The sequence below is a fragment of the Rhamphochromis longiceps genome, linkage group LG7, assembly GCF_057381845.1.
Source record: "Rhamphochromis longiceps isolate RC_006_pf linkage group LG7, R_longiceps_female_GT1.1, whole genome shotgun sequence".
In the NCBI taxonomy this organism is placed as follows: domain Eukaryota; kingdom Metazoa; phylum Chordata; class Actinopteri; order Cichliformes; family Cichlidae; genus Rhamphochromis; species Rhamphochromis longiceps.
In genome coordinates, this window is record NC_140563.1 from 63,625,557 (window position 1) to 63,730,633 (window position 105,077).

At 39.4% G+C, this 105,077-nt stretch overlaps 4 protein-coding genes across 4 annotated transcripts in view; 3 read left to right on the forward strand and 1 right to left on the reverse strand.

Moving 5' to 3' along the window:
* The window catches only part of gnsb (glucosamine (N-acetyl)-6-sulfatase (Sanfilippo disease IIID), b), a 12,423-nt gene extending 408 nt beyond the window's left edge, over positions 1–12,015 (forward strand). Inside the window, exons 2-13 of the mRNA XM_085414784.1 lie at positions 1,269–1,328; positions 1,914–2,117; positions 2,498–2,563; positions 2,640–2,738; positions 5,052–5,219; positions 6,034–6,116; positions 7,295–7,413; positions 9,222–9,325; positions 9,446–9,547; positions 9,621–9,731; positions 10,317–10,427; positions 10,535–12,015. Of these exons, the coding sequence (XP_085270910.1) occupies positions 1,269–1,328; positions 1,914–2,117; positions 2,498–2,563; positions 2,640–2,738; positions 5,052–5,219; positions 6,034–6,116; positions 7,295–7,413; positions 9,222–9,325; positions 9,446–9,547; positions 9,621–9,731; positions 10,317–10,427; positions 10,535–10,690 (1,383 nt within the window). The 3' untranslated portion in view covers positions 10,691–12,015. The remainder of the gene's footprint in view (positions 1–1,268; positions 1,329–1,913; positions 2,118–2,497; positions 2,564–2,639; positions 2,739–5,051; positions 5,220–6,033; positions 6,117–7,294; positions 7,414–9,221; positions 9,326–9,445; positions 9,548–9,620; positions 9,732–10,316; positions 10,428–10,534) is intronic.
* A 137-nt stretch (positions 12,016–12,152) lies between these two features.
* Positions 12,153–18,041, reverse strand: mrps24 (mitochondrial ribosomal protein S24). The gene is made up of 4 exons (XM_085414785.1): positions 17,800–18,041; positions 16,366–16,443; positions 15,975–16,086; positions 12,153–14,572 (listed from the first exon to the last, which is right to left on the reverse strand). Exons 1-4 carry the CDS (start codon positions 17,839–17,841, stop codon positions 14,289–14,291), a joined length of 516 nt encoding a protein of 171 aa, XP_085270911.1. The 5' UTR covers positions 17,842–18,041; the 3' UTR covers positions 12,153–14,288.
* Positions 18,042–18,865: 824 nt separating this feature from the next.
* On the forward strand, positions 18,866–25,517 carry nudcd3 (NudC domain containing 3). The gene is made up of 6 exons (XM_085414786.1): positions 18,866–19,224; positions 19,586–19,893; positions 23,307–23,439; positions 23,528–23,671; positions 24,515–24,703; positions 24,979–25,517. The coding sequence occupies exons 1-6, from the start codon at positions 19,027–19,029 to the stop codon at positions 25,087–25,089; spliced, it is 1,083 nt and encodes a 360-aa protein (XP_085270912.1). The 5' UTR covers positions 18,866–19,026; the 3' UTR covers positions 25,090–25,517.
* Positions 25,518–34,040: 8,523 nt separating this feature from the next.
* camk2b2 (calcium/calmodulin-dependent protein kinase (CaM kinase) II beta 2) lies at positions 34,041–100,465 on the forward strand. The gene is made up of 21 exons (XM_085414787.1): positions 34,041–34,270; positions 42,210–42,304; positions 43,738–43,797; positions 45,672–45,726; positions 46,270–46,335; positions 56,951–57,023; positions 64,166–64,268; positions 67,492–67,575; positions 67,659–67,753; positions 67,854–67,976; positions 69,485–69,568; positions 71,368–71,410; positions 75,709–75,780; positions 76,929–76,966; positions 83,034–83,102; positions 85,516–85,560; positions 86,170–86,218; positions 90,549–90,624; positions 94,867–94,961; positions 95,064–95,300; positions 95,464–100,465. Exons 1-20 carry the CDS (start codon positions 34,209–34,211, stop codon positions 95,297–95,299), a joined length of 1,623 nt encoding a protein of 540 aa, XP_085270913.1. The 5' UTR covers positions 34,041–34,208; the 3' UTR covers position 95,300; positions 95,464–100,465.
* The last annotated feature ends 4,612 nt before the right edge of the window (positions 100,466–105,077 follow it).

The following is a 105,077-nucleotide window of genomic DNA, read 5'->3' on the forward strand; positions in this document are numbered from 1 at the left end:
GTCATGCAGTGCTCATACTGTTTGAAACGTCCTGTTTATGGTCACCTGATACTGAGTTTAGACAAACACACGCTCTATTTTCTTTCTGTTTTGCGGGCTAACTCAGATTTAACCTCCTCGGTGCTTTGAACCTGTTAATCAGTTAGTTGAATAGCTGAACTGTCAGATGATGAAAGAATTACAAGAATTGTGGGAAGTTTATGACTTTTGAGAAAGACAGGCTGGATATATAAAAAATAATAAAATTGAGCAAATAAAACTAACAATTAAAAATGCAATATATGCGAATTTATTAAAGATACAAATGTGCGGTCACAGTATTGATCTGAGACTGAACTTAAAGGTCATTTTTGTGATTAGTTTGTACATATGTGTTAACTAAAAGTTTCATCAAAGGTGCTTGCTGGGCTGGTGTGAGGCGACAGTGCACGAGTGTGCCACCCACGCTCTTCATACTTTTTTTTTTTTTTTTCATTTGTCAGGCGTCATTGGAAAAAACAACGTGTTTTTATGAGTTGCTGCGTTAAATTATGGCTACAGTATCTTGTGGTAGAAGTTTGTATTACACGAAACTACAGCCAGGCCCGAGGGCCTAGGACCTTCAGTTGATATCTATTCTACACAACATGCGGATGTTTTCTACATGAAATAATAGCATTTTTTTTATGAAATTTTGTTAGGACCTACTTGGTTTTGGAATTAATCTATTTGAAACTCTGGAAGTTACGACAAGTGTTTTTAACCTAAATGTTAAGTTCAGCTTCTAACATGCTTGGAAAGCAGATGGGTTCTGAAACAATTGCTCAGTTAACTCTATTCCTGTTTCAAGTCCTACATCTGTTCCTGTGTGTATTTTTGCTTATAAGTGACGTGCAACCTTAAAGGTCTCTCCAGTATAAGCACATTTATGTTTGCAATATTTTGCTCAGAATTGAAAGCATTTTTTTTTTTTTAAAAAAAAGGAGAAATCTGGAATGCACTTAATGTATTTTCAAAAGCTGGTACCTGTTCTTATTAGGTCCTGTGAAATTCTTTACCAGATGTTTGGAACCACCAGATATTTGAATAATCCACAAAGATCCATTCACAGAAAAATGGTCAGCTGATCAAGTGTTTAGCTAAAAGAGATTACTTTATGTGCCTTTCTAGTAGATGTTTCGACAATAGCTAATACTGTCATAATGTTTTGAGTTTGTGCTTGTAGCATCTATTACTTCTCCAGTACTGTCATTATGGTGTGAGTCACTTTGTCTGTTTCTATTGCACAGACACCAATGAAGAAGGCAAAAGCCTATATAGGAGACGAAGGAGCAACATTTGTGAATTCTGTGAGTATCTTATGCAGTACATATACTTTTACTAGACTACATTTCACAGGGAGACATTTATTTTATTACGTTATATTTTCCGACAGTTGTAATTACTTGTAGATTGAAGTGTCACACAATAAATCACATTACAAGTTTATGAAACAATATATGTTGGTGAAAATTAAACCACTGGTTCCCAAACGTACTTATTATGACTTCCTTTTACAAGTGTCTACTTGGGGAATCCTGTCATTTTTCAGATGTGAGCAGTTTGACTAAGAAAGAAAAATTCTTTTCTTGAAGTGTCAGAGCAATTGGTGGGAATCACAGACAAATACAATATATAATATTCTGATATGTTGCCCATGGTAACGAAGATATTATGATAATAATGAATCAGATACATCAAATCTGCAAAACCACATACATTGCAAGACAATAATCAAAGATATGGCACAAGATGTGTGTATGAAAGCAAAACTCAAATGTTTGCACTGTTTGCACCAGTGATTACACAATAAATGAGTCTCATATCCTCCTTTCTGCTGTCACGCTTCTCTCCCTCCCCCTTTCTCCCTGTTCTCACTTCTTCCTCCTGTGAAGTTCACAGTCACGCCACTGTGCTGCCCCAGCAGGAGCAGTATTTTGACAGGTCGATACCCTCACAATCACGAGGTGAGAAACAACTCCCTCAACGGGAACTGCTCCAGCCTTCAGTGGCAGAAAGGCCCCGAGGCAGAGGCCTTCCCCACCTACCTCAACAAACTGAAATACCAGACATTCTTTTCTGGGAAATACCTTAACCAGGTTTGTACATGTATATACTTTTATAAGCATTATACACGTCCAAATGCTTCCAAACTTCAAAACACACAGGCAGTACAATGAATACACCGTGCTTATGACTGATTTTTTTCTGTTCTAAATGTTGAAATATTGTTGGGAGCCCAACAGTGTTTGTGTTGTGTTTTCATTTTATTCACTCACGTATTTGGCAGAGACTGTGACATATCACAGTCAGCAGATACAGCTAATGGAGATACACACGTCCCACAAGGTGACTCAGCAGTGATCGCTGACTCATTACAAAACAGTATTCTGCAGGACTGTCAGTATGAAGCCCTGAAGATGCTTGTTACATCATTTCTCTTGAAGCCGACTGAGCTAACTGTACCTTCTACTTTCAGTATGGTAGCAAAGCAGCAGGAAGTGTTGGCCATATTCCACCTGGCTGGGACCAGTGGCATGCACTGGTGAGTCACAAGTAACATGTACATGCACAATTTCTCCTAAGTACTTCTGTCATGACACCTTTTGCTGCACTTACAGGTGGGAAACTCTCAGTACTACAACTACACTCTGTCAGTCAATGGGAAAGAAGAAAAGCACGGTGACAGTTACGAGGACGACTACCTCACAGACCTCATAGTGAGTAGTAATCAGACCCTCAGATTTGAAGTGGAGGGAGTTCATTACGTGGTTTATGTGGTTCATTTATCTTTGGTGGTTGATTTACCTGACTCTTATTTTGAGCATTCAATGCTTTCCAGCTAGGTGCTGTCCTTGACATCATGTGTGATATTACTTGATATCATTCAGCCGTCTTGAGTCTCTTGTCATTGGAGACCTTGTTTTGTCCAGAGATTATCTTTGAGCTGGAGGACATGGAGCAGACTGAGATCTGCCTTGATCTCGCCTTGAGGCGACTTTTGTTGTGATTTGGCGCTATATAAATAAAATTGAATTGAATTGAATCTGTTGCCTCATACTTCAGCTGGCTTTGCTGTGCTGAACATGAAGCTGATTGCATTTTAATTAGTGTCATAATGTACTTATGGAATAGTTTAAGGAAGTGTGGATAGCTCCCTACTTTACAACAATTATATGGTGGTGAATTTTGGTGGAACTTCTAAGTATTGGCAGTAGGGTCATGGTTGCTTTAACAACTTGTTGGCTATAGCTGCCAGCCATCAGCTCAGCTTCACATATACTGATTCATGTCACTAAACTGGACCTCATTTTTAATTAAATTATCTGAAAATAATATGAACTGCTGTCTGGTAAAGACTATCCAAGACGTTTTGGTGGCTGAAATTCTAATATTTTATTACTGATACTTTGCAAAAATGAGCAGGTATGCCTCTGTGCGGTTTGTTGAAGTCATTGGTGGCTGGTGCCTGTGTGGGTTTTTATTTTATTTATTATATGGTGAACACACATGCTTGTGCATGCACATGGATATGCTTTCTATTTATTACTGCCACACTGTGGAAATGTGGCAGTAACAGTATGTGGGAAATATTGTGTGTTTTGGGACATTTGAGGGTGAATTTACAAAAGAGGGTATGGTTGTTCACCTCTGCAGTCAGTCAGCTGCTGGCATAGAAACATAAAATGTGGTGTTTTTCTGCCAGTCAGCATTGTGACAGGTTAATCATCAGCTAATGCAGTAGCTGGCGATAAAAGGGTTGCAAGAAAGAAGCTAATATTAGAAAGGGCTATTTAGTTTCTGTGGGACGCATTACATTACATTCAAGTTTTGGTGAAAATGTTTGGTTTCTTTGTGTTTATATTTAAGGTTTAAATTTCACGCACTTGCTGCTTATCAGGTGACTCAAAGAATTTGTTTATCTTACTCTAGATTTAGTTTATGAGAGCTGAATGATCTTTGTCACATGTGCTGTTGTCATGATTGCTTGCAACAAAGAATAACGGTGGAGAGAAAGAATTGGTCCAAGGTGTGGCTTCATTTCATGAAGAAAGATGATAGTAGTCCTAGTTTTAATGTCTGTAAGCCATCAAGGCAGGTTCGAAATGTCAGTGATTTGCTGACACATTCATCCACACAACAGGGAAAAGCTTTAGATTCAGCATGAGAACTTCTGTTTTCCAATCAAGTTTCATGTCTGTGACCGAACATAAATAGCTCTTATTATAAAAATACTCCCACATAGATAGGCTTGGTGTCTTTTTTTTCTTTATAAAATTCTATTCTGTAAAACAGGGAGGGAGCATTTTTTTAGCCTTGCTAACCACCGCTGCCCCACTGGCTAGTAAGCTGACATGTGAGTGATATTTGACATTCAGCTTTTGTTGATGTGTTACATCAGTTTTGTGCTTCTGTTTAAAGATGATGAGATGGAAGTCTTGAAAACAGTTTTCTTTTATGACACAAAAGGGAAAACGTAAATGAAACTTAATTAACGGAAAAGATGTCATTGAAATTGACTGTTATCCTTGAATTTTACAGTTTGTCCATATTTTATATGGTTAACAAAATAAGTAATTTGCACCCTTAGAGTCATTTGAATTTTTGCAAACCCTTGCTGGTTAATATTTCACTTTCATTTTGACTCGAAGTTGGTTCTGTTGTGCAGCTGCTGTCCCACTGGCCAAAGAAAGCAGTAGTTTATGTGTATATATGGGCTCTCATACTAACTGATCTATAAATCTTAAACTTAGATGGAAAAAACCAAAAACTAAAATCAAAATTACATTTCAAATTGGGGAAAAAGAGAGTAACAGCCTAGAACGGTCCACTGTGGCTTTTGACCAACTGTATTTTTACATCCCTGGGTGATAATGACTTTCAGATGGCACTTTTGTAGCTTACATCATACATATATACAGTTGGTGTTCATTTCTTTACAAGTCTGCTTGTTTTTGCCTAAGCTAAGCTTTTAAAGAAATGTAAGTTTTGCAGCAGTCATGTAATAAGTCTGTGCCTGTTTGTCAATCCAGCTGAACCGGTCTCTTCACTTCCTGGATGACAGGAGCCCTCAACATCCGTTCTTCCTGATGCTGTCCCCTCCAGCTTGTCACTCCCCCTGGACTGCAGCGCCTCAGTACCAGAAAGAGTTCAAGGATGTCCAGGCCCCTCGAGATGGCAGCTTTAACAAGCCAGGGAAGGTATGCCTTTTCAAGAATGTTATGCTATGTGTCTGGTGAAGTCCAGTTTTAATCATTTAAGGCGACTGGCAAGAGTAAAATCTTTTTTTTCGAGGCAGCACCTTGAAACAGTGATCCATGCTTTTATTTCTTCCCGCCTGGACTACTGTAACTCACTTTATGTGGGGGTCAGTCAGTCGTTGCTCTCACGTCTGCAGCTGGTTCAAAATGCGGCTGCACGACTCCTAACAGGAACTCGAAAAAGAGAGCATATAACCCCCGTGCTAGCCTCTCTGCACTGGCTGCCTGTGTCTTTTAGAGTTAATTTTAAAATTCTTATGTTTGTTTTTAAATGCCTTCACAGTCTTGTCCCGCCTTACCTCTCTGAGCTTCTTCATCCCCACATACCCTGTCGGTCTCTCAGGTCAGCTGACCAGCTGCTCCTGGAGGTACCGAGATCCAGGAGGAAGCTCAGAGGGGACGGGGCCTTCTCTATTGTGGCTCCAAAATTATGGAATAATTTGCCCATGCATGTTAGAGAGGCCCCTTCACTGTCCACTTTTAAATCACGTCTTAAAACCCACTTTTATTCCTTGGCTTTTAAACTCAGTGAGACTTAGTTTCTCTTTTAATTGAAGTAGTTATTTAATTAATGATTTCACTCTTCTTTTATTTGTGTTTTATTTATATCTCATGTAATTTTATTTTACAGTTCCAATGTACAGCACTTTGTGTCAGCTGTGGTTGTTTTAAAGTGCTTTATAAATAAAGTTGATGATGATGGTGGTTTTTAATTTTGTTTCTAATGAATCTTTTATTTTTGTGAATGCTTTAGGATAAACACTGGCTGCTGCGCCAACCTCCTAATCCGATGCCAAACAGCTCAATCACTTTCCTGGATAATGCATACAGGAAAAGGTACAATTGTTAAGCGTACGTCTCTTTTTGCATGAAAGCGCATAGTTCGTAGAAGACAAAGTCAGAATAGTGTCACCACTGTCAAACAAGAAAATGTAAAAAAAAAAATGGTAAAACTAGTTTTGTTTTTGTTTATTTTCTTCTGTCTTCCTCCTCCCCTCACCGCAGCCTTGTTCTGCCAGAGGTTTCTTCCTGTTAAAAGGGAGTTTTTCCTTTCCACTGTTGCCAAAGTGCTTGTTCATAGAGGATCATCTGATTGTTAGGGTTTTCTCTCTGTTTCCTTTGCATTATTGTAGAGTCTGTACCTTACGATATAAAGCACCTTGAGGCAAGCGTTGTTGTAATTTGACACAGAATTGAATCGAATTGTAGTTTTAACCTCATGAGCCAGCAGGGATAAAGCATTAATATATTTTAGCTGTTAGAATTCTGGAAATCACTCTTTGCTGCATCCTCTGATTTACAAAGTGTTTTTTTTTTGTTTTTTTTTTTTTTTTAAATCAATTATTTATTCAACTACCTCAGAGTTTTCTGCATGATGCTTTTGAATTTTATGGTATTGTATTTTTAAAAATATGGAAAGGATCCTGTGATCATCCTCCCTATTTGTCTTCATTGGGGTTGTTGAGGTCAACACCAGAGCTTTTTTTTTTTTTTCTTTTTTTTTCCCCATAGATAAGAAATATTAGAAATTGACTTAGGAAGGACAAAGCCTTTCTTGAAACTGAAGTAAAATAGAAGAAATTAGAATGGGTACTCATTGTTTGGTCCTTTTTGGTCTGAAATTACATAACAAATAAACAATTAATTTTAATTGCTTGAAAAAAAATTGCAAATGACTAAAAGTTATGAATAAAATTTGTTCCAATGGGTTCAGGAAAGCAAAATTCCACACTTGCAAACAACTGGAGATATTAAACCAGTCTAAACAATTTAGAAAACAAAATCCCTGAATCATAGGAGTAATTGCAGTTATCTGCAGTTCCTCAGTGGTAAAATCAGTATTTGTGTTCAGTCTGACATATTAAAGCCTATGTCTGCACTTTAACTGCATCTTTATTGATTTCTTTAAAATCCATTTTGTTTGTGTATAGATCCAAAATTATGAAAATCATATCAACATCCAAATATTTCTCCACCTAGCATGTACATCCAAAAACTTCTGATGTCTCTGGCAGGTGGCAGACCCTGTTATCTGTGGATGACATGGTGGAGAAGCTAGTGAAGAAACTTGACAGTATAAAGGAGCTAAACAACACCTACATCTTCTACACTTCAGATAACGGCTACCACACAGGTCTGTTTTTGATAAACTCCTCCATTTAATCTTCGATTAGTTCATGCTCTGTACCTTCTGTCTGTGTCATCTTGAGCTGGATTTATACTGCTGGGTTACAGAAGACAGTTTAATTTTTAATTTTTAGCCCCCTGGCTGCATTGCATAAATGCAAGTCACCAAAACATTTTAAGTTACTTTTAGGTCCTTTTTTATGGTTTGTTTTCTTCAAGAAATACCATGGGTAATAGAAAATAATTCAATTTAATTCAATTCAGTCTATTGATATAGCCCCAAATTACAACAGCAGTCACTTCAAAGTGATTGAAGTGAAGTGAAAACCAGAACAAAAGAACAACACCCTGTTGGCAATGTTGGCAAAGGAAGAACTCAGGAAAAAAACTTCAGGCAGAACCAGGCTTAGGGAGGGGCATCCATCTACCACAACCAGTTGGGGGTAAGGGGAGTGAGACAGGGATAAAAGACACACTGTGGAAGTAAACCAGAGATTAATAGTAATTGATGACTAAGTGCAGAGTGATGTATTAAAATATAGTGAGTTAAGAAGAAATGAGGGAAAATTCAGGTCAACTGATCCATCCCTAACTAAATGCTTTATCAAAAGTCCCTCTCCCTCTTAAAGAGGGTGTGTGTTTCCTAAATCCAAGGTGGGAGCTGATTCCACTGGAGAGAGGCACGAAAACTGAGGCTCTGTCTCCGTTCTACTTTTAAAAAAAAAAATGATAGGAACCACGAAAACCAGCAGTCTGAGAGTGAAGTGCTCTATTGAGGTGATATGGTACTATGAGGTCTTTAAGATGGGCCCTGATTATTCAACATCTTGTATGTGAGGAGAAGGATTTTAAAATTGAGTCTGGATATAACGGGGAGTCAATAAAGAGAAGCCAGTACAGGAAAAATAAATCTCTTACTGTAAAGACACCATCCGACTCCAGATCATTGTCATGTACATGCGCTTCTAATAATGCTGAGAGATTTGTGTTAAAAAAAACCAAAAAAACCAGAATCTGAGGCACTCTGCTGAACATATGTAATTGCAACATTTCTGTATCTTTTATGTTTAAAAAAGAAAAAATCTTCAGATTGGTTTGTCTTATATGAATGATAAATATAATAAACCCATATTGACCAATGACTGACCTGTCTGTATGGGATTAGTTCAGTAATAAAAATGTGCAAAAACTACAAAAACCTGTAAATAAACAGTAATGACAGCAACAAATAATCACCCAACTGAATGAAATAATTATTTTAAACCATCTGATGTTGTTTTAAAAGCAATAGCGGGTAAATTGTTTGTTACAGGTTACATTTGTGTTCCCCAGTCTGACCTGAGAGCTTATAGGTATTTGCACAGTCACCTGCCAGTTTACTGTGTACACCTTTCTTTGCATTGAAACCCCTTTTAACTGCAGTACTGCCCTAATTATTTATGGCCTAGATTCAACGAGATGCTGGAAACATTTCTCACAGTTTGCTCCATACTGACACGATTGTATCATACAATTGCTGCAGATTTTCATTCACAATGCAAATCCTCTATTCCACCACATCCCAAAGGCACTCAATTATGTGGCGAATGGAGGGCATCTGAATACACTGAACCCATTGTCTGTAAACCAGTTTGAGATGATTGAGCTTCGTGTAGATCAGCAGTATCTCAAATACTCAGACCAGTCCATCTGTCACCAACAACCATGCCACGTTCAAAGTCACAGAAATCACCTTTCATCCTCATTCTGATGCCTTGAGTTGCTGCCTAGTGATTGATTAGATCTAGGTGTAATCAGCTGTACTTGCTGTTCCAGGTCAGTTCTCGCTGCCCATTGATAAGAGGCAGCTCTATGAATTTGACATCAGGATTCCGCTAATGGTCCGCGGTCCTGGCATAAAAGCCAAGCAGGTGCTGCAGGTCAGAACAATACTCCACTAAAACACACACTCCAGCTGCTTAAAAGCATATTAATGTCTCTGGAACTGTTTTTTGTTTTTTACCTTTTTTTTTCCCCCTCATGTCTTTTTTTTCTTCCAGGCTCCAGTACTGAATATAGACCTGGCTCCCACCATACTGGACATAGCTGGAGTCAATCTGTCGTCTGTGAATGTGGACGGGCAGTCTTTCCTCGCTCAGATGGTCAGCTGCTTCTTTACATTGACTCTCACTTATTTTTCCCTCATGCTAAATCTTAACCCAAATTTTATCTTAGGCTCCTTCATTGCGTAATGGCACTGCACGACCATACTTCCTTGTTGAGTACACTGGAGAAGGACAGCCAACGTCAGACCCTACTTGCCCTAAATTAGGTCCAGGAGTATCTGTGAGTACCTACAAAAGCAGGCTTCCTATTCTGGTCACCACTGAATGTAACATGCTTCCAGTTTCCAGTAATATTATAATCTCTGATTGAAAAAGGGGGAAAAAAAGTTATTTAAAATAATTCCTTTTTTCTCTTCAGTGTCAAAGTATTATGATACCAAAAAAGGGAGCTGAATACAGTAGAAGTATTTTCTCAGCCTTTCCACTGTTTTCCTCTTTGCTTTTTTGATAATGCACTGAGGGAAGACTGGATGCTACTCACTACTTGACTTATAATAGAAACTAAACTATAGCCTGGCTCTATTGAGCTTCATGATGTCAGTACACAGTAACTGAAGTCAGTTAATTGTTCAGATTCTATTAATGGCTTGAGTTAATGGTGCAAATTTGTAAGGAAATTTCCAATAAGTGCCTTTTTAATAGCAAATTCAGAATAGATGGCAATTTTCCTAATTGGAAACAACTGTGGACTAAAGCCTAAAAATAGGGTTCATGTTGCCACAAAACATATTGCTCCTGCCGATTCTGAAAGTTTGTTGCTCTGTTCCCAAGAAACCTTCACTGTAACATTTTTCACTGTCTTTAGCAATGTTTCCCAGACTGTGTTTGTGAAGACGCCTACAACAACACGTACGCCTGTGTCAGAACTCTGGACAGCAAAATGAACATGCAGTACTGTGAATTTGCAGACAGTGAGGTACTCCCGGGACTTTTTTGTGTGGGGGTTTTGTTTTTTGGACACATTTTAGTGAAAGTAGATGTGAAGCTTCTCAGTGTTTTGTTTTGTTTTTTTTACCCCCCAAGTCGTATGTAGAAGTCTATAACCTGACGTCGGACCCGCATCAGCTGGAGAACATCGTGAAGAAGGTGGATCCCTCCATCCTGCAGATCATGAACCAGCGGCTCATAAAGCTCCAGTCCTGCGTGAGTGACAGCTGCCGGGATTACAAGCAAAAATAAGACCGCCAAAGAAGCTGCCAAACGATGACCACACCAAAGTCTGAAAGGAGGGTGGGATCAGTCTGTCCAAATTTTTACATATATGAGATGAGATTCTGACAGGAAAAAAAAAAACATGGTTGACAAATAAAGTGACTGGTGGCTGTATTCCACTTAACTGTGTCAGTTTCAGGGGCCCAGAGTCATTACTTTCTTTGGAAATTTGCTCTTTTGATGACAGGGACACAAATTATGCAACTTGTTTATATATACAGATATATATGAAGCCACCACTAGAAGTTTGGTTAGCTTAGCCTGTATTTGGGGGAAGACAGCTTGCCTGCGTGCAATGATAACGCAATCAACATTTCGTACTATCTACCAGTAAATAGAGATGGATTGACATATCTGGTAAACACTGATATCAGCCAGTATCGACCTTGTTGATTGTTATCAGCGTGTGCACGCATTTGCACTAAATGTTCAAACATTTAAAAATCTAAAAGACTTGTCAATTTTTTTTATATGATGTCGATAAAAGCAAGAAAAAAGACAACAAAATAAACCTTACCCAATCGTTATCAGATATCGGTCAAAATGTTGGATTAAACATCAGTACTGGAAAAGGGTTCACAGTTGGTGTATTATCAGTGTACTTTTCCTTTTACGAGTCAAAATTTCTGCCGTCTTTCTGAGCCACACTCGTCTAGCTTCTCTTGTAAGTTTACTTTTGTTTTTCAAAGGTGCTACATGTAAGCTCAGTGTTATGGCATTCCTCTACCTCTCCATCAAGTCTCTGCAGTGAAATGGTAGACCTTATTCTGCACTCTTGGTGATCTGTTGGAAGTTGGAGGAACATCCTTACCAAAATTGGCAGCTGGTGGAGAACTGGCTCATCTACTGCTATGCCAGGCTCACCAAGACTGCAGAGTGCAAGGACTAAGTCCAGGTTTTGGAGGGACTCAGTGGCCAGTCTTCAATTTGAAAAACGTTAGATGGGAAAGAGTTAGCAGTGTCTGAAATTCCCATATAAAATACTTGCGTAAAGCACCTCTAAGATAACCTGCTTTCCCCATGCTGTCATGTGTTTGTGTATAAACTGCAATTTTCAGGCATAGTCAGTGTCTTCTGAACATTTCACCATTCTCGGAAACACAAAATGTTTGATTCTTCTTCTTACTTTGATTGTGAGCAGTTAAGAGAAAGGTTTACTGCTACACTGAAACTGTGACTCATCATCGTCTTTGAAGAGTTGGTTTAACATTCTAGGGTTTCATTTAAATGCTTTCCATGAGTTGGATGAAGGGATTAATATGACTTAACTTTTTTTTTTCATTCAGTATAAACATACCACCAATTATTAGTTAGCCAGCACAGAAAATTTAAGCAACTGCATGTAAGTAGGTTTACACATGGTTATGCTAATCTGACCAAACCAAAAGCTGCTTCTAACTGTATAATGTGGAGATGTATTGTGTCAATATTCTTTTTTTGTTTTTGTTCATTTTGCTTTTTTTTTTTTTTGCTTTTTTTTTTTTTTTTTTTTTTTTGTGGCAAAAGCTTAGTTTCCATAAAAGATCTTTGTACTCTCATAACTATCTCTGCAACCCTTTCAATGAAAGACAACAAAGTCTGAAATGTTCACCATGTCCTGTATCCAGTATAACAGTTTATTTTCAGTATTGTGCCTCAGATTTGAAGAAGGAACTCGGCTTTTAAAAAACTGAACTCTTTATTACTAAGAGCCTTTTTTTAATTGGTAGCAGGAACACATGCTGATATTTTTCATATGTTTTCTTATTGCAAGGAATATATTAAGGGAACTTTTGCACAGTGATGTTTAAGATGAACACTTTAATCCTGTCAGCCATATGTTTGCACTGATGAGGTGCATGTGCCTTTAAAATGTGAACAAATCTGCACTGTGATGAAACTGATTAAATTAAATGAAACATTTAAATGCACTTTTTTGTAGGTTTCCTTCTTAATGTGACGTTGTAGTGGGTTCAAGTCAATTTCCTTGGGGGGGGGGAAAGTGTACATTTTATAGTTGGCCTAGGTGGCCAGCTTTAATTCCCCTCCAAGATTATCAGGTAATTCCTAAAACCTGACAAAGTGTTTTGATCAGCTCGTCAAAGGTGTGTCAGGTAGAGTTACCTGTGCTTACACCAAGATTGACATTTGGCATAACTGAGCTCTGATTCTTTTCTTAGCCTGGCTACAGAGCTGAAAAGAAACCTGGGGCTATTCTCCCTTTACTTATGTTAGTTTCCTTTATCACTGATGAATAGTAAGATGTCTTAGTTTTGCAGAGGACTTTTTAAAAAGACTTTAACATTACACCTTAAATGCACATTTGTGAGTTATACAACTCAGTCAAGCATCTCTGATGCGTTGCCTTCTTTTGCACAGTGAAGATGGAACACCATTAGCAAGATAATTAACCTTTGAGATTTAAGTTCAGGTAGTGTTGTGTTAGCATGTGGCTTTGGAGATCATAATAGAAGAGGAATCAATTAAAGACTCTGGATTGAAAACTAATGAGACATGTTTCTAAAGACTGTAGTCTAAAACAAGACAACCACTAGAACCCTGCAGAGGACTGGACTATGAAGCTGCAGACCAAGAAAAACTTCACCACAGAGGAGACATCGTGAAGCCAGATGGAAGTATGCCAAATACAAACTGAGAAATATTATACATACTGGAAGCACATCCTTTGGTCAGATGAGAAAAAACTAGAGCTCTGACCTATTTTTTTGTTTTTTGTGAAATAATTTTGTTTCTGTATGCAAAGTAAAATAATTTAATCATCTGAAGAAAAAAAAAAAAAGGTCAGATCGTCTGCCAACATCACATTCCACAGAGGCTCCTGCCTGACCTCATCTGTCAACCTGTCATTCAGCATTGCAAACATGAAGGGACTCAGAGCCATCCCTGATATCTCTGTCATCTCACCCTGACTATGAACCCCTCTGTCACTCCTACTCCACACCTCATCTAACGAGCTTGAAAAGAAAGCAAAAAATGCAACATCATTCTTTAAAAAGATATGGATGGATGGGGGCTTTTCCATTGCTGAAAAAAACCCACTCAGGGTAGAAATGTTTCTTCATAGGATAAAGGTGATCAGATCCACACTCTCCTTTAAAAGGAGAGGTGAATCCAAATCACGACAACAAAATTGCCACACAGCATCCAGGAGCTCTGGATCTTCTTCCGGGAGGGGTTAGAGGTTCAAGTATTTCTTTTGTCACCTGTCTGTAAATCTGCTGATGACACAGTGTTTGATGTATTTTCACATTTTAAATACTCATATGTGCAGTTATGTCAATTTCCTTTGCAAACCAGCACTATAAAGTATCTCTTAGAATTCAAGGTTTTGATCATTTATTTAACTTCAGGAACAAAAGTTGATGAGCATTTTGTAGAAAATGCAACAGGTTTCACCAGCTAATTTTATAACAACAGTGATCTCCTCTCTCCTAACTTAAAATCCTTTTGAGGACATAAATAAAACAAATATTTGAAATCTGCTCATTCATTTTTCAAAAATCAAAAAGGTAGAAACTGGTAGCACATCTACTATCTACAGAGAAAATGGTTACGGACAGTTTAATCAGAGGTACTTGTACACAATCTTATCCTGCAGGGTCTGAATCTCTAACTTGACAGGGCATTTGTAAAAGTGTGACAGCAGTGACTCTGTATAGCCAATCAGGAAGTAAAACTTCTGTGGTGGTATCTTCTGTAGCATCACTGCGCACACATTCAGCAAATTGCCACGCCTTTTGATGACAATCTCATTGGCCAGGCACCCGTGGAACGTCCCAAACATGAACCTCCGAATGAAGACATCTTCTACAGTGCGTTCAGCTGCCCCATCCTCTCCTTTGAGGTTACCTATCAGCAAGAGAGAAAAAAAACTGGAGCTGTCGTGAAAGATTAAGAGGAATTTGGACTGAATTACACATTAGCTGCGGCTGATGGACAAAGATGTGCAAACGAAAAGATCACTGCCTCTTCAGCAAAATATTTATTAATAAGGCTCACAGTCACATTAGACAACATAAATCTTATTTTAAGTTTCTTTACCATGTTTAATATTATGTTTAGAGATATAGTTGAAAAGTTTAATATTTATCTTTAGGTCTTAATTTTGCTTAAATTATGCATTTTCTGTAATAAACTGCAAACACCATATGGAGACACTGAAAAGTATCAAAAGACAGAGCAGCGTTTGATGAAGTCTAAAAAGATTATAAAATGAAACCACTAGTTGCTGCTGTCTGGCTGTGGAGAGCACAATCATCATGACTCTATAAATTGTTCCCGACAGAAACAAGTGCACTGACGTGCAGCAGATAAAAGCTGTGTGCTCGGCCTCACTTCAATAATCTGAGACACTGAACTGGACCTGTCCTGTTCGTGCTGCAGTTTTGATGAGTGAAATTCTATTATTTTATTGCTCTGTTGTTTAGCATGTGTATGGTAATTAACAGACTAATACAATAAATTCTGGTTCCAAAAAGCCAACTGGGCTGCAAGCAAAATACTAACAGGGAGGCTTCAAAATGCACAGTGTAGAACCAACAGGTGATGTCACAGCGGCTACATCCATTGGTTTGCTTTATAGACCATCAAGTCAAAAAGAGTTTTGATAAGTCAAAAATCAGCTGTCTCTCCAGCAAGTCTCTCATCTCATGGTCAGACAGACCCAAACCTCATAGTTTGAGAACAGTTAGAGATGGTGGTTCTCGTTCTTCTACGCAGCCTAATCAGTTCTCCACTTGCTGCAAATTCTAGTTCAAGCTTCCAGCAAATCTCCACAGAAGAACAAGGACTGCTGATCTCCCCATTGTATCCAACTGCAGGATGAGAGACTAACTGGAGAGCCTCAGCAGTGGGTGAAGCACTGGGTCTTGCCAGCTTTTCTCTTTGAAGGTGCTTGATTGCTGTGGTTCTCTTGAACAGATAAAAATATTTAATCAAATGCTAAAATGAGTTTCGACTTGGAAAATGTGTTGGACACACTTTGAAAACATGGAAATGTTTCCCAGTATCAGTGTGTGGATGGCCTGTGCACAACACTTTAAGTCTGTGGCACAGGAGCATTCAAGCTAAAGTGCATAGTTTGGTTGGACTCAGTGATGATTGGTATGTTGTCTGAGAGCTATCCGCACCAATGACTGCTTCCATAAAAATCACTGAGTTAACTAATTCATGACCAAACATGTGAGAGGACAGTGTGCATAAAATCAAATGTGCCTAGCGAGAGCATATTCTCAATCTCAGTCATGCTTACTGGTGTGCTGTGACAGCCATCCTTTGCGGTGGCCAATGTGGTGAGGATGATGCGCTTGCTCATAGGTCACAGGTTTGTCTCCTTTCCCTACTCGGATACGAGCGGCTCGATTCTGTAAAAGAGAAAGACAAAAGAGCACATCTTGGGTATATTTGGAGAAAACACTATCAGACCCATTGAAAGTTAATCATCTATAACAACCTAACAGCCTTTGTAAAAGCAACAAAAAACCTCAAATTACTTTTTTTTTTTAAATGGTTGTGACCTCTGAACCACTCTGACTGTGGCTCCGGTAAAGTATCAGAATACTGTGAAAGTTAAAAAGATAAACACTATGTTAAACAGTTAGTGTTGCTGATACAACAGCCCTGAGAGGGTCAAGGCCGCTTACCTTGCAGCACGACACAGTAACATGGAGGCCCCTGCTTCCAGAGAAGCTGCACAATGAGCTGGACCAAGCTAAGGCGTTCTGCAAAACAGGTAATGTGGTGAGAGTGAAAACCAGTGAGTAAATATTGAATTGATGGTCAGAAATCATTTCAAAAGCAAAACGGTACATCTGGCTTCTCCCTTATTTCCCAATGGGGATGTCAAAGCATGTGGCTCAGCATGTTTGACTTAGCAAAGATAAGCTGGAAGTCCTTGCTGATGCAACACTCCTACTTAGCAGGAAGAAGTGTTGGGCAAGACAAGGCTTTGTAAAACACTGAAATGTCTGAAGCAATTGTGCTTGAATTGTAATACCTACTGACCACTCTGGCAGTCATTACATCTGCTAATGCTAGTCTGTGAAACAATCATGCATGCTAGCATTGGACAAACAAGAATACTTATTAAAACTAATAACTTATTACTACAAATAATTATAATCAAGACATCTTTTGGAGTATTATCCGTACAAACATTAATATTTGGATCATGACAGCAAGCTGTGACTGTAGTGAACAGTGGGTTTCAGCGAATTTTATTTTCTTCCTGTGTTAACATGCAGAGGCTGTTTCAGTTGCTTAATAATGTAGCGCAAAATATTTCAAACCAAGTTAAGAAAGGAAAATACAAGGAATGGAGATTTTCACTCAGGCCCTCAGGTCTAACATCAGTGTCTGATCTCATTAATGCTCTTCTTGATAAATGGACAATTATTTCCACAGACAGCCTCCTAAGTCTTGTAGGAAGCTGATTTTGCTGCAGAGGTGGAGCAACTCCCCACTAATGCTTATGGATTTAGCGTGGGATATCATGGAAGCTCCTGTGGGTGTAATGTGCAGGTGGCAAAACACTTTTGTCCATATAATGCATCTCTGCAACACAGTGCACAGATGTCTTGGACATAGTGTCAGAGATGTTGTATCGTTAAATCACAGCTAGTCTAAACTGTCTTGTGAATCATTCCTATTGCAAATTGTTTTAAAGTTGTGTAGTAACGAGTTGTTAAAAGGTATTTGTCGACATCTTAGTTGCCGTTCTTAGTATTCATAATACAGTTTCAGATATTTTGATAAGGCAAAAGGCTGTTATAGATGTTTCCATGTTTGATAATTCAGGTTCGTAGTGCCACAAACAAACACGTTTGGTTTCTGTGGTCATACAACGCAGTAGTAACAAAGTGACACAAACGTTTGTTACATGTCTGAAATTTTTGCTATTTATCATAGAAACCTAGGCAGCCAAGAGCAAGTTAGCTAACCCCTAGCTTAAAATTGTTTATATATATAAAGCCTTACCAAACGTAGCGCTAAATTAATGGGTGCACGCCGATAGCTACACGGTCAACAAGACTTCATGGAAATTAAGTAAATGTTACGGTTTAAAATGACTTTCTTACCAGCACCCTCACGTTTCCTATGCTGCTCAAGGACGCCGCCATGTTTTATTCAAATAATTAACTCGTGGTACTAAACTACAACACAGCAGTCACTCTGTTTATTACTGTATAAATAGCCGAAGGTTTACGAAAGCTCGGTAATAATTATAACACGTAAAAATAACAAAATTAACGTTTCTATACTGAACTTGAGCTGTATACTGGAACTGTTTTTTCCACAGGCAGTTTCCACAAGTTTCCACCGGACAACTATTAACCTGAACCAACCGGAAAGAGGGAAAATAAAAGTTTTAAGTTAAAGATGAGTGATATTTTAGAATCAGAATCAGAATCTTTATTGACATTGAACGAAAATTGTATGCAAACACACAGTTTAATTTACAGTTTAATTGCAAAGTTTTTCCTCACAACATGTTCTCGTACGAATTGTTTTTAAAGCAAGTTAAAATTCCTATTTTTAACAGATGCATTTTAAAATATAAATTTTGTTACCTAATACGTACTCTTTAGTTTTTTTTTTAATTTAACCATAGTCGTTATTTTAATTATTAATGATTAATTTGCTTTAAACATTAATATTATTATTGTGTATAATATGCATTAGTACAAAAACTTTTCTTGCATACTTGAGTAATTTTATAGTTATTATTATGTTTCTGTTATGTATTAACTGTGCTTTATTTAAAAAGAGATTCTTTGAAACCATATACCCTATTTGAAAACATATGTCACTTTTCTTGCGATTATTTGTGTTCGTTTATACTTTTACTTTATTTGTAGTGGGTCCACACTGCAGTGGTTCGCCTAACAAGTGAAGGTAAGTCTAAAGTTGCTTAGCCTATCTGTGCTATTAAAGAATAAATACATAAATATAAGTCAAGAACTGAAAAAGGGGGGGGGGGGGGTCCTAAATGCGTGATTGTTTCAATTTATATGTATTAAAAAAATAAATAAATACACAAAAACACTACAAATAGCCATAGCTTGTGGTTTTGTTTTGTTTGTTTTGATACCCGGTATCCGATATTTGTCAAAGACTGCACACTTATTTTGAAAACGTTGCACCGGAAGTATTTGTATTGTTCTGGAAAGAGGAAAGTAGTTGCTAAGTAGCGTTATCCTACTCGTCCCACTTGTTTCTTGGCAAACTGTCATTATTTTGGTGGGATAAGTATTGGCTGGAATCATTTGAAGACTTGTTGAGAGGAATAAAGATTGAAAGCTGCGATGGCGTCGCCGCTGGAGATGACAGAGATGTACGATAATGCTCTTCTGGGGATCCTGCAGCATGTTGGGAACATTCAGGACTTTCTGCAGGTCTATTTTGGGTTCTTGTACCGCAAGACGGACTTTTATCGCCTGCTGTCGAGTCCCAATGATAAGATGGGTTTCCCTCCAGGTGTGGCAGAGAAGATGGTGCTTAAGGTGAAATTTCTCAACATTTTAACCTGCTAAATGTAAATACCTTGGCAACACACATGACTAAGTGTACAGTTTATGCACATGCATATTATTTACAATCACAGGTTAAAAATGAAGCTGTTATAATGTTACGTACACTTTTGTGGTCCTCGAGTTTTTTACACTGCAGTGATTCGTCGATGAATTAACACCTACATAATACAAAATAACTCCTGTGCTTGGTGATAGCCTTGCTGTCTATATGAGCCACAGACCTATAGCAATACATTTGTTATTGTCCTAAGACTGGTGAAGGTTATATCCTAATCTAGAGTTGTCTGCCTCTCAAATGATGATAAGCGATAACCTTTAAATCTTTCCTCAGACATATAAGTCATTCGAGAAGCTGGCGGAGCACGACAGAGAGAGAGCAGTGAGCAATCTGAAGAAGAGAGAGGAGACTAGGTATGTTCCTCCTGCAGTTCAGGAGCTGGAGGTTGCCTCTGAGCCTTGTGATGAAACCAAGCAGCAGAGTACAGAGGCGGTGCAGATGGAGAACTCCCCCTCACGTTCTGGGGATGTTTCAGCTCCAGCAGCCTCAGGCACATCCGTCTGCTCTCAGCAGGATAGCAGCAGCAGTCCAGCAATTTGTGGAGATCAGGCAGCTGCAGCCAACTCGAAATCCAAAGCAGGGTGAGTAGCTACTAGCGTTTTTTAACCTTTGAAGCATCTGTTGTTTTAAATATGGTCCAACATAAACATTACTCTGCACATTACAGTGTTTCAGTAAATGCACTTGTCAAGGTCAATTTTAGGCCTTAAAATGACTTTGTGACAGGATGCAGACTTTGGTGAAGGTTAGTTGCAGCGCTAACGCAGAGAGACAGACAACCACTGCACTAACATTCACACCTAAAGGCAATTTAGAATCACTAGTTAACCTAACCCTGCCCCTGTCTCTGGGCTGTGGGAGGAAGCCAGAGTACCTGGAGAGAACCCAGGCAGAAACAAGGAGAACATGGAAAATATTTATATTTATAAACTAAGACAGAAAATGTTCACTGCTAACCAACTTAGTTCTGCTGTACTTTGCTGTACTATATTGCCAGAAGTATTCACTCACCCATCTAAATAATTGAATTCAGGTACTCCAATCGCTTCCATGGCGACCAGTGTATAAAGTTAAGCACCTATGCATGCAGACTGCTTCTACAAACATTTAGGAGCTCAGTGAATTCCAGCATGGTTCCATGATAGGATGTCTCCTCTTCAACAAGTCCAGTTGTGAATTTTCATCCCTACTAAAAATTCCACTGTCAACTGTTAGTGATATTATAACAAAGTGGAAGCAATTGGAAATGACAGTAACTCAGCCACAAAGTGGTAGGCCATGTAAAATCACAGGAACAGGGATCAGCAGATGCTGAGGTGCATAGTGTGCTGAGGTGGAGTCAATCGCTGCAGAACTCGAAACTTTACGTGACCTTCAGTTTAGCTCAAGAACAGTGCATAAACACACTCATAAATCTTGTGTTATAGCTGCAAAGGATGGACCAATATCATACTCATACATATGAAGGGTGACAAGTGAATATTTCTGGAAATATAATGTATAACCACTCTGCACTGTGTGCGAGCAATGCTATGTGCAGACTAAAGTGCCTCAAATGTCAGCAATTTTGAAAAAGACAGAGGAGAAGGAATACGTGCCTCGATATTGGATGAAGTGATGTGTATAGGATATGGAATGGACAACTGTGTGATGTACTATACAGTGGAGCAAAAAAGTATTTAGTCAGCCACCGATTGTGCAAGTTCCCCCACTTAAAATGATGACAGAGGTCAGTAATTTGCACCAGAGGTACACTTCAACTGTGAGAGACAGAATGTGAAAAAAAAATCCATGAATTCACATGGTAGGATTTGTAAAGAATTTATTCGTAAATTAGGGTGGAAAATAAGTATTTGGTCACCTCAAACAAGGAAAATCTCTGGCTCTCACAGACCTGTAACGTCTTCTGTAAGAAGCTTTTCTGTCCCCCACTCGTTACCTGTATGAATGGCACCTGTTTGAACTCATCATCTGTATAAAAGACACCTGTCCACAGCCTCAAACAGTCAGACTCCAAACTCCGCCATGGCCAAGACCAAAGAGCTTTCGAAGGACACCAGGAAAAGTATTGTAGACCTGCACCAGACTGGGAAGAGTGAATCTACAATAGGCAAGCAGCTTGGTGTGAAAAAATCAACTGTGGGAGCAATCATCAGAAAATGGAAGACATACAAGACCACTGATAATCTCCCTCGATCTGGGGCTCCACGCAAGATCTCATCCCGTGGGGTCAAAATGATCATGAGAACGGTGAGCAAAGATCCCAGAACCACACGGGGGGACCTGGTGAATGACCTGCAGAGAGCTGGGACCAAAGTAACAAAGGTCACCATCAGTAACACACTACAACGGCAGGGAATCAAATCCCGCAGTGCCAGACGTGTTCCGCTGCTGAAGCCAGTGCATGTCCAGGCCCGTCTGAAGTTTGCCAGAGAGCACATGGATGATACAGCAGAGGATTGGGAGAATGTCATGTGGTCAGATGAAACCAAAGTAGAACTTTTTGGTATAAACTCAACTCGTCGTGTTTGGAGGAAGAAGAATACTGAGTTGCATCCCAAGAACACCATACCTACTGTGAAGCATGGGGGTGGAAACATCATGCTATGGGGCTGTTTTTCTGCCGAGGGGACAGGACGACTGATCCGTGTTAAGGACAGAATGAATGGGGCCATGTATCGTGAGATTTTGAGCCAAAACCTCCTTCCATCAGTGAGAACTTTGAAGATGAAACGCGGCTGGGTCTTCCAACATGACAATGATCCAAAACACACCGCCCGGGCAACAAAGGAGTGGCTCCGTAAGAAGCATTTGAAAGTCCTGGAGTGGCCTAGCCAGTCTCCAGACCTCAACCCCATAGAAAATCTGTGGCGGGAGTTGAAAGTCCGTGTTGCTCGGCGACAGTCCCAAAACATCACTGCTCTCGAGAAGATCTGCATGGAGGAATGGGCCAAAATACCAGCTACTGTGTGTGCAAACCTGGTAAAGACCTATAGTAAACGTTTGACCTCTGTTATTGCCAACAAAGGTTATGTTACAAAGTATTGAGTTGTATTTTTGTTATTGACCAAATACTTATTTTCCACCCTGATTTACGAATAAATTCTTTACAAATCCTACCATGTGGATTCATGGATTTTTTTTTCACATTCTGTCTCTCACAGTTGAAGTGTACCTCTGGTGCAAATTACTGACCTCTGTCATCATTTTAGGTGGGGGAACTTGCACAATCGGTGGCTGACTAAATACTTTTTTGCCCCACTGTATGAAAACAGTGAGATGGGAAAACAGAAAAAACATGTGTGAACTCTCTATTGTATTTGGAAAGTTTAGTGACTACATGTACTAGACTTGAGGCCTAGCAGAAAGCCATTAGCCGCAGCTTCCTGTGTAGCCACAAGACTCCAAAATATTTTAACTCCTCCATTTGTGGCAGCAACTTGTACACAACCTGTAGGGGCTACTCTACCCTTTTCTAGTCAAGGGCTGTGGCCTTGGACTTCAAGTTGCTAAATTTCATCCCATCCACTTCATACTTGGACTGGAAGCTGGTTCATTGCGACCTTAAGGTCATCTTGATGAAATCAACAGAAAGACAGCTTTCAAAAGAAGTAGAAGTAGTGACAACAAGTGACACTGGATCTCAGCCTCTGCTTCACTCTTAGGTGGAATCTTCCTGTGAAATTATAGTTTGAAGGTGTTTATTTTTTGTTTGTTTTGTTTTCGGGGAGACAACAAAACTAAAATTGCTATTTTGGATTTGTTAGACTTGTATTAAATTTATTAAATTAAATTTTGTATGGGTGTGCAGGGTTTCCACCAGCTTAACAGTGGTTCTTACTTAACTTTGGTAGCTTCAAAACATTTTAAATAATGAGGCTTTGCACTAACGAATGATTTCTAATTTGATTCTGAAATGGCTCATGCATTTCAAAATGTAGTGTCAGTATTTAAGACGTTTATATAAAAATTGTGTTTGAATTTTGTGTTTTAGACGTCAAGAAAACTTCCAGTCCAATCCCGACAGTTACAATGGGGCAGTGAGGGAAAATTACAGCTGGTCTCAGGATTACATGGATGTGGAGGTCCGCGTGTTTGTGCCCAAGACGGTTGTTAAAGGCAGACAGGTGAATGCAGGTCTATTTAACTATGTGAGACACCAGTAATACTTTTTTATAACACTTTACTTATTGTAACTGTGTTCACGGCCCACAGGTCAGTGTTAGTCTGCAGACCAGTGGCGTGAGAGTATGTGTGAGGGATGGAGCCGAAGACAAGACACTGATGGAGGGTGAATTCACTTACAAGATCAACACTGAAAACTCTCTGTGGAGTCTGGAACCTGGACACTGTGTGGTTGTGAGTACACATAAGCATTATCTAATTTTTGTAATAACAACAAGAACACTCCTGAAGAAAATGTGGCAATGAGTGCACCTTCTGCTATTTGAGTTATCAGAATATGAACTAACAAGAGGGATTAACACCTATCAGGAGCTAACATCTGGTTTTATGGTAGTAAAAAGAAGAAAGAAGGTCACTGGCACTGGCTTGACTGGCCTGACTACTGGCTCATAAGAGGCTGTCATAGCTGTTCCAGAACCAGAACTTGCTTCAAAGCTGATCAGCGAAATCTTAAAATCAATTGTAAAACACGAAGCCAAGCCAGGAGAGAGGAGGCGAGAGTGGCGAAGAAGGAATTGCACTAATGTAGTAAGGAGAAATTAAAGATTGACTTTTCCATTTCAGAGTTTGAAAGCTCCGATTTAATTTGGAAAATTCAATTCTCTATGAATAAAAAGTAAAACAGGAGCTACAGTCCAACCTTTCTGTACACCGAAGGTGACAAGGGCTGTAGATGATGAATAATGTGGTGATCGAAGACAAAAATCAAATTTTGTTCATGTTAATGACTATTAAATTGCTTATCTTTGTGTAAGATATTGTTCTTTCCCTGTGGGGATATTAAGTTAATGTCATGTACAGGAACACTAGACTCTACAGAGACTCTGTATTGCATAATGAGATGTTTTCATTTAATGTTTAGTTTAGAAAGAGTTAATGCTCTCTAGTGCTTGGAATAACAGGATAAGTGTAAAAATGAGTTCTGCTCTCAAAAAAGTAATTTTATCAAAAGCCAGTGTTGGCTTTTCAAAGATTGTCTAACATATTTGAATTGAACATCCTGTCTCTGAATTACAGTTGTCACTGAACAAGACATCAGAGGTTTGGTGGAATGCGGTGCTCAAAGGCGAAAAGGAGATTGATATAAACCAAATTAACCGTGAGCGTTCCATGGCAACAGTGGATGAGGAGGAGCATGCTGTTCTGGACAGGCTCACATTTGACTACCACCAGAAGCTGCAGGGAAAGCCACAAAGTCACGAATTGGTAAGGAGCAAATTAAAAAATAACACAAACTATTCATTACACACACACACAGGCTATATCTATATTATCTATATTATTTCTGTAAAATAAAAACGTTTATCTTATAATTCGGCTTAAATGATATTCAGTTATTGAGTCAAGTCCTTAAAACCTATTCTGACAAATATAGTTGGAAGTCACTGCTGTAGTGCACCTAGATTGTGTGTGAATTGTGAGGATGTTTGTTAGCATGAAAGATACATACATAACATATCTGTGTCCATGTTTCTTTGCAGAAAGTGCATGAGATGCTGAAGAAGGGATGGGATGCTGAAGGGTCACCTTTCAAAGGGCAGGACTTTGACCCATCTATGTTTGACATCCCACCGAGTGCCGTGCAGTTCTGACATGCCACAAAACCTCAGCCAAACATGAACTGAAGCATCTCCATTTAAAGAGCTCATGGCAGCAGAGGCAACACTTATTAACACCTTTGAAATGCTGGAATGATGGAAGTTTGTCCCTAATAAAAGAAGCTGCAAATTTTGCAAATTTGTTGAGATTGGTGGGAAGGGAATATTTCCGTATTCTGACAGGGATGAGTCATTAAATTGAAGCTGATATGTACTATTGTACACTGTTTGACTCTTGATTCAACTCTGCAGTCCCTATGTGTTATCTGCCCTACTGATTCTGTTTTTATTTCAAACTGTGATGATTACCTGCTGGTTCGGCTTCCTTGCTCTGCTGTTAATGACTACACAAAACAAAAAAAAACAAGAATAAAAAAAACATCTAACAATTTACAAATAAATATGAAAAAGGGTTTTCTGAACTCCTCGAGTCCACGCCAATCTTTGGATAAGATTATTTTTTATATATATATATATATATATATATATATATATATATATACAGTACACATCAAAATCATACAGTGTTGTTAAAATACATCATACGTTTTAGTTTTATTACATTTAACTTACATATGTGAAAGCATAATCATAACTATTATAATCTTTAAAATAAATGTCAAATAAAATCAGACAGCTTCATTTAAACTTAACTTATTTAAATGATTTAACTACTACTTCAGTAGGTAGGACTGCCTTGGATTTTAAACCCTGATGGTGGTGATGAAGATGAGCAACGTGGGAGATGTTGAGAAGGTGGATTGTGCGCAGGAGTCTGAAGGGGACAGTGAGCAGTGAGAGTTAAAATAAGTGCCATGGAGGCTGATTGGTTTAAAGATGGCGGCAGAAAGACGATTGGACTAGATTCTAGTCCAGTCGTCTTTCTGACTAGTTCTAGTCACTAGAACAATGGTAAATGGCCTGTATTTATACAGTGTGTGAATGTGTGTGTGAATGGGTGGATGACTGGATATGTAAAGCGCTTTGGGGTTCTTAGGGACTAGTAAAGCGCTGTATAAATACAGGCCATTTACCATTTAGAACAATGACATCAGCATTGCTTTTCACAGCATGGGGAAAGTGGAAGTGTTGAAAAGCAAAGAGTAGCAGACAGTGTGATTACAGATGTATTGAACGTGCACATTAAGCTTAGGAATGCATTACTTTAACTTGAGTCTTAAAGGTTCATAGGCTCATAATAACATATACAGATATTAAGGCATTTTATCTTACTGATGTTTCAGTTTTCTGAAATTACTGACCAGGGTTACCTGAGATAGCTAACGTTAATACATGACTTCAACTGATATCTATACCTGCAACGTAGACATCAACTGTGTGATGCTATCATGTCAACATGGACTAAAATCTCTGAGGATTGCTTCCAGCATGTTCAGTCTATGATGAAGAGTTAAGGCTGCTCTCCAGGCAAAATGTGGTCCAAACTGGTACTAGCACGCTGCATCTGTAAAGTATACTAATGTTGTGGCCAGCTTCAGCTGGAGGTGATTTTACCTGTTCTGTACAATACTGTGCAGCAAAAGTCTTAAGCCACCCCCTATTTCTTTACATTTTGATAGAACGGTGGGAAATAGCTGCAGCAATTTATTGAAATGAGTAAATATATGTGGATATATATTAAATAGGGGGAAAAACAGAGTTTTTAGAATTCCGATGTGCTTGAAAATCAATATTTAGTATGATCATCTTTTTTTCAATTCTCTCTGCATGGCACATCAAAATCTGACAGTACTTTTCTGTGTTCAAAATTCTATTAATTTTGACAAAATCTCCAACACCACCGGTTGATATGAAGCCCAAAGAGGCTGAAAGAGTCTCCACTGTGTTATACAGAGTACTCAGTGTTATACCTCTCTCCTGACCTTCATACATAATCTGTATGTATTATTGTTAGGTCTGCTCTGAGCACCTTGAGGCAACTGTTGTTGTGATTTGGCACTGTATAAATAAAATTAAAATTTAATTGAATAATAATTCAGATTATTATTCCTATTCAAGACCTATTACAACTGATTTTCAGTCCAGTTCTTGTGTAATGTCAGATATGCAATAGCTCAGCCTTTACTCCCCATTTCCCTTTCTTAAAAATTGCTCTTTGATAGCCGCCCTTCCATTGAAACCATTTCTAATAAGACTTCAGTAAACAGCAGATGGATTAGCAGAAGTGCCAGAAGGATCTAAAATGTCCTGTATCTGGTCAATGCTGTAATCTTTCCTATTTATTAATGTTATAACTTAAAGGTATTGTCCATCTGCTGCGTCCTTTTCTCCTATAAATTTTTTTAAAGAGACACTGCACACCACATCAACATATGCAAGGGTTTAGGCTAATCACACTCTGGGAATCATCTTGTTGGTGCAAAAATACTATTGTATGCCATATCAATCTGTTATTGTTGGCATGTTTTTGTATATTCAACTAAAGAAATTGCAACAAATTATGTGTTTTGTGACAAGCTGCTGTATAAACCCCAAAGACACAGTTTAGAATGGATTCTTTGCAACTTTTGGTCCATTCTTTCAGTTATGTGTCTTTTTAACTAAGAATGATCCATAGGTCAGTGTTAAGTGGCTTAACAAACAAAATAGAATTTTTCAAAAAATTTCTCATTAGCACTTTAAATAATTACAAGTAAACCTGTCTCCTTGGAAGTGTGGGTTAGGAGTAGTGAGGAGTGGCTTAAGACTTTTGCAGAGTATTATACAGTAATGCTTTCCACATTGATTTGTACTGTAATGTATTCTACTGTTATTAATGCATCATTCATGATAACATGTTAGAAAACTTTTAACTGTAACAACTTACAATATATTCTATATATACAGAATATAATATATACTGATATATATTTTGTAACAAATGTATTAAAGTGTTTTTATTAAATCTCAATAGTAATAAGCTGATAAAAGTGTGAATTTTATTAATAATTTCATTTATGTTAATTATTTGTAAAACTTATTTATGTGCTTATGTCATGGGTATGGGTCTTGAGCCAGTGCTTTATGTTTAGAGTGTTGAATCTTGTAAATTATTCATTGTTTTGAGTTCTCTGTTTGTCTGGCTTCCTGTTTTATTTTGATAGTCCCTCATCTCTTGTGCATTTGGTTCACTTTGCTTCCCTTGCCTCCTTATGTTTAATTTGTTCCTGCTGTGTTCCCCAGATGTCTCCACTCTCCTAATCTTCCTCTTGTGTATATATTGGTCGTGTCCAAATTCATGGGCTGCATCCTCCTGAGGCCGCATTTGTAGACCGATTACGTCACAGCGACGCGCCGAAGGCAGTCCAAATTCGTAGACTCCTCCGAATGCAGCTGACAAATGCGTCCTCCTTTTCCCTGAATTTGAAGGATGAAGGATGGGTGTGTCAGGTGTGTCCTTCGTGGCCTACCATATCCCAGAATTCTGGAGTTTGGCTGGGCCAAACTCCAGTTTCCAACAATGGCGGCCACTACTAAGTTTTAAAATTACTCTTACTAATCTTTCTGGGTCACAAAATAAACTTTTGACATATTTTCAGGCGAGAAAGTAGCTGTGTAAACATCAAATATCTGCTCGGTTTATCAAGATATCACATATTTGCAAAAGTGCTTCGACGTTTTCGGAGACGTCTGCTACCCACCAGCTCGATAGCTAGTCGGGAGCTCGAGGGTCACTGAAGCCGCCGAGAACGGCAAAACTCCCGGCACATCATTTTCAGATCACCGCGGACTTTCGCTGCTCAAGGTTAAACGTAATATATAATTCACTTAGACAACCTAAAAATGTTATTGTTGGGCTTTTTTCAGTGTTTTATTTGTTCGTGAGTCAATCGGTTTGGCTGAGATTAAAGTTATTAGATTAGATTAGATAAAATAAAACTTTATTAATCCCCCGGGTGGGTTCCTCCTTGGTTTTTACACAGCTGAATAAACATCAAACAGAAAACTGATTAAACAGAAGTATGAGACGGTCGAGAATTTATGCCAGTGTCCCGTTATATTTTAGATAGCATTGAGCAGACGGCCGAGTTTATTAAAATCCACTGAGACAGCGGTGACGCTAATCAGAAGGCTAGACCGTCCAATTTCCCCAGCCGTTTACTTCCGGCCTACCCGACCTTCTGAGGACCCGGCCCACGTTGACCGCGAAGGCTGGGTCCTCAGGAGGATGCAGCCCATGAATTTGGACACGACCATTGTCTCAGTCTTCCCTTGTCTCCTGCTCCTCTACTCTCATGGTTCTAAGGTTCCATGTTCCCAGTTCCTGGTTCCCACTGTTTCTCAGTTTAGGTTTTCTGTTTTAGTTCCTTGTTACGTTTTCTTACATTTTCTTATTTTTGTGTTATTAGATTATCTTAATAAGCCTTTATGAATATGGATAAAGGGATTAACAATGCCTATCCCAATGCAAACTCATATATAAGAATGCTACTATAGGTTAATCAATCAATTATTGAGGCTTTATTTACTAGTAATGTATTAATAAAACATTATTAAGCAATTTTGAGTGATATTTCCGTTTCAATAAAGTGTTAAATAATGGACTTAATTGGTAGCAAGCTATAATTTATGCATGAATACATTCTATGAACCTTGCATTAATAATGATTTAGTCAATCATTTTTTTTATTTAACACCAATTAATAAAGAAATCTATCTATCTATCTATCTATCTATCTCTCTCTCTCTCTCTCTCTCTCTCTCTCTCTCTCTCTCTCTATATATATATATATATATATATATATATATATATATATATATATATATATATATATATATAAAAAAAAAACACCCAGCACGCCCCTGCGGGCGGTTTATCCTTCAAGCTCGGGTCCTCTACCAGAGGCCTGGGAGCTTGAGGGTCCTGCGCAGTATCTTAGCTGTTCCCAGGACTGCGCTCTTCTGGACAGAGATCTCCGATGTTATTCCCGGGATCTGCTGGAGCCACTCGCCTAGCTTGGGAGTCACCGCACCTAGTGCTCCGATTACCACGGGGACCACCGTTACCTTCACCCTCCACATCCTCTCGAGCTCTTCTCTGAGCCCTTGGTATTTCTCCAGCTTCTCGTGTTCCTTCTTCCTGATATTGCTGTCATTCGGAACCGCTACATCGATCACTACGGCCGTCTTCTTCTGTTTGTCTACCACCACTATGTCCGGTTGGTTAGCCACCACCATTTTGTCCGTCTGTATCTGGAAGTCCCACAGGATCTTAGCTCGGTCATTCTCCACCACCCTTGGGGGCATCTCCCATTTTGACCTCGGGACTTCCAGGTTATACTCGGCACAGATGTTCCTGTACACTATGCCGGCCACTTGGTTATGGCGTTCCATGTATGCCTTGCCTGCTAGCATCTTGCACCCTGCTGTTATGTGCTGGATTGTCTCTGGGGCATCTTTACACAGCCTGCACCTGGGGTCTTGCCTGGTGTGATAGACCCCAGCCTCTATGGATCTTGTACTCAGAGCTTGTTCTTGTGCTGCCATGATTAGTGCCTCTGTGCTGTCTTTCAGTCCAGCTTTGTCCAGCCACTGGTAGGATTTCTGGATATCAGCCACCTCCTCTATCTGCCGGTGGTACATACCGTGCAGGGGCCTGTCCTTCCATGATGGTTCCTCGTCTCCCTCCTCTTTCTTGGGTTTCTGCTGCCTGAGGTATTCACTGAGCACTCGGTCAGTTGGGGCCATCTTCCCAATGTATTCTTGGATGTTCCTTGTCTCATCCTGGACTGTGGTGCTGACACTCACCAGTCCCCGGCCCCCTTCCTTCCGCTTAGCGTACAGCCTCAGGGTGCTGGACTTGGGGTGAAACCCTCCATGCATGGTCAGGAGCTTTCTTGTCTTTATGTCAGTGGCTTCTATCTCCTCCTTTGGCCAGCCTATTACCCCAGCAGGGTACCTGATCACGGGCAGGGCGTATGTGTTGATGGCCCGGATCTTGTTCTTACCATTCAGCTGACTCCTCAGGACTTGCCTGACCCTCTGCAGGTACTTGGTGGTTGCAGCCTTTCTAGCGGCCTCTTCATGGTTCCCATTTGCCTGCGGGATCCCCAGGTACTTGTAACTGTCCTCTATGTCTGCAATGTTGCCTTCTGGTAGTTCAATCCCCTCAGTTCTGACTACCTTCCCTCTCTTTGTTACCATCCGACTACACTTCTCCAGTCCGAACGACATTCCAATGTCATTGCTGTATAGCCTGGTAGTGTGGATCAGTGAATCGATGTCTCGTTCACTCTTGGCATACAGCTTGATGTCATCCATGTACAGGAGGTGGCTGACAACTGCTCCGTTCCATAGTCGGTATCCGTAGCCAGTCTTGTTAATGATCTCACTGAGGGGGTTCAGGCCTATGCAGAACAGCAGTGGGGACAGAGCATCTCCTTGGTAGATCCCGCACTTGATGGTAACTTGTGCTATGGGCTTGGAGTTGGCCTCTAGTGTTGTACGCCACATCCCCATTGAGTTCCTGATGAAGGCTCTTAGGGTCCCATTGATCTTGTACAATTCTAGGCATTCCAGTATCCAGCTGTGGGGCATTGAGTCATAGGCCTTCTTGTAATCAATCCAGGCAGTGCACAGGTTGGTCAGTCTGGTCTTGCAGTCTCGGCTGATTGTTCTGTCTACCAGTAGCTGGTGTTTTGCACCTCTGGTATTCTTGCCAATTCCTTTCTGTGTCCCGCTCATGTATTGACCCATGTGCCTGTTCATCTTAGCCGATATGATGCCTGACAGGAGCTTCCATGTAGTACTGAGGCAGGTTATTGGTCGGTAGTTGGAGGGGACCGGTCCCTTCTTGGGGTCCTTGGGGATCAGGACCGTCCGGCCTTCAGTTAGCCATTCCGGGTGTCTCTCGTTAACTAGCAGCTGGTTCATTTGTGCTGCCAGACGCTCGTGGAGTGCAGTCAGCTTCTTCAGCCAGTAGGCGTGAACCATGTCGGGCCCTGGTGCTGTCCAACTCTTCATACTGGAGACCCTTTCTTGGATATCTGCCACTGTGATGGTTACTGGACCCTGTTCAGGGAGGTCGCTGTGGTCTGCCCTCAGATCCACTAGCCACTGAGCATTGCCGTTATGGGTTGCATCCTTCTCCCATATGCTCTTCCAGTATTGCTCCGTCTCCAGCCTTGGTGGTGCTGTTCTCTTATTGTTCCCTTGCCACTGAGAGTACACCTTTGCTGGTTCTGTGGAGAACAGCTGGTTTATTCTCCTGCCTTCTATCTCTCTGGTGTACCTCTTCAAGCGGCTGGCCAAGGCTGTGAGTCTTTGCTTGGCAGTTTCCAAGGCCTCAGGTATGGACAGCTTGCTGTATTTCTTAGGCACCTTATTTGTCGCACCTTTCTGCAACTCTGTTAGTTGGCTAACCTCCCTCCGTGCTACTTTGATCTTGCCCTCTAGCCTCCTTCTCCATATATATATATACATATATATATATATATATATATATATATATATATATATATATATATATATATATATATACATATATATATATATATATATATACATACATTAGTTCCTAATTACTCAGGAAACGTCAGTGTTGTTTTAATGCATTGGCTCCATATACTTTCATACATCATCTTGTATACAGCTGGATAATCCGTAAGTATCATATACATCACACTCATTTTCAGTTATCTGTCTTTTTACTGTGTAAATGGAAATAATACGGTTATAATATCTTGAAGAGAAGAATAGAATATGAAACCTACAAAGCAAAATGTAATAAGCCTTAATAGTATTTTCTCAGCTTAAGGCAAGAGTCGATACTTGATCTGCCTAATGAACCCAGACCACAGCTAGTTTAGTGAATTTTTCCTCTCCCCATTTTTTAAAGACACCATTTGATATTTTGGGCTTTCTTGTTTCACTTATGGCAGTATAATTGATATAAATAGTGTCAACAGTATTTCCATTGGTTGCTTTAAGAGTAAAGTTGAGAGTAGTCCTCTGTACCCACCCACAAATGATTATTTTGTCTGTCCCTGAGTTTTAATTTAACATTCCTCTGGTTGTTTCACTACTACTCTTCCTGTGTATATCAGAGAGCCTTATGTGTTAATCTTACATATTATACAAGCTATGAAGCTCTAGCTTCATTAGCATATTTGACATGAGAATAAAAAAAAAAAACAATTCCTCGCAACCGCTACCATCTCCTCCACCACCACATGATTACGCAGCCAGTCAGTGTTGAATCTAGTCTTTCTTAGCTCAACATTTGTATAGAATTCATGTTACTACCATACTTGATGTGATTTAAATTTGGCAGAAGAGGACAAATATAGAAACATTAGCTGGAAATTGTCTTTCAAGATAGCAATTAAAAATAATTATGCAAATATGGTCGGAATGTATAACAACAGTAAGACTTATGCAACCTTGTAAAAGTTTTCATTTAATTAAAAAAACACCTCTGAAATAAACGGTATGGAGTAGAAAGTGCAATGTTTGGACTTTGAGGCAGAAGCAGAAAGCCATATAACACGGACATACTAATTTCTACTCATAAATGCATCTTTTGCGGGGGGTTCCCCATGCCCCATCTCTGAACACGCCCATAATCCCTTTACAAAATTGTAATAAAATTATTATGTTTATTGATTATTACTTTCTTAGGTTTTGTGATAAACTGAGGGACTCCTCACCGAATCCCAAAAATAGATCCACACTGCGCCCTTACTGAGTTCCAAGTGCAGTAATGTCATTGTATGCTGCAGGCTTCTCTTCGCTTTATGATGTATTAAGTGTAATCAAATTTTGCGCTCCTCCGCACTCTTGGGTCAGCTCACTATCGGCTTTTGATTTTTCTTTTTCTTTCTTTCTTTTCCTTTTTTCTCTCTCTCTCCGGAGAGACACGTCATATAGTGAGCTCACATTACTGTTTCGTGTGGTATTTAAAGAGTGCGTCCTCATTGCTTGGCAGAGCGGAGAGCCCACTGACATCCGAGCCGGGAGCGTGCGTGTGTGTACCGGCCTGCAATTGAAGCACTCCGCCGTCCGGAGGTCTAAGGTGGGCGGAGACTTGAGATCGAGGTCCTCCTGTGTGCAGATAGAGACACACCGTACATTTGTGAGACGGCACCCGCACACCGGTCCGAGGAGGAAACATCATGGCAACGACTACTTGCACACGTTTTACAGATGAATACCAGCTGTACGAGGAGCTTGGCAAGTAAGCCGCTGTTATATTAATTATCCAGAGTCTCCTGCATGCAGCCTGACCCCGTCCTGTAACCGTACAGAGCATGAGGAATCAAGGTCTGCACATCTGCGGTGATGATTGCAGCTCCATCCTTCCAAAACAAACGCACGCTGGTCTGGAGCAACTAAAATTAGCTCTAATCCTAAATCCTCAGTGCAGGGCGTATTTTGTGGACTTCTTGAAATGCATGAGCCAACCAGTGATGGTGTTTAAGATTGTCAGATTCTGTGTGAAGAAATACTTTAAGGGCACCCCCGCCCCAGGCTAATTAGGGACAAAGCGGTCTAATATGAGGGACAGATTGGAATCATCATCAGCTGTCTTTAATCACAGTGGCAGAAAGCTCAACAGAGATGTCAAAGAATAATGCTGCTACTGCCCTTGATCTACTGCAAATCTAATGAGGTGTGTCTTGTGATTAATAAGGAAAAAAGATGAGGGAGTGAGGATGTGTGGCCCTTAATAGGATGCAGACAAATTGAAACTGAAGAGGCTATGGGTGCCCCAGTGGGTAGAGGCAAAGTGGACTCAATGTCTCTGTCAGGTTGTGCGTGGGTAGAAAGGATCTCTCTGCAATGTTTGCCTCACAGGAACATTTATTCAATAGCCAGGCACAGTGAGGAAAAAAAGCTTATTGTGATTGCTGTGGTTGGTTACAGTATGAGCATTTTATGTTTATTTTAAGTTCAGTTGTTTTTTGGTGATCTTTTGTGTGTGTGTGTGTGTGTGTGTGTGTGTGTGTGCGTGAAGTGATAACTTAAAGACAATAGTCACACCAGCAGCAGCTGCCCTTGCTGATAATAGAGGCTTTATTTTGCTTGTGTTGTCATGTCTGCTGTGTTCCAGGTTTATGAATTTGGTTTTGAATGTGCGATGCAGATGTAAAAACAAGATTTGCTGATGAGTATTCCCTGACTCACACCAAGTGACCTTGGTCACCCAATCAACCCCAACTCTGGTATAAGTAAAGGTACTGCATTGAATACTCAATGACCAGACAAATATGTATTTAGAGTAAAAGTATTGAATGCAGTCAGTGACATAAGGCTTATTTCTAAGTAGCATATTGGATTAAAGCTAACAATGAATTTGATTTTCAGTGCTAATTATTTTTAGGTGTTTTGCAGTTAAGTACAGTTCTGATGTACTTAAATATTATCCAGCATTTCTTTTGAAGCCTTTAACAACTATAAAATATAACCATGGCTAAAATGTGATTTTGGAGGTTGGATAACCCTAAATTCAGACACAGGCACATTTGAACCCTTGGATATAATGCATTATTATGCTGTAATTAAAACTCACCAATGTTAGGACTATACGGTACAGTCACGAGTCATCCCTTATGTCTTTATATTTAGCTTGAAAGGAGCCAGCCTCGGAAGCACTAGTTCTCTACATATTTTGAAGCTCTTTCAGACTTTTTCTTTTGGACATTGGCTGCTTTTTTACCGAATTTTAGTTCAGTCCTTGTACCTGATCCTTTTCAGAAAATGATTCTTTTGTTTGTGAAACCACTTGACACTAATACATTATGAATTCAAGTATAAAAAGGCAGACAAGATTAACCAGAGTGTCATCTACATAACAGAAACTTAAACAAAGAACCAATTTTAAATGGAATCTTAGGCACTTTATTGCTAGGAGCGTGTTGCAAAAGCATAGTTCAAGTTTCTTTAGTTGAATCTATGGAAAATATCACAGCAGAGTAAGTAGGTATGGAGTAAGAAAAGTGGCAGGCTTAAAAACACTACCTACAGCAGATGAACAGTGTCTGAAAATCATGTCCTTAAGAAATACAAAAACCAGAAATGACACATCAGACAGCTGTTACAGATTTGCCAGCTGCACGTCCATGATGCTAATCCCCCATTTCTCCACTTCCCAAAAAGTGCTATACTGGATTGAGATCTGGTGACTATGGAGATCATTTGAGTACAGTGAACTCATTGTTATCTTGAAGAAACCAGTTTGAGATGATTTGAACTTTGTGGGGAAGATAAATGAGGCTACAAAAGAGAGAGCATATTTCTGCCATATTGGCTTAAAATTCTTCTCCTCGCGTATGAGGTCTTGAATAATCAGGCTCCATCTTATCCAAATATAGCACATCCCCCAAAGACTGCTGGCTTACACATGGTTCCCAGGGTATTTAAAAGTAGAATGAGAGGCCTTGAGCTTTTAGGCCCTTCTTGTGTGGAACCAGTTCCCAGTTTGGATTTGGGAGACAGTTTTAAAATTAGACCTAAAACTTATTATAACTTATTAAAACTTATTTTTGATCAAATTTATAGTCAGGACTAGATCAGGTGACCCTGAATCCTCCCATACTTATGCATGAATAGGTCTAGGCTGCTGGACGCTTCCCATGATGCATTGAGGGTTTCTTGTTCACTCACTTTCTTCATTCACTGTGTGTTTACACACCACTCTGCATTTAGTCATTAGTTATTATTAATCTCTGCTCTATTAACCACTGTCACCAACCACTGTCACCAATTGTTTGGTCAAAGGGGGTCATCTGATTATTGAGGTTTTCCCTGTATTAGTGTAGGGTCTTTACCTCACATTATCAAGTGCCTTGAGATGACTGCTGCTGTGATTTGGTGGTATATAAATAAAGTTGAATTGAAAAAAGTGGTTCAGTAATACACTAATGCTTTAATAGTGTAAGAAATTTTTTAGCACTAATTAAATATTATTTCAATTTTTTATTTTTACTATAATTAAATTTTTACTTAAATTCATCTGATACATACAGTCTGTGATTCCATGTTTAACTTTAATTGTCAGGCCATTGTGATGCCCCTAATGTATATGCAGTAATTCAAAGAATTCCAAGCCAGTAACATTTACATTACCGTGTTTCTCAATGACTATCAAGTTCTTCTCCTGAAAAGCTGGTTTTGTTCTATGCCAAATGCATCTACTGTGGCCAAACAACCCAACATGAGTGACTATGAATGGCTAATTTTGCATATTTGTAGATTACAAGATGCCAATAATTTTTAGAGCTGCATTTATTGGAAATGGACTTTAGTTTTGGCAAATTAGCAGCTTGCTTCATGTGTAAACAAACTGTAGACTCCAGTATCCAAACACTGTAGAAATTAGCATTATTAATGACCAAAATTGTTAACCCCATGTCAGATTCTTGATTACCACATGGAATTTCCAGGAAGATTGCCATTATATGAAGGAATAGACTTACTACTAAAAGTTTTCTATCTGGCTATATGACATCCATTTTTATTATATGACAAAAGGGAAAAGATAGCAGATTAGGTAAGAGACCTTACACTCACATTAATCCAGGTTTTAGACCCAGATCCAGCACTCCAGCTGATTCCCACCTGCCCTGCAGATAACCTGTCATGTTTAAGCTCTGCTGCCTTTCCCACCAACCAGCGGGATGTCAGCAAGTGTCATGCTTAGTCACCCTGTGTCCCCATAATATATTCATGTTGGAGAGCTTGTGAGATGCATGGGCTCTGAGGGGAGTGTGAGTGTTTCATTGCATAACAATACTGAGGTGAGATAAAATTAGCTCTGAGAAATGACAGAGGAGGTTATTTCTGTTGGTCTCTATTGAGTTTGAAGAGCAAATGTGGCCCCCAAAAACTCTAAAATGCACACACTTAGGGTACTTCAAATTGATGGCTTTTCTTTCCTGTTTGATGCCGCTGAAATTACTGGAATTATTCAAGTTGTAAAGGAGACACGACTGTAAATAATAATAGAAACAAACCCAAAGTTATTGTGTATAAATGCTGTAACCACAAGATACACTGTTGTTCCATTTGGGAATATGTCTAGATTCTCAATGGTGTAGATCATGTTTTAGCTTCACTAAAAGGTGTTTTACGTCTAAAACAGTGGGTAGTACGGTTAGTAGCTCTGTGGGTGAGCAGACAACCATATGCTAGATGGTCAGAGAACAGTGGACGGGGTTCGAGTCTAACCTGTGGCCATTTGCACTTTGTCACTCCTTTCCTGTCAATCGTCAGCTTTGCCATCAAATGAAGGCTAATACAATCTTTAAAAACAAAGGGTTAACTTATGAGAAGGTAAAATGTCAAAAACAATGAGAAGTACATTTGCCTTCATTATACATTATTTCCTTAGGGATTAATAAAGTATTCTGCTGAGCCCTTTTGGTCTGTCTGTCTGTCTGTTTGACAGTGCAGTGACAGACAGACAGACAGACAATATAAGAGCCCTTACTTTTTAAGAGTTGTTGAGGCTAGGTTAAGAAGAGAGAGGTGACAATGAATGAGTAGCAGTATGAAGAAGTCTGAAGTGGCAGAGATGTGTGTGAGGATGGTGTAAGACATGTATGAGGACAGTGAGTGATCTTTGGAATATGTAGGTAGAAAAGAGCATGGAGAGGTGGAGATATGCACTGGAAAGAAGAGGAATGAAAGTCAATAGAATCAAAAAGGAATACAGGTGACAGGTAACAGTGAAGACGAAGATGTAGAGATAGTGAATGTAGATGGAAAAGAGGACCAAAGAGAATTATGAATGTGGAAGACATCCAGAAGGTAGATGTAACAGAAGAGAATGCAAGGACGAGTGGATGATGGCGGAAAATGATCTGCTGTGCTGACCATTAAAGGGAGTAGCCGAAAGAAGAAGAACACATTTTGAGTGTTGGTGCTGGAGTAGCACCAACACTGAAAAAGAAGCCTATCAATCCTGAACATAATGATATTTCATGCCAGTGTCATTGTAGTAGACCATATTAGAACTTGCCTTAATCAGCCAGGCTATCCTAAGCCTAGGCTTAATTTCCACACTGGATGTTATGTGATGTGATGATAGAATGTGTAAAGTATAAAAAACGGACACGTCTTCTGGGTCTGAAAAGTGAAGCCGGTGTGAAAATGTCATAAATCTCCATTGTTTCCAATGGCCAGCAGGGAAGGAGGCTCCTCTGTTTGCAAAAAGAACCTATGTTATATAGAAGTCTATACGAAAACTGCTTACTATATTTAGGCCCTCACTAAACACTTACCTGATCAGTTTATGTTGTCAGTCACTATAAGTTAAAATATTTTTACAGCACTGTGCTCTTATTGTAATATATTATGCTCCTGTTTAGCAAATAAAGCAATAAAGGAGAGTATACTTCAGAGAGGGCCTATGTTGTTATCCACAGTAGATACTAAATAATAGTACCGTGTCCCTTGGTTCCGCAGTCAGATCCATTACCTGCTAATTACAGAAAAATCTAAGTAATATAAATTTGAAGCACTTAATTGGGTAAGAGAGGAACTAATCTAGAATAGTTAAGAGAAAACATGAAATATACTCTTGGGGTGGCTGTAGCTCAGGTGGTAGAGGAGATCATCTACTGATCGGAAGGTTGGTGGTTTGATTCTTGGCTTCCCCTAGTCTGCATGCCAAATATCCTTGGGCAAGATACTAACCCCAAATTGCTCTCCGATGCATCCATCGGAGTGCGAATGCGTGTGAATGTTAGCTATAAAGCACTTTAAAAAAATGTGCTTGTGTGAATGGGTGAATGCACAAGTTGTGTAAAGCGCTTTGAGTGCTCAGATGAGTAGAAAAGCGCTTTATATAAGAACCAGTCCATTACTATACTCCCTGTGTGAGGAGATAGTGATGTTTTTAATGATTTGTGGTTGACCATTGACCAGGACACCCAACCGAATGTGATCAAAATATGAGACCTAAATAAAATTTAGGCTTGTGATTTTAATTTATTCTCTTCTCAACATATTCACAATTTGTTTTTGGAAAAGAATAGCCCCTGGTGTTGATGAGGTCCGCCCCGAGTTCCTGAAGGCTCTGGACGTTGTAGGGCTGTCCTGGTTGACACGCCTCTGCAATGTTGCGTGGAGATCAGGGGCAGTACCTGTGGACTGGCAGACCGGGGTGGTGGTCCCCATCTTTAAGAAAGGGGACCGGAGGGTGTGTTCCAACTACAGGGGGATCACACTCCTCAGCCTCCCTGGGAAAGTCTATGCCAGGGTGCTGGAAAGGAGAGTTCGTCCGCTAGTCGAACCTCGGATACAGGAGGAACAATGCGGTTTTCGTCCTGGTTGCGGAACACTGGACCAGCTCTTTATCCTCTCCAGGATACTTGAGGGTGCATGGGAGTTTGCCCAACCAGTCTACATGTGTTTTGTGGACTTGGAGAAGGCATTCGACCGTGTCCCTCGGGGTGTCCTGTGGGAGGTGTTGCGGGAATATGGGGTGTCTGGCCCATTGCTACGGGCCATTCGATCCCTATACAACCGTTGCAAGAGCTTGGTTCGCATTGCCGGCAATAAGTCGGACTCGTTCCCGGTGGGTGATGGGCTCCGCCAGGGCTGCCCTTTGTCTCCGGTTCTGTTCATAATTTTTATGGACAGGATTTCTAGGCGCAGCCAAGTGGCGGAGGGCTTTCGCTTTGGTGGCCTCAGAATCTCATCTCTGATTTTTGCAGATGATGTGGTTCTGTTGGCTTCATCGGGTGAAGGCCTCCAGCTCGCACTGGAACGGTTCGCAGCCGAGTGTGAAGCAGCGGGAATGAGGATCAGCACCTCCAAATCTGAGGCCATGGTTCTCAGCCGGAAAAGGGTGGAGTGCCCACTCCGGGTCGGGGATGAGTTCCTGCCCCAAGTGGAGGAGTTCAAGTATCTCGGGGTCTTGTTCGCGAGTGATGGGAGAAGGGAGCCGGAGATCGACAGACGGATTGGGGCTGCAGCTGCAGTAATGCGGACGCTGCACCGGTCCGTCGTGGTGAAGAGGGAGCTGAGTGTAAAAGCGAAGCTCTCAATTTACCGGTCGATCTACGTCCCTACCCTCACCTATGGCCACGAGCTGTGGGTAGTGACCGAAAGAACGAGATCGCGGATACAAGTGGCAGAAATGAGCTTCCTCCGAAGGGTGGCTGGCCTCTCCCTTAGAGATAGGGTGAGAAGTTCGGCCATCCGGGAGGGGCTCAGAGTAGAGCAGCTGCTGCTCCACATCGAAAGGAGCCAGCTGAGGTGGTTCGGGCATCTGACAAGGATGCCCCCTGGGCGCCTCTTGGGTGAGGTGTTCCAGGCATGTCCCACCGGGAGGAGGCCCCGGGGCAGACCCAGGACACGCTGGAGAGATTATATCTCTCGGCTGGCCTGGGAACGCCTTGGTATTCCCCCGGATAAGCTGGAGGAGGTGGCTGGGGAGAGGGAGGTCTGGGCCTCTTTGCTTAGGCTGCTGCCCCCGCGACCTGGCCCCGGATAAAGCGGATGAAGATGGATGGATGGATGGATGGAATAGATAAACAAATAGAGCTGCAACAAAGGCTACATTGTATAGGGTTTGATTGTATAACTAATTTCACTCTATCTAATAGATACATTTCTTGGATTAAAAAAGTGCTTAAACTAATCTGACATCAAATTAAAATTAGTAATTAAAAGTGAGTTACTACTGCAGGAAAAGGCATCTTTGCACTGTTTCTCTTGGACACAACGTTTATGTCTTGAATAATGCTTTTATGTGGCTGTGGTTGGATTTAGGAATAGGTTAGGTAATAGTGCTCACTGAGATACATGGTTATGTCCGAAATGATGGGTGGTTTGTATGCTTGCCTAACAGCAAGAATGTCCAGGATTCAAATCTACCATCTGAGGCCTTTCTGTAAGTTTGCACGTCCTTCCTGTGTCTGCATGGATTTTCTGGTTTCTTCATACAGTACAAAGACATGGCATCAGGTTAACACAGCTGTGATTGATTTTCTACCTTTCTGCTTCAGTACCTAAAACCTTTGGATAATACTCTGTATTAGATTAGACAGAAAAGAGTCCAGAATGACAGTGAGGTCAGCTGGACAGCTATGATGTCCCTATTGATGCTGACCAAGCTTATACAGCAGCCTCTCACCCCCTGTTTCCTGTCTTTTTTTTTTCCCCAGGGGGGCCTTTTCAGTGGTGCGTCGCTGTGTCAAACTTTGTACAGGCCAAGAGTATGCAGCCAAAATCATCAATACCAAAAAGCTCTCGGCCAGAGGTGAGAGTGAAAAACAAAGCAATCAAATACTCTCTGCATTTTCAGGAATTTGAAGAAGCAGAGACATCATGTCATCATCATGTGTATGTCCCAGATTTGAAAGGCTCACATTAGCATATTTTAGCGCTTGTTTGATTCCAGAGTGTGAAGCCTTCACGTCTGTTTCTCGGAGAGAGGCAGATGATAGGCTCAGTCATAATCCACAGCACGAGAACTAATCTGTGCTTTGAAAATCATTTCCCCAAAAAATACTTACAAGGAGAGTCCAACTATGAGACAGCTGCATTATGTTTTTTTTTTTTTTTTACTTTTCCCAACATAACACTGACAAAAAAGGAAAGACAATACAAAACACCTCTGAAAGCAGCTAAAAATACAGTGGTGTTATTGCTGTTCAGAAATTAGCTCATCGGTGGGACTGTGGGAGTGTCAGCCTCACACAACCTTTATTAAAAATACAACCAGTTCTGTCTCAGGTTCAGGAATGTTTCCGCTGAAATTGTTTGTTCCTCTGTGTGCAGAACTGATACAGATGCTTGTGTCTGAACTGTAGGGCAACACTAGCTGCCTACAGCACAGAGACTTACTTGGATCTCTTACACTAACCTCCAAGCAAAACATTCAGTTGAACCAAAGCTCTTCTTGTTTCCTTCTCTACTTTCCTTGGTTACTTTTTTCACCTTTTGGTCATTTCCTTACCTGTATTTTTTCTCCTCTATTTTATCCCTTGTTATGCCTGTCTTGGTTTTTTCTTGTCTACCTATTTTTATTTTCTATTCTTTCTGCAGTGTCATTCCTGATATGTTTCTCCTGTAGTCTCTTTCCTCTGATGTTGTTTTTCTGCTTTTGCTGCTGGTTCTTCCTTCTTTTCTGTCTACTTCTCTCTTCACCATTCCTCTTCCTTTCCCTTTTTCCTCTCTTCTTTCTTCCCTTGTATCTTCTGTCTTTTCTGTCCCTGTTTTTTCCTCTCCTTTGCACTGATGTTTTCTTCACTTCTATAATTGTTTAACTCGACTTTTCTCTCTTGTTTCCCCTTCTATCACTTCTCTTGTTTTACTTCTTGCTTTTTCTTGTCATATCACATCCTCTCCAGTTGTTTTTGGTATCGTTTTCTTTTTCTGCCTTGTTTTTTGTCCTCTCCTTTCCTATTTTCTCCCTGTTTTCTTTTTGTTTTTCATTCCATGTTTCCTCTCTTCTCATTTTTCCCCTCCTTTTCTTTCTTGTGTGCTTACTTTCTTGTTTTCGCACCCCATTCTGTTCCCCATTCTTCATTTCTCAACGCGTTTTATTTACTTTATTTTCTTGTTTCATTTACTGTCATATCATCCCCCTTTTTCTCCTGTTTCTTCTCCTTGCCATTCGTTTTGACCACAGTGGCGTTTTCTTGCTTTGCTTGTTTTGTCGCAAACTAACATAGCATTACTTCCTTGTAGACCATCAGAAACTGGAGCGGGAAGCCAGGATCTGCAGATTGCTAAAGCATCCCAACATTGGTGAGACTTTTTTTCAGATTTCTGTTTATTACATTTTTAAAGATAACTCATCCAAGTGACTTCTTTAGTCTCAGCTGACTGCACGTTCCCCCAACCTTATAAACAGTACAATAACGGAAACCACCCCGGTGAATGAACAATGGGCTGTGAGGTCAGTTCCTTGATTATTAATATGCAAATTCTAATGAGAACTTAAGGTTGGGGAAACCTGCAGTCAGCTGAGACTGAAGAAGTCACTTGGATGAGTGACGAAACATTTCTCCCATTGAAAACACAGGTGTCTGAGGTGGAGTTGGGGAAGAGGTGGGTTGCACGAACGAAAGTCTGAAAGGAGGATAGACGAAGAGCACAGATTCAAATCATGCGAAGCGGAGGCTGATTGGCTCAAAGAAGGCAGATGAGAAAATAATTGGGCAAGAGTGAGAGTCTGAATAATACAAAGACAGGAGAGTATGTAAAATGCACGGAATTGAGCATAAGTAGTTTGTAGTCAGCAGGCAAGAATATTATTGGACAGAGTAATGATATCAGAATTGAGTTTAACAGTGTGGGGAAATGAGATAAGAGATTACAGATCTTCCCCACTGAATTTACGCATAAGCTTCATTGGAACTGAGCAATACTTAGGAATTTAGTTTTGCTTTTCTTATTTCTATTGTACAGCTGTCTATTTTGTATATGTATCTGACAACATCATGTTAGTGGGCGTGATGAGGCTTAATCAGAATGTGTTAATGTAAGCCCTTTGCATTAGCAATCTTACTGAGTTAGCTAAACTATTGAATTATATATACAGTCATACTAAGTTGTTCTTTGTTAATATTAATTGTTTAACATCTGTGACCCTGAGTGAAGTGAGTTGTGGGGTTGATGACTATCATCAGAAAAATCAGAAGAGTGCACAATGATCCTCTTAACAATGCACAAAGAAAGACGTGCAATGTGAACTTCAAAGTCTTTGCACTGAAGTTTTGCAAGACAAACAGTAATGCTGTGTATGTTTCTAAAAATTAAAAAAACAAACAAACCATACAGGGAAATGCTGACATAAAATGGGGCATTTTTAACTCATTAAGTTATATTAAACTAATTCTTTTGTTAGAGGTGAACTAAAAATATTTCAACTCTCTTTAATGTATTTCAGATTTTTATTTAGACTATTTAAACACTGAAAATATTTCACTTTTAAATCTGTCAGCTTAAGATTTTTATTGATAAGCCATCATAAATGGGAAATAGGCTTTAGTGAATTGCTTAATGGAGAAATTGTCAATAATGAATGCATGAAAGGCCCCAATGTTTAACTTTTTATATTTAAAATGTAACTTCACAAACTTCTGGTTGGGATCTCATTTCTATACACTGGCTATACAGACATTAATTGTGATAAAAAAAATAAAGCAGGGTGTGCTTTAGGGTGTGGTTGCCTTGTGATGGACAAGATGCTGCCATATGGCTTTAACACTATGCAAGAGAAATGATACATCATTTGAAAGATAAACCTATAACACTCCAAAAGACACTCTAAATCTGCATCTCATTTTATATTGGCCTAAATTAACAGCCTAATTCATATCAGTGAATAAGCAATGTCCTTTGCTACCCAGAGTAGCACTAGTGTTGACTGATCAGCTGATCAGCTGTTTAGCAATATGAAATATCAGTTCTTGTGGAAAAATATTCGTCAGTTAAAAAAATAGAAATAGAAAAAGCTAAAGCAATATCTATTGTTTGTTCTTACCAGTATGTCTTAAATATATGGGCTCATTTGGTCTATAATAGTGCCGAAAGGCCTTAATAAATGTGCTTTATAGCAGCCTGAATAAAAAAAATGTCCTAAAACAGACCTAATTAGTCTGATATCCCTCTTGCAGTTCGTCTTCATGACAGTATCTCTGAGGAAGGCTTCCACTATCTCCTCTTTGACCTGTGAGTTGCTTCCTTTCTTTTTTACTTCTCCTGTTTTTCTCCTTCCATCCTCTACTTCTTTTTTCCCTTCTCCCCTCCCTTGTCCTCTGCCTCCTCTTTCCTCTCCAATGGTGCTTCATTTTCCACTCCCTTCCTTCAGTCCTTATGGCATCTGTCTCCTCAGTGATGCCACTGCTTTACATGATTTCTTTCTTTATACCTGCATCTCTTCATTCCTTCTTCTCTTCTTCTTTTTTCTCTTCTGTCTCCATCCCCCTTCTTGGTTCCAAGGCAGTTCCCCCATTGCATAACAGCACCCCCACCCCCTTCCTTGCGGCTCCCGCTTTAGTGCACACACAGATAGATCTACACTCCCCCGCACTGGAGCCAGTCTCCATGGCAACACAGTCAGAGTGAATCCTGCAACCGGGGTTTCCCCCTAATGAGGACATCCCCCTCCTGCGTGTGTGTGTGTGTGTGTGTGTGTATACATTTGTGCTGTCTGAGTAAAGAATAAAAATTTATATAATTTGCCATTTTAACCTCCATCTTTCTATTTCTCAGAGTGACAGGAGGGGAGCTGTTTGAGGATATTGTGGCTCGAGAATACTACAGTGAAGCAGATGCAAGGTAAACCCCTGGTGAATATTATCTTTGACCCCTTTTTCTTCATCTTTTCTTCATCCTCTGCCTATGTCAGTCCTCCAGCCTCTGCAGTCCTCCAGCAGCAACTTGGAGAGTTGTGTTCCTCTCATTAGCACGCAGATAATTTTGACACATTGTTTTTTCTTTTTTTCTTTTTTTTTGGCAGAACAGGCTGTGGCTCTGACGGATTATACCTCTGCGCAATTTTCTGTGCACTGAATTGCAAATTGAGGGCGAGGAGCTTTCTCCAGAGTCCAAATTTACAGACAGATTGAAACATACAAGAAAACTGTACAGAAGGCACACATGCCCATGCCATAACCCCCTTAGGAGGCAGACTTAAATCAATTTGACTGTGGAGGCGGTTTGTGAAGGCGTGAGAGAGAAGAGAAGAAGGGGACAGAAATGTTAAAGGGAGGATGGGAAGAGGTAGAATGAGAGATGCAGTAAACTGATTTTTTAAGCTATTTATTATTTTCCATAAACAGATTTATCCCTCAATCCTTGTCCTAACTCTGGCTTATTCATCTGTTATCCAATTCAGGACAATGAGTGATCTTTTTCACATTCGGTTTGGACTGTTATACTTCCAACATAAAATATGAAGTATTAATCAACTATAGCGTGAGAGCCATCAAGTTTTCAAGTGAAGCAGGGTTTGTTTTGTGTCTATGCAGCAACAGTAAAACTGGAGTTTTGTATTATGTTGCCAAAAGCATTATATAAATGTTTTATCTGTGGTAATTCCTCAAATTGTAATTTAGGTAAAGTAATAAAGTACAATATAATCATCAATCAAATCATGATGTTTATGCTGTCAGAAAATAAATTACCATACCTTATTGTCAATTTATTTTATATTTAAACAGTGCCAAATCACAACAACAGTCACTTCAAGGGGCTTTATATTGTAAAGTAGACCCTACAATAATACAGAGAAGAACCCAACAATCATATCACCCCCTATGAGCAAGCACTTTGGCAACAATGGGAAGGAAAAAAACCCTTTTAACAGGAAGAAACCTCCAGCAGGGAGGGGTGGCCATCTGCCATCTGGGTGAGAGAATTGAAGACAGGACAAAAGACATGCTGTGAAAGAGAGCCAGGGATTAATAACAAGAATGAGTCAATGCAGAGAAGTCTATTAACACATAGTGAGTGAGAAAGGTGACTGTATCTTTAGAGTTGCCTTAACTTTAAGTTCTGTTATGGAAATCTTTGCAATCTTTGCAAAGGGGGTCAAATACAGGTAATGGTAGAGAGTGTGATGAGGAGGTGCTTGATATAGAACAGAAATGAAGGACAGACAGTATTAAATTTGAAAGAGATCGGAAACTGCAAGGTGGTAGCAGGGTAGAATGTAACAGGAGGGCTTTCGGTAATCAGTAGGATGGCTTTGGAGAGTAAGAAGAGGAAGTGGGTGAAGGCAGAGGCAAGGATTAAATGGTGGAAGTTGGAGAAAGCAGAATGTTGCTCAGAGTTCAGGGAAGAGTTATGAAAAGCTCTGGGTGGTAAGAGAGAGTTATCAGATAGTACTGAGGCATTTGGTTTAGCCTTTTGACAAACTAAAGAGGACAAGGACACTTGGTGGTGGAATAAGGAAGTACAGGAAGTACAGGAAAGTATTCAAAGGCAGAGGATAGCAAAGAGTAAAAAGTAAGTCAGGGAGATGACGAAAGTAAACAGGAGTACTGGAAGGCTGGGGTACATCAAAGAAAGAGCCTGCAAAGGAAAAGGCTTTTAGTGAATTGTTGTATGTGAGATAGACACAAGGGAAAGAGAAAATTACTTTTGCTGATTGGCTAAGCAGAAAGATTTAGCTGCAAGTGATGCACAGCAGGTTAAGGTGATTAAGGAGAGAAACGGAAATGTGCTAGTGATAAACAGTGATAAACCTGTTGAGTTATGGAGATGTATATAGAAGAGTACAGTGGACTGTTTGGCCAGTTTTTTTTAAACACAGTTTTAAAGAATGAGAGGATGACTGAGGAATGGTAATAAAGTATACTGGCTCCAGATTTCCAGAACAACAGTAATGTGCAGAGGTATAGTAAGTACAGGGGGATAGAGTTGATTTGCCTCACCATGCAGCTATGGGAAAAAGTTGTGGAAGCTAGGTTAAGAAGAGACGTGATGAGTAGTGATTGTTTGGATACTTTTACCATTTTGTCTTATTGTAGCTGCTAGTGGTTCAATAAACACAGCAAAGAGAGGTGGCGAGAGAGGACATCTTTACCTGTCCCATTGTGTAGAATGAAGTTTTGTGAACTCAATTAATTGGTGGTGGCTGCGGTCTTTAGTGAAGTGTAAAGTGTCTTTATTCAGTCATTTAATTAATTTTCTCCAAGTGTTGGAAACAGTAATTTCTACTTAACTCTATCAAATGCTTTTTCTCTGTCTAATAATAAAATTATGGTGTTTATTGTTGTTTGAAAGCTGTATTGAATTGAAAAGTTTTTGGGAATTAGTGGATGAATATCTACTTTTGGTAAAACCTTTCAGATCAAGATGAATAAGGAATTGTATGATTTTATCTAGTTCATTTTAATAACCTAACCATATTAATAAGAGATAGTGGTTGATAGTTCTCTGGATCAAGGATCTTTTGCTTCAAGAGTAATGTCATCAGGTGTTGTATTCATACTTTGGAGGACTCTTTGAAATCATTCTTATAAATAATAGAGTTAAATTGTCTAAAATGTCTTTCAAAGTGACTGGAGAAACCTTCAGTTACAGGCATTTTATTATTGGGCATTTGATTGAGTATATTAGCGATAGGGTTTTTATCTAGTGTGTTCATTTGATCTTGTGGGAGGTTTAAGGATGTCGAGCAATTTAATGATGTATTCAATATTCAGATCATAATCTGAGGTTTATAATTACAAAACAAATCCTGAAAACATTAGTTATATCTATAGAGCTGTAAAAAAAAAACACCTGATAAGTCCCAGGTAACTGTAATTATTGCTTTAACTGTGTTTTGTTTAACTAGATGTGGGATTTTACAAGGTATTCACTTGAATTATTAATACACTGGACTTTGTTGAATTGAAGTCATTGAGAGAAACTGTTGGTGTGTGTGTGTTTTCTTTCTGTTTTTGTTTACTAGATCATTTAGTTCTGAAGTGAAAAGTTATTATTAATCTCAGGCTCTCATCCACAGCATCTCTTTTGTCCTGTCTCCCTCCCATCAAACCCAAACAGTTGTGGCAGATAGTTACCCGTCTGTGAGCCTGGTCCTCCCGAAGGTTTCTTCCTGTTAAAAGGGAGTTTTGCCATTCCACTGTCACCAAGTGCTTGCTCACAGAGGGGTTGTCTGATTTTTCGGATTTTCTCTTTATTATTGTAGACTTGTTGTTTTACAACATAAAGCACATTGAGGCAATTGTTTTTTGGCACTATAAAAATAAAACTGAGTTAAATTGAAAAAATCTTCAAACTCTAAGGACAAAAAAAACTGCTCTGGGTCCTAACTCTGGAATTACACTAAATGTGACCAAATTTCAAAAAAGAAAGGTCATTATATATCCAAATGGTCCAGTTTAAAACTTCATTGACATTGTAATGTTCAACAAGAACACTTTGCTTGCCATTATTGAAAACAATAAGTCACAAACAGAATAATAAATTGTAATCAGTTTGAACAGATATGACATTGGTAATGCTACTCTTTGGTGCTTCCCAAATAAAGCTCATCAATGACTTCCCAATATACTGTACCATAACTGCAACTTGACTGGATGGAAGATGCATACAACCACAAACCACTTATACATACTAATCACTAAACAGTATGTTAAACAATATGTTTAATGAAACAGAACTCACAGACAGTCAGTGGTGCTAAATATGGGGAAACATGTTGTCAGCTGAGACTGAACAAATCACTTGTCAGAGTAATGACATGTTTCTTCCAGTTGAAATGCATCATCCAGATGCACACAATCGGCTTTCTTGGATTTCTTTACCTGGCTGATTAAGGATGCATCAAGACATTTTCTGTCTTTTTATTAAAATATATATATATATATAATATCACAGATTTGGATCACAGCCTTTATTTCTGTTTAATGAGTAATATTAGAAAGTTGCAGAAAGATCCATCCACACACCTGCAGAAAGGAGCTACATGAACTTGCCTCTAATGAACAAATGCTATACTAATGCTTTGCCAGTTTGAAAAGTCTCTCAACCAATTAAAGGAGATCTGAAGATCAAAAGATATTTAAAAAAAGATAGGAATTTGTGTTAAACTATAAGGAAAGTTATTCCTCTAATTTTAACCTTTACTTTCCCTGTTATTCTCTGTTCTTTCCTTCAGCTGTCTTCAATCTCCCCTGTTCTCTTTGCATAAATTATGTGTGTGTCTGTGTGTGTGTGGCACTCTGTGTGTTCATGTGTGGGTGTGTGACTAGCAGGTCTTGATTTCTGTCCAACAGTATCTCACTAATGGTTTCCTCTCTGTACTCCATCTGTACGCAGAATCACTCAGTCTCTCCCTTCTTTCTCTACCCTGTTCATGTCTCACTCACTCTAGATGACCAAAAAACAGATTTCCTGTTACTTAACCTCTTCTGGTGTCCAACCATATGGATTCATTTGGTTTTATGTGTCAGCTTTTCACATACTGTAGTTGTTACTTGAATTTCTGCCCACCACAAATGAGTGTGTAAAATAATTCCACAGAAAACTGATAATGAGTCCTCTGGATCAGTGGTCTCCAACTTTTTTTGTGACACTGACCGGCTTATGTCCAACAATATTTTCACGGACCAACCTTTAAGGTGTCGTGGATAAATACAACAAAGTAAAACCAGTACCGGTACCAAAAATAAGAAGATTTATTCATAACACACGGGAAAAGACCCAGGGTAACCGAGTTAATGATAAAAATGATTTAAAAATAATGATAAAAACCCTGAAAACCATAAATTTCACACCCGAGCCTCAACTCTTGTGGCCCGGTACCAAACGACTCACAGACCAGTCCGTGGCCTGGGGGTCCATCCCCAGAGGTTGAATCCTAATGACTCTGTCACTGTCTTGTATATTTTTTTCCTCCAGCACTATCGTCAGGTCTGCATTTTAATTTTTCTTTGTTAGTCTGCACCATGGGTAAAGACTCGCAGAACTGGCATTTTTTTTTATCTCCCTCACAGGAAGAAACTAGCAATGATACAAGAACCACTAATATAATTCTTGGCGAGTCAAAATGGGTGGGTATCCCATTAAAATGATCTCAAATTTGAAGCGATGTGTCACGTTGGCTGTGTAGAAGGCAGGTTAGGACCCAAATGCAGGACTTCAAAAGAACAATGCAAAACTCAAAACAGCTTTATTGCTGAGCAAAAGACAATAAAATACATTATACAAAATAAATCTGACCAAGCAGAAAACAGGAACTCATGAGATAGGCATAAACGAGGGAACATGGACAACATGGAGCGTACAGCAAGATAAACACAGCCTAGAAGGAGAACATGGCAAAGGGCAAGGGAAGACTGAGACAATATAAACACACAGAGAATACTGAGGGAACAGACCACAGGTGGGAACACAGCGGACACTAATCACAGACTAATGAGACAAGGAGAGCAAAACTGAACATACTGGAGACGAGACACAGGCAACCAAAATAAAACAGGAAGCAACAGAGAATGGGAACGGAAATGCAGGTAAACAAATATAGCAACCCAGATTAAGACATGAGAACGGACAAGGACAAGAGATATACACGGAGCCCTGGACAAAGATACACTAGCTTGATGCAGACAGAAGACAAAACACAGACAAGATAGAGTTTACGCAGAATAAGAAGCAGAGGAGACTGGGACACAATGAAGAAAGAAGGGAGCGGACTTCACAATGAAACAGTGGACTAGAACCACAAAGACTTAATATAATACTCAATACAAAATAATAAAGACTAGAACATAAATAACATCACAACCTCAAAAGAAAACATAAAGATTCTACAAAACTAAGACCCCTGGGTCCAAGACACCATAACTGAAGAAACAACCAAAGGGAGTGAAGTGTGGTAAATACATTTGAGGGTTATCTATGCAGCCAGGTACACTAATGACCAAAGTTCAGCTACAAATGATGTGCTGGAAGCATCTAAGCTTTACAGTCCAATATTTCAGTTCAGTTTTATTTATACAGCAGAGTCGCAGGGTTAACAGAGAGCCACTCACACCTATGGCCAAATTTAGAATCAGCAATTAACCTAACCTTACTAACTGCATATCTTTGGACTGTGGGAGATCCAGATTACCCAGCGAAAACCAAAACAGCTACAGATTAGGACATGCAAACCCCACAAAGGCTGTGGCCAGATGGTGGATTCAAACCTTGCTCTGAGGCAACAGTGCTAACCAACACACCACCGTGCTACCAGCATTTTAAAGCTGACCGCACAGCTGGCTATAACAAAGTTTGAAAATAACAATTAATATCTTATGTTTCTTAAGAAGAATAGGAAATGAATTATTACTAAAGTCCTCCAGTATCTCTCTTTTCCAGTATACATGCTGCTCTGCCTCAGTCTTCAGCCTTTCACCTCCTCAGCTCTGCTCCTCTGTGGTGCTCTGCTCCAGATTTCACTCTTTATTTAGTTCTTCATATTCTGGACATCTCTGTTTAGTGCAGTTATTATTCCTCTGCTGCTCTGCATAGCCAGCAACATCTCCATGTGTCCATGCATCCATTATCCCTGCTGATCACAGCTCAATATCCTATTCGCAACCTGTTCAGCCTTGTTCAGAATCTTCTATCTAACTAGCTGCTATAGCTAATTTGACTATTGGGTAATTAAGAGCTAACTTTACTGTGTGCACCAACAAGTCAAGAAGTGAAGCTGATGTTGATTCATAGCTCTATCACTGCATCGTTTTTCCTTGAAGCTGAGTCAAATTGAAGTAAAGAAATATTTCAACCAGCACTGAAGAATACATGCCAGGACATGTATTCCTCAGTGCTGGTTATTACTTGTCTTCAATTTGGATATGCACCTTGACAACACTGGACAACAGCTAGATTGCTTACACTTTACTGTATACAGGCATTGCAAAAGTGTCTCTACATTCTTTCTGAAAGCCACAAAGGGGCGATTGCTGTGGTTTCAAAAAGAAATATGGTTGTACATGTAAGAAATCTGTGGGAAAATGGCGCTCTGATCCCTTGATCTGTTATTTGCACTAAACTGATGAGTGTACAGTCTCAATAAGTAGTTTCAAGTATTACTGACTATAAAAAGGACATTTATTTTAAAAAGAAGAACTGAACATGCTTTTTGAAATGCAGAGTTAGAATCGAATCACCAAATAATTTCTATGAAGCTACATAGCAGAGGAAAGTCTAGTGAATGTAGCCTAGATGCTGGTGGTGGCCAGGATAAGGTGGATATGGGGAGGAGGAATGTGCTTCTTAAAGGCAGAGTGATAAAACAGCAATGACGTTTAAAGCGCATGGAAAACAGAATGATTGGCTCACAGAGGGCAGGCAAAAAAAAACAAAAAAAGAATGGGCCAGAGTGATGACAGAATTGAGTTTGTTTATCGTGGGAAAGCAGACGTGTTGCAAAGGATACACTACCAGCTCAAACACACAGGAATGGAAACAGATGGATGAATATAGATCTTCCTTACTGAACTTGTGTTCGACCTTAACCCTCTCAGGCCCAAATTACGTTTTGTGTTGCTAATGCACAACCAAGTCCTGCAGTGGTACTTCTGAGTAAAAAAAACCTCATAAAATATGTATGTGGGGTAATCAGGTTGTTAGGTCTTAACTGTTGCAAATCTGCAACGTCTGCCTGGAGAGGGTTAATTTCGTGAATTATGTTTTAGACTCCATTAGACTCCATCGTGTATTAGTGCAAGCCTACTTAGGTAAATGGCAGAATGCTCTCCGTCAGAGTCCCCCTTTGCTCATCACATTGGATATCAAAAATCCAAGATGGTTATGGTGAAAATGTTGAGTTTCTGTCTTTGTAATGGGACTAATCTTTCTTAAATCCTGATAATACTTTCCACACTCACAAATTCACTAGGGTATGCTTGCTTCTGAGTGATGTAAATGTCATCATCACACAGTGAGCAAATGCTTGCTTTTTTGTGTCCACAGAGAATTTATATTACAATGCATGTGCCCTTGATAGTGGACTTTAAAGAAATATCACAAGAATGACTACTTGACTATCAGGTCTCCAGCTCAGCTGTCCATGTCCTTGTTTGCAATAGACTATAATCAAGTCATTTCATATGCTAAGTGTGTTAGTGGTCTTAGTCTACCCAAAGCCTGTTTTATTGATAATTACTCAATAAAATTTCTCATTTTAAACCATTTTTAAACCATTTTACATGCTTTGACAAATGGCAAAGCTACTTTGGGATCGACACATATGGATGTGTTGTTTACTTCTTATTCAAGTCCATACCTAATCTGTGATATTCAGCTAGAAAAAAACACAAGAAGGCAACAGTAAAAATACTGCAAACATGAGGCTTCAGAATTTCCTTCTGTCCATTTTTTCAGTCACTTACCAGTTGAGAGTCAGCGGGCTTATCACAGCTTTCATAGGTGACATTTCTAACCACTGCACAACTGTGCCATCCAACTTCAAAAAAGTAATGAGTAATGTTACTGTAGCTTTGTCTGTCTTTTGCCATGGTGTGAAAAAGTGTTTGCACCTTCCTTATTTCCTATTTTTTTGTATGTTTGTCACACTTAAATGTTTCAGATCAAACAAATTTAAATATTAGACAAAGATAACACAAGTAAACACAAAATGCTGTTTTGAATAAAGTTTTTTTTTTAATTTATTATTAAGGGGAATAAATTCCAACCCTACATGGCCCTGTGTGAAAAGCAATTGCCCCCTAAACCTAATAACTGGTTGGGCCACCCTTTAGCAGCAACAACTGCAATTAAGCATTTGTGATAACTGGCAATCTTTTCCAGTCTTTTCTAGTGCTGTGGAGGACTTTTGGCCCACTCATTTTTGCAGAGTTGTTCTAATTCAGCCACATTAAAGGGTTTTAGAACATAAACCATCTTTTTAAGGTTATGTGTGTGTGGGTGTGACTAAAGAAAGTGAACTCCGCTTTCCAAAGATGTAAAAAACCACAGTTAATTTATGTTATAAAACATAAATTTACTGGGGGCAATCACTTTTTCGCAGAGGGCCACGTAGGCATGGATTCCCCCCCCCCCCCCCCCCCTGATAATAAACAGCTTTATTTAGAAAGTGCATTTTGTGTTATATTTGTTTAATGTTTAAACTTGTTTGATGATCCGAAACATTTAAGTGTGACAAATGTGTGACAAAAAAACAGGAAAACAGTTTTTTCACACCACTGTACACACAGTCTGTTTTAGCAACAATTGTAAAGTACACAGTTTCATGTTCGGTTTTGTTAGCAATATGATGACAGGTCTACAAAGCTCCTTTTCTCTCATTGTCACATAGTGCAGCTGTGTTTTCAGGTTTACACACTCTGGAGGCCATTTTAGAAAAGCTCCATGTACATGGATTAAACATTCACTTTTAATTTGAACAGAATAGCAAGACGAAGAAACAAAGATATGTTTATGAACTGAATGAAATCTTAGCAATGGAGATTTTAAAAAACTCTATATGTCTAGTCTAGTCAAATCAGGAAATATGTAAAGTGCTTCTCACATCAACTCCCTCGCTTCCTCGCCCTGCAACAGCCTCTGTGCCTCAGATCTTCCCGTTCTCTTCTCTGTCCACTTCTCTTTCTTACTATGTTTTTGGTCCCTTTCCTTCTCGTGTTGCTTCCTTTATCTGGTCTTCACTGTGTTGTTCTGTCTCCACAGTCACTGTATTCATCAGATTCTAGACAGTGTCTCTTACACCCACCACCATGACATAGTGCACAGGGACCTCAAGGTGTGTGTGTGTGTCTCACTGTGTTGCATTGCTGTGCACCCGCTGTACAAGAGCTGCTTGTATTTTATAGTCCTGTTTTTTAATTTTTGCCTGTGATTTGATACAAGTTTTGTCTGTGCCTGCTGCCTGTTTGTTTGTCTCCCCTTGCCTGTCTTGCCTGTCTTCTGGTTCTGCTTTTGCAGCTCTTGTTGTACTATTTTAGAAGTCTGAAATATATTTACAATTCCTGTGGGTCCTAGGACTGTCATACTTTGAGCAAGAGTGACTGAGTGAGTGAGAAAACCTGAGAACGGGTGAAGGAGTAGAGGTCAATAGAGTGGCAGCAGTGACAACTTTAAATACTTGCAGAATCCTTTCCTCAAAGGCTTTGTTATCACTGCTGCTAAATAAATTACACACAAAAATATAGACAGAGTGTCTCCCACACGGAGCTGCAGAGCCCTCCTACGCTGCCTGACTAATATTTGGCACTTTCTTTAAAGCAGAAAATAGCAAACTGCACGCATTCTCTCTGTGTAGCTCACAGACAGGTTCACACTTTTTTATATGTGTGTGCAAACGTGTTGAGTGTGGAAGAGAGAGCTGGTTCCTGCACTGAAAACATGTATGTGTGCCTGTGACAGTTGGGGCTCAATGTGCTAAATGTGTTCAGACTAACCTGCTCCCCCTGCTGTCTGCATGCAGTCATTGCATCCAGCAGATCCTGGAGGCCGTGCTCCACTGCCATCAGATGGGTGTGGTTCACAGAGATCTCAAGGTGAGTCACGAGCAGGTCATGTGTCTGTGTCCATGTAGGTGTGTGAATTTTAGCTGCACAGCTATAAAATCAGTATAAGGAACATTCTGTACTATGTTCAGGTCAGGTTTAGCTCAGGGACAAGAGTCCATGAAGGAAAAATGTAGAGCTTCCACAAAAAGAATGATACCTTCCAAATGTTAATACAAATTATTAATTATGAACAGTGTTCCAATTTTTAAAAAAAAGGTTCTATGTGGAATTCCCACTGTTATATGTGAGTGGTGTAGCAGATTACGTTTTGTTGAGTTTTGTCATCTGTATTGCAGTTTGGTCTGGATATCATCTTCTGATGTCATGTTGTCTGTTTGCCTGATGAAGGCCCAGTATGGCTGTGGTCTCACTTTTTTGTAAATCAGTAAGCGGTTCTCCATAGTTCTGTGTTTTGTCTGACTGTTGTAATTGACAGCTGGTAAGTGCAGTGAAAATATTTATATCCAGCATGTCTGTGCATGTCTATGGGCTGGATTTATCAAAACGTGCATGAGTGTTTGTGCACATATGTTGAAGTTCTGTCTTGTGCATGCACTTGAGTGGACTACAACTGAAAGAGAAATTTCATAGCAGGTGGAAACCTTGTGTCTGCTCACCTCCAGTGGTGCAGTGATGTATACCACGCAGCTGACGTTCTTTTGATTAAGTTCCTTTGGACTTTCATTGACCTGCTTCATGTTTAAGCAGGATATGTATGTATATCTGAACAGGTAACAATGAATCCCTGTTCACAGATGAAAGTAACTAATCCTTCACAGAGGAATGTTTGAATATTTTTTGTGTATATCAAGCGTTCCTCTTATTATCATGTGCTGTTTCTTACAGCATAGATACATACTGCAGCTGTATAAAACAATATCTGCTGTACTGAATTACATACATTTTTTAGTGATTTGTGCAGTATGTATGAGTAGCAAATAAACAAATTAAAAAAAAACAATGTTAATAACCAACCAACATATAATTAAACAACAACCTAAAGCTCTATAAAGAACAAAAAAACCCCCAAATAATCTTTTGTAATGATGCAGTCAAGACAAAATATTGTCAAGAATGTATGTTAACATTAATATAGCAATTTATATTACATTTATAGCAGAAATCTGTGTGATGGCTTTTTATTGATTTTAAGACTATATAAACTTAGTACAAAAAGTAAAAAAAAATTGTGTTTGGTCATTAATTAATAAATAAATAATAATTAATAAATTACTCAATAAAATTTATAAATCTTGTGCTGTTGGAAAGCCTGTTTATTTCCCCTTAAATGGTCTTGAAAAGCTTGCCAAATGTTTTATTCCATGACCGTGTACTTCATGGGGCAGGATCAAAGGACAAAGGACAGAGGCCTTGGCAGAGATGATTCAGCTCAGGGAGCTGGTGAGGTGGCCAGTGGCGGAGACTAAGTAGCTGTGGGGGCTAGTTGGACCCCACAGCTACTGGCCAATGGAGTAGATAAATCCTACCCTGAGGTTCAGGATACTCAGAAGACTCTGTCAACTCTTGTGGGAGCTGAGCAGGGTGCACTTTTCTGATGTCTGGGTCCACAGCAGCTCCAGTGCAGGATACAGTGGAAGCTCCAAGTTGGCTAGACTAGTTTGTTCAGAATTCACTGGGTTCACTTGCTGAGACACAGATTCAGGGAAGGTCTTGGGTAGATCAGCACTCTCTCTGACCCAGGAAATATAGAAACTAAGGCAGCCTGTACAACCTGAGGAGCCCTCTCTTCTGTGGAAACAGCTCCCAATTTGGATTTGGGAGACAGACACACTGTCTGCTTTTAAGATTATAGGCTTAAAATTTTCCTTTTTGACAAAGCATTTTCTTAGGTCTGGATTAGGTGACCCTGAATTAGTGCAATAACCTTAGGCTCCTCGGGGTGTAATGCACTAGTGCACTAATGCACAAGTGTTCACTCACCTTTCTTTCACTCACTATGTTTTTAAACACTACTCTGCACGTAATTATTATTATTATTCATTCCTGGCTCTCTTCCAGAGTGTGTCTTTTGTTCTGTCTTCCTCCCCTTGAAACCAACCAGTTTTGGCACATGGCTGCTGGGGAAGTTCTTCTTGTTAAAAAAGGACTTTTTCCTTCCCACTGCAAAGTGCTTGCTAATAGGGGGCCATCTGATTGTTGTTGTTGTTTTTTATTTTCTCTGTGTTATTGTAGGGTCTTTACCTAACAATATAAAACCCCTTAGGGAACTGTTGTTGTGATTTGGTGCTACATAAATAAGATTAAATTGAACTGAATTGAATTGTCCTATAATAGTCTATTACTGTGAAGTAACTGGGAGTAAGAAGTGGGAATAACCAGCTAGTGAAGCAGTTGAGGTTTGTGAGATTTTATACCTTCGAATGCTGAGATAGCAGCTGGCCAAGCCCTCATATCAGCTGTTTCTCTCAGTCTTTGTGAGTAGACTAGAAACCTAGAACAGTCTAAGTCATTTTCTTCCATGTAGATTGTTGTGCCCTCTGGGTGCTTTGTGCGGTCAACTTGCTCTGTGACTATCAACTGTGTGGAATTTGGTTAATTGTTTTCCAACCCAAGTGCAGAATGCAGGAGACCAAAGTGAGCATAAGGTGAATATTTAATGCTGGATTGATCAAAGGAAAACATGATCCCAAAACAGAAAGCAAAAGGAGGCACAAAGAGTAATTATACAAGGAGTGTAATACTAGGACGCACTAGGAAATCTAGAAAGCATACTGTGGGTGACTCAACAGAGGGGCAAGAGGAGACTGAGACAATAATGACAGTAATGAGGCTAGGGGAAACGGTGGGGGAAAACAGCTAGAACAAATCAAAGACAGATGGGCACAATGGGGCACAAAGGGAAGACTGTACACATTTAATAAAAAATCATTATAAAAAAATGTAATATATAAATTATAAAATAACTGTACAAAACCAAAGGCAGAATAGCCAGAAACTGAAACAAAGATATATGAAAGAAGATACTTAGAAATGTGGCAAATAAGAATAAATAATAACAGTCAAACTGAGAACCCAAAAACATTGAACTAAGGTGTTTATTACTAATAACTGACCCAACCAGTTATTAGATTTAAGGGGCTTTTTCACACAAGGCCATGTAGGTTTAGATTTTTCCCCCGGTGCACTGGTGCACAGTCATGTTGGAACAGGAGAGGGTCATCCTCAAACTGTTCCCACAAAGTTGGGAGCATGAAATTCTCCAAAATGTCTTGGTATGCTGAAGCATTAAAAGTTCTTTTCATTGGAACTAAGGGGCTGAGCCCAACTACTGAAAATGACCCCGCATCATGATTCCCCCTCAACCAAACGTTATCCTTTGCACAGTGCAATCAGACAAGTACTGTTCTCCTGGTAATAGCCAAATCCAGACTTGTTGATCAGATTGCCAGACAAAGAAGCATGATGCATCACTCCAGAGAACACTTCTCTACTGCTCTAGAGTCCAGTGGCGGCATGCTTTACTTCACTGCATTTGGAACTTGGTCATGAAGTGGCCATTCCATGAAGCTCTCTATGTAATCTTCTTGAGCTAATCTGAAGGCCCAATTTGGAGATCTGTAGTGATTGCCAACCTCAGCACACTATGCAGTTTACCTGGCCTACTAGTTCATGGCATAGTTGCTGTCATTCTCAATGACTTCTACTTTGTTATATTTCCCCCCAACCGTTTACTATGGAATATTTAATAGCAAGGAAGTTTCACAGCTGGACTTGTTTGGAGGTGGCATCCTATCACGGCATCACACTAGAATTCACTGAACTCCTGAGAGCGACCCAATCTTTCCCAAATGTTTACAGAAGCAGTGTGTATGCCTAGTTGTTTGAGTTTATATACCTGTGGCCATGGAAGTGATTGGATTACCTGAATTTAAGGATTTAGATGGATAAGTAATACTTTTGTCAATATTCTGTACATAAATAAATAAATATTTCATTTAATAAATACTTAATAAATACCGATTGCAATGTTTTTTCAGCAATACTTATTTCATCATGGTATTAGTTAATGCTTTGATGCACTGCTCTCTTTATTTTCATCTCTCACTTTAATACAATGCATGATTGGATACAATGCTTGGGTAGCAACCATCAGATGTACACTACTTTTCGTAAAACATTGAAGAATTCTTTGAGTGCACTATATAGTCTGTACTCACTATATTTTAGACAGTACTACATTTTCATTGAACCAGTTAGTGGCCCCTTGCATCCTGTGATTCGTGACAGTGTCATCATGGAGAGAACACTCCCATCTTCAAAGAAATACTACATTATATACAACATCATTTTATGTTGATTTGCAGTGACCCTTTTCTTTAAGAGGACAGTATAAAACCCCCACACCACCCCCACTGTTGGAGTTAACAATGAATTGACTTTCATAGTCACTTAGATTGTTTTTTGTTTTTTTGCTGTCTAGACACAGAAATAGAAACAACGATAATTCTCAGCCTGAGCCTGCTCTAATCAGACTATGGTTGGATGCTTATTTCAGTACCAACATCACTGTACGGTGCATTTGTGTGGAATCCTCTGCATGTGTTCTGTTAGGATTTTATAAATTTTATGCAAATATCAAATGTGAATTTTTTTTTCCAGGTACAAACATGGAAACTACAGTTACCTACTGATTATTTTCTAAAGCAAATTTCTGATTTTTATTGGAAAATATGAGACAGCATGGTAACTTGTTTGATGATGAAGTTAATATCCTCATGTTTAGCAATTAATATTAATCACATTAACCATCTAACATCCTTTGGTACAATATTTGAGTCAGGAAAGTGGACAAGTGATATACAGAATAGATGATATGTTAAAATCTCACAAATTGAGTTTTTAAATCTGAATTTTATAAAGAATTTGGTGCACTTTTGGTAACATTTAGGAAAGGAAAACATTAAACACGTTTGCATTTTGACTTTAGTTTTTAATTTGACTTTTTTGCCCATTGAGTATACAACTGTATATAATATATACAGTTTTTGTGTTTGATACTGACATTTGCAGCTCTCTTTATCATGATTATGATATAGTGTCAAAAAGTACAAAAACATCATCTGTTCATTTTGACTAAGTAAAAAAGTACAACAATTAATTCCCCGATTAGTCTGAAGTTCAAATCTTGACTTAGAAAGTGTTTTGTTTTGTTTTGGGTTATTTTAAGTTGTCCAAATGAACTAGAACTAGAACATTTTATTAATAAAGTGTAGTAGTATTTCCTAAAATATCAAACAACTGAGTCTGTTCTTTGTGGAATGAAAAATACATTTGTCCAACAGTTGTGGAATATTTCTGAATAAGATTGATCTACTGGGCACAGTAAGTTAAAGCCTTTACTGTATGCACCTTCTGTGTTTTTAAATCAACCAGCAGAGGGTGACATGATGACTGTCCTTCAGCTGGATTACAGCATACAGCTGTTTCTATCACTGTGGTGAAATGATTGCTGCTTCTGTGACACAGATCTGTCACTCTTAGCATAAACTAGTCAGACAGCAAAGAGCTGTCATTCCTGTGTAGCTATTTGTCACATTTGCTTTTTACATCAGCGTCTGAGCAGCAAAGACACGACTATTGCAGACAGACAAGATGTGTTTGGTCGTCCTCAAGTAAACAAAGGCAAAAAAGGCTTATACACATTTTCCAGTCCCATCTGTGTGTCTCAACCTCAAAATGAGAGAGTACATTTTATTTGCTGGAAAATGTATGACTGTATCTCTGAATATGTCTGTAGCCATAACTATTTTTAGCGTTCTGATCTGAGTATAACTGGTCTGCCCCATTCTCCTGTTTTCTCTTTAAAGTTATGTATAGGAAAAGAAGTAAGAGAAGAAACTTGTTCCCAATGCCCCATTTTCCACAACCAGTTGACTACCCCCCCTCCCCCCAAATGCATTTATTGATTTTCTAAATGTTTGCATATACACACACAGCTGAGCATGATATCAGCAGAAGCAGGATACTACCTCAGGCCAACAGGACTCAAGTTGCGGACAGTGCAAAGGTGCCCCGAAGACTATCCAACATATAGTAGCAGGGTGCAAGATGCAAGCTTGGACAGAGTACACCGAGCGGCGCAACCAAGTAGCTCTATAGAAACATCTGCGCCACATGTGGACTAGAACTCCCCAAGTCACTAAAGGAGACACCATCAAAGATGGTTGAGAACAAATGGGGCTAAATTCTTGTGGGAGTTAGGAAGCTGCTGTCCAAGCAACCAGTCATAGTGGTGATTGACAGGGAACAGAGGACTGCAGTTGTGATAGATGTGTCAATCCCAGCAAATAGCAACATTATGAAAAAGTTCTGTATGAATGCCTCACACATGCTTATGCTGCATAGTCATAAACATCATCATCATCAGTCATCAGGTGCTCTGCTAGGATAATAAGCTGGCCAAAATATGAAATATAAGCCACTGACATCAAGACAAGAAAGCTCCTTACCATACGTGGAGGGTTCCATCCCAAGCCTAGTGCCACTGTACACTGAGGGGGAGGAAAGAGACTGATTAGTCAGTGTCAGAAGTACTATCCAAGATGAAACAACAAAGATCCATCAGTACATCAGGAAGATGTAGCAATGATGTAGCACTGAGCATGTGCTTAGGGAATACCCCAGGCAGCAGAAACTCAAGAAACAGGAAAAAAAGAACAGGGACCATCTTGGAAGGACTGGTCCTTCCAGTTGCTAAAAAATAAAATGTCACAGAAAGACTACTGCCATAAAATAAAATAAAATAAAATAAAATAAAATAAAATAAAATATCAGCCACAAAGAAACCAAATTAAAGCGCAATTTTTTTTTTAAAAACTTAAGCTTGTTGAATGTGATACTAAACTTTTATCTGGCTCAACTCTGCAAGATTACTGTTGAGATCTTTGCATAGTGATTATAGTACTTGTTGCGAGTGTGTAAGATAGGTTAGATGGAGTTACAAATGACTTAACATGAAATAAAAACATCCCTAGATTTTGCCACCCCTTCTGAAGTAATTTAAGAAAAGCCTTTCAGTAACAATGTCGTAACAACCTTGAGACATAAATTAATAAGGTCATAAAATGTAACACTAACATGACACGACTGTGCTTGTGTTACACCTTCAGCCAGAAAACCTGCTGCTGGCCAGCAAATGTAAGAACGCAGCAGTCAAGTTGGCTGATTTTGGACTGGCCATTGAAGTACAAGGAGACCAACAGGCTTGGTTTGGTAAGACACACACACACACACACACACACACACACACACACACACACACACACACACACACACACACACACACACACACACACACACACAGAAGTGTGCATGTGTCTGTAGGTGTTATTAAAAATAACACAATTAGAAAAGCATCTCCATTAATTTCAAAACATATGTACAATTAGAAAGAATGCTACAGACAAAGTTTCATGCTCAAAAAATTAAGGAGGCATTTAGAAGACAAAGATGATCTAATTCTAAATAAGAGATTATCTAAAAGATAAGACAACCCCCAAAACACAAAGGGTTATACAAGTTGAAGCCACAGATATTTGTCCTTCTTTGGGTTTTCTCATTGTTTTTTCAACACTTTTGACTAAGGTCAGTCTCAATAAAGGGAGTGCAGAATTATTAAGCAAGTTGTATTTTTGAGGAATAATTTTATTATTGAACAACAACCATGTTCTCAATGAACCCAAAAAACTCATTAATATCAAAGCTGAATGTTTTTGGAAGTAGTTTTTAGTTTTAGCTATTTTAGGGGGATATCTGTGTGTGCAGGTGACTATTACTGTGCATAATTATTAGGCAACTTAACAAAAAACAAATATATACCCATTTCAATTATTTATTTTCACCAGTGAAACCAATATAACATCTCCACATTCACAAATATACATTTCTGACATTCAAAAACAAAACAAAAACAAATCAGCGACCAATATAGCCACCTTTCTTTGCAAGGACACTCAAAAGCCTGCCATCCATGGATTCTGTCAGTGTTTTGATCTGTTCACCATCAACATTGCGTGCAGCAGCAACCACAGCCTCCCAGACACTGTTCAGAGAGGTGTACTGTTTTCCCTCCTTGTAAATCTCACATTTGATGATGGACCACAGGTTCTCAATGGGGTTCAGATCAGGTGAACAAGGAGGCCATGTCATTAGTTTTTCTTCTTTTATACCCTTTCTTGCCAGCCACGCTGTGGAGTACTTGGACGTGTGTGATGGAGCATTGTCCTGCATGAAAATCATGTTTTTCTTGAAGGATGCAGACTTCTTCCTGTACCACTGCTTGAAGAAGGTGTCTTCCAGAAACTGGCAGTAGGACTGGGAGTTGAGCTTGACTCCATCCTCAACCCGAAAAGGCCCCACAAGCTCATCTTTGATGATACCAGCCCAAACCAGTACTCCACCTCCACCTTGCTGGCGTCTGAGTCGGACTGGAGCTCTCTGCCCTTTACCAATCCAGCCACGGGCCCATCCATCTGGCCCATCAAGACTCACTCTCATTTCATCAGTCCATAAAACCTTAGAAAAACCAGTCTTGAGATATTTCTTGGCCCAGTCTTGACGTTTCAGCTTGTGTGTCTTGTTCAGTGGTGGTCGTCTTTCAGCCTTTCTTACCTTGGCCATGTCTCTGAGTATTGCACACCTTGTGCTTTTGGGCACTCCAGTGATGTTGCAGCTCTGAAATATGGCCAAACTGGTGGCAAGTGGCATCTTGGCAGCTGCACGCTTGACTTTTCTCAGTTCATGGGCAGTTATTTTGCGCCTTGGTTTTTCCACACGCTTCTTGCGACCCTGTTGACTATTTTGAATGAAACGCTTGATTGTTCGATGATCACGCTTCAGAAGCTTTGCAATTTTGAGACTGCTGCATCCCTCTGCAAGATATCTCACTATTTTTGACTTTTCTGAGCCTGTCAAGTCCTTCTTTTGACCCATTTTGCCAAAGGAAAGGATGTTGCCTAATAATTATGCACACCTGATATAGGGTGTTGATGTCATTAGACCACACCCCTTCTCATTACAGAGATGCACATCACCTAATATGCTTAATTGGTAGTAGGCTTTCGAGCCTATACAGCTTGGAGTAAGACAACATGCATGAACAGGATGGACAAAATACTCATTTGCCTAATAATTCTGCACTCCCTGTACTGATGCAACACTTGGACCCTACAGAGGTTGTACATGTAGTCGAACTCCTTCAGGATGGCACATCAATACATGCCATTGACAGAACGTTTGCTGTGTCTCCCATTCCAGTGGTAAGTGCATGAAGGAAATTCCAGAATTTCCAAGCAGTTACTCTAGGAAAGCTGGACAGGACCATAGAAGGTCCTTAAGTGGCATGCGTGTCCTTTGTGCTGGAAGAAACAGTATGGCCACTGCCAGAACCCTACAAAATGATCTCAAGCAAGCCACTGGTGTGAATGTCTCTGACCAAATAATCAGAAACAGACTTGTATTATTGTAGGATCTTTACCTTTTAATATAAAAACGGCTTGAGGCAGCTGTTTTGTTTTTGTTTTTTTTTAATTTGGCGCTATATAATATAATAATTTGATTTGAAGGTGACCTGAGGTGTCAGCATCCTCTAGTGAGCCCTATGATCACTGCCCAGTATTGTGGAGCCCAAATGGCATTCATCATAGAATATCCAAATTGGCAAGTTCACCACTGCCACCCTACGCTTTTCAGAGATGAGAGCAGATTCATCTTGAGCACATGACAGACGTGAAAGAAGCTATGGAGAATGTTATGCTGCCTGTAAGATCATTTAGCATGGCTGTTGTGTTGGTGTGTCAATTATGGTGTGGAAAAACATATCCATGGAGCGATACACAGTCCACTATAAGCTAGGCAATGCGACACTGACTGCCAGAAGATATTGGGATCCTTCAACCAATTGGCAGATCCTGTGCTGGTGCAGTGGGTCCTTGATTCCTCCTGATGAACAATAATGTCCAGCCTCCTGTTGACAGAGTATGCATGCAGTTCCTGTAGTACAAAGGAATTGATACCACTTGACTGGCCGTAACTTGGAGTTCAGCCCAGGGATAACGTTTCCCCTGACGTTCTGATTGGTAGACAACCCATTTGAACCACAGCTGCTCCACCACCTTTTAAAGGTATCACAAAAGACAAATCAAACTATAAAAGTTAAGCACCAAAATAAGAGGTTATCTAAAGCATAGGAGCAGAACCTTTTAACCCTCTCAGGCTCAAATTAAACTTTTTGTTGCTAATGCACAACCAAGTCCTGCAGTGGTACTTCTGAGTAAAAAAAACCTCATAAAATATGTATGTGGGGTAATCAGGTTGTTAGTTTTTAACTGTTGCAAATCTGCAACGCCTGCCTTGAGAGGGTTAAAATGCATTCTTTTCTGTACTTTCGCCAAGAAACAGGGCCTTCATTTGTGTTGCTTTTTGTTTTCGTGTGTAGGCTTTGCGGGTACTCCCGGCTACTTGTCTCCAGAAGTGCTGAGGAAAGAAGCATATGGTAAACCTGTAGACATCTGGGCATGTGGTAGGTGTTTTTTTTTCTATTTTCAGCACCACCTCTGCCAATTTTGTTCTTGGCACTCAAACAATGGCTGTTTATGTGTGTAGGTGTGATCCTCTACATCCTTTTGGTTGGGTACCCTCCGTTCTGGGACGAGGACCAACACAAACTCTACCAACAGATCAAAGCTGGAGCATATGATGTTAGTCAGCTTCTCATCTCTGTTTCTCTTTAAGTTAAATAAGATGTGGTACATATTTTTATTGTATATGTGGGCATGCTTAGGTGTGCGTTTGGTTTAGTTTCCCTCCCCAGAGTGGGACACAGTGACTCCCGAGGCTAAAAATCTGATCAACCAGATGCTTACTATTAATCCAGCCAAGAGAATCACTGCCCAGGAGGCTCTGAAGCACCCATGGGTCTGTGTAAGTAGCATATACACATCCAGCATCCTATTAAAACTGACAGGAAACAATATTTCACAGCTCCTGATTTGACTATCAAGCAATTTGTAATTTGCAAATCCTCTCTCAGCAACTATGAGAACATGTGCTTAAAACTGCCAAATATGACATGTGCAAATATGTGCTGACATGTCAGCTTATCTTGAATATGGTTTTTTCCATAGACAGGCAAAAGTTCAACCTATTAACCTTCAGCAACCAAGAACTGAGTTCCACATGATAAGTTAAATTCCTGCAGAAATCTCTAGACTCTCCAAAGAAGTCTAGAAAATTACAATTGTGTTTAAAATAGAGTAAATTGACATCTTAAACAGTGTGTTAGTGTGTATAATAAAAATACATTGAAATGTTCAATTTGTTTGGCAATAAATCACAGCTTGATGCTCTGTAAATAAATGCCATCTTACAAGGGCCTTTGATTAATGTAACAATTCAAGAGACTCTGGATTCTGAACTAAAAACACAAGCTTGAGCCCAATGGAACACTTTTCTTCCAGGAAAAGTACTTTTTGATAAACGTGTTTTTTGATACACGATTCAGAAGGAAAATACAGTTAAATGAATTAAATGACTTGTTTTGACTGTAATAAAATAATCAGAAAAACAGTTGCTATCTAAATGAGCATGTTTTGTTGGTAATTTTTTGGGGTATAAAAATGTCAGTTTAATTCAATGAATTCAGTACTTTTCAGTTTAAAACTAGTTTATGTCAAATGTATTATTTGATCAATTTAATTATTTTACAAAGTTAATTTTTACTTCTGTTTTGTTTTTATGACAGATAATAATATGATTTTTATGCATTAGGATTTAATATATCTAATTAGAATGTACATTTCATACATAACCATTAGACTGAACACTAGTTACAGTCATACGTCCATCTGTAACACTTGTCTTTCATTGGAAAAGAAAAATATTCCTTTAGGCAATTGTATTCACTGGAGTTTTAAGTGAACTTTTGCCAGTTTATGCAATAAAACTTTGGCACAATATCTTTAAAAATATGATCATAGCAACAAGAAAAAAAAGTTACATTTACAGTATTTTCCATTTATAATTTGTAAAACAATATTTTTCTTGACTGTCTTCATCAGTTTAAGTCATAAACCCAGTACCTGTGATGTTTGCAGGAATAGTTAGTAAGAATGACTAATGTAAAATTTGAGAGAAATTGGCCCAAAAACCCAACAAAATCACTAGCTAAGTCAAAGATCTAAATCCTTAACATAACAACATATCATTATCTCTGTAAGGAAACAGAATGTATTGTGCGGATACTGTAAAGCCAAGTTGAATCTCTTTATCCTGAAGTTTTGCTGAAATTGTGTTACCTAAGGGGCCTCAGAATTAACACATTTCACCAATGCAGAATCTCACTGGCAGCTCCTGCCCACATAAACCTATCACTGTCACAGCTGCTCTTGTAACATTTTATTTTCAGCATCTCTTTCTCTGTCTCCCCACAGCAACGCTCAACGGTGGCCTCAATGATGCACAGACAGGAGACCGTCGAGTGCCTGAAGAAATTTAATGCCAGGAGGAAACTCAAGGTGTGAAAATATTTGATGGTTCAAAAAAAAGTTGTATCTCTGATTTCAGGAGAAAGGAGGAAACCCTTACTCTAGCTTAATGTCTACCAGTTTTGAACTGATTTCAGATTTTTTAAAAGGAGCTACAGTAGCTATAAAAACAATTTGCCCTTCCCTGCTGTAGTCTTCCTTTTTAAACACAGCTTAAGAAGTTTGTAGTGCAGTAAAATGATAAGGGAGGCATGGGGGATGCTTACTGTTATCACACAGACATTATGTAGGAGTAGGTAATGGATAATAGGTATTGATTTTTAAATAACTGGACATTAATAACTTGAGCTTATTATATAATAGTATACTATAGGATATTTGTTAATAGGCCGCTCAGTCTATTTCTCTTGGCAAAACTTAGGGTCAACAAAAAAAGGCAAATATGAAATTTAAACGTGAGCTCAGTGGTCAAACGCGACATATTATTTGGAAACTGTTGCGTGATATTTAGACTCAACATGTACCAGTATCTTTTCCTAAATGTTTCCAATATAGACAAAGGCAGTTCAATTCGGAGATATCATTAGAAACAATTGAACATGATTTATTGATATACAGAATACAATTATGTTATTTGGAGATTAGACTCTGATGAGTCACTGAATGACTTGGGTAAGGCGGAGATGTGGAGGGTGTGGGTTGCTAGAAGGCACCTGGAAGGGCAAATGATGGATGAGCAGTGAGATTTAAAGTACGCGGAGTGGAGGCTGCTTGGCCTGAAGACTAGATCACAAATGTCGCAATAAGCTTGACAGTGTGGGAGTGATGTAAGGCTTCGATTAGCCACCAAACACAATGCTATCCTTTTTGTCTTCCTTGGTGAACTTTATGTTTCTATCCACTAAGTTGAAGAGAGCAGTGAAGGATTGTAATTCTTGGATTTAGATTTTGACCCAGGTGTCATCAGTTTATGTGTACCAGTGGCTAGGTGCTGTCCTGGTGCTTTCCACTTCCTCCATGGAAAGGCTGGCTAAAATATGTGGTGGTAAAGCAGTCTAACAGTGTGCAAATCTGATCTGGGGTGAAGCTTGTTCTGTTTTCCAAGGAGCTGTCTTGTTGTAGTTGTTTTCTGAGAGTTTCCACTGCCTCAATTGTAGGTATGCAAGTGAAGAGAGAGACCGCATCTGGATCAAGTTTTTGGTCCTTGTTGGTGAAGTCAGTGGAGTTTTCGATGTGATTGGGGGTGTTCCAACAACGGGTGCTAGCATGGTGGATAGGTGTTTGGAAATGTTGTAGGTGGCTGAGTTTATACTGATAACACTGGGTCTGAGTGAGACCCCTTCTTTGTGGATCTTTGGAACTCTTTAAATACAGGGTATAACTTCCCCTCGGTGTAGCCGATGGTAAGTAGGACAGTCAATAACTTCATCCTTTTCCAGTTCTTGTAAGCAACTCATGACGTTCTTTTTGTATTTGCTTGTGGGGTCTCGTTTTAAGGCTTCATAGGTATTGGTATAGTGTCAGCGTACTAATTTTCGTGTGATAATCCATTGTGTTTTGAACAACAGTGCACCTGCCCTTGTAGCCTGGTAACATGGTGATGTTATGGTCTTTGCTCAGAGATTTTCTTCTTTTCTTGTATTGTGAGGTTAGACAGGGGAACATTTGCACTGGAGAGTGTGAAACCTTCATCCTGATTTGCTCTGCTTCTGTTTGTGTTAATTTATTAATCCTTAACATACAGGTTAAAAGTTAATTCACGACACCAGCATATTAAATAGGTTTCAGGGTGGATTCTTATAATGCTTTTCTGTGTTCGTCCTCATCAGGGTGCCATTCTTACTACCATGCTTGTCTCCAGGAACTTCTCTGGTGAGTGTTGCTCTTTAAAAAGACAGAGGTGATGAGGAGAGGTGACAAAAATTTACATCTACACACACACAGACACACACAAAACACACATTAACACATAACAGGCTCATGGGAGATGCTATGGTAGAGATTTGTCTTATTTAAAAGCTCACCCAACATAGCTGTACTTATATTGTGTCAGTGTCACATATAACTAAATCTTGTTTATTTGTCACTTTGTTCTTTTATGATAAATGACAAAAGCTAAGTCACTGAAATCCATAAAGAGGCTAATAGTAGTGTTAAGAAAATGAAATGAACACTGACTGGCCTGACCCGATTTGCTTGACTAGCAAATCTAGAGAAAGCCAAATATTTTTTGCAACATGTTTTGTATTTGTTGTGTATCAGATTTCCATTAAAATGAAAGGATTACTGGCTAAAAACTATAATTCTTTTTTTTAACCAATCACATTTTGACTTACAGTTGGTAGGACTAGAACCATTTAACAAATTTAACATCGTAAGCCCTCCTGTATATTAAAAAAAAACTATAAAACTAAGAACAACTGATATACCAATATTTATTTTTACATTTTCCCCAAACATACAAAATTAGAACTCTTAACACAATAGTTTATTTCTAGTGCTACAAAGTGCATTTTCTGGAGCTCATCAAATTGCAAGCAAATTAATTACTAACAGTGTTCATCAACCTGCACAAGTAGGTCGATGAATCCTGTTGAATACTTTCAACACCTGAAAAAAAGTCTCAGCAGTGAACTTTGGTGTTTTTGTATTTTTCTTGCTTTCTATCAGGTAACATTTTTTTAGCTTTAGTTCTAATGAACAGACAGCAACCTAAGGTAAGGTAAAAATGATTTATTTCAAATCAGACTATATAAAAACATGGTGGAGGTAATGTGGACATGCTTTAAACACCTATTCTTCCCACCCCTTAATCTGTGGCTGTAAATACTTTCCTGATGACTCTATGGTATCAATAGCTACAGCCACCCCACAATAGCAGTGGGGTGGCTGTAGCTCAGGAGGTAGAGCAGGTCACCTACTGATCGGAAGGTTGGAGGTGCGATCCCAGGCTCCTCCAGTCTGCATGCCAAGTATCCTTGGGCAAGATACTAACCCCAAGATGCATCCATCGGAGTATGAATGTGTGTGAGTGTAGTTAGAAAGCCCTCAGTATAGAGGTAGTGCTAGTGAGAATGGGTGTGACTGGGTGAATGTGGCGTGTTGTATAGAGCGCTTTGAGTACTCCGGGAGAGTAGAAAAGCGCTATATAAGAATCAGTCCATTTAGCTACATTTAAATCTTATTGAATTCACTACAATGCTTATTTTCTTAATTATATCACCATTAGAGTTAAAAAGAAGGATAAAACAGTTTTTTTACCATGCAATTGACAAGTGACTAGTCTGTGAGCAAGCAGTGTCCTTCTGTTTCTCTGTCAGATAACCGTATTGAATGTCACATCCAGTTGCATAAGACCAAGATAGCTCAGCTTGAGGCTTTGCAGTAGCACTTCACTAACCAATGGGTAATGTCACAATGTCATGGTTCATCTGGCATGACAACATCATATGGGTTTGTAGACTCTTTGAGTTATATTTGTACCAGTTATCCCTATAGTGTTGTGGACTGGCTCTTCATTTAAAGGATCAAAGCTTCTGATTCCAAAGGATATTGACCAACATGTAATGCCAGACTACCGAGCCGGAGTTGAGAAAATTCACCTGGTTCTAACTGATAACCTCTGGATGTCGATCCTGCTATCTACTGATGAAATACTTTGAGTAGCCCTGCAGGTCAATTATGAGATTCTGCCTGTTAACAGCAGCTCTTCACTATGGTCCATGCACATGGCAAATTTAACCAGGTTATTCTTTAGTGGCCAGGAAAAGAACTGGCAAAAGTTTAATCAAATAGTAACAGTCACTTGATGAATTCACCAGACTTTTATCCTAATTTAACTAACCTATTCTATGCTAATGCTGATTTCTTGTACAAGTGTTGAGAGGAATGAGAGTAAGGAGAAGGGGTATGCACTGATCAGGAAAGAGATCCGCTCTATCCTGTGCCCAGTAAAGTTCAAATGGGGAAGCTGTGACTCAGTACAAAGGCCTCCATCTCATTTGAGACTATAATCCAACATGACAAAAATGAGTAGAAAAAAAAAGAGCCAAAAATTTGAATTCCGGTTCCTAAGTTCACAATGGTTGGGCAACGGTTATCTTCTGGTGCTTCCTGTTGACATTTCCAAAGTCCTTTCCTGGGGCACCAGATACTCAAAACAAGAATCACTAGTAGAATAAGCTGTTTACATACAGTTCTTATGAAATGGGGAGACATAATTATTTTTATAATAGCCTGCAAATATGTTCATTTATCTTGTAAAGTTGGACATTATAACATGGAAGTCTGTGGGGATTGGCTCACTTTTGAAGTCAGCCTCAAGTGGCCATATGAAGCAATGCAATTTCTCCAGTCTGTAGACAGATTCGTGGCTGGCATAAGTACCATAACATCCTGCAGTAACACAACATCCCCTCTTGTTTATGGATAGAACGAACATCATTTTTTTCAGTAGCACCATGAGCACCATGAGTAAAGTCACACCAAGACGCCCCGTGGGAGCTGTGTGAACAATAACAAGGATAATGGAGGGCTGTATCAGATGATCTGACTTCCACAATGCCTGACCGACAGTCAAGTGAGATTATGATAAATTAGAGCACAGATTGAAGGAAAAACAGCCAACAAGTGATCAGCAATTGGGAATTTCTTCAAGGTTGTTGCTTAAACTCAGGGGATGATCTCATGAAGCTAGTTGAAGACTGAAGAATATTCAAAGCTGTTCTTGAAACAGATTTGGCATTAAAATACAATATCACCCATATATAAAGTCGTTTTGGTTATGCTTTCTTTCTACACAAACCCATACGTGTTATTTTTTAGTTTTGATCCATTCACATAGTAGTATTACAGTTTTTTCTGAATGCTTAAACCCTAACTGTGATTCCTGTAGCACAATCTCTAAAACTATTCAGACTTATAGCAAAACCACTCACTGAGTTTGCAAAACTAAAAGCACAAAAACTGCTTTGCACTCAGTTTGCAATTTTGTAACACACACTTTGCAAAACTGTAGGCACAATTCACTGCACAACACTCAATTACCAAATTTCCAACACACTCCTAGCAAAAGTATACACATGTATGGCTATCATTAACACTAATTTGCCAACTGTCTGGCACACTTTCACATGTGAAAACTTTTTTAGATAATTAGTTCACTTTGCAATCAGCCTAAGCACTACAATACAGGTAAGCTGTGTGTGCGGAGTACAATGGAGCGAGCAGAAAGAGTGAGAAGTAGAGGAGGTCGAGGAAGAGGACGTGGAGGTGAAGAAGTAGGATGAAGAGGACGACAAGGAGGAGCAAGAGGAAGATGAGGAGGGGGGAGAGGAAGATGAGGAGGGGGGAGAGGAAGGGTAGGAAGAGTAAGAAATAGAATTGCTGATGACATCAGAGCTACAATAGTGGACCATGTAATCAACCGTGGAATGACCCTGAGGGTAGCTGGCCAATGGGTCCAGCCTAACTCGAGCCGCTACACTGTAGCAAGTACCATAAGGACATCTTGAAATGAGAATCGGTTAGTACAGTCACTTCGCACAAAGATTTGTAGCACTGCCATATGCCAATGAGAAACACACCAATACCATTGATGTAAAAATACTGAAATTGTTACTTTACAGAATTGCTAGATGACCAGATGCTGGGGGCAGAGGAAGCATGTTCACTGCAGACCAAGTAACCCATATAGTCATTATGGCGATTGCAAATAATCTTATACTTGGAAATAAACACTTGTGTTTGTTTTGATGTGTTTGAATAAACACCAGTACTTGAAGTTTGGATCCCTCTATGCTTATGGATCTATGACAGAAGTATGAGCTCAAACTGACATAGCCTACCTTGTGCACAGAGAAAGCAAAAGCCAGATGTGTTTTATATTCATACCATCAGTGTGCAGTTGGCGCATTGTGTGCTTAGTAGATGATGGCTTGTGTGTACTGTTTGATACGGAAACACCATTTTTACGAAGGTGTGAAGAGTTAATCTAGCTGTGTTTGCTTTTGCAAGAGAACTACAATGTTTTGATGATTGGGTGACAGGTTTTCTTATTTGTGTGAAGAGTTTTGCAAAATTAGCCAATAGTTACAAAAAATGTGCTTAAGCAATCAGAAAAAACTGTAAAGTTTTGACTGGTACTGTTAATGATACTCTGTATTTTTCAGTGGGCCGTCAGACTACGGCCCCTGCTGCTGTCAGCGCTGTAGCAGGAACCACAGCTGGCATCGTGGAACAAGGTAAACACATCTCGCAAGCACATCTTTTAGCATTTTCTCCCTGCAGCTTTTAAAACTTTACATCCTTTCCCCTCATTGAGGCAGGAGCAGATGTGATTAAACGGAAATCTCCCAGGGTCACAACATCACACACTCCTTTAGCTCTATCCCTCAGCTTGTTTTAATCTCTCTTCCTAAATCTTTCTCTCCTCTTCCTCACCCTTATTGCTTCTTTAACTTTTTGCCAAGGTAAGCAATCTCATTTCTCATCTGAAGGGAAGAGTATTACAGACTTTTCTTTCCTTGTACAGACAAATAGCATGCACTGTGGTGTATAAGTGGGAGTTTAGTTATCACATTTTAAATGTGGAGTGCAGTAACTGTTCAGTGCTGCTTTTAGGTTGGGGATCACACATCCACTCAGAGCTCCAACATGATAAAAGATTAATGTCAGCAGAACTGGAGTGTTTTTAAGCTGTTTCTTCCTTTTTTTATCAGCATTTAAGCAGCAAAACACATACTTTATTTTTTCCACATCATCCCAGACTAATTCCTGCCCATCAGTGAACTCTGTGAATTAATCCAGCCTACTCTTCAGATTAACAAACCCATTATCATATACCTGCATCTCTGTTCCTCTTCCCTCATGCTTTCGCTCCTAATCCCCCTTCTATCTATGCCTGTGCGTGCAACGGTGCGAGAGAGTGTATTTGGATTATACAGAGAATTAGTTTGACTTCTCCCCCCTCCCTCGTGTTTGATGCCCTCTGCTTATCTAATGCTTTGGGCAATGGATCAGGGTCAGGAAGTGCTAGCAGGATGGAGAATTCTTTTTAATATATGTGTGAGTTTTTGCACATTTTATTAATTTGCTTTTTAAGACGCAGGGAAAGAATTTTCCATTTTTTCAGAGGGAGGGGTAAATTCCTTTCCCCCCTCCTCCTAGTGGTAGTGGATGGGAGGATAGGCATTGTAACTCTTCACATTTATTTGTGCACTTTGACAAGCAGGTGATTTTTTTTTTTTTCTTTTAAGCCAGTGCCTGCATGCATGCATGAATGACCGCGGATGTGGATCTGCATTTGTGTGAGCAGATTACAAAGTCGTCATCTGAAGGTAAATAATGTGTACTCTACCATCTGAGGGTGTGTCGTTCTGCCTCTCTGCAGCAGCCAAGAGTCTCCTCAACAAGAAGGCTGATGTCAAGGTAAGCTAGGTCATCCTCTTCATTTTCATCTGCAGCATTTCCTCTTTATATTCATGGCTGTCCTTCCATACTTCTACTACTTTTATTAATCCGTAAATGTTTTGGTCAAAGGCAGATGCAAACTATTCGGGGTGATCTTTTTAAAGCACGATTGCGTTCACTTTAATTTTTTGGAAGATATTGTTTTTGGGTGTCTGTGATGGCTATATTGTTTTCTTTCCTAGGCTTTTCTATTATCCTTTCACATTATCCTTTTAATTTAATTAGAAATATTAAAACAGGGGAAGACATGTTTGGGAAGGTATCCAAAGTTGTTTTAAATTGGATTCCAAAAAACATGTCAGGAAACATATTAAAAAAGATGGAATTGGTGGAACATCCAACAACTTTTTTAGTTTAACTGACAATGGGCCAATATAATGATTAAACGTAAAAACACAAACACCCTACTGAGTGTCAGACCTTCAGAATGATCATAATGATGATGAGGGGTTCAACCATTTAAGAACAGGTTTCTCACAAAGAATTTGGTGACTGTATTATTACTATTCAAAAGCAAATGCAAGGAACAAGGCTGAAAACCCAGTATAAAATGGCTGTGATATTCACAACCTTAAATGACCCTGCATTAAGAATGCACTTTTGGCTATTGGAAAGTATGTGGAAATCTGAAAACCGTTGTCAGTAAATATAGTTCATTGCTGATAAAGCAAGTTAAAATTTTAATGTGCCAACAGTCAAAATGTAAAATTCTTTAAGAAAATTATGGTTAGCACATCCACTGTGCTAGAGCAGAGGGATGATCCAGCTTGTTTTAAGTTTAAAAGCCAGTATCTCTAATGTATAGGAGTGCATTAATACACATGACATAGATAAAGTGGATATCTGTGAAGGCACCATTCATTTTGAATGCATGAAGCACTCAGAATATAGACACAGTCACATGTAATGCACTTAAACACAGCTGTGGCTCAGCAGGTAGGTTGGGTTATTCGCAGTCATACGGTTGGTGGTTCACTATGCAGCTCCACCACTGTTAATGTTGAAGTGCACCTGGCAAGAACTCCACTTTGCCCCCAGTATCCATTGTGTGTGTGTGAATGGGTAAATGAGGCTTGTAGTAAACTGTGAGTGGTCAGTTTAGGTCACACTTCTGCACAGCGACCTCTGATGTTGTTCCTGGAATCTGCTGGAGCCATTCTTCCAGTTTTGGGGTTGCAGTTCCTAGTGTTCATATTACCACTGGGACCACTTTGTAGTTTACTTTCCACGTCTGCTCCAGCTGTTCCTTCAGCCCCTGATATTCCTCTGTTTTCGGATACTCCTTCTTCCTCATGTTGCTGTCTTTTGTTCCTTGTCAGCTACCACTATGTGTTGTTGGTTGGCAAACAGGTGCTTTTCTGTCTGGAACCCAAAGTCCCACAAGATCTCAGTGCTGTTGTTTCCACCTTTGGTGGTGTCTCTCATTACGACGGGCAGACTGCTAGTCTGTATGTGGCACAGATGTTCCTGTACACTGTCCCAGCGACCTGGTTGTGCATCTGGTGCTTAGGGCCTGTTGCTGTACTGCCATGATCAGAGTGTCATATCAGCATGTGAGGCATGCAACGATGTGCACAGGACAACTGACTGTCAGGATAAAACAGAAAACAGATGGACCAGACACAGGAAGACAGAGAAAACAAACACTGAGATCAAACTGACTAAATACAGAGAATGAGTGAGAGAGCTAGAGTGCGGGACAGAGAGAGAGGGCAAGAGAAACATGGAGGCAAGACAGAGACAAAAACTTTACATTTGCAACCAGATACAACTGACTACACACAGGGGGTGCTGGGGAGGACACACAGAGGACACATAAACTAAGGCAAACAGAGCACGCAAGGGAACAAAATTCAATGAACTAAGGACTAGTACCAGGGCACGCAAACTGAATACAAGAATTGCATAATTCCCTAAAGAATGAACAAGACCAAACCAAGACAAACTCAAACTCCTTTAAACTGGCCTTTTCTAGTCACTGGTAGGATGTCTTGATATCATCTACTTCTTTTATTTGTCGATGGTACTTTCCATGCAGCGGCTTGGTCATCCATGACAGCTCCTCCTCCTGTACCTCCTCATACTTTTGATAAATGCTGGATACACTCAGTTATTCAACCAAATAGATCTGATTTTATTTAAGTAGGGTGAAATTTGTAGTGTAATTACCCTATAATGTGTCTCACACAGCTCATAGTTTAACTTTATTTATTTATTTATTTATTTTTCTTTGTTTGTTTGTACCAAAATAACAGAGGATAATGTCTTGTTAAATTAAATGCTTTGTCGATATAAAATATCAGCAGATATTATCTCCTCCTTACAAAAAGTACAAGTCCAGACAAAAAAACTCAAACTCTGGGTCACCTAGGAATCAGCTATGCCTTTGAATGATAATGGTAAATGGTCTGTATTTGTATAGCGCTTTACTAGTCCCTAAGGACCCCAAAGCGCTTTACACATCCAGTCATGCACCCATTCATACACTGGTGATGGCAAGCTACATTGTAGCCACAGCCACCCTGGGACGCACTGACAGGACACTGGTGCCACCGGGCCCTCTGACCACCACCAGTAGACAACGGGTGAAGTGTCTTGCCCAAGGACACAACGACCGAGACTATCCAAGCCGGGGCTCGAACCGGCAACCTTCCGATTACAAGGCGAACTCCCAACTCTTGAGCCACGATCGCCCGATGACTTAGAGAAACATGTATAATGTGCTTTCTTGTGAGATGTATCTCTATCACACAGAAAGAAAACTTGCTTAGATGATGGAGTAACTTTGTCAGTTTTTAAATTTCACACAACATCATAAAAATTTGGTATCAAAATCCACATTTTTTATTTAAGTGTCTGATAACTGGAATATATGTCTTGAATTTGTAACAAATGAATACATTTAAAAATAAGTAAAACATTTAGCAGTTATGTTTTTGATTTCGATAGATCTCTGTGTCAACTGACTTGCATGTGCTTGGATGGGAAGCTTCCCCTGTCCAATGTGGCAGAGCAATTCTGTATTTATGTGTAGCAAAACATAATGATTTTCTTCATGCACAATGTATTTTAAAGATCTGTCACAAGTGCCTAAAACACTTGAATCGTACAGTGGTTCTGATTGGAAAAAAATCACTGCAATTTAATAGATCACTAACAAATAGGAAAGTGTTGCCACCGACAACGAAGCATCAGACAGAAGCCCTTCTTCTTCCATTCCTCCTGACCTGTTTCCTTATGTCACTCTTCATATCCTACATTTCTTCATTTTCCTTCAGCTTCTCTTCCCTTTTTCATCCTCCGCACAACTCCTCCTCTCCCTTCTTAGGGGTTTAGATTGGTAATCTCAGATTATTTCCCACCAGATGATTAATCTATCATTACACAACCACAGCTTGTCCTTTGCTGGACCATGATGTAAAATGTACATAAACAACCATGGAGCTATTTTAGCATTCTGGCATTGGCACAGGCACTATCTCTCATTATAACTTCCACATCTCCTCTTTGTTTCCAGCTTTTTTTTGTAAATATGCTTTTTTTAAAGCTTCACACGTAAGTGTCGTAACTAACCCTAATGACAAGATATTTACAGTATTTTAAGGTTGCATGTACTGTTCAGTATTATTTTTGGTAATTGTTTCTTATAACTTTGGAAAGAAATAAACAGTAAACTTCACAACAAGCAATTTTGTGAGTTGCTGGGCAAAAGACATCCCGACAATTACAATATCTTTAAATTAATGTATTTTAAGTGTTCCTTCTGCCTGATGTTGCTATCACTTGGTATAGCGACGTCTATCACTGTGTCCTTTTTCTGCTTAATATCTACTATTATTATAGCCGGTTGGTGAGCCATGAGCCATTGAATGATAAATGAGGAATTTTGTACAAAGCCCTTTCAGTGCTCAAGTAGAGTAGAAAGGTGCTCCATAAGAACCAATCCATTTACCTGTATATAAGTTTGTGTAAGCAATCTATTCAGGTTTAAGTTAAATGCACTGCATGCACTTTAAGTGCAAATGTGTTATTATTCTGAGCCTTGTCCTGTCCAGGTGGCTCTTCTGTGTTGTGCCATGCTTTTATGGAGTGGCTGTTTGGTTTCTCCAGTCTAGAGGTCTGAGCACTCTTCACTGCACTGCACAGCATATACTATGTTGTTTGTTCTGTTTGTCATTTTGTTTCTTCCTAGTTGGTGTTGTGACCTTCTTTTTTGTGCATCTGTGCTGATTTGTAAACTCAAACTGAAAGCTCAGTTGGGATAAGTTGGATGTTTTAAGAGCTTTCTTAATGTATGTGTTCTTTTTCTTTCCCTTTTGGCTTAAAGGCAATGTTTTCTGCCCGGTGTTACAGGATACTGATTACTCCAAGCTTTTGTTGCAGAGGGTGGTACAAGTCAAAGAGTAGGTACTGGTCTATGTGTATAAGTTTCCAGCAAAGTTCAATGCTGAGGTTGAGACCCAGCCTGGAGACCAGTGGCAGAGATGAAGCAGTTGTGGAGACTGACTAGAAGGCTATGCTCCGGTAGTGTGGCTGGAAGCCAGCATCAGTGACCCTCAACAGGCTGGTGACAAAAGAAACAGAGACCTTCAAGGTGGTTTTACAAGGGGCTGGTAACAAAGGAGTCCCTCTGGAGGCATTAGAGCTTTAAATAAAAAGGCAGATTGGGAGAAAGGAGAGTTCCTTTATGAACCTTAAAGTAACCTCGAGTTGATCTCAAAGCTTTGGTCATGTGTTCTGCTTAAGTATTCTAGAGGTGGGGGTTCAATAATGTGAGCAGTTCTAAAAATGAGTCGCACACCTGAATTACAATAATGAAAAGACCTTGGTTTCCTAAAAACTTGATTATAAAGGTGCTTAATTTGTTTTAGTGTTGTAACCCTCTCTTGGGATACGAGGATATGCAATAGTTAATGTGAGAAAATATAATAGCATTCAAGAACACTCTTAATGCTTTTCTCATAAGTACATTACAAATTTGTTGAAAGATAACTATGTTGTGTTTAACAAAGTTCACCCTTTTTTCAGTGATAGAAATGTGAATATAAGCTTTTCAGATTTCCCCATTTTCCCCATCAGCTAGAAAAGCACCATGGATGTTGCAACCAACTAGGCTTTTTTTTAAACAGCATAGTATGCAAAGCATTGACTCCACAAGTTGATAGCTGAGAGTATTTTTAGCATTTTTACGAAACGTTGCTGTTAGTATTTGGCAACAGTGGTAAAGTGGGTGAGATCAGCTTCAGCCCCTGAGCACACTGAATTTCCATATGGACTTTTTTTCTTGTCCTTTTGCCTAACACAACATCAATTACAAGTAACAGTACCGTGGAAAAATATGAACAGAAAATATAGAATTCCAGTGATTCAAGCATGAAGTCTGTGAATAATTCCTGGTTTTGCATGTTTCTTCTGATGTAATTGAAATAGAAAAGTTATGCCTGTGAGTCTTTTTGCTGTACATTTAACATGTTACTAGTGGCTGGCTGTGTTTTCTGTGTTTGTTTTGTTTCATAAGTTTTGCATCTCTGTTACGTTTTGACCTCATTTTCTCTATTTGAATGTCAGGAAGACACATTAGAGATACTAATGCAGTGAGTCAAAATAGATGCTTGTTTTTCATGTTTGACAGATATTGTGGAGTTGATCAGCTGTTATTTATTTAATTTACCATTTGCCAGATTACATCCACAGCCAGTGGGCAGTAATGAAAAAGAAAAATGCTGTGATTGGTGTTTGGATTTTCCTGCATAGAGAAATGAGTCAGCATGAAAGATTGTTGAAAACTTTTTTACCTGATTAATAATGTAGCAAAAACAAAAACTGTGGAAACTGTTTTCGATCCATAGTTGAACGACTACACTCTTGATTCTAGATACTACTTTTGTCTTAGGAGAATTTTGCTGCCATCTGCTATTATTAACTGTATACTTTTACACAGTTACCACCCACTTCACTACCAGCAAAAGTCACATCTCAGAATGGTCACTGAGTACTAATATAATACTTTTTGTTTCCTGCACAGCCTCAAACAAACAGCACGAGAAACAGCATAGTCACCAGTCCCAAAGGCAACATCCCCTCTGCTGCACTGGTATGCAGCTCTATGTGTTTCTGTCTGTCCAAAACATTTCTAGCTGTGTGTGTGTGTGTGTGTGTGTGTGTGTGTGTGTGTGTGTGTGTGTGTGTGTGTGTGTGTGTGTGTGTGTGTGTGTGTGTGTGTGTGTGTGTGTGTGCGCGCGCGCGAGAGAGAGAGAGAGAGAGAGAGAGAGACACAGTCAAAGAGAGACTGAGAAAGGGGGAGACGTGTATGGTTTTGGTAAAAAAAAAAGAAAAAAGAAAAGCTCTATGGGTTGTTGCTATGATTTTGTGTGTTATTCTAAGTTTTCAATCACTTTTAAAGTAACAGCTCAATAATTTTGCTTTTTAACTCATTTCCCTTTCTTGCCAAGAGAGTACAGTTAGGTCCAATCCCAGTAACAAACCCCTTAAAATAAAACAAATACTGACACAGGTTGTACTTACTGGAATTATTCTTTGTGTTCATTCTTTGTAAAGGTGTCCATGCATGTGCTGCTGTAAAAACATGATTCTAGGAGGATCCAGATACAAGCATACATAACCCAAAAGGCACAAAAAGAAACAGTGAGAGTCACTACCCACTGGGGTGCTCGCTTGAGAACTACTAATGGATCCATTTAGGGTTTTTATTTTCTTTTTTAACTGGCTGGTTAATGCATAATAAAATAACCTTGTTGCTGTGGTTGTAGCCACACATCAAGAAGCTTTGTATTGGGTTGTTTCTTGATTTGCAAACCTCTGGGATGGGTCTATACAAGTCAAAAACTTTTCCAGGCATAAATTTGGCAAATCATCCTTTCAAGATGATATGCTTCTATGTATTTGGACCATTTTCAGAGCATTTGCTGTTAAGCAGTCATCTATGGTTGATGAAAATATAGCCGGTGGCAAGTGAAGATTTTTGTTTTTATGCTTGCAGTCACAGCTCAAGAAGTTTCTGCATTCCATCAGTTCTACTTTAATGTCCCCAGGACAGTAGAACTGAGAGTCCCGCTGGGGAACCAATGCATGGTCCACATCTCTGTAATTGTTTAAAAATCTAAAAACACTAGGAGAATGCACCTGGTCTCACTTCCAATCAAAACCACTTTAAAAGGCTTACAGCCAGGAGGCTGTGAAACGTTGCACTTTTCAACCAAAAACTGAAGAAAACTGATTAAAATGTGCATCAATTTGAAACAAAAGTTGACATTTATGGTACCTATGTCAACTTGTTAAGGCTGTGTGTGCGAGCAGGCAGGGATGAGGACCCAAATGCAGGACTCGTGGAGACAAAATTGCAACTCGAAACCACAGATTTATTGCTGGCAAAGAACAAAAACCAAACCATGAAAGCACTAACTGGAACACACAGGCAAAATCTGAGGGTACAACGCAACAGGGAACAAAGGAAAACACAGGGCTTATATACACAGAGGCGTAATCAGGGAATGGGAAACAGGAGGGAGACACAGCTGGGAGAGATTAGGGCTAACGAGACAGAGGGAACTAAAACTAGATTCACTGCACATAAGGCATAGACCTTCAAAGTAAAACAGGAAACAAGAGAAACTAAAACACACTGGAACACGGGACTATCAAAATAAAAAAGGAAACATAGCCAGACGTACACTGTGACAACACGAGCAAGTGAGCTAGAAGGGACACTTGAGAGAGGGAGTGAGACATGAGGGGCTGAAGAAAAACATACATGGATACACATGACAGAGCAAGGGAAACATGTAAACAGGAAGGAGAGACGAGACACAAGGACACACAAACAGAGGAACACAGGACAAAGACACAAGTAGAACCCAATAGAAAAGAAACTAAACTGATCGTAAACAAACTCATTAATGTAATAAGAATGACCTCAGAACTAACCAGTAAACTTAAATTACAAAAATTACTTTTTGACAATAAATGCACCTAACAATAAGTTATAAACAGCTTTGGTAGATAAAATTCTTTGGGATGCATTGTTTTGGTCTTTCCATGATGAAGTTAACCTGACTTAGTCTTTTAAAATTTTCTACACCACTTACTGTATATGTGTGGCAGAATCACATACATGTAGTACACTACCATACATTGAAAGTTATTGTATACAAGATTAATAACTGCATTTATTTAAATTATAATGAAATGAATGGGATTAAAGTGATCACTTTGATGAGGGAGAGAATGCATGCGACAGAGAATTTAGTTATCATTCACAATTGTGGATTTATTGGGAATTTAAGGTCATCATTTACCATGAACTCTTTCCAATCTTTAACGTACTATTCAGAATTTTTACCATCTTTCCATGTGTTACTCACATCCTACGCTGTGCTTATCTTTCTCTTATGTCTCTCAACCTTTTTTTGCCATCATGAAACACCTTCACTTGTTTCCACAACTTCTTTCTGTTTTCTCCCCTCTCTTTCTCTCCATTCTTCCTCCAGGAACCTCAGACTACTGTTATCCATAATCCAGTAGATGGGATCAAGGTACATCCTCCTCCCTTTTGTCCACATATTATTTTCTTATACTGGTTTTCATTTGTCATTGTCGTCCCTACATTGTTTCTCTAGCCATGTGGGCTAAACTGTATTTTTCAGGGTTTTTGAAGGTTCTTTAATAAATGTGCGCATCTCTTTGTATATTTATGCATGTGGGAGACAGAGAGAGTGTGAGTTGCTTGAGTCCTGTGAGGTGTTTCTTTGTCTTATGGTCCCCTACTGTGTTTAGATCAGTGGAGCTCAATGGTTCTGCCACTGGCTTAGCAATCTTCATATGTCAACTAGAGTGCTACCAGAGTAACCACCATACCACCACTGTACAACCTATATGTAACAATGGCTAAGAAATGTGTGTCTCTGTCCATTTATGCTAAGACAGCTCAGTCCATTGTGTCGGAGTGATGCAAAGTCAAATGCTTGGCTTTGTATACTTGGTATACGTGGTGTGGAGGTTTTGTAGATTTTAATGAAGAAATTTGAGCGTGTTGTGAATATGTGTGCATGCATTTATGGATGTGTAAAAAAACACATTTATTTTTATTAATTTTATTAATTATTTATGTGAATTTTTTGTAATCAGGTTTCTGTACTTTGCAGGAATCATCTGATAGCAGCAACACAACTATTGAGGATGAAGATGTGAAAGGTAGGCCTCATACATGCAAAGACTGACTTTATTAAAAATCTCATAGCAATACAAGGCCCCCTTTTACTCTTAGACAGCGTCTTTGTGTAGCACATCACAAAATCTATGTAGTTATTGTATCAAATATTCATTTTATGTGGAAGATTTAAACATCTAAAATTATGGAATTTCCTCACTTATATCATTTCGACTGAAGAAGTGTAGTTCAATTACCTTGGAGAATAAATTAGCAATTAGAGTCACAGGAACCCATGATACAATAATATGTCAATAAGGGATTTTGATACATTAAAAGGCAATGTATCAATCACATAACTCATCACCCTGGTATTTGTGTTTCTATATATATATATATTTGTCATTTGTCTTTTTTTTATTTGTGTTTTGTTGTGTAGTTGTAGCCTCTCATATTTATATTGTGAAACAAAAAACAAGGAGCACAAGAGTCCAGATCAAACCAAAAACAGGTCAACACAAAACAAGACTATTCATGAGTCCACAGTAAAGTCTGGGGGTCGACCCGAAGGTCGACAACACAAGAGCCAAAACAGTTCAGGGGGCCGACCGTGCACACGGCAACGGGCAAACAGTTCTGGGGGCCGACCGTGCACACGGCAACGGCGGCGGCGCAGGCAAAACCAATCAGGAGGCCGACCACTTGGAAGGTCCTCTAATGATCTAATGATCCTCTAATCGCCTGAGCCAAGGTGTGAAACTGGTTGTGGGTCCCAAAATCTCAGGAATTCGCATGATAAGGTAGGGCCAGGTTTCACAATGAACTCACCCGAAACTCTGGCTGATTGGGACCCACACCCAGTTTCACACCTTGGCTCAGGCGATTAGAGGATCATCAGGGGGTCCTTTTGTCCCTCTGTGGGGGGGTCACTGCCACTAGGTTTATATCTGGGACTCTCCACCATTTGACCTTAGAACTGAAGAAGCTTCTCGAATGAGAGGTGAAACGTCTTCAAGCAACTTAAAGAAGTCCAGACGCTTTTCTTTGCAAGCTCCTTTGACAATAAATGAGGATCCAATCGCAGGCAGTAGTGGAGGAGTGAAGGTGGTTTATTGAACACAATGCGCCAGTGGAAAAACGGAAACTGTCACGGCGGGGTGCGCCGATGTGTGTGGAAACAGGACCCAAAAGCAGATGACGACGAGGAGTAGTAAGGTTTTAACAGAAAGGTGTGGCTTTATTAGATGACGGCAGAAGTAAACCAGGAAACCAAAGTAAACTGACAAGACACTAAGAAACAAAATACTAAAACGGTACTGAGACCAAAACCTAAACTATGACTGTGGTGGAAAATAACAAGCAAAGACCATGACTAAGACTAATAATACATAACAGACGAAAACCGTAACTAAGACTGAGGTCAAATAAACAGACGACCCGACAATGGCATGCAGAAAACAAAGGGCTTAAATACATACATGAGGTGATCAGGGGAAGTGGAGACACATGGGGGAACAGCTGACTGACATAAACCTAATGGCAGGACCAGGAGAGGAAAGCTAAATACAATGAACAAAGAACACATGACACTGTCAGAATAAAACAGGAAACACTAAAACTAGACATGACAACACAAACTTAACAAACCTAATGCGTGATGAATAATACAAGAACCCAAAACATAGAAAACCAGAGGAACAATAAACAATAACTGCCCAAACTAAAGACAGATAGGAAATGACACAAAACTAATCACATAACAAAATGAGACAAATACAAACATGAACTCAGAGCGCTGGGTCAGAGACCCAGCCTGTGACAGAAACAGAGATCACACTAAACTATACTGGAGACAACTAAACTACTGAATACAAACCGGAACTCAAACATGAAGCAAGGTGGACGACGGTACAAGATGGTGATGGCAGGGGACACACGGATGAAACATGGTGGAATACACAGACGGACCAGCAACTACAAAGACAGAAGACGCGACTAAAATGCACACAGAGAAACACAGGGAGATCACTTTGTGTGATCCACAGGGAGGTGGGGGACACAGCTGGGAGTAATCAACAAGACGAGACAAGAGGTAAAACTGAACACACTCACATGAGACGCAGACCTTCGCAATAAAACAGGAACAAGAAACCATCACACAAAGACGCAGACTCGACACTGAGAGACAGACAGAAAATGACACATGGAACTAAACTAAACCTGCAAAAACATGACAACTCAAAATACTGGGTCAAACTGACCCAGAACCGTGACAATAACAGACTACAAGAAACAGAAGAAAAGCACATGATCTGTCACCCCAGATGATACACAGAAGTCTATATCTAGATAGACGATTCTGAATTTAGTAAGTGGAAGAGAATGGATGGATGGTTGAATGGATGGATACAAATGACTCTGCAGGAAACAAGATTGCAAGGGACTTAATCTAGGCAGCTACTTGAACATACTAGCTAGGAAACTCCAAACAGACAGGAAACACAGCTAGAGGAAGATCACAACAAGTGACAGGAGGAAACTAAGGGCTTAAATACACATTAGGTAATGAGGGAGATGGAACACACCAGGAAACACAAGTGAACTAAACTGACTAACTAGACAGGGGGTGCAAAACCAAACGCAACACAAACGGGACAAAGGATCATGAAAATAAGACAAGAAACAAATAGAGACAGAGATCATAAGATAAACAGAGACATGGTTCCATGCATGAGTGGGGCCCAGAAAGGAATTGGCAGGAACACCAGAGGGGTAAAACACCAGTTCCTGGTAAATAGCAGTCAAATGCAAGAGGCTGCGAGACGAGACTGACTAACCTGTGCATTGCCTGGATTGACTACAAGAAAGCCTGTGACTCAGTGCCTCATACATGGATCCTGGAATGCTTATAACTGCACAGAATCAACAGGATCCTAATAGCCTTTGTCAGGAATTAAATGGGGATGTGGCAAACAACACTGGAGGCCAACTTCAAGCCAATAGTACAAGTTGCCATCAAGTGCAGGATTTACTTATGTTTAGGTTTTTGTATATATATATATATATATATATATATATATATATATATATATATATATATATATGTGTATACATATGTGTATATATATGTATATATATGTATATAAGTACACAAATATTATTATTGTTATGATTTAGAAGGTAAATAGCAGCAAGGTGCTTAATTCTGCACTTACTGCTTCTGCAATTGGCTTATTTTCTAATATATATATATATATATATATATATGGGTGGCACGGTGGTTAGCACTGTTGCCGCACAGCAAGAAGGTCCTGAGTTCAATTCCACCATCAGGCCGGGGTCTTTCTGTGTGGAGTTTGCATGTTCTCCCCGTGTTTGCGTGGGTTCTCTCCGGGTACTCCGGCTTCCTCCCACGGTCCAAAGACATGCAGCTTGTGGGGATAGGTTAATTGGATAATCCAAATTGCCACTAGGTGTGAATGTGCGAGTGAATGTGAGTGTGAATGGTTGTCTGTCCCTATGTGTTGGCCCTGCGACAGACTGGCGACCTGTCCAGGGTGTACCCTGCCTCTCGCCCTATGACAGCTGGGATAGGCTCCAGCGCCCCCCGCGACCCTGAAAAGGATAAGCGAATGGATGGATGGCTATATATATATATATATATATGTATGTTATGTTTTGTTGTTCATCTGAGATATAAGTATATTTTTGAAAACAGCAGTAACATTTGCATGTTGCTAATTTTTCATGAGTATTGATATAGACAATAAACTGGGGTTTTGGGGTGCAGAGCTGAATTTTTGATAAACAGAGGCACAAAGCAAAATTAAAAACAGAGAGGTGGAGAGACTGAAAGAGGCGGGGAAAGAGAGAGAGAGAGAGAGAGAGAGGGAGGGAGGGAGGAAGAGGGACAATTAGAGCAAGCTAAGCCTTCCTCTCAGTGTAGGGAGGAAGCGAGGGGAAAGGGACACAGTAAATCTCATCTGAAGAGCTGGGACAAGAATAGCTTGATGAGCTCAAGCAGCCTCACATGCAAACAAGAGATATGATGGATGGTAGCGAGCAATTCATCGCCTTTACAGAGCAGTTGGAAGCATTTTAAAAAATGGGGGATATGTAGGGGAGGATCTAAGTAGTGAAGTAGTTTTTATGTTTAGCAGCATGAAGGAGTTTTCACTTGTGACTGATAACATTTACAATGAATAGCAAGCTCATAGGTAAGTGTGAACTGATTTGCATTCAATTTTTCAGTGTCATGAGCAGAGTTTTGCATCCGTACATTGGAACATTAGTACACTGTAGCTTCACAGTGAAGCCGAAATGTCACTTGGGATACAATCAGATTTTCTCACACTTTTTGTTTCTTCTCTGCAGCTCGCAAACAGGAAATCATAAAGATCACAGAGCAGCTTATTGAAGCTGTCAACAATGGAGACTTTGAGGCCTACGCGTAAGTCCAATGCACATCCTTCTGGTTCCATAAAAGATTTTTTAAACAGCTGCTGCAAGAGTACAATTTTAGCTCTTTAAGTGGACATTAAAGCTCTCCATCAACCACAGAGAACCATTAATCTGATTGACATAAAAACATGTTGTATTAAAAGATTAAAGAGTAATTGTAGTCATTGTTTTATCCTCTCTTCCCCTCTCTACCTGCCGTATAATTAAGAGTAATGCTTCTGACGTAGAGTGGGGAGGGGTGGTTAAAGTGTACCTAGAGTGATGGAAACCCATTTCCACAAAGAAAGGTGACACAGATTAAAATGTATGCATGAGTTTAAAAAAGCAATTATATTATAAGCAAAAACAATACAACAGTTACTCACAGAGCTCAAAAATAAGTCTGAGTTACTTTGAGTAAGATTTGTAATTCTAAATTGGAAGTGGAACTACAAAGACATAGTAATTGTATGTCATACTGAGTCACATTCAAAAGATAGTAATATAAAATTTCAAAAAATTACAACCATGATCAGTTTAGGTAAGTTTATGTAACACAGGGAAGTCAAAAGTGCAATTTGAACTACTGCCTCAAAAATATACATTTGCAAGTCAGAAATCGAGACTAAAAGTCTGGGTTAAATTTAGGATGTCAAAACATGCTGTATTTTACAAGACTCTAAGTTAAACTTACCATCTTTAGTAGAATAAGCTACTTTTGCCTGTTCCCTTATTCACAAGGAGTCACATCAGCAGGAAGTTTGTTTTGGCAGATTTTTTACATTGGCTGCCTATCCTGATGCAACCCTAGAAGGATTTGTGTCTCCCGCAGGACTGAACCAAGAAACTTTTGCTTGTTAGGTGACTGTTTAAACCACTAAACTGTGGAGTATGAACTACTAAATTCACAATCTTTAGTAATTAGTTCAAAATTGAAAGTGAGATTGTTTTTTTGTTTTTTAATTTAAAATTTAAACTGAATTAAATATTTGACTTGCTCAGTCACAGTTATAAGATTCAGCTGAAGTCATGATACACAATGAGAAAAATTAAATACTAAATTAAATTTACACAACATCCATCCATCTTCTTCTGCTTTATCCGGAGCCGGGTCGCTGGGGCAGCAACCTAAGCAGAGAAGCCCAGACCTCCCTCTCTCCCCAGCCACCTCCTCTAGCTTATCCGGGGGAACACCAAGGCTTTCCCAGGCCAGCAGAGAGATATAATCTCTCCAGCGTGTCCTGGGGGTGCCCCGGGGCCTCCTCCCAGTGGGACATGTCCGGAACACCTCACCCAGGAGGATGATCTGATATCCTCGTGTTGGCGTTGTTCCCTCGTCATCATAAATAATGTTGTTCCAGGTTCAACATTGCAAGTGACCAATCATCTTCTCCTGACGTCATCCGCGACCTCAAAAAAAACGCCTTCAAAAATCGGGAAACCGCCTCTGTAAGGACAATATGTATAATGCTTACTGTTTATTAAAGAAAAGTATCCTGAAATTCAAAGAATTCAAGTTCCTGGATTGCCGGACAGAAGTGGTTTCTCTTCTCGCAAATGAAGTAGATTTTTTTATGGCTGTATTTTTCAAAGGCACAAAAGGGGGACGTCACAACAATGTGATTGGTCACTTGCAATGTTGAACCTGGAACAACATTTATTATGATGATGTGAGAACAACACGGACACGAGGATATCAGATCATCCCACCCAGGAGGCGCCCAGGAGGCATCCTTGTCAGATGTCAGAACCACCTCAGCTGGCTCCTTTTGATGTGGAGGAGCAGCGGCTCTACTCTGAGCCCCTCTTGGATGGCTGAACTTCTCACCCTATCTCTAAGGGAGATAGGCGCAGAAATGAGCTTCGGAGGAAGCTCATTTCCGCCGCTTGTATCCGCAATCTCATTCTTTCGGTCACTACCCACATCTCGTGGCCATAGGTGAGGATAGGGACGTAGATTGACCGGTAAATTGAGAGCTTCACTTTTACACTCAGCTCTCTCTTCACCATGACGGACCGGTGCAGCGTCCGCATCACTGCGGCCGCAGTACCAATCCATCTGTCGATCTCCGGCTCCCTTCTCCCATCACTTGTGAACAAGACCCCGAGATACTTGAACTCCTCCACTTGGGGCAGGAACTCATCCCCGACCCTGAGTGGGCACTCCACCCTTTTCCAGCTGAGAACCATGGCCTCAGGGACACAGTCGACACAGTCGAATGCCTTCTCCAAGTCCACAAAACGCATGTAGACTGGTTGGGCAAACTCCCATGCGCCCTCAAGTATCCTTGAGAGGATAAAGAGCTGGTCCAGTGTTCCGCGACCAGGACGAAAACCGCATTGTTCCTCCTGTATCTGAGGTTCACTAGCGGACAAATTCTCCTTTCCAGCACCCTGGCATAGACTTCTATTTCAGTCAGTTTACACAACATATTGTCTACAAATAAATCTTTTTCTTAGGATTGCATAGACAATCCTAAGAAAAAGATTTACTTGGAATCTACAATACTTTGGTATATAGAAGGTTATAGAAGAACTAAACTCAGAATCACAGCTTTATTTGCTTGTAAACAGGTGATGAAAAAAAGCCAAAATGGTAACAAGGCAGGGCTAGAACTGACTGACACATAAAATGACAGACAAGAGGGAAATGCCAGAAAACATCTTGATGATCTCCAAGACTTTTGGTTAATTCCTCCATGGACTGATAATACAAAAGTATAACTTTTTGAAAGGTGTATGTCTCATTACATCTAGCATTTCAGAATAGGAACATCATATCAACAGTAAAATATAGTGGTGAAAGTGTGATGTCTGGGGCTGTTTTTCTGCCTCGGGACCTGTAAGACTTGCTATGGTAAATGGAACTGTGAATTCTGCTGTCTACCAAAATATCCTTATCAGAATGTCCATTCATCTGTTCATGACCTTGAGCCGAAGCACACCTAGGTTCTGGAGCAGGACAATGATCCAAAATGCACCAGCAAATCCACCTCTAAATGGTTTCGGAAAAACAAAATGAACTCTTTGGAGTGGCCCAGTCAAAGTTCTGACCTGAATCTGATTGAGATGCTGTGGAATGACCTTTAAAAGGTGGTTCATGTTCAAAAACCCTCCAATGTGGCTGAATGACAACAATTCCACCAAGATATGCGGGCCAAAATTGCTCCACAGTGCTGTAAAGGACTCATTGGCAATCATAACAAATGCTTGATTGCAGTTGTTGCTGCTGAGGGTGGCCCACCCAGTTATTAGGTTTAGCGGGAAGTCACTTTTTCACACAGGGCCATGTAGGTTTGGGGTTTTTTTGCCTTCATAATAAACAACGTCATTTAGAAACTGCATTTTGTGGTTACTTGTGTTATCTTTGTCTAAATAATTAAATTAGTTTGATGATCTGAAACATTTAAGTCTGACAAACATACAAAAATAGGAAATAAGGAAGGGGCAAACACTTTTTTACACCATTTTATATACTAAGGAGGAGACACAGTTGAACAGAATCCACCTGACAGAGCAGCTGCAAAACTGAGCGTCACACACACATGATAAAGGGAACTAAGATAAAAAAAAAACTTACTCGCTGCAGTGAAAAAAAAAAGATTCTCCAGCGTCCATATGATAGTGCCAAGAAATTAAACTGTAAGTGATGTATATTGTTATTAGTGAAATATAATGTAGGATAAAATGAAATGAGATAAGAAATACTGGAAAGGGTTTAAATTAAGAGGTTAAAGGTTTTCCATTTAGTATTTTGTGACAATGATTGTTGTTTTTATCGCTATATTTATTATTATTATTATTATTATTATTATTATTGTTATTCGAAGTGTGACTCTAACATTTGATCCCATTTCATGAGGGAGGAGCATGATAGAGCAAAATTATAAGCTCTATAATATCTTTACTAATTGTGTATACATTGTTTAATATTGTTACAGTTTGGAAGGTGCATCATAAATGCATAAATGAAAAGAAACTACTGTATTAACAAACCTGGGTGCAGTTGTGAGATGGTCTGTAATGGTTGTTACTTAGTAAGCAAGAATTTTGACATGCTAAGTCAGAACTATGAAACAGTAACTGTAACTGCTTAAACAGACGTGGGCAGAATTTTAGGTTTCCTTGTCAGTGTTATAAATTTTTTTTAAATGTTTTAACTATGAGATATATAGCATTGCTAAAATATTGTTACAGAACTGTTTAAATTATTCCGTGCGTCATTTGTGTAAAAATATATCTTGACTAACAGGAAGATATGCGACCCTGGTCTGACCTCATTTGAACCTGAGGGGCTGGGAAATCTGGTGGAGGGAATGGACTTCCACAGATTTTACTTTGACAATCGTAAGACTAGTTCAATCTACTACTGATGTTTTGAAAATGTAAAATATATGATACATCTATATTTAATATTCATCGCTAAGTGGACTATTTGTCTCCCATCAGTCCTCTCAAAGAACAGCAAACCTATCCACACCACCATCCTTAACCCCCATGTGCATATAATTGGGGACGATGCTGCCTGCATCGCCTACATCCGCCTGACGCAGTTCGTGGATGGCCAGGGCCGTCCTCGCTCAAGCCAATCTGAAGAGACCAGGGTATGGCACCGCAGGGACAGCCGGTGGCAAAATGTCCACTTCCACTGCTCAGGAGCTCCTTCTGCCCCGCTGCAGGGGTGAGGTAGGACAACAATAGCATTCACGCAGACGATGAACATTTATAAAAATGTGTTTTCACTCAATCATTCGGGGTTATTAAATATAGCTTCATGGGAACAAATGTATATCTGCAGCACAAAAAATAAATATGCAAAATCTGAATGGGTGTAAATACTTTTTTCCAGGCATTTTGAGGAGGCAGAGCAGAAAAGTAACGAGCAGATAATCACAGAGAAAGAAGCAGCACTGAGAGAGAGGTGCAGGTGGATGTGTGGTGGGGTTGAAGGAATCTGATTTGGGGATTGTGGTCATGCTCCTGCACTCTGCACACCCACTTCTTTCTCTCTCTCCCTGTACAACTTCGACAACAGCAGACAGTAATAGCAGTGCTCCCATCTTCTGACAGCAGAGGACACATCAGCTACAACATTAAACTCTTGTAACTCTTCGGCCTGCCTACAGCAAACAAAAAAGCTATTGTTCCTTCCTATTGTTACTTCTAGTATAATTATGGCCACCGTCTGTCTCTGTGTTCTTTCAACTGTACAGTCTATTTATTATCCATTTTAATCCTTTCTTCTTTTTTATGACAATGCATGATTCCTTCCTGTGTTGTCATTAGCAGTGGCTGTTCTGCACGACTAAGGCTGCCTGTGTGAAATGAACAATCAGTATCACGTGTCTCACACAAAGAGTCTGGTGGGTGTATTTTATTATGAATTTCATTGTGTTGTGCAACAGCACAGCACAACACAATTAATTAATTAATTAATTTAATTTATTTATTGGGTGTTTAACTCCCCACCACCCCATTCCTCATCCCTCACGACCCCCAACCACTCTGTGAGACAGTGAAAACCATGCAGCATGCTAAGATGTTACTGTTGTTCTTAACTGATATTTATGTACTGAACATTGCAAGTTAACTACTGAAACTATGGTTGAAATGTTGAAATATCCCAATGTTTATGTAAATTTCCAGTTTTATCGTGGTGACTTAACTACAGTTACGCTGTTGATGGTATTTAATTGCATGATATTCCACATTAATGCATTTGGTAAATGGGGTGTTGTCGTACATTTTCTGTTGGGTTTTTTTTTTTTGTTTGTTTTTTTTATTTGTTTTTTTTGCACTGCTGGTGAGCTATAATCTGCGGCCTCTACTTTCTGGATTTCTAAGTGCATAAACTGTTTTTGTTGACATGACAGTGTAGTATATGAGGATTCTGGTGACCATGACAGAATATGCCCTTCCTCAGTAATATTTGGGCCCAGGTTCTTTACTGTTTCAAAGGCAACAACCAAAACCTTAAATGATCATTTTTGATTTAACTTATTGGAACCTGACTAATGTAAAAGGTGACAACTTAAACTCAACACAAGGGTGTGTGGTTATTACTTTTGATTGCAATAATTAAATTAGACTTTGGATTTAAAAGAAAGCCAAGGTCAAAGTTCCCAAAGTGAAATCAAAGTTTGTTTTAATTATGTGGTCATTTAAAACCATATTTTAATTGTCAGTTTTTGCTTTGGGTGGCTGTGGCTCAGGAATTAGTGCAGGTCATCTACTAACCGGAAGGTTAATAGACAACCTATTAGAACACAACCTCATCCAGTTCAATGTCTGGCTCCTCTACTTCCACGTGGCAAGATACTAAATCTTAAAATGCATCCATCTGAATTTTTGGTTAAATGTGTTTAGGCATAGAAAAAGACATGGATGTGTATATGAATGAGAGTTGTGGTAAGAAAGTGCTGAAATAGAATAGAAAAGTGCTATAAAAGTAGCAGTCTGTTTTAACATTTTTCTGTCCCTGTACAAAAAACATGTATCTCTAAAACCTTTCTCATCTTATAAAATGCATTTCTTTGATTATTAGGTTAGTCAGTGAGTATAGGAGGATTGTATCAAGGTACAGGGGAATTCTTAAAGGATTGCATTTTGTCACATTTTCACAAAAGTGTACAGATACAACCCAACAAAGCTAATATTTACTTGTCCTTCCGCATGATTAGCATTTAAATATGGTAACATTATGCTCTTGTGCCATAATTTGTGACTTAGCTGAAAGCTATTTAAGAGAAAAAGGAAAGCTGAAAAAGAATTTTCTGCTGCTCCTTACACATCGTGTGTGGGACCTTTCACTTGGGAGGCAAATGTGTAAACCACTAAAGTTATGGAGCCTTAAACAGCTGCCTGCCAAGCAGATTGGAGCAGGATACACAGACAGCTATTGATGAAAACACTAGAACATTTAACACATAAAGTGACAGATATTTAAAAAAAAAAAAAAAGACTAAAAGAGAGTAAAAGTGAAATTGAAAATTATATAATAAATCTTCCAGAGTTGCATTTGTACGTTTTGGAATAAGAACATAGAGTCACTCTCTCATTTTTTATGTATAAACTTTAGTTTTTCTCTAGTCTGGAGACATGAACAGGAACGACTTACTGTATTTCAGAATTCATAAAAGGGTCCTCCTTTTCCATAAAGCCCTAATTTTCACTTTGTCCTTACTCTTGTAGAGCTGTGGCTGACCTAAAACAAGAAGGTTTTAACATGTGGAAATATGGAAAAGTCACTTGACATATTTGTAAAAGACAACGGTGTCTTGCGCACACACATACATTATTACTTCTATTTCAAGCACTAAGCAGAGTTTCTTTTATATATATTTACAAATATTTGTGTGTAATGTCTAAATCACAAAAATTTACACAGTTTTTCCAGGACATTGATTCAACACACAGGCAGGAATGAAATTTGAAATAGACTGGTTTGGAAATAGTGGTTTTTTTGCACTACTTAAGCACTCAAAGCGCTTTACACAGCTTGCCTCATTTACCCAAGGACTTTTTTTGATGCCAAAGTGCCTTTTTATTGAACATTTATACTCCAATGAACGCATTGGAGGGCAGCTTAGGATACCTGCTTGAGGATACTTTGGCATGGACCTTCTCATTAGTAGATGACCTGGTCTACTTCCTGAGCAACAGCCACCCCTCAATGTTTGTGAGTAAAACCAAAATATTAGGTAGAATATCAAATCCTTTATTTTTACAATATCTCCCAGAAATATCTGGGAAAATACAACAAATATCTAGTGTTGTTTGCTGTATTTTCCCTTAACGATCTAACTTTCTGTCCTTGAGGGGGCATTAACTTCTTGAAGCTTGACATTTAGACTGACTACAGGATTAAAGTACATACATGATTATTGAATGTGAGAAGAAAAATGCTGAAGATTTAAAACAGGCTTATACAGACTGTCAAATAAAGCATTGAGCTGGTCTATTTTAGGACATATTCACAATATTGTCAAATTACTTTAGCTCACTCAACAAATAGTATAGAACATTCCTAGTTTGATCCTTCAAATATCACATACACAGTAAAGCTTAAACGACTGGTTGAATCATCGCAGGACGATGACTGGAAAGATCAAATCATGGAAGTGGTTTTCTTTTTTTTCTTTTTTTTTTTTGCCTGTCCCGTTTGGCTCTTTTGCCATCAGAATTGTTGTCTAAAGGCAAAGAAAGATGCCCAACGGATTTACTTTACCAAATTGACCATCCCAGCCTTGCCATAATGGTTCACCTTTTATTGTTTATTTTATTTTCACTTACTGAACATGGGACAGACTTGACTGGGGGAAAGAAGGGGAGAAAGAAAGAGGGAAAGAGAAACAGCTGAGAAGAGGGACGGGGGAGAAGGGCAAAAACCAAAAACCAACAGAATGAGCAGAAAAAGAAAAAAAAGAAGAAAAAAAGAAAAAAAATGCATATATCAATCACCTGGGTCACCTGCTGAGAAAGAAAAAAGAAAACAAGCAGAAGAGAACAAGAGTAATAGAATAAACAATATCACAATGATATATGGGAATATGACAGTAAATACTAAATATTAAACATTATTGTGCAGCACATAAGATCAACAGAACACAGTGTGCTTTGAGGTAGGAGCCAAAAAGGGTGTAGTTTGTGGGTGTGATCACCCGTGTGTACACCTGTGAGCATGGACGCGCTTGTTTTTTGTTTTTTAAAAGGTTCCTTCATGTAATGATCTGCTAGAGGGTGTGAGGGGGCCACAGCCCCGTCCTCCAGGGCATGAAGCAGGTATGGAGGAGATCAAAACTCCAGACATCCAGAGGCCCCCAGAACACAAGAGACCAAGGAAGACCAACAGAGGGGCAGCCGCGCCACTGGAAGTGGTTTTCAAAGAAAACTATAAAAATTTGCTGGTTCCAGCTTGTCACCTAATGGAGAAAGGAAACCAATTATCATGAAATATTAAAATATACATATATGATTTTATAAAGTAAACTAAAGAAAAATGTATTAGAAAGATAACTTTGTGCTTCTCACAACACTAAGAAATCAAACCTTAGGTACTAAGTGGTGTTGTAAAATACACCATCTACTAGGGTAAATGTATGGGCATACCAGCAATTCACAAGGTAAACTTCTCACCATCCATGCTATTCATGATGTAAAATAAAGAAATATTGCTTTCAAATACTTGTTGCATTGAATCATAAAAGTTAGAAGAAGATTTAAAAACAAAAACACATTAAGCACCTAAATTTGGAGAGACGCATGGTGAACTTGCCAAGCCAAGGCTGCGATTTAGTGTTTCACATTTTGCACGAGTAGTGTCTTCAACACATTATTAACAGTCATTCAAAACAGTCTTTTATTAATTACTAATTATTTACGTTATAAAATGAAATGGGGAATTATGCATCATCAGACAGTCTTCAGGTTGTTTTTGTTTTTTTGTTTTTTAAACCATTAGTATCAGTGAAATTCCAGAGCTATGGCTTTAGGATAAAGCCATGAATTTCCCTTCCTGGTCAAACCAAATGTCAATGCTATCAGTACTTTAATTGGATTGGTTACTTAGAATTAGTGTCCCTCTTTGAAAGCTGTACCTTCTTACTTAATAGCTAGGTTTGGGCCTGGGTGTTAATCTTAGGCTTCAGCTATAAAGAAAAATTTAAATGTATTGATAGATCCTTATCATTTCTTCTTCTGTGTTCATGTGAGCAAGTATGATATGAATGATGATGATGGTGATGACTGTATGTGAAACAAAGCTTTTATCATGTACTTTTTGTATTTATTATATGATGATGATCAATATTAAAGTGTGATCAGATGTAATCAGTGTGTAAACTAATAAAATTGTCCACTCTACTATTCCGTCTTATCTCAACTCACAACATTAGAAAGAACCCCGTGTTGTTTCAGTTTTCCTTGTGTTTTTAGTGCTTTAAAATGTTACATGAATAAATGTCAGTATTTCCTCTAAACAGAATATTAGAATATTCCAGCAAGTATTTTTAGAAGGCAAAGTTTGAAGGGTCAGTAAAAACATCTCAACCACCACAGTGATTAAAGGAAAGTTCGAAAAGTAGATTTACTCATGAATGTTTTAAAGGTGTAAAGTTACTTCTCTTTTGTTGCATTTCAGGGTAAATGTCTCACTTATATATTATATATTTATTAATTTATTAATTTTGCAGACAAGGATAGAAAATGTAATCTGTTGTTAAACATTAAACATCATTTTATTTTGCTGGAATTCTTACTCTACCCATTCTCTTCCACTTATCCAATTTAGGGTCACAGTGGGGCGAAACCTATCACAGTTGCCATAGGGCAAGAGGCTAGGTACACCCCTAGTCTGACACAGGGCCAACACAGAGAGACAGACAACAATTCACAACTATGGGCAATTTGGAAATTAACCTAACCTCACTAAAAGCATGTGGTTGGACTATTGAAGACAGCCGGAGAACCCAGAGAGAACCTATGCAAACCCACGGCCAGACAGTGGATTCTAATCGAAGACCTTGCTGTGAGTGTCAGTGCTAGCTACTGTTTCAACATGCCATGGATTTCATATGAGTGTATATTAATGTAAGGTTTTTCAGCTTACAGAGTTAATGTCACGGTCCGGGGCAGCGGCCGTGTGGAGAGTGGAAGGAGGACTCAAAACGCAGCACTTATTCAGGTGTGAGGGTGATTTATTGATAATATCAAATATAAAGTGGGGATGGTAAAACAGAACTAAGGATGAACTAACTGGGAGAAACTACACAAAGAAATAGCAAACCTGAGCATGAAGGGAGAACAGCAGGGAGATCACGCAGGGGATTACACCAGGTATGAACACAGACGACGCGACCAGGAGCAGAGGAAATCACACACTATAAGTACACGAAGAGACACTGGGAAATCACACACAGGTGGGGGAAACAGCTGGACCTGATTAACCTGACGAGACAGGGGAACACTAACACCAGTGAAGGAAACGGTTTCCAGGGCCTAATCCGTGGATCGACTTCCTTCGAGGCGTGGACGTCTATCAGCAGAGAATGTACCTTCACCTATCAGCAGAGAATGTCCCTTAGTCTGTAACACAGTCAAATATATTCTCAAGTAATATTCAAGCATGCCATTCAGCGTGTTAGTACGAGCTCGGGAGCAGCTTGGGAGAACAAGAAAACAGAGACTGCTTTAGATTGTCTTCCCAAAGTGACTCAACTTTATTCACAAGTACAACAGTTTATATAGAGGGTAAAATTCATGAGACAGCAGATTTATCAGTTTAAACCAGTACAGACCAAGATAAGGCAGCGTCTTCCTGCCCTTGGGTGAAGAAGCATCCTTTGTGTAGTTTATCAGTTCAGCTACAATTGTGATTATCTCAGCGACATATTTTCAAGGCACAAAACAAAGAGTTCTTACATTAGTGAAATCTGAAACAAACCATTTGGCCTTCAACAGGCGTCTCCTAAAAGATTAAGAAACTAATGTAGCTGAGGGAGTGATCTCTGTGGTATTTCAACCTTGTACCAGCCTGTGATTCTCACACATCAATTCTTGGGTCAAAGAGAAAAATAACTAAAACAAAGGGGCCTTATTGAATGACAGAGTTTTCCTGTATAATGTCACTATAAAACAATATCCAGTAAATGCTACCATGGTACTAAAATACCTAACAGTTCCCCTCTTTTATTATTTTTTAAAATAATAACTCAAATAGAAAGGAAAAATCACAAATGTAATAACATAATATAAAAAGCAAATCATAAAATGTAATAGTTCACAACCTAATGTTCAATATACACATCAGGAACATCATTGGTAACATCTGGCACATCCTCAGGATCAATTTGTGCTAATTGCAAATACATTGAAGTAGCTGTACTGGTAGCTATATGGGTTATCATTGAGCGTACACAGGATATCATGGTTTATTGGTGGTGTCTGTGTTGCTTTCTACTGATTTTAGAGAACGTGAGGAGTGTACTAGGTGGGTGTCTTGCCAAGTGGAGCATGAGGTATTGTCAGCAAAATGTGGCTTGCAGAAATGTGAACAGGGTTGCAGTTTACAATACGAAATAGTAAATAAAAATCCTAAGGTTAATGCAGTAGATATGATTAATAACCTAAATATATAAAAAAGACAGTTCTTTAGTCGTCTCCTGGCCTGGTCCCAGGTTCGAGAGACCCAGTATAAGCGTCGTGTGATGACAATGGGCATTTCATTTTCTCCATTATCAGGATGAAACGAGTCTATCTTTATCAGGTTAGACATTGTGTGGTACTCTAGGCTTTCTGTTCCTGCTGGATGTTCGAGTACCTTGTTGTTGTTCAGGCGGGGGATCAAAGGGCTTTCTGAGTCTTGGCTCTTTCAGGCGTTGTGTGTTAATCAGTGATTGTGTGTGTGTGTAGGTGTATTGGATCCGGGCGTTGGCTCGCCTGAGTCGTCATCTACTTGATCCGAGGCCTTAGGTGGTTTGGTGGGGCTGGTCTTAACCCTGCTGGCATGAATCCACTGAGGTTGTCCGTCTGTTAGGATGCTGGTTCTCGTCACTGCAAGTACAGTCTGGGGGCTGGAACACGCGGCCTCCCCGAGTGCCCTTGGTTTTAGCAACTTTACCAACACCGCATCTCCTGGTTTCCACGGATGGGTTGGATCTATGGAAGGGAGAGGCTGAGAGAGACAAACTTTCTGATAGTTATTATTCAGTGTTTCTACCAGGTTATGAACATAGTCAGACAATGCAGTGTCTATGTCCCCTTCCAATAGCGGTGCCCCTCTGGAGGCTGACCATGGTGTTGGAAACGGTCTTCCCATGATTATTTCAAATGGAGATAATTTGGTTGCTGCGGATGGAGTCATTCTAATCTCGCAGAGGATTTGAGGAAGTAGTTTGATCCAGGTCATTCCTGTTTCTATCATTGCTTTAGTCAGGCGATTTTTTTATGGTCCTATTCATTCTTTCTACAACTCCTGAACTCTGAGGATGGTATGGCACATGATATTTCCAGTCTATTGCTAGAGTTTTAGCACACTTTTGAATTACTTCTGATGTAAATGAAGGTCCTCTATCACTGTTAATTTGGTGAGGTATTCCAAATCTGGGTATTATTTCATTGCACAACTTTTGACAGACTACTTCTGCAGTTTCTTTTGATGTTGGGTAAGCTTCTACCCATTTACTAAATTGGTCCACTATTACCAGTAAGTACTTGATGCTTCCTTGTGCTGGCATGTGTGTAAAATCAATTTGTAATGTATGAAATGGGAAATCTGGTTGTGGTAAATGCTGATGTTTTGCTTTTGGTTTTCCTACATTAGTTCGTGCACATGTTAGACAGGTTGCTAATATGCGTTTTACTGCGTGTGATGTTTTCTCGATTACAAATCTTGATTTTATTGCTCCTATTACCCCTCTTTGTCCGACATGACTCACACCGTGAAAATGGTGGACAAGGATTGGCAGTAGTGAAGATGGGAGGGCAATCAAACCCTCAAGGTTTTTGTATAAGCCGTCTCTGTTATCTAAGGTACAATCATTACTTTCCCAGTAAGTGTAATCTAAGGCAGAGGCTTGCTCTTGTATGAATTTTAGGTCAACATTTGTTTCTAAATAGTCTGGGAGTGTGCATCATAAGGCGGCGGAGCCGTAGGTTGAACGGATGGGCATATAAGGCTAGTTTTTTCTGCAGTGGATTTACTAGAGCCTACACTGGCTTGATTTAAAGCATTTACGTCTGGCTCGGGTCCCTTTTTCCATAGCGGTAGCATGCGATTGATCACATCACGACATTCTATCATATATTTTTTACAGGACTTTTTAATCAGCCTACTTTCCTTATCACAAATAGTATTTAACATTTCTACTGACCTGTTTTCTGGCGATAATCGTTCGGGATAGGGCTCCGGAAATACATTAGGATGCATTAAAGTTATAGTTCTTAAGTTCGAGACGAAATCAGTCACGTAAGCACTTCCGCATGTTCTGGATACGTAATCATGGAAGTCTTCATTGATTCGCGAGCGTGGGTTAAACGTAACCGGAAGTGGGAGTCTTACTGAGCCGCTATTTGTGATTTTATATTTTATTTTTTTCGGTTTTACAGTTAATTTTGATTTTTTATCGGACCCGTCTAAGGTCTTTGAATTATTCTGACCCATGGTCAGTGATTTCCAGAGGGGTTTGGACGCTTGAAGGATTTAAGTTAGTTTTTATTTTTGCTGTGGCACACCTGAGGTTACTTGTTTTTTTGTTTTTTTTTGCTAGCAATTTTATCTTTTTAGTGAGCAACTTCTCACTTTTTAACGAGCAACTTCTCGTTTTATGACCCCAGGCAACTTCCTGTGTCCTTTCTGCTGGTGAGCAACTTCTTAGTTTATGACAGCAGGCAACTTCCTGTGTCCTTTCTGCTTTTATTTACAAAACAACAGGCAACTTCCTGTGTTTCTATGTGGGCCACTAACGA

Bases quoted from the DNA above. Each gene is read 5' to 3' on its own strand.
- mrps24 (XM_085414785.1), bottom strand. From the start codon at position 17,841: ATGGCGGCGTCCTTGAGCAGCATAGGAAACGTGAGGGTGCTG. The intron at 16,444-17,799 runs GTAAGAAAGTCA...CCTGTTTTGCAG, and splicing joins TAGGAAACGTGAGGGTGCTG to AACGCCTTAGCTTGGTCCAG. The intron at 14,573-15,974 runs GTAAGCATGACT...TCTTGCTGATAG, and splicing joins ATGGCTGTCACAGCACACCA to GTAACCTCAAAGGAGAGGAT.
- nudcd3 (XM_085414786.1), top strand. From the start codon at position 19,027: ATGGCGTCGCCGCTGGAGATGACAGAGATGTACGATAATGCTCTTCTG. The intron at 19,225-19,585 runs GTGAAATTTCTC...ATCTTTCCTCAG, and splicing joins CAGAGAAGATGGTGCTTAAG to ACATATAAGTCATTCGAGAA. The intron at 23,440-23,527 runs GTGAATGCAGGT...CACGGCCCACAG, and splicing joins CGGTTGTTAAAGGCAGACAG to GTCAGTGTTAGTCTGCAGAC.
- camk2b2 (XM_085414787.1), top strand. From the start codon at position 34,209: ATGGCAACGACTACTTGCACACGTTTTACAGATGAATACCAGCTGTAC. The intron at 64,269-67,491 runs GTAAGACACACA...TTTCGTGTGTAG, and splicing joins AGACCAACAGGCTTGGTTTG to GCTTTGCGGGTACTCCCGGC. The intron at 86,219-90,548 runs GTAGGCCTCATA...TCTTCTCTGCAG, and splicing joins TGAGGATGAAGATGTGAAAG to CTCGCAAACAGGAAATCATA.